The sequence below is a fragment of the Pagrus major genome, chromosome 9 (assembly GCF_040436345.1).
Source record: "Pagrus major chromosome 9, Pma_NU_1.0".
Classification (NCBI taxonomy): domain Eukaryota; kingdom Metazoa; phylum Chordata; class Actinopteri; order Spariformes; family Sparidae; genus Pagrus; species Pagrus major.
In genome coordinates, this window is record NC_133223.1 from 4,841,910 (window position 1) to 4,978,374 (window position 136,465).

Genomic DNA, 136,465 nt, shown 5'->3' on the forward strand with positions numbered 1-136,465 from the left:
TAAATGAAAAGGGAGAGCTGCATGTTGTGTTCTGATTTGTGGCTACAAATACACCATTGTTTGGTTTAACTTTGCCAGTTTCCCAAAATCAAACAGCAACAGTCAGTGTCATACATGTTTCTTAGCCACAATCTTCGTAGCAAAGAGTCTTTTTGTCTTTTTGAAAAATTAATTAAAAGCAACTTTGCCCAATCTTTTTTCACATATCCCAAAGGTGGAGGCGAACTGTAACTGTAACTGCTCCCCTTATTTTGTTTGCCACTCTGTTTTCTATGCCACAAAATATCAGACATTTCCAAAGTCTGGAGTACTGTTAAAAACATGTATTATACGTGATTACATTTCATTTTTAATTACAACTTGTCTGAGATTGTTAGATCTAGACATAACTAGTGAGTAAAATGAGACCAGTCTCATTCAGAACCCCAAATTACTGCTAATTTAGTGATATGATTAAAGAGCAGCCTTCCCGTAAGCATCAACCATAAGCCTGATGTTGACCCATTAATTGTTAGCAACAGCTACTCAAAATATCTTATCAGTTTATATTTTCATAGTTGTTGTTCACAATGTGAGAACATGAAGTGGGTCCATGAGTGCTTTGTTTAGACTTGACTTGATATTTGAGCAATACATGAGCAAGAGTAGTTGCACTTGAGTTAATTGTATCAGTGCTCCAACCATCCCTAAGGATGTGGCTCTTTGTGCTCTTGAATATAAATCCAGTGTGTGTGTGTGTGTGTGTGTGTGTGTGTGTGTGTGTGTGTGTGTGTGTGTGTGTGTGTGTGCGTGCGTGCATGTGCGTGTGTGCGCGCATGCACGCTTGTGGTTTTGGTTGCTCATGCGGTGTCAGAAGTCATCAGGGTGAGGCTGAGCGGCGACCCCATGACCCCCATCAGAGATCAGAAGTGAAGCACTTAGCGGTCGCCCCCCCCTCCTTCCTTCCTCCACGATCCACGCAGACAGCCTTCTCTGATTCCACCGCTGCTGCTAATAAAGGCTGCAGGAGACTAATTCAAGTTAACAGTTGAAGGGGAGTCCTTGAGAGGAGAAGAAAAGTTAAAGGCTGTGCTGCCACTCAGCTAGCAGCTCTGCCTTCTTTAAGCGAGTGATATTATACTGAATGGGAAACAGGAAATTCATTCCAACACGACAAATGTGAAATGAAATCATATACTGAGGGAGCAGGGGGATATGCTGCTGTGTTTCTATATCTCTGCTATGTTAATAGTTGCTGAATTCTTTGTACTTCTCAAGGTTACATATAGCTCAAATAATTCAAATAACTTTTGAAGAGAGTGAAAGTCAATAGCACCAATCTAATCAGTTCCTACTGCCAGGTATACTGTACAGGCAACGTTGGCCTTAACGGAGAATTACGGTAATTTTAAACCTGTGCCTTATATTTATGTTTTGGTGTGTAAATCATTCATACTAACAAAAAGTTTTGGAATCAGTCCAGAAGATCACCTCAGCTGGCACGACACGTTTGCGATGGCTAAAATGTAATCCTTTGGGGCAACTGTCAAAGTTACGTCCAATAAAAGTTCCTGGCAGGCTGAAGTTGTTATTCTAACAGGCTGGCTCTGTGAGCAGCGACCTGTAGACCTGTGTCATATCGACATCATTCCAGCGTTCTACTACAGTTTTAATGTCTGTATCCATAGAAGCTCTCACAGAAGAGAACAACAGGTGAAGGGCGGTTTTTTCCTCTTTCTCCCTCCCACTTTCTGAACCGTTGCATCAGCAAGCCAATAAGGGGCCAACAGTGGCTTACAGTACCACAGATAAATAACCACATACTGTATGTTTGCATATTTACAAATAGAGTGCTTAATGGGCTGCAATTTAATATTTTTTTGTTGTTTTAAAACTATTAATTAAAAAGATTTACTTGAAGATCTTTATTAAAGTGAAACTCTCGCCAAAATGCAACCTAGGCTTTTTTTGTGAAGGAACCCGAGTCAAACCTTTGTGTAAAAGCATAATTACGACGAGAAAGCCACTTTTAAGATTTACCGTTCGTTTTTGGGTCAAAATCATTTTCAATGTTGTGCTAGGGGCAACATTAGGGTAGCATCAAAATCTCTATTTTTAAAACACTAAGAAGACTCAACACAACATGAAACTTTGCTCATAGTATCACCAGGGTCTCTAGACATGAACACGAGCATTGAGAACATTGTTTGTGTACTCAGAGTTTACTAAAAAGAAGGTTTCTGAACAACTCACGTCAGCAGTAACTTGTTTCGCTCACCGCCGTCCTGCCAGTCGAGAAGAGTCGATCCCCGAGTGCGATGCTTTAGGAGCTTTCCACCTTTACTCTCCTCCACGTTACATCACACTCGGGGATCGACTCTTTCGTCGTAATTATGCTTTTACATGAAGGTTTGACTCGGGTACATTCACAAAAAAAGCCTAGGTTGCATTTTGGTGAGAGTTTCACTTTAAGTATTCACTGTCACATTTGCTGTTCATTGTTTATTGTTCATCTGAAAAATATCTCAGAAATGATATTTGTCACAACTATTGAATAATCAGATTTGAGGGTTCATAGCCAGAAACAACTAAATTATGCAGTGCTAGCTAATGTATATCCTTAATATTTTTTTTGCCTCTCTTTTTAAACAGAGTTAGAAAATGTGTAGTTGTTGGAGAGAAAGATTTGACAGGATGTTATTTTTCAAATCCAGCCATTTGTCCTCAGCCCATAGTCATCAAGTCAGCAGTACATATCAGCCCCTGTCTGTACTGTCTATTATGATGGCTTTTTGCTGCAGAACAGCAAACATTTCTTGATTGCACCTTAAACAGCGACAATGCTCCGATAGTTAAAGTGCAGCCTCATCGGAGCAAAAAAAAGGCAGACAAAAACCGAACAAAGACAAACAACAAAGACAAGTGATAATAACATTGTTAGGATAAACGTATTTGCTGTGCCCTGTCTCCTTCCCGGAGGTTGTTGTCTACAACCATTAATTGCTGGTGCTGTGTGGGACTGTGGGAGTTGTTGCTCATTTCCCTCCGTTGGAATGCCTGCTTCATTAAATTGACTGAGCAGGACGGTTTTGAGGAGAAAAAGATGATAGTTTCTCAGGGTAATAACAGGCCTCAGGATAAGCTATGTTTAAGAGGTTGCCGCAATGGCTACCCTGTCCTGCACCACAGCACTCTCATGACCCTGGCTGCTGGGGACGGCACTGGCCAGACACAATTAGTGGTCACAGATACCTAGGTGCGTGTGTGTTTGTGTGTGTTTGCATGTGTGGGTGGGTGGATGCTTGCATGCTTGGACGGATGGGTGTGTACGCATGTGTGTGTCTGCGTGTGTGCGCATACATGTGTGTATAGTTTGTGTGTGTATGTGTGCATTTGTAAGCCCATAAAACCCACATTCCACATTCAGTATCAGTCTCAGTGGGTGTGTACTGTCTGTCTGTCTGTTGTCGACGACTGTGTCTACTGTCAACGTGTCCCTGAATAACAGCTGGCCACACTGTTGGTCAGTGGAGATCTGCCACCGATATAGTCTGAAGCTTCAACTTCATCTGATCAACAATAAAATTGATAATTTGACACATCCAATTTTCTGTCTTCCTCTTTTTGGTAAAATTATTTTCAATAAAATTGTCCAACTCAATGTAGGTAAACCTGCAAAGATTTGGGTGATTTTACACAGACAAATTCTCCCAGCACTTACCTCACAGAAAAAAAAAAGATTACTCATCATTACCTCTAAAGACATTCATTCACTGTCTTCTTCCAGCACTCTGGGTCGTTTGTGTCTTCTTCCATTCTCCTCCGTCAGATTCACAAAGGAGAACACTTTATCGCAAAAGAACAAGACAAGACATGGAGCTAAGTGCGTGCAACAGGGGGTCTGATCTGAACAATTTGGCCCTGCAGGAGACCCAAAAGTGGTGTGTGTGTGTGTGTGTGTGTGTGTGTGTGTGTGTGTGTGTAAGCATTAGTTTTTTATTTGCAAGTTAAGCAGAGATTAAAAATGGGGATTAAAGTTTTTTGTCATCTTGTGCAGCAATAAAATTTGAATATTTTGATTACTTCACCTGTGCATTTTGCTTCTGATATATATGAAATCTGAACTTTTGTACTGTATTTGCTTGCATTATTCATTACTCTATTGTAAGGTCTCAGCAGCAATCACTTTTTATTTGTCTTTTGTCTAAATCGTACAGGTTCACACTTTCTCCTGATATGTATCAATACTATGTCATTTATTTTCTTACCTCTGTTTAACTACAAACTAAGAATAACAGTCACATCTCACCTGTTTTAACCTCTTTTCATTGTCTCATTGTCTGTTTGTTTAACAACTGATTTTAAGATATTATTGATTATTTTTAGTCGCTCTTCATGGCCTGGCTCCAGATTACGTTTCAGACCATTTAATCCCTTATGAATGGAGAGACAGAGCTTTTGCCATCAGGTTCTGGAACAACCTGCTCGATGCAATAAGGCTGTCTGAGTCACTGTCTTCTTTTGAACTTGTACGTTTATCTGATTTTATCTGAGGTGCTTTATTTTACTGGTTTTGTTTTCTGGTTTCTTGAATATTATTTTCAATTTTAATTTAGCTCTTCTTGCTTTGGACTTTGATTTGATAATTGCCCAGTAAATAAAGTTTATTATTATTATTATTAGTATTATCATTATTATTATTATGTACTGTATATATATTCTAATATCTCTAATAAGTACGGTGAGGCAGTCTGTGCTCAGAGGTTTAAAAGGTTTATTTAGTCTTACATGTCAGGTACTCACGCTCACCAGCTGCAGAGTTGACAGTTATGAATCACTAATAGTTCAGCTAACAGGAGTAAGCAACATTTCAATGTCCTCCTTTTATCATAAAATCACATTATTTTGCTGGATTTTGAATTTCAGTTGTTGTGTGAACTGCGTGGAGGCTCATGAAGCCTCTGGTTAGCCTCACTGTACCTGCTTGGGAGCACCAGGCTCTCTGAGACTTCATACACACAAACAGTCAGGCTCCAACATGCTCTCCCTCTCTTCTCACACACACACACACACACACACACACACACACACACACACACACACACACACACACACACACACACACACACACACACACACACACAAACAGCAGTGTATGGCAGTTCTATTGGGGCTCTTCACATTGTCCAGACGGCCCAGTGTCAGGCAGCGAAATGAATGACTGTTTATATTAGAAGGCTGGTTTAATGAATTAGACCCACAGCTCCTCTGTGTCAGCACCAGGCACATACAGACCAGACCTTCTCCTGTCCTCACCCCTCCTTACCCCTTACACAAGGTAGGGAGGGGGACACCCTGATTGCGTCCTTCGGGACGGGTGAGTCAGGACGCCCGACGGCGCCCCTCTAAGGACTCTGTGCTTATTTACAAAGGGCATCTGGCAGAGGCAGCTCATGCACCCTTCCCTCACCATCCCCCTTCTCACTAACCTCACCCATCATATCTCCCCCATGGTGGCTGAGATGGGCAGCGGCCTGCCTGTTTATATACATGTGTGGGAGGGGAAACAGAGTGGGGAGGATTACTGAGCAACTTGCACATGTTTGAACAAATATGTATACAACATGAGGTTTGCCACCCAGCCGTACATATATACAGGCCTCCAATGAGACCCACCTCTGTTTCTATTCATCCTGTGTGAGCAGTCCTGTCGAAAAATGGGGAGATGGCTGTCATCTCACATCTTCATCAGCCGACTGAGAAGAGGAGCTTCTGACTCTGTGCCTCAGGATAGACAAGGACTAACAGATGGAGAAGAGAGGAAAGGAAAGGAAAGGAAAGGAAAGGAAAGGAAAGGAAAGGAAAGGAAAGGAAAGGAAAGGAAAGGAAAGGAGGCATTTAAAGGAGCATCAGAATAGAGGCCAAGAAGTTTGTCTCTCAAGTAACTCTTGAGAACGTTTTCAATAATTTGATGAATCTGATGGAAATCTACAGCAAAAAAAAAAAACAGCACACACACAGACACTCTATGGATGACAAACACCATTACAACAAAATGACACAAGGAAGACACACATTTTATAATCAGCCAAGCTTCTTCACCGCACACACACATTCAAGCTCGCACAGGAGCAAATCACCTACTGTTCACACACGGCCATGTGCTATGAAATGATTCCACCTCTTCTTCCCTTCATAAACCAGTAATCATTTTTTTGCGCTCATCTCCCCTCATTTTCTTTTGTTGTGTCCCTCGCCTGCTCTCTCTCTCCCTCCCATCCTCATCTCTAATTTACCCAGCATCCTGCAGTGCACAGGAGCCTCTCAAATTGCCTTTGTCCATTTGCGTACGAGGCTGGGGACAGTGTGTGTGGCGTCTGTTCGTGTGTGTGTGTGTGTGTGTGAAGGGAGTCTGTAGCAGCGGGGTGGTGGGTTGAGATTGCTGTAATCATGGAGTGCTACCTGTTCATTAAACACACAGTGGGAACCCTGCTTACAGCGTTTAGGAACCAATTAAAGCAGCACAGGCTATTAACATTAGCAACATTAGCTCGAGGGGTGTGTGTATGTGTGTGAGTGGCTGCTTGTGGAAAAAAAGGCACTACAATTCAATATACAAGTGTTTCAGCCATTTGCAAAGCAGTTCCTAAAGAACCTAAGGTGACAGTCTGGGTGACTGTGTGACTAACTCACTGACTAACTGTTGATTGATAAGTCCAGCGTGCAATCAAGTGAGAAAATGAATGAAAAGCTCAGAGTAGGAGGAATGATTCAGGAGGTATATTATAACTTTAGCGAGTTGTGAATGGCTGTGATTATAATACAATGTCTGTGAAGATGGTGTGTGATTGCTCAGGTAAGGGGGTGGGACTTGTCGGGTCTTCTGGAGCGAGAGCACTCAGAGAGGTGCAAAAGTGAGTCTGGTGAATGTAATTATCCACGTAAACTGCTCGACAGCTCCTCTCTACCTTACACAATAGAGAGTGATTTGTAGAGACGAGTGCTGTTAATGGGACCTTCCCTCCAGCCTGATTTTTGGGATTGATTCAATAAGAAACACTTTCTGGTGGCTCTCTTTCAAATTAAGTTGTCTTGGTTTTGATAACAGCAATGCATCTGACCTGTATCTTTCAAAATGGAGGAGGATAAAGAATGGTGAAGGAGAGAAGAGCTGAACCCAACAGTGAAAGAAAGAAAACAAGACTAAGAATCTCGTTGAGGCTGTACTTTTGGTACAGTGCTGGTTTGAGCTAAATGCTAACATGATCACAATGACAATGCTAGTATTTAGATGTGGTAATGTTTACCATCTTAGTTTGGCATGGTAGGATGCTAACATTTGCTAATTAACACAAAACTTTAGCACACAAAATGTCATTTCTGCCACCAGGGGTCCCTAAAACAAAACAAAAGATATATGTTGAGTGTTGTGTTGGGAGGGCTGGGCGGACTGGGGGGCATAGACGCTCCTCAGGCCAGTTCTGGAGGAGACAGTCAGGTGCAGAGCCAGATCTTCTGGAGGAATAAAAACCTGGTGACACATTGTATTCTGCTCTAATCCAGAGCTGTGTATTGACAGGGTGAGAGCCCAGAGATTACTTTTAAACTTTTGGATTAAAAGTGGATTTATCATCACTCCTGATTATCAACCTGACGGGAGCAGAGCCTTGTACAACACAGCCAGGCTATCCTTGTGTGAGCTGGCTCTAAAAAACCTAAAACCCCAATCAGAGATAACGACTACACAACAGTGGTTATGAATTTGCTTTGTTAACTTAGGCTTTCTTCTTCAGGCTCTGTGTGTGTTCACATTAAAAGGGGCGTTTGGTGTGTCATGTGACTCTTCTTCCACACAAAAATCAAGGAAACAACAACTATTTTCGATGAAAAATGTGGAAAAATGGGCCCATTGCAGCGAAAAGCAACATTATTACTGCAAATAAGGCAGGAATGTTCGCAGAAAATTACAAATTGTGTAAATTCGCAAAACGTGACAACTGCAACATCTCGAGCTGTTAAACAGTAAACTTAATACAGAATGTTTAAAGATTACACTCAAGAATTACATTTTAGTCAGACATTGTCATATAATAATGGACACACGGGAATCACTTAGTTTTTGGCCAAATCAAAAACAAAATGAAATTAGTTTTATTAATTGAATACTATCTGTGATGAATATCAACAAACTATAATATTTTTTTTAATCAGTGTTTTATTTGCTGTAATAAACCAGCAGTCTGAAACCAACTTCAGCAAATCGGGCCCAAGCAACACGACCTAAAATGGTAACACTATGGTTCAAAGGAATTACACCACATTTTATGCAAGTATGCATGTAAACGTAATAGGCCACTGATCAACATAGAGAACTATTAATGATCTGCAATTTTATGGCCAGCCTCGATAAATGACCAGTGAACACTACAAACTGCGAAAAACCACAAAATGATACAAACAGTATGTGCTGCTGTAATTGCAGGGCTTTATTCAGTGGGGTTATTTTAACATTATAGCCCAACAAATTTGCATATATGCATGATGTATTCACCCAGCTCAGATTAAGTATGGCTGATGACTATTGATTATAGAGTGACGGCATTTCCAAAGTGAATGGTGCTTTTTAGCCAATTTCAAGCAAATCCAGACCAGGTTGGACCATGGTGATCTAGCCAGGTTAAAAGAGAGCTACTTTTGTGACACAGAAAACTCCTCAGACTCACCATAACTCCTTAACCCACTCATCTTGCTTCATAGTACGCCCCTCTGGTGGGGAAATGTGCTTTACTTTTGACCCTTACGTTACAGAGAGGAGAGGGAACAAAGAAGAGAGAGAACCAGAGTCTCTGGTGAGTGCTGAGTTTAGTGATTGACCTGAATTCAAACACACAGACACACACCATCACTGCTTGTCCTTTCTCGCTATCTCACTGCCAATGTACAGTTATCTGACTCTTTTTGGCGAATTACACATATCCCTCAGTCAAACACCATGTACACTGTTAACAAACACCACTGCTGATGAAAATAACTCTAACTCTGGCACCAATGTTTAGTCTTGTTCGCCTCTTCCTCTCTCACTCTCTGACTCTCTCCTGGAAGTTACAGCTACAGGCAACAATGAAACACATCGTTACCTGAGTAAACTGTCAATTTCTTTGGGTTTAAATATTGCTGGAAACATTTGGAGTAATGTATTAACACAACTCAAGAAAACTGTATAACGTATGGTCTAGTTGTTTTTTAGACAAGAATTCTTACATAGTATATCTTTAAACTATGACTGAGGCTGATGGGAATGTTATTAGTTTTGCAGGCGTTTGGTGGAATATCAAAGTATTGGACACAGTGAAATCTGAACCTGATTATGGTACTAGCAGAAAAGTTAGAGGATCAAGTAAAGTTTCTCCTGATAGGGACATGAATGTTTGTACCAATTCTTGTGGCAAGCCATCCAACAGTCAAATCCACAACTGTTAACCAATGTCATTAAGATACACCAGCTAGCACATTGAAACAATTAACTTTTTGTGTCAAACTGTTACGTAGATTTGCAGATATTTCAAAGTTTACGTGAAAGTTTTGATCTGCTTTTGGTGACAGGGGAAAGTAAAGGGATAACCAAAGTCAGTAGGCTTTGTCCTCTTGGGACATCGAATGTCTCAGCCGAATTTGATAGACCAGAGTGATAGACTGTCTAACTGACAGACATTGCCAATCCTTGAGCCACACTGCTGCCATGGTTAAAAGTCTGACAATGGAGAAAGACCTGATACAAAGTACGTATGTGTGAAAAATAAAACTCAGAAAGCCTAGAAGGTCGACAGTATATACATCAGGCAGGTGTGTGAAAAAATACATTTAGGGGGAAAAAAATCTAATTTCTTTCACAAAAACTTTACCATCAAAGCTTCACTCTGTGTCGTCTCCTGGATGCCATTTTTAATACCCATATAACGATGGACCAGAGAATCTCTAAAGCATAATTGTTCGCCAGGAGCGGCAGAAACATGCAGTGCCATTGTCTGTCTGCCTTTTGTAGTTAGTTAAAAGGTGGATAAATAAGATGCAATTTAGAGACTTTTAAGACATGATTTTTTTTCCCTGCCTTAATCACGGTGAAATTACCTCTGGGTGAGGGCTGTCATTAAAATAGAAGAGGCACTTGCTTCTTGGATGCTCAAGGCGAGCATGAAGCTCGCACTAATAGCACAGTGCCTCAGTGGCGCTAACAGTTTTAACAGGCCTTATATTATCCTGCTGTGCATGTAGTCGCGTCTACACCACCCACTCACTGAGATGTCTTTTCACAGCTGTTTACTGTGATAAATACACTGAGAAAGATGGTTCATGGTGTCTTCCAAAGCTGCAGAGCCATGTAATAATTCTCACACTGAATATATTTTACTGCTAGTATTTTAGCCCTATAAAGTATGTGTATATTGATGACCCACTTACATCAGTTTATTCTCTGACACTATGTACTGCAGCTCACTTAATTACCCTCAACACAAGCCTGATTTTTTTGCTTTCATTTCATGATAGAAGTCAAAGCGACTCCTGCTGTACATACACCATCATTGCTGCAGCTTCCTGTCTCAGAGGCCCAGGTTTGGCCCTTGGTATATGTCCCTCAGGGTGGCTTCTGGCTCCAGGCTAGAGGACCCTGCCGGCAGGCAAGAAGTGATGTGGCCAACAACCTCCAGATGTTAGCCTGCATTAGGGCCTGACAGCTTGTCATGTCACCGCCTCCACTACCACACTGTTCCATCACTTCCCATCTGCTGCTCAACACCTCCTGAGGGAGAGAAGAGGGGGGGGGGCAGGTACAGCGACTATGAGGCTTTATTGCCCTTCAACCCAGATGAGAGACAATACGTCACAACAATAATAGATATGTCATGATGGGGAGGAATATTTCATTCTTATTTGATGATATGTGAAGTGTGGGATACATGTACACATACATTACACACTATTTAATATGGAATGTCTCCATCTACTGGCAGGCATACTTTAAACATGTCCATGTCCCATAATCCAGCGCAGATCATCTTCTTTCATCAGTAGGGTGGTTGTTTTGAAGAAAACAAACATATTCTATGTAACACAACACTCTGAAAAAAACCTATGTTAAACGGCAATCTTATAAAGTAGAGCTGAAATGATAAATAGGTAGTTGATTGACAGAATATTAATCAGAGACAATTTTGTTACTAATCAAGTAGAAATGCAAAATATGTGCTGGTTTTATCTTCTCAGGATTTAGATACCTTCGTGGTTTGGCTGGTGGTCCAGTTATATAATTTGTATATGTTTACTTTACTCAGGACATTTTCCTGACAAAACAACTGATCAATTGAGTAAAAAAAAAACAATCAGCAGGTTACTCAATAAACAAAATAATCATTAGCTGCAGCTCTAATAAAGATTTTGTATGATGTATGATACAGAGCCTTTATAAGTGTTCATTTACACCTATCACTATTAAAACTTGATAAAAAACACAGCATATTTGCACAAACTAAAAAATTGTTCTCAAAATGATTAGCATTTTCACTCAGAGATATTTATGCAAATAAATAATTTGCACTGAACAACGTGGCTGACCCATGAGATGACTATGAGATGGCCCCAAAAGAAAATAGCTTGATGTTTGGCTCCCCCTCCTGACAATACAGAGTTACACCATGTACAGTGTATGAGCCACCTCAGACCTTGTGAGAGAAGTTAGGTCTTGTCACTGTTGGGCCAATTCACCATAACCATGGATGGATGTTATTACACCTGCTGCTGTAACTGACAGATTTGCATGTTCATGTGCTTGCATTAGAGACTAAATTTTAAGCTTATCAGTTTATTTTTATTCACAGACTAGCGCAGGTAGCTTGTGGAAAGATAAGGTGTCATGCTGCTCATCTGTTCTCTGAGGTTGCAGCTGCAGGCCAGGTTGAAAGAACTGTGACTAAATTTACATTATTGATTTCTGTGTTCTATTCAACTGTCCCAATCAGCCATGATGGTGTGACAGTGATCCAACATGCACAGTACCAGGACCGTGAAACTGAAGCAGCTAATTGGAATTCAGCCTTTATTATTTACACTGAACAAAAATATAAAAACAAGACTTCCGTTCTGCTCCCATTTTTTACAAGTTGAAGTAAAAGATTTAAGACCAGGTTTTGACCACAAATTTAAAATCCCATGTTAGTGGGCACTTCTCCTTTGCCAAGATAATCCATCCACCTGACAGGTCTGATTGAACATGATTAGTGCCAATTAAAGGCCGCTCTACAATGTGCAGTTTATCTTGAAAATAAGACATTTATTTTGGCATTGAGCTATGGACACATGACTAGGGTTACAGATATGTATCTGCGGACTCAAATTGCTATCACTAAAATGCCCCCTGTGTTCGTTGTCCATGCCATAACCCCTGTTGAGTGTATTTTCATCGGTGCTTTTCCTACGATGACAGTTCAGGATGTCTTCTGGGAAAAGGTCAGTATAAAAAGTAGTGTTTCTAGCTCCTTAGACAACAAAAGCAGTTTGTTTTCATGACTGGCATTTTCATAAACTGAATAAACAAACTGATCTTAAAGGACAACACAGTTTCAAACCGTTTTACTTTGTTTATATGTGGCGGACCCTGCCACCATTCTAGCTTCAAACAGTGTTCTGGGACCTTATTTTCCTCTGAGAACAGCTTGTTTATCCACTTATGGACAAAATAAATATTGTACACAAACCTACCTGTAACATTTATTATTGGGGTCAGTACACAACAATCTTATGTTTCATGTTGTGTCTGTTACAGAACCAATAGGGATAATGGTCAAAACTACATGAAAGAGAGATGTTTTAATAGAGTTTTATGCATTTCAAAGGCTGTGTTAGATATAGGTTGCAGCCAATGGAGTATGTCATGTGAATTTAACAGTACAACTGCAATCAGGTGCCTGAACAAGCTGAGGACAAATACCAAAGAAAGAGACTACATGTGACGATGATGACAGCTTTGGCTGAGAGCCAGATAAGATAAAGTAGACACAACCAGAGGATTTGGTCAGGAAAAGATAACTTTATTTAGTCTGGGATACATACTCTTGTTATATTTGATTACTTGTCAGATAGAAAACACAGTAGCTTTTCAAAAATAAAAGCAAGGTCCATTTAATTAATTATATTTATTTATGGTTTTTAAAACACACTTCAATAAATATTTTTTTTCTTTTGGTCATTTTTACAAAAGAACAGCTGAGGGAACAACACTGGATTAAAGGTCAGCGGTGTAGACACAGGCCAACACAGACACTGCAGATGCCACAGGTAATATCGAACTGAAAATACCTTTACACACTTCCAAGTGTTTTACACAACTTTGTCCACATCACTATGACAGGTATAAACAACTCTCCAATTATTCAAATGAATGTTAAGCACTATTTGACCACTGGTCTGCAAAGATAGGTAGTACCACACACTGAAGAGCACAGAGAGAGCTAGCTCTACGTTAAGACACGTGGGTAACAGAGATACAATGCACCCTGACGCACACCCTGCTGTTTAGCCTGGATCTCTCCGCCACTCTCATTCTTCTAACTTAAAACTGTATCACAGTGAGAGACAGAGCTTTACAGAGCTCTGTTTCACTTTTAAAGGTTTAAAGGGAAGTTGAGAAGTCCACACTTTGGGTATCAGGGTGCAACATTGGGTTAAGATAGTATACAGAACATCATAGTAAAACACTGCAGTGATTGGCTCACCACAGTGCCTTTAGCAGAGGTAAACATATCTTCAGGTAAGTGCAGTGACATATGAAGCAGAGTGTGTGAGAGGCATGGAAAGGATCATGCTTTGTATGTAGAGACCCTATTTTTGACTGCTTAAAGGATCATACCGGTGTTTCTGCAAGTTTAGTTGTTACTACAAATCATGTACGCTTTGCCTTTCTGATGACTGTTTTCCATAACTTTGCAACTTTTAGGGACTTTAAACTTGCTTGAGACAGGTGACCAATCAAAGTGAACATCATGCTCAGTTTTCTTCTCCTGAATGTTACATAATCCTTGTGTGGTAAAGCAACATCATTTGAAAATTAAAAAAAACTGCTGCTGTGGGGAAATGTTGAGCTGATGAGGAGCTCAGACAGAGTTGGGTCCTGTTCAGTTTTGATTTGCTGAGTCAGAAATGATGTGAATGCACATTGTGCAAAAGGAAGTTTGGTAGCTTCTTCTTTTTGTAGGCTTTAATACAGGGATGGTTTTTCAGTGCACATCACAAAAATCCTGTTGCATCACCACAATATGATATTGTCACAAAAAAAATGCTCATGATGTTCACTGACATGGATTCACTTTAAGGATGTTGCCACCAGCTGACTTTTACTGACATTAACTAAAACCACTAGCTGCCTGGAGGGTATAAAAGCACATTCAATCTATATATTTCAAATATATTGGGAAGTTTTGCTATTGCAAGTCTACTATAAATTATTATAAGTAAGTAGGTTAAAGGAACAGTTCACCCAAATATGAAAACTCAGTCATTCTTTACTCAACCTCATGCCGATGGAAAGTCAGGTGTAGTTTTGTTGTCCACAAAACATTTCTGGAGCTTCACAGTAAAACAGCGTTGCAGCATTCTGCTAAACAACTGAAGTAGATGGGGACTTGTTTTAAAATGTCAAGAACAGAATAAAATGACTCCATACATCCTGTCAGGCGTAATCCAAGTCTTTAGAAGCCTTGAGATCCCAGCTTGATTTGAAGAGACTATTCGCACCATTGTCACTCAACTTATGTAAAGATGCACGATAAATATTGAACCGGTAAAATACATTTATAATAACGGGTACTTATTAGTATTGGTGAAATCCTAGCCGATAAATAGAGCCGATAATATGAAGCCAAATTGCTTTCATTGGTTTAACAAGTGCTGCATCTACACACTTAGATACATCAAGAAACAGAGAAGAAGCCCGTTGGGCTCATGACGTCAAACTGCTGCACCTGGGTAGAGCCATTCTGTGTAGACTAGAGAGCCCAACATGTTGTCACTGGTGTGAACATTTTTTACAGTAATTTGCGACACATGTTCTACAAGGGTTTAGATAAGAGGAACAAAGTCTATCCATCTTTGATTGCCAAATCTTAGTCCGTCTTTCCTTAGGTTTGAATTTCAATTCATTTTGAGATAAAAACAATGTGAAATGATCGTTTATCTTGTTGGTATTGGCTGAAAAAATATCCATATTGTGCAGCCCAGGTACTAATGCCTTAAGCCTGGCAGCTACAGTGAAGACTTCAGCTTAAAAACGGGTTTAAATGACGTCTTCAAATCATTTTGGGATCTCAGGCCTTCAGGAAACTTGGATTACGCTGGACGAGCTGTATGGAGCCATTTTATGCTTTTTGATGTTGTTTATATTTTAAAACAAGTCTTCATCTACTTCAGTCGTTGAGAGGATGCTGCAACACTTTTTTGTTGTGAAGCTCCAGAAATGTGTTGTGGACTACGAAACACACAGGTATGTTCCATTTAGCTCATGCGGCTACAAATTACTGACTCAGGCACTGTATCCTCCTGACACACTGCGAAGGTCAGTCTCCACTGAAACAACAAGCTGCCATTTTTCTTGGTTATAACATGTAGCTGTCATTTAAAGCAGCAGCACAGTCATCAGTCTGCCATAGATCTTTTCTGTCAATACAGTATCCAGCTGATGAAAGATTCTGTGAATGAGGTTCGCTTAACTACAAAAGATCTAATTACTGAAACCTGACCCCTCTAATCCTAATGTTCACCTATTAAGGTGAACCCTGTTACCTGTATCTCCTCAGGTATAGTAAGTCCCCTCGCCTGTTCGCTCATTGACCCAGTTGTATTCCCCGTGTCAGCAAGCATATAAACTGGAACACAGAAAGCTAATACTGTGGTTTGTTTTACTGGAGCTGATGTATTATTAATGCAGAGGGATCCTCCCTGCAGGTAAGCAGATCTCTGACAGGAGAGATGGTCAAATGAAAACTGTGGTTTTCATTCCTATCAGGGGCAGTGGAGATCCTCCAAATAGCTCCTGATGCTGATGTCTGCTTCAGCGCATTTAAGAGGAAATATGGCAAATAGTTTGGCAATGACTGTGTGTGTAGGAGAACCAGTTTACATCATCAGGCAAGGAATTAGGGCACCATGGTATCATGATAGACATAAGCACACCAGCATATACACACATCCCAGGGCCTCCAGTGAGTCAGAATGTTATTAATAGACCAACACAGCAGGTGCTGTCACTCTGTCTATTGCTCACAGCCAATTATGAAGCTCTGCAGGTGTGCCCAGCCAACCACACATGCAATGAAAAGTTAATTCAATATCAGCCGCTTCTTCGTCTTTTCTCCAACCTTTGCTCTCCCTTCAGTACACGTCTTCTACTTTTAGAAGCATATGCCTTCTCTAACACACACACACTCACATGGAAATGTTATTAGGTCAGCCTCCTCCTGTGGCTGTGACTTAGTACATCAGCTCTGTTGTTCCCCACCTGGAGCCCCCGAAAGAGCAGCAGGGACAACAGCATGGAAAAAAGAGGAGGTATGAAAGAGGTTAATAGCATTAAAAAGGGAAAGGAATGCGTAGAAGAATGAAAGGCAACAAAACAGTGTACAAAAATATGGGATGTCATTCAGAACATACAGTAGTCCTGCACAAGCACTTAAAAGGGGTTAAACAGGTGAGTGCCGTCCCCATGTTTCAGTGTTTCTCATTACATCCTGTCTGCTGCCACTGGCTGGGTAGATCGGCTGGTGAGCTGTTACAATGTTCAGCTGTGATCTCTCAATGGTCCATCTCCCTCAAAGGGCAGAATAAACATTCAAATGTCTTCTATACAACAGTTCCTTCCAGATGCCTGTTAGCCTCACACCTGCTTTGTTCAAACTGTTTGTTACTGTCAGCTGCAGCAGATTTAGGCGCAGTTCTGTTTGTTCAAATCCTCTGTTTAAACACTCCTATGGTGCACCACATCAAAAACTAGTGATTCAAATCAAACCTTTTCAAACATAGTACCTGCCTCACTTGGTCTTTTTTATTGACATCAGTCTCGTCAGGTGAAAACCTTTAATCTCAAAAATATTCACTTCTTTGGGATGAATAAAACACCTTGTATAAACTGGATGATGATGCATTTTTGGAATTTTCCAGAAAGGAAAGGTTCCTTCCTTCAACTCAATATAAAGCCTGAAAATCACCAAAATCAAACATACCATTTTGTTCACCAGAGGATACTTTCATGTGACAATACTCAAAGGAGGTAAATCTAATCTGGTTAGCTTAGTCCTGTGTGTTGTTTAGCTCGACTTTGTCAAGTTTGGTTCAAACGCAGCATTACAAATACAAGAATACAAGTACAAAAGCTGTAAGTATCAGGTGTTCTCCTGTGTTGAGAAGAAACACAGAGTTACACTCAAAGGCCTAGAGGAACGCCATCACTGACAGGTAAGCACAACTATGACCCATGATCAGTAGCACCTGCTGGGCACCAATTTTCTTCTTGTTTTCATACACATTTATAAGCATCACTGAGCTATTAGTTATAATGTTTTCAATCCTTCAGTCAGTTCACACCGATTTATACAGCCTCATTGACTTTCTTGTAACTTCCCACTATTATTGCTACATCAATAGAGTCTACTTCACCAATCCTACAGAGTCGGTTCTTCCTACACACAAACACACACATGTACAGACTGAGTGTCCATTACCCCACATACTGAGGAGGTTATCTGATCCACACATGTACTACAGTAGACATGTAGTACTACAGTATCAACACACATCCACAACTTCTCCAATTACTGCATCCCTTCTCCACTACACTCCATTCCTCCTGTTTCAGCTGTCCCCAGTCCAAGCAGACATGACAGACTCAAAGGCCATCAGGTGGGGATAACAAGAATGTGTGTGTGTGTGTGCGTGTGTGTGTGTGTGTGTGCATGTGTGTGTGTGTGTGTGCGTGCGTGCGTGTGTGTGTGCGTGCATGCTTCTGCTGGTTATTTCACACAGTTCATCAATATAGCAGTTAGCTGAGGACATTTTTGTGTGCTCAGAATTGCAAGGGGATCTTCATGTACTCTGGTTTATGTATAGAAAGGGTACAAATCCTCAATCCTCAATGTACCTCTGATGGATATACGGCCAATAAGCTTAATCAGCAAATGTTTAGATGAATGTGACCTTCCACCTCTCCAAACTCCCAAACCTTTGACATTTGATGTCACCAGAACTGCCGACATCTTTTTCAAGTTTGAAAACCCAAGATAGTCAAGCAACAGATGCATCAGATATTGAAAAAGGTCTTTGTCAATTGATTTAATCATTTGATTACTTCTTTAGGATTGACGTTTTCTTTATGTTAAAGGTATAGTTTGTAAAATATGGCCGGAATTGAAGGTAGCTCCAAAAACATAGGGGGCAGCATTTCATCACAGTAACCGACAACTGCAGCTCTTTGCTAGCTGTCCTTGGTTGTAGCTCCCTACTATTAGCTACTTAGACGTGGAGCCAGTGGCCCTGGAGTTTGCCTTGATTGGGACCTTGAATCATGGAGGGAGTCACCATGGGCAGCGGGGAGAGTGAACACAGCTGGACACCAGACTGGGACTAAACACAGCCTCCAAGACTGACAGATACCAGTCTGAAGACAGGGCATACAACACAGAGGTGATTTACAGTGGCTCCAATCAGGACTATGACTCCAGGGTTGAGAAGTCAGACACAGAAGGCGAGGGCACGGAACATTTTTGCCATATCTTACAAATCGCTCCTTTAAGTGACTGCAAATGTTCAGTTGCATTAACTGTGGTTACATCTAAAAACAAAAGGAGAAGAACCATAAAAATTTAGTGAGTTTAAAAAAAAAAAAAAAAGGAATATTACACTAAAAATCTAAGCTACTTTGAAAGATTCGTACATTTAATTACTCTCCCCCTGTGTATTTTTGTGGGTCACAACCTGCCACACTGTTAACACACACGCGCACGCGCACACACACACACACACACACACACACACACACACACAGGTACACTTGATGCCTTCCCAAGAGACAAGCTAAAATGCTGAGGCAGAGAATAACCTGTCCCATCAGCTCTACATCCCCTCCACTCTGCATTCTGCCACTGAAATGAAACAGCAACAGGGCCGTAAACATCAGCTCCACTACAGCCCCGTTGTCACAAATTATTCAGGTGTCTATGATTTTCCTCACTGATGATGAAAACCCACAGTTACAATATCAAGTCCCACATTATCTCTCAGAAAAATAAACAGGAGCTGTCACAAGTCCAAAGATCCAAGTGGACTGTCTTTCTTTGCTTTGCCACCACAGAGTTATGACATTCATGAAGAGCCTCTTGGCGGGCAGGACCTTCAGTGATAAATTGATGAACTCACCCGTAAGGCTTTAACAGATATACAGCTCTGGTCTAGGCTAGTCTAGACACGTACTGCACTGGATAAAGGGATAAAAAATCCTCTGTCTCCTGTGGTGTTTTTTACACCCATACTTTTTTTTCTGTCTTTCCCGCTCTCATATCTCCTCATCTCTGTTATCCTCTATAATTACTCTGTCCACTCCCTTTTCATCTTTGGCAGCATGCTAGACCCAGCGGGGTTGTCAGATGCGTCCGTTCCCGTGTGTGCTGCTTCGGCGGTGGGAGGAGTAGTGAAGCTCGGCTGTGGAAAAGTTGGAGGATGAGGAATTGGAGGAAGAGGAGGAGGAGGTGAGTCCACAGGCTTCACAGGCCAGAGCCAGCTGTCTCAGGGCATCCAGGGAATCCATCTTAGCTCCTCGTAAAAGATCGCTCTGACCCTATAGCACACAGGGAAAAACATGACTTTGACTCATGTATTCATTGTAATAAATGCATAACATGGAAACTTTGCATTTCATTCTTTTTTACAGGCTATTGTTAGCTGGGATTGTTTCCTGGAATGTGTTTGGCAGGTGGCTAGTTGCAGTCATTGATTTACTTATTTTCCTTGTGCAGGTAGTGGAACAAGTGTTTCTTTGCTCCTGACAAATGCAAATCTCCTTTCAGCAGTGTTACTGGTTTCCACCAACTTTTGAAGAAAATATCTGACTCTTTCGCTGCTAGATGATCCAATTTGTTCACTAGCTAGTTGCTACCTTTGTTTGTTTGTTTGCTGTTTTTGTAGTGTATGGAACTTCCTCTAGCTGGAAACACGATTCTAGAGAGCAGATTAGCAGGCTGGAAGACCAACACCATAAGATAAACAGAGATACAAAGCTCAGAGAGCTGAGGGAAACTATATGAACATTACTCTTTCTTCTTCTTTTCACATTATGTGTAGTCATTTCATCCATTGTTTATATAAAAAATATTGACTTTAGAGTCAGATATTTCAGAAAACTATCTAAAACAAAACTGCTTTGTGCATGTTTACAGAAAGGTTTTTCTCAGCTGCTCAGAGCCAACCAGCTCTGGAGGAGAGAGTCGGGTGCAGAGCCAGACCTTGGAGGAATAAACACCTGGAGTAACTTCAGATTCTGCTCTTTTACCGATGGGAGGAGAGCTCAGAGATTACTTTTTAATTTTTGGGATTAAAAAGTGGATTTATCTTCGCTCCTGATTATCAACCTGACAGCAGCAGTGGCCCATGGAGGTGACCTCCATTGTCGAGTGTTCGTGTTCTGTAAAGTTGACTGCTGAATGGAGCTGGAGGGGAAATGTACTTTACTTCATAATTTTCTCCTGGAAGTTATAGTGACAGGCAACCAAATGAAATGCACCATTACATTAAGCAAACTTGTGGATTTCTCTGAGTTTGAACATTGTTGGAAACCTCTGGAATAATATAAATACACAACTCAACTAAATATATTACAGAGGTCTAGTCGTCATTTTGATGCAGAATTGTTGCATATTGTCTCTTTAATGGTGGACAATTACATAGTTTTGATTTATTGAAAAGAAGCACTTGAGCCAAAGCTAACAGGTCGATACAATGGTCAGTCATGTCCAATTCAAGTAGTCAGTTCAGTAAATGAATGGACAGATGGCTGCCAAAAGGCAATATGATCGGTATTTGTCTGTCATAGTAAATTCAAAATGGGAATTATCTCCATGGCTGCTTTAAGCTTTAGCTGAACTGTGGAGTGAGTTTGTTCCACTTTTACATGAACAGCAAGTAAAACATAAGGACAGACTAAACAAGTTGACACTGATAGAAAACATCAGGAAAGTGCGATTAAACAAAATTAACAGATATTTATCTGCCACCAATCCTATTAAAACTGAGAGTTTTGATTCTTTTCCAGTACCTTGAGCACAGTGATGTTCCAGGTGAAACTCTCCAGAGCTTTGCTTTGCTTGCGTCCCTTCAGTCCCTCCTTCTCCCCAAGCCGAGAAAGATCCTCATGGAAGTCCATGCCTGCAAAACACAGAGGAGAGGAGCTCTGCATCAGTGTAGAGGGGTGGGTGGGCAACAAGAACTCACATTCAGGTGAATTATAACTGTCATGTGTAAAGGTGATTTGCTTGAATTATTTTTGTGACTAACAGCAAATGTCTAGAGGCAGATGTCAAAAACATGTCTCCATGGGTCGGTAGTCAGATACTGGATTTATAGATTGATGTAAAAGCAAAGACAGTGCCATCCCTCATGACATTTACATGGGCAGTTAAAGGTCAGGAGTTTTCTACACAAGCGAGAGGGTCTAATAATACACAGGTTTGTCTGTAGATCTGGCTGTAAATGTTTGCTGTGCAGCCGTCACACTGGTTCATGACAACTGAGACTGTTTTTTTAAACATCACAACAGTCATACTAGACAGAACTGCAGTGTGATATGAATGTAAATTACTTGTAACACATTTCAAGCAGAGATACTTACTGGATATCTTTTTTAAATGTGTGAGATCCTCATTTCAAAAAGTACAAAAATGACAGCGCCTTGTTTTGTTTTTTTTTTCTAATTAGAGATCCATACTGTCAAAATCACCACCAAGTACTGTCTCTAAACTTGTAATGTTGTTTACTGACACACTCATTCTCTGAGGAGTCTCCCGCATTTGGTGAATTTTTAGGATATCTTGTACTGTAGTCGTTTTATTCATGAGCACTCATCTAAAAGTATCAGTCAGTTCATTATCACCTCACGTCAGCTGTCCAGCCATTCATTCGCCTCTCACTGGCCTGTGCACTTTACCTTCTCTCTGCACCTGGGCGATCCTCTCCTGAACAGCGTCTGCGTTCTCAATCAGCTGTTTCTGGGCAGCAATCATCTGAAGGGACAGGAAGAGCGACTGTGTTTAACTTAAAGTCAACACTGTAAAGCAAATCACTGTTTAAGAGCACAGAGCAGCCCTGGTAAAGGAACTATTTGGACAATTCAAAATTCAATTCAAGTTGGTTCTCAAAAGTAGTAGTTTGTTGAAACGTTGGTCAGAAACTAAGTACATTTACTCAAGTACTACTACAAGTACAACTTTGAGGTACTTGTACTTGCGTATCTCCATTTTCCTCCACTTTATACTTCCACTTGATGACATTTTGAAGACAAATATTTTACTTTTAGTGAACTACACTCAACTACACAGCTCCACAGTCACAGCCTGTTGATCATGTTAGTTCATTTTTGAATGTTTTAAATTAAAATCTTGTGCTCATGTGATTATCTGGCTGCTTGCCCTGTCCTCCTTTTTTTTTTTTGCAACATCATCACATTTCCAGATGTCAGCAATTAACATGGTGAGTAAAATGCTATTATGAGCAATGGCCAAACCTAAAAATATAAGAGCCAGTTGTGATATCATAATTAGCAATGCCAATGGATAAGTGTGACTCTGGGTTGAAGAGCAATACAGTTTGTTTTGGTTTGTTTTACATATAAAATCTGTGTAAATGAATGGAAGAAATAAAGAAAGAGACAGAAGACAAGCTGAAGGGCAACAGGAATGAGAGAGAGATAGAGGCAGGTGATGACTAAGCCTTGTGTGCATCCAGAAAGGCAGAAGAGGTGTGATGTATGGAGATCACACTAACTGTAGCTTCATGACACTGACGCTCACATTTACTGCGTTTACACTCAAACATCATCAGCTCTGCTGACATGCATGAACACAAAGTGATGGTCGTAGAAAAAAGATACTCTGTACTGAGGTGTGTGTAGGTGTAAAGGCTGAGTGCTGAAACAAGTGGGAGAGATTTGTCCTGATCTGATGCAAGAGGAGATCGAGTAGGAGGAGACACAGCTGGTAGGTTAGTTAGTGTGTGTGTGTGTGTGTGTGTGTGTGTGTGTGTGTGTGTGTGTGTGTGTGTGTGTGTGTGTGTGTGTGTGTGTGTGTGTGTGTCCTCTAGGAACAGTGTGGTGACTGTTTCATGCATGTCGCCTCAAAGTGTCTTTGTGCATGTTTTATGCATTAGTGAAATGCATTTGCATGTGGAGATGTGTGTACACACTCTGTAATAAAGTGTTGGGTATTATGAAATCAAATTTAAAACTTTTCTGATGGAATCCATTTTGATCACACTTAAGAAAAGTTAGCACAAGCAACTAACCTCGGAGTACACTTATCAAATGATGAAGTGAACACGTGCCTCTGTGTGATCAAACAGACCATCTCAATCATTTTAATGATGAAGGCTGGCATTAGCCTAGGCTTTTAGCAACACTAGCGACACGGCTCCAGGCATGGTGATGTTGATGGACACGCGCTCATAAAGTCGAGCATTTTAACATGCTGAGATGGTGTATATGTTAAACATCATCTGCTTTATATCACCGTGTTATCATCGTTATGGTCAGCATGTTAGCATGTTGACTTTACCATTTAGTTCAAGTATGAACTAAATGAAGTATCATAAAGTACAGCCTCATAAAAGCCACCAGGACAGCTGTTAACGTGAACATAAAGCACATAAGTTACTGTATGATACAAAAAAACATTTTTAACCATAAATCTGACACCATTATCAGTAAGTTGGTCTGTCTGCCACTTTGAGCCAGACTCTAATATGTCAACTAGTACTTTACTGTATGTTGAGTGCCTATTATCAAATGTCAGCATTGTAAATTGCTAAAATAAGATGTTGAAAATGGTTTAACATTTAAACATTAAAGTCAACCCACTAAACATCAGCATGTCAAGCTGGCAATAGACAACTTTTTTGCTTTAACTCATCATTCTGAAGTCAGAGCTGACTGCACAGTGTGACGAGTTCTCTAATAACTTTGCTTACACTATGCTATTCAGTCTGCAACCAGCATCAATCTTTCCTGGAAAAAATCAAGGATGAATTTTTGGCATAAGAAGCACATCACGATTGCATAACTAAAACAGGACGAGGCATTGTTTTCCACGGACGCTATCCCCAGGTAAAAGTGTTTCCTCTTACCACCGGGACTTGAGACAGTTCAAAACCAGCATTCCTTCTGCTAGATCAGAAAGTAACAAAGCCTGCCTACTGATTCATACAACAAGGTGTTTTACTGCAGTCATAGCACTGAAATCAGGGTTTCTAGGTCAAATTGGGATTCTAACAGTTGCGTTTTACTTTAGACAGGAGCCAGGCTGCTTACAGTAGCCATGTCGCTAACACTTTCATTGTGACAGTGGTGTCAACAGTAATACCACAGGGAAACACTGTGGGCATGTAAGCATTCTGTCATTAGCATTTAGTTGAAAGAGCCTCTTGGCTGGGTATACAGTAGCTTCAAAGAGCTGCTAGCATGGCGATGCTGATTAATACATATTTTGGGTATTGCTGACTATTTATGAGTGGGACTGACTCAAAATAAACTACAGTGCCCATCTTCATTGTAATCAAGGAACAGTTTCGTACAGTAGTGAAGCTCTATGGCTCGAGAAGAAAATGTAGACAATTTGAGTTAGTTTGATTAAATTCATTGTTGGTTTTGTCATTTCATAGTTTCGAGTTTGCTGACTCTGCCAGCCTTATGGTGGCATTCAAAACTTTCTCAGGTGGAACTACACTATCCAATCATTGTGCAGTGCAGAGAATGAATGAATAGATTTGTAAAAGAGCATTCATTCTTTTTTCTTTAATACTAGAGAGGTCAGATGTTGGTGCCTGTTTTGGAACTGTAGACATGTTTCCTCTCTTATAATATCAAAGCCACATCTTAAAACTTCATAAACATAATGAAAATAGATATAGTGACTACAACCTTAACTTTAATGACATGTGAGTAAACTCTACTATACACAACAGGCTGAGAAAGCTGAGGCTGTAGTAGGTTTACCCTTCACCACAAATATGTGCACTCATATGTCTTACTGACCGTGTCGTAGGCAGTGAGTAGCTTTCGTGTCTGCTCGGAGAGGTTGACCAGAGGCTCCAGACATGGGTAGCCCTCCTTCAGCACCATGGTAGCCCCCATAGTGCCCTCAGGGCTCTGCAGCCTCGTGGCCAGGCTCTGGATGCACTGCTTCAGTTTGGCCACAGTGGGGAGCCCACACTGCTCTTTGAAACTGGTGGTGGTGCTCTGAAAACAGGGGGATGGCAAAAGACAGGGAGAGAGATGAGGAGGAAGAGGAGGAGAGGGAAAATAGTATTAGATCAGATGTACAGTTCCGGCTGTAAAACTAAGCTGAGAAAGGTCAAAGCGGATGACACACCCTGTACATACACACATGCGCACACACACACTTTTTCCCCTCTCCCCTGTCATCTGCTGTCTCTCTTGTGAATTAAATCAATATGGCAGTCATTGCCGCTTTTAATCCAGTGAAGCCTTAGCTTAAGCGCATTTGGCAAAAGAGAAGACAATATGGCATAAATGTGGAACAGAAAAATCAGAGTGTTTAGAGTGTTTTTCAACGGCTGCAGGTGTGTCAGGATGCAAAACTGGGTTGGTTAGCAGATCAGACAGGGCCAAAAATATGAGTCATGTATAAATCTGCTAAACTGCTATTTCAGGTCACTTCATTATGAAGGTAAAATATTTATTTTTGCACATACAAGAGCTAGAATGGGAACCTCTTCTGTCTAACTCAACACAATTTGCCACCTGGCAGAGCCCCAACTGGACTAGTGATTATCACGCCCCACCTGTGTGACAGTGTGTGTGTGTGTGTGTCTGCGTGTGTGTGTGTGTGTGTGTGTGTGTGTCAGACATACAGCAATAGAGGCATGGTGAATAATAAGTGAGCGTGGCAGATGAGCCCACAGCTGGACTCGTGGCAGAGAGACAGGGACAGAGAGGAGGACAGAGTTCAAATTGGAGGGAAAGGACAATGAGATTTAAGCAGGCAGATTAAAAGCCGTTTGTGAATGAGCGAGTGCGTTTCTGTGCAGGGCTGAGTGTGTGAGTGTGTGAGTGTGTGGGTTTGTGGGTTTGTGTGGGAAGGTGTCTGACAGATTGATTGGGCTGGATTGTTTCAGGGTTGTGTGATACATGAGGTGGATAGGGATTTATCTCGCGTTAGAGGTTTTTCTCTAATGATTATATTGAGGTGGTTATACAACAATTATGGGACATTTTGTAAATGTGTGAGCAGGAGTTCTTAATGGCAATATGGTGGCGTGGATTTTTTTAGAAACCAGAGATTCCGTTTCGGTTATTTGATCCATGAATCTACACTACATGGCCAAAGCTACATGTACACCCAAACATAACACCCATTGTGAATGTTGAATAATACCGTCGCCAGTGGTCTTTAGTTTGACATTTAGGAAAATGTGCTTTTTTGCTTTCTTTCCAAAAATTGAAGAGAAGAAACATATTACTCTCACGACTGCATGAAGTCTGTAGCTAGACAAGGAGGAGACAATTTGTTTAGCTTAGCATAAACACTGTCAGCAGGGGGAAACTGACAGCTAACCTGGCTAGTTTAAAAATACAACTATGTACTGTGTTTGTTTAATCCATATACAAACATACAGTATTATGTATTATATTTCTTGGTAAACATCAGCTGGGACATCACTTTGCGAGGCAGCTGAATTTACGAGATCATGTGATCATGTGATGTTTAGAATCCATCTCGCCAGCCTTCAAGCTGTGCACTTGTGGCTGAACGCACAGGCATCAAACCAGCGGTATCCCCTGGGGAACTACTGGCAGCTACAGGTCTGGTTTAGATGTGACGACCAGCGAGAGAAGCGACAGCGACAGCCAACATTATAACACTGTTGGTTTCACTTGGTACCTGATGTGTTTCATCAGCGATTTAGTGTCTTGGTGGTTGCCAGTTTGTGGAAAAAACTTAAAAATGGCTGATTTCTACAGCATGTGACCAGCGCTCTGTAATGCCCTAATGTTAGCTGGCTAGCATTAGCAATGTCAACGTCATTTAGAGTTAGCAACAAACTAGCTAGCTTTAGCAACATAATGTTTGAAAGCTAACTAGCAACATTAGCTAGTGCAACAAACTGGCAACCACTTGAGCGGGCAGATGATCGAACAACAGCGGTGTTAGTGTGAATGAACATTTAGTGGCTGAATGTTCTCGAAAACTACTTTATCACACAGAGTGGTGCCAATCTTACCTCTCCTCAACAACATGTTTGCTGAATGTATATGTACAACATGGTGCTCTAACAGCCTCCAGTCTTTAGGGAAGGCTCTCCACAAGATTTTGGAACCTGGCTGCTGGGATTTACTCCTGTTCAGTCACAAGAGTATTAATGAGTTTGGATAGTGATGTTGAGCAATAAGGCTTATTCTCTCACACCAAACTGGGAAATATTTTCTTTATGGATCTGACATTAAGCACAGGGGAATCGTGTCAAGTTGAAAAAGGAAAGGGCAGGGGTGTCCACATACATTTGAAAATACAGTGTATATTTAGATCATAGCATATATCTCCAAAAACAGATCTTCAGTGAAAAAGGATTCTTTTCACATCGCCTTCCCTAGATTATTTGTATTCAGCGATAAGCTGGTGGGTGCTGTGCGACCAGGTTCTATTTTTGCTGATATTTATAGATGCTTTATAATCCTCCTCCACTCTTCTTACTGACTCCTCTTTTGTGATTGGCTCACCTCCTCCTCTCTCTTTCTCCCTAGCTTATTCACCCTACAGAGAAGTCTCAGGTGGAGTCTGATTTCAGCACTGTCAAGTAAGCTACTCCAGTTCACCGTCATAACCAGATATCTCATCCCCAAAGCCTAAAAATACGAATGTGGAGTGACACCTGATCTGCTGTGAATCAACTCATAGCATTTCCTGTAACTTTGGGTTGGGGTTTGGCACACAAGCAAAATAAACTCAAGGTGCCAGAGAAAGTTTCGGTTTTACTTTGTTAGCCAACACAAAAAGACATGTTCTCACTCTCCTCTCGATGTATCCAGTGAAGATTTTGAGATTTCTGCCTCTACTCCAATACAGTGAGGGTGAAAAGAATTGTGTTTGTGCTGCTCAAAGCACTGACATTGAAAAATGAAAAACTGTCAACACATCTTTTTCCAGGAACAATGTCCTGGTTACCCTGGGTAATCCAAAATCCTCACTGAACAGTTTTCATTTTCCTTTCATTTCTACTGAAAGTATTCCACATTAAACTTGTTAGGAAGGTGGTCAGTGGATTATTCAGTGTCGTCAGTACGTTAGCTGCACAACTCATGGAGGCAATAAAGGTACTTGGGTAAGGTACTAAGGTTCTCCATGTAGCAAAATGAGGTGGTCTAATGTTTTTCTGTTCATACAGAAAGTAAATCCAATTTTCACTTTGCCTAATTCTTGCAAATTTGACCACCATTTGTGCAGACTGTGCACACAACCAATCTACAGATTTTGCAGACATTATCTGCACTATCAGCTCACAATGGACAAAACAGACTTGTGTTTGGAAGTGTGCCTGTGTGTGTTTTTGCAGCAGCTTAGACTCCAGACACCAGAACCAGAAACTCAGTAATTCTGTTATTCCCACCCAGTCTTTCTCCTTTTGCCTCTTGTTTCTGTATCTTTACAAAACAGATCCAGAAGTTTCAATATTTAAACATTTTAAACTCTCGCCGACACATTTTTGAGGCAGTTCGAGCTGCCTTAAGCAAATTTGCATCTTATTATGTCCCTCCATTGACTTTGTATGCAGTTGCACCTCTAAAATTCACCTATGTACAAACACAAGAGCATCACATCTACAGTACAGGAACTAAAACAAAACATGAGACATATAAAGACCAGACTAGGGGCCGTGGCAAGTGGGGATTTTGAAAACCTCTGCCTTAGCACATAAAACCAGTCAGGAGTATGTGTCATTTTTTATGATTTGGGCAAACTGATGTCTATTAAAGCTTAGAAAAATTCCACCTCCTCCCTCACAGCCACTCCTCCAAAACACATGAACCCACACTGTCCGACTCCAAAGACAATGACTACCCCTAAGCTTTTGCTGGCTATACGGTAGATATGTGTTAGCAAGCATATGCATAGCATATGTGTTAGAAATTTGGCTGCACTTTCTCTGCCATTCTTGTGCTACTAGCTTGTTAATAGCTTTAGCATTATATCTGCCTAGCCCTGTTCATGAGCAGTGAGTGCATGGGCAGTGTGCATGGAGGCAGGTGCATAGATAGAATGAATGAAATGATTAGACTGAGTTATCAGAGGGCTGCGCCAACTACAGATACTGGATTTTTTTTCTTTTACTTGTCAGAGAATTGTATTTCTAGATTGATTTCTGTAAATATGAAAAAAAAAAACGGCTCTAGAATATCTTAACAACACTAACCTTAAGTCTCCTTTTCTGGGACCGACAGTCAAAAGAAGTGTTTTACCAATGGCTTAACAATCCCAACCCATGTCCCCTCTCACCTGAGCATCCTCCCGGAGGTCCGTTGCCTCTTTGAGGGGGGCACTAGCCAGTTTAAAAGCCTCATCCACCACCTTGATGCCAGCGTGCCTCAGAGTGACGTACTCACGCCCTCGTCTCCCCACCCTCCTCACCGACAGACCTCGTCGCTGAGCCTTCCCACCTCCTCGCCGGTTGGTGACAGCCACGTGGACAAACAGGCTGGTGTGGGGTAACTGGTCTCCTGCTATGCCCAGCAGGGGCACATTGCGGTAGCCGGGCTGAAGGCACTCAAAGGCCACACTGTACTGGCCGATGAAATCGTCTCCAATGTAGTCATCGTCTAATACCACAAAGCGTAACAAGGCCAGCTCCGGCATGTTTACCTGGAAAAGAGAAATGAACAATGTAGTTGAAATCCATTCACACTGCTGTGAATCAGGATAAAATAAATCCACGGCCAACCAACATTTCACAGTGTTCTCAACCAGACTGACATGGCTCACCCCAGCTGCCTTTTGTATCATTTTAATTTTACTCAATCTGTGAATGTACAGTGTGTGTCTATATTTTTTAGTATATTACACACATATATATGCCGACTATATGTATATAAAAACATGTGGTATATGTGGTGACCAAACAAGCTCACAACAAGTGTTTACAACACGGAGGATTTAGTAGTCGTGGGGCTTTTGAATATATCACATGATCAGCGGATGGTGGGTTTTTTTCTGTTGTTTTTCTTTTTTTTGTGTGAAACAAGTCACCATCTACTTCAGCTGTTTAGGAGAATACTGCATCACTGTTGTGACGCTTCAGAAATGAACAACTGAATTTTCATTTTTGGGTGTACTTATCCTTTAAAAGTTAAGGTTTTGAACCAATTACTAATTCCTCAAAAAATGTCATTTGTTATTCACATCTCAGAACACACAGCGCTACAGTAAATAGCAGTTACCAGAATGAATAAGCTTATGTATTTGATCATCTAGGCTTTTGAGCTTTTAATGTTTTGTCACCATTCAAACAGTGTTTAAATGCATCTGTATATTTTTCATCTGCTCTTGATTGACAATCATCAAGTCAGCTCTTATGAGGAAAAGATGCACTTCATTACATGTTTACAAGAGCAAAAGATGATCAATTAGTCCCAATATTCAGCTGAGAAGTTCAAGAAACATCTCCTGTTATTAAGTGTCATTCATGAAGCCTTTCAGGCACAGCAGTGATGTTAATTTCACAGTACAATGAAAGGGCATCCTGGTGCTGCTGCAGAGAAAGGCTGGTTGAAACATTATATTTCACATCACACCTTCTCAGGACTTTACCTTCCCTTCGGCTAATAAGGCTATAAACACCCAAATACGTAATCACGGACCGCCTCACACAAACACACAGACCCACATACACACACAATGCATGCACACATAGTAAGTGGGAGGACAAATTATGCTAGGAGTGTGTCTCTGAATATTCATTCATAGGAGTTGAGAGTAAACACATCTGACAATAAAATATTATCAGCTAATGTCTTTTCATCTTCACAAAGCCTGGTATATACACACACACACACACTTGCACAGATGATATCTGTGTCATGTTTATAGCAGAAAGCAGTATCAATCATTTCCCTACAGAGAATGAGAATAAACTTGCCCCAAGCCTGTGTGTGTGTGTGTGTGTGTGTGTGTGTGTGTGTGTGTGTGTGTGTGTGTGTGTGTGTGTGTGTGTGCATGTGTGTGCACATGCATACACACATACCAATAAACCCATATAAAGTCTCAGCAGAAAATAATCAAGCAGCACAGTTGACACATTGAATCCCTCGCGAATATTGAGATATTACATTTAGCATGTGTCTGAATCTGTGTTTGTGTTCTGTCACATCTGTTCCATTTAAAAGTCTCTTGTTATAAATGTTATGTAGGCGACAATGGGATTGCAGCAGTGAATAAACTCTTTTGTTCCACTCCGTGGTAAAAACTTACTTGTTGATCCCCAACACAAAAACCACAGAACAGTTATTCATTCAGTTCAAGACTTATATTCATTGAACTAAATAGCTGTGTCCCAATTCAGGGGCCACTGTCTTTGAAGGACACGGCCCATAAATATACAGCCTTCAGAGGGCTGAGACAGAGCCTTCCTCCAAAATGAGACTGTCTGGCCTCAGGAAAACTAAAACTGTACAGCCTTACATTAGTTTGGGCAGAGCAAGTAAGTTACACATGATCGGCTAAAAGTGCTTCATTGACGTTTCAGAATCAGTGGCTCACTGGCTCATTACATACATTAAATGATACAGCTCCCTCCACCACTGGCTTCTGGAGTTGCTGTTTTTGCTAAGATGATGGTTAACATCAGGGGTCAGCAATTATGCTAACCATGCCAGTGATTCATCAATATTTATTTATAAAACTACCTAAACATTGTAAGAGAGTCCTTGTATTTTACTTTACTTAAGTTGAGTAAGTTTATACTTCTACTCCAGTGCAAGGGGATATATTGTACTGTTTACTCAAATACATTTATTTGACAGCTTTAGTCACTAGTTACTCTCAAGATTCAGATTATCAATACAAAATATAATTGACAAAACAATTCAAATTAGGCCCATCTTTACCAGTTATAGCATTATAGTGATGTGCAAATGAATGCTTCAATACTTGCAATGCAATGCATAGAATTATATATTATTTTGAAAGGGGTCCTTCTGCATAAAGAGCACTTTTACTTTAAGTACTTAGTTTAGTTATAGTTTTACACTATACATCTATATCATACATGTCTGCAGACAGATCTTGTCAAAACAATTGCGTCACAGCTGTACAAGATGCAATCATGAAACTTTACAGGTGTGTAGTTGAAATAAAACTGAAGGCCTGTTCAAAGATGGGTGGGGTCACATGTGATAATGTAGTTATGCCTACTGGGTAGTAACGGGTCAAAACATCTGGCTGGTGTGATCTAATCGCAAAATGTTCTCTAATTTAACTTATTGTAATGCTACTTTTACTAAAGTAAATGATCTAAATGCTTTTGACCATTGTGTCTGAATGCACCATTGAACAATTGGCCAATCATGATAATACACCAGATGCATTCTCAGAAATTTACTCCGAAAGAAGGATACATTTCTAATCTGTATCTGTTTCAGAAGAAGCCTCTGGAATGGAACCGGCCCGATCGACCTGTAAAGACATATTTGATCTTAAAATTGCAAACTTCAAAGGGAGTAGCTCCTAAATTGGGACACAGCCAGGGGGACTGAAGGTCTTACACTGAGGTAGAAATGTTATTTCATGAAATAACAAGAAAATCAGACAGACACAGAAAAATACCAGACCCTGTCTATGCATTATTACCATATACTGTTCACACACATTAACACATAAACCCATTCACTGACATGCAGGGCCATGTTGGCTGTAATGTTTTACAAATGTGTGAGTCTAATATTAGGGAGAAGATGGTGATGGATGAGGGAGCAGAGGACATGTCACACTGACTGAATGAGGAATGGGCTACCCCCTTAGGCTTGGACTGCACTATTATAAAGAAACTACCCCCCCCCCCCCCCCCCCCCCCCCCCCCCCCCCCCCCGTGTGTGTGTGTGTGTGTGTGTGTGTGTACTAAATGATGACGCAATCCCATTCTCAATTTTTCAGCAACAAGCCCATGGCTGAGCAGAAAAGCTCTGTGACAGTTAATTGAATTGGTTTCCAACCAAATGCTCTTCTGAAAAGGCAAAAAGTTGCTGTTTCCATCTAATTGTAAAGCAAATTTAAAGAAGAAAAAACAAAACCAGTGACCTTGTCCATTTATCAGGGAATGTGGAAATTAGTCTGGGAATGGGAATTTTATGGGAATATTCAGGAAGACAGCGACCATGGACACAGTTTCTTCCTCATTTCTCAGAGCAGAAACAACTGATCACTTACCATATGTGAGTTAAATGTTTGCTACATCAGAAGTTAATCCTAAAAGGTGTTTCTGACTTCCATTAGGTGCATTAAGTCACCTCAAGTAAGCATAAAACTTTTCTGTAAAATTGAGGAAATGTTCTTATATTTCCCTTAACCTTCTCTGATGCAGCACATTAAAATACATTGACGGAAACACGGCTAGTGAAGCACAGGACACTATCTCAGAGTGAAACCCCATCACTTTTCGTACTTTATCCTGACATCTGGAGTTACAGATAACATGAGATTAAGATTAAAATGTGATGTAATGAAACAGTTGATTGACAGGTAAGAATGTGAGGTAAGGTACAAGGTTCATTTATCATTAGACAACACAAGGTTGCGCAACAAAATGCAATTTGTAAACCATTTATGCCACTCAAAAAACAAACAATATATAAATTAATGAATAAATATTAAGCCCTAAAAATTAATTCATTTTTATGGCGAAGGGCCTTGAATGAACTGAGCAGTCTCACAGTCTGAGGGGAGAAGCTGCTCTGTAGTCTGGTGGTATGGCAGGGGATACTTCTGTATATTTAGCCAGATGGCAGCAGAGTGAACAGACTGTGGCTGGGTGGGTGTTGTCTGTCAATATCTTTGGGCTCTGTGCAGACATCTCACTTCACCATTATCACTGATGCTCTGTAGATGGTACCAGTGATGTTCTGACCAGCTTGAATCACCCGCTGTAGAGCTGTCCCGTCCTAGGCTGTGCACAGACCTCCCAGTTTGTGATGTTTTCCAGACATGATGCTTTCTATTGCTCCTCTGCAAAAGTTATCATAAACTTGACTCTGGAATTTAGTTAGTTTAGTTTAGAATTTTGTAATTTAGTCTTCTTAAGTTTCCTTAGGAAGTAGAGACTCTATGTTCTATCTATCCTGATATACTAACTACATCTTCATGAGCTTGTTGTGAACGCTAAAGAAGATAAAAAGCCAGTAGGAGCAGTCATGTGCAGCATGATATCCTGTCGATCACCAGAAGGAATTTTGTTTTCATTTTTCCCTCACATATCTGAGTATGGCTGATGAAGTCAGTGACCCTGTCAAAACAAATGAGCTGCCTTTAGTCAGTGTGACTTCAGGACATTGTTTATGAATTATTTGTGTTTCTTTTAAAACACCTTAGTTAGAAGCTTGTAAGCCAATATGAACCCTAAAGCGGCAAAACTAGATTACTTTTCTTTTTGTAGTCTGGACCAGGGTAATTAATATACATGATGTAAACACAATCAAAGCTGTTTATATTAAAAACTCAGATGGGGTTTTACTATAACATTTATATTTAAAATAACATTTAATTGATGGATTATTGAACTGGGTTGGCATCTCTGGAACTGCACTAAAATGTTTTACCTCATACTAGTCTGACTAACTCTTCAAAGATCATAACAACAATCACGTGTCTTCCTCCACTCTCCTTCAAGCATTTTTATCAGATTTCACTTTTTGTTTGTCGCCTGCCAAAGAGCCAAGGTAATTATGGTCAAATTTTCTTTGGAATTACAGGTAGCACATAACTCTTTCACAAACACACACACACACACACACACACACACACACACACTGTAGCCACAGAGAACATGCCATATCAGTTGTGACAGCTTGTCATTATGCTTTAGCTATACAGGACTCTGTCAGTGAGAGGTAAAAAAGCCAAATCAGCAACACAGCAGTCATCAAATCCTGTCTCATATAATAAATTCAGTGCAGATGAAAATGTATTCATGGGAGCACCTAATTTAAGTCTTGATGGTCTTGATCCCCCTTCAATTAAGTACTCTGAGGCTCTATTTTCATGCAGGTGCAAAGCGTCAAGCAGACATCTCTAAAATCGCATAAGCCTCTTTTATGTTGTTGACATTTTCCACTCTGGCTTCCTTTTTAAATGCATATTAAAAATAAAATTTAGTGCAATAAGAGCAGAGCCTGTACTGGGTTAGACTAATGGGTGATTTTTAACAAGAACGCCATCCACATATGCTTCAGAGAGAGCATCAAGTTACTGCAAGGTAAGTGCAGCAACTGCAGTCTTCCTTTCTTCTTGAGTGTAATCATCTCTGAAAGGGGGCCTAGTCTGCATCCTGAGCTCTCAAGACAAAACAACAAATTAAATTTTCTCTGGAAAATTGAAATTATCAGTAAACAGGATTACTATGAGCTGTCATGCAGTTGTAAGTATGTAAACAAGCTATTGCTTTTCTCAGTATTTTCTGTATGGGCATTATTTTGCGTGAGTGCAATCTTTTAAAGACTTAACCTAACTGCAAATACTATTTTATGAGCATTGTGTTGAGTAGGATTTCACAAAAAACACTCATTTGGTTATAAGGTGGCATATAGCCCTTTTACAGGGGCTCTGTGGAACGTCTGTGTTGTGCTGGAAGCTTCCATTTCTAAAATAACATAAGCTAACTACTGTAGTTCTCTGTTAGTAGAGCAGAGAGAGGCACTGAGACGAGGCACTTGAGAACGTGCATGAAGTCACATCCTTTGGACTGTTGTGGGAAATCCAACCCAAGTTCTTCACAAAGAAATCCAGTCCAGCAGCATTAAACAACTTCAACAAATCGTCCACAGGCTTGTTTAGGCAACTGAGAGAGACGGGAAGGTCTCATTATTATAGTAACATTACAATCTGCTCACATACGGAAAATAGAAAAGTGATGAATACATGTAAATTGCTACATGGTTACACACAGCCCCTTTAGGTTTATTTTCAAAGCTATATGTATATATTTTAGGTTATAAAGTCTATAATAACTGTATGTTTGTGCCCTGAGACCATGCTTGAACAGTGGCCTGCAGCCTGAGCCATTAGGAAAATATTTGGTACTTTTAAAGAGGATAAGAGGAATTAATGTGACTTGCCATTACTGAAGCTTGACCCAAATCCACCTACCAGTAAGGAATTCCTCCTTATCACAATGTATTAAGGCTACGTTGTGCACTACTCAAGACTGTACCGCAGGGTCTTAAGATACTTACAACCCCCGTCTGGTCACCAAAGCTGAAAAAAATCAGACAACAATACCCCCCTACCTTTGTACCGCGAGCTGATCATCGGCCCTGTTTCATGAGGTCAGTGTATTGCGTTAATCATCAAAATAAACAAATGCACAAAGAGCCACACACAAACAGACCAGCACCAGTGTATACAGTTAGAAAATGCCTTACTTGAAACTCAAAGGTCTCATCAAACAGTGGGTCGTCCTGGTTCTGAGCAGCAGTACGTGTCCGCTGTTCAGCACAGTCTGCTGGTACGCCATGCAGCTCCAGAACCACATATGGGTCAATGACCTCTCCCTTAGCCCCTGACCCCAGAGGCTTGGGCAGATTGTGGGCACTGATGACCTGCACAGTAGAACATAAAGCAGAATTAATGACTTGGTCGATGTTTGAGAGAGAAAACAATTGTCACATTTTTTAAAAGAATATCTTGCAGGGAAGCCAACACTCAAAATCAAATGTTTCAGCTCAAATCAAAGACAGAATATTACAAAATACAACAGAAATGACATCTACACCTTAATCCGCAGAGTTTGAGGGGGCACTCCTGGCACACAGCCCTGTGTATGAGCACTGAAATACGACACCTCATCCCTCATTACAGCGGGCCGGAGAACATAACCACACCTTCCGTTCTGTGAGAAGCGACCTCTGTGAAGGTCCAGCATGGCGCCAGGGGTCTGCTGGTTCAAGGCCACGAGTTGGACCCCTCCTTTCCAGTATCCTTGTGGGTTGGGGTTACTGGAGTCCAGACGCACTGAACTGGGTCGTACCCTGGTTAGGGTGCGCTTGGTGAACATTACAAGGTCTTCAGGGCTCTCAGTGGTCAGTCGACCAGCCTCTCCCTCACCCAGGGAGCACAGTGTCCAATAAGGCGGCTCAGGAGGCATCGGCGTGCTGGGGGAGGAGGGACTGCTGGGAGGTGACTGCTGCTGAGCCTGTTTGTGACTGGCTCTTTGGCTATAGAAGCTGCGGCTGCCTGTCCGAGCAATAGCCACCAGGTCTGACAGCTCTTTGTGGAGGCGAAGCTTCCTGGGTTGAGAGGGTGGAGGCACCACCAAGACCACACCCAATTCCTCCTCACCAGGGATGGTCATTCGCCGTCCTGCCAAAGGCCCCCCTCCTCCTATCTCCTCATCCTCCTCAGATACCTCCCCGTCAGACCCATCCTGCTCTGAAGGGAGCTTCTTCGCCACTATAAGGACGCGTCCCTTCAGCTGTTCAGGGGAGGGGAGGGTTGTGGCTCGCCCGCCCAGGCTGACAGGTAGGGCCTCTGGAGTGTAAAGACGGGAGCCAAACACTTTCTTTAGGTGCTGTGCCATGGTGCGCTGCTGACCAGGAGAGCAACGCTGGCACAAGTACAACAAGAGCGGGTACTGAGAGGTCAGGAAGGCATACTTATTGACCACCTCCAGAGCAGAGCGGATAGTGACAAGGGCATGGTGGTGGTGGTGATGGTGGTGGTGATGGTGATGGCGAGGGATGTCTGGCCCATAGTCGACCCCAAGGAGAGGCTCCCCCTCTGGGCCATCAGTAACTCCCAGCTCCACACATCGACAGCCGGACTGCAGGGCCTTGATCAGCCCTCCCAGGTCTGCTCTGCCATGGACCTGGTCATCCAGCAGGTAGGAGCGGTACGAGGTGCTGTGGGAAAAAAAAAATCAACAATACTATTCATACACTAGTCAAAATAATGATAATATTCCTAAATTATGTGTAGTATTAATAACATTCAGTGACAGCTGAAAATATCTAGAGGAAAATACTGGTGACACACAAAATAAACAATCACTGACTGACTCCTAATGACAACAACATTTATAGAGAAAACATTTTAGCCCAATATGAAAGCCTTAACTCTGTCTACCTAATCCTATGTTGCTTGACACATGTTGCTACACAGTAAGGTAGTTTACTGTTTCAAAAATGAAATGAAAAAAAATAAAAGACCCGATATAGAACGTAATAGTGGCACATTTTATCTAATTTAATATGAACAATTTTCTCAAATGTTTGTTTTGGTATGCAGAGTGCAGTGAGTAAGCAGAACCATCTGGCAGATGAGTGGACAGCCACTGTTACAAAAGGAGTGGTTCAGTCAGAGATTGTAAGCTTTATATAGAAATGTTCTGGAGAAAAACTCTACTTATATGGATGTTACGTGAATGTCAGTGGACCATCGGATATTACAGAATATACATTTTTTCTTAGTGGTGAACTGTCTTATTGACCTCATGCTTAGCCATACTGTTGCTATAGCAGTCAAGCCTTTAACTCTTGCACGCCACGGGCAGTTCAGTGTTAACAGATTTAACACTCAAATTCAAAATTATTTTTGAAGCAATGATACACATGAATGTGAACACATGAATTATGCAGGCTAGATTATAACTGCTACTAGCAAATTATATCAGCTATATGTAGCGAGCTAATGCAACGTTGATGAGTTGGTTAAAAGCTCCGTCTCTGACTAACTTTTTAAGGCTTCAAAGAAAGGTTTAACTTACGAGTTGGGTCAGATTACTTTGAAATGTAGTCCATCACTCAACACATGGCAGTTTCTCTAATAAGTAATGTAATCCAATGGATTACAAAAAAGTATGATCTAATCTGAATACTTTTGGATTAGTTCAAAATCAAACATATGATATACTGGACTTTTTTTTTTAATTGATGCAGCTAAAGAAAGTTCCATAGTTATTATTTTTTTCTCAAAATATTTTCAATGCAAATATAATGCATTTTGCATACTCAGCATTTACAGTTGGTCAAATCAAGTGACCCTTACGAATACAGTGACGCACTTTTTATGAGTTAATATATCATTCGTTATCATAAAAAATTGCCATATTTTAAAGACATAATCAAAAATGCTTCAGAAAAAAATGTCAATGTAAGTATAATCTAATTTCACATTTTTTCAGAGGTAATCTGGGTTGATTTAATCCCAATTAAATGTAATCCGTTACCCTGCTTATGCACAAGATCACTGCATACGTGATATAATGCTAAAAGACGGAAGGTAAAGCTACATGTCCCAGGCAAAAGGTTGACATCCTCAACAGGTGATTGATGTGGAAGACAATGAACTGAGGAGCAGCATTGTTTTTGGAGTACAGCGTAGTGCTAGTGTAATAAATAAAAATGTACATGTTATCTACATAACCTGATGTCTATATATCGAAATGACTCGATCTCAGGTAACAGGTGTGGCTGTGGCTGCTGGAGTGTCAGCTTAAAATAGAACAGAGTAATGTTAGTGCTGCTGTCGTTTTTGGTATGGGGAAGATACACAGTTTAAACTTGACAGTGAACTCTGATGTAATAGAATCCAGGACTAGTTTCACACAGTATGCTCTAGTCAGGGACTTTTCAGATTGAACCTATAATCCCACACAGTGACAGAGGTAGCTAGCCTATATTATTATTAATAAGAGTAATTTGCTTTGTAACGTAAAGCTAACACTCTGTTACTACTGTCACTAACACGATGTGAGTGGGGGGCGACACCCGTTCCGAAGGACCGCCATTCCGACGGTCCGCCATTCCGACCGGGTCATGGTTAAGGTTAGGGTTTCAGGTTCCGAATGGTCCGGCATTCCGAAACATGAAAGTGAACGTTCGGAATAGTGGCCCTTCGGAATGCCGCCCTGGACCCGATGTGAGTAGCTTCCCCATGTGAGTAGTGTAGTTTATGCGTGAGCGCATTCACCATCTTGGAAAGTTAGGTAAACAATGTAGGTAGTAGTCGTACTAAAAAATGCTATGCTATGACAGGCACCCCGCACTTATCAAGTGATAATTGGCAAATATATTCATAATCTAACTTAACAAATGTATGGTTTTACCTGAGGTGTGTGTGTAGTTTGGCCAAATGTTGTTGCCAGACCTGCCCAAGATGGAAAACACGCTTGCACATGTGCTACTTGGATCAGGCAGCTACTCACATCAGGTAGTGAAAACTATTGTAGGTAGTAAGCTAGTTAGCCAGGCATGCTAATATCTGTTTACATTAGAACAGACAGACAGGCTGTTTAATCCATTCCTTATACAGCTATGCTGCTGTTGCATTTTTTAGATTTGGAAAGGCTAATAAAAGACACAACCCTATAGACTTCACACCACTACAACATGTAGAAAAACAGAAGCTTCACAGGCTGGACGTGCCTAGTTATGGTTTCTAATCACCTGTTCAAGGTACTGACTTGACAAATGGTTGTGATTTTTTTTACTGTGAGATTAACTGGACATATTTTTTGCAGTTATATAAATGACTGGCGTGAATTACTATGTAATACAGAATGTAGAACTTTAATTCTAAAAGGTTGCTCTAATCAGACTAAAATGCACCACTCACCTGATGTAGTAGTGGGATAGAGGCATGTTCATGTCCTGACAAACACCCAGGTGCTCTGGGTCGAGCAGCTGGCACTCTGGAGACTGCAGGTAGCGGGCGAACCCATCAAGACCCAGCAGTCCTCTCTCTCTGCCCTGGGCTGAGGGCTCAAAGCGCCTCAGGAGCTCCCAGCAGCCCTCAGTTGTAGCCAGAGAGAGACCCTGCTCTGTCTCCAAGAAGAGGCGGAGGTCCTGAGGGTCCAGACACTCACGGTCCTTCGACAGCTGCACCAATAAGAAGTAGACATCCGGCCGGGTACAAAGCTCACAGAAGGCCTCCTGGAACTCCTCACGTGTCACATGGGAGGTCAGCTTCTCCTTGCTGCGCTGGATCTCCTTAAAACGCAGGCGGACCTTTGGAAAGAGAAAGTGGATAAAAGAGAAGAGGGTCAGGCAGGACGGGCAGTTAACTGAGCAGGAAATGAAGTGAGTAAATAGTTAGCCAACATTATGACTCACTCCATCAATCACAGCTGACAATTTTGATCAAACTTGATTTATATTGTTTTAATAAGGATATTAAAGTGATCCACATTAAACAACACAATGTGTTTATTGTTTCTTCTCTTTAGTTCCTTCCCCGTCATCTCTCCATCTTTCTTTCATATTTTTTTCTGGTCTGCTTCCTCTTCCTCCTCTATCACTCTCTTTTCTTCTGTGTTCAGCCCACGCTTGAAAAAAATCTTCCCTCCCTGACATCATCTTGTTAAAATGTGCCTGAGTTCTTGTAGGTAGTCAGCAGTCATGTCAAATGTCTGAGCCAATAGACTTTTATGCTCTCTATGTCTCCACGGTAACTCAGTCCCGTCGAGCCTGCCTGCTGTTCAGTCATCAGGTGATACAGGAGCAGGTAGTGAGAAGCTACAAAGCCGTGTCTAACTGCATATCAGAAATCCAAACTAGCAAAAGCAAAAAAGCAACAAATCTCTTGTCATGAGGGATTAAACATTGTGCTGCTCTAATTACAGGAGCAGACCATCTGATCAGGAAACACGCTGCTCCTGCTGTGGCTGAGGTGATGCAGATGTACTATCACCTGCTGTTATGACATACAGTCATGATTACAAAGATGTTATTACAGTACATGACGGTGTGTTTCTTTGCTTTCTGCCAGAAAATGGTGAATGTGTCTCAAACATTTTGTCAGATATACTCACTTTCTGTGTGGTATGTCTAAATGAGACCACAGAGGTTGTTGGGGACATTAAACATCATCACACAGAACACAGAGACTCATCTACTCACTAGTCTATATTCACAGCTGACCTTAGTTGTAATCTACTCTAACTCTAACTTTACAACTTGTAGACTAACAACTGTCTAGTAATGTAATGTATGTACGTATTGTATAGTCTGGTAGGAAGTTTAGTGGTGGTGACATTGAAGTCATGTGACCGCGATGTAGTTTGTTTATATCCTAACATCAGCTTTTTACTTCTGGTGTTTTCGTTTGCACTTCAAAAATCATAAAAGTGTATTATGTTAATTTATCCTGCTGAATACTATGTATAAGTGTCATAAACCTGTGTTTGTCACAGAACTTACTTTCTGCAATAATTAAAATCCAATTGAAAAATCCCGTAGGCTCTGCCATGTCATTTTGTTTTGACTGACACTTTTCAATCTGTTATTAACCTATCAGCATGTTACTCTCTGGAGGGTAATAAAGATACTTTCTCTTTTCATTCTTGCTCTTTATTTGTTTTTAGAACTGCTGTAGAGAGAAAAGAAGTTGTCAACACAACATTGACATGTTGTGACTTTTTTGGTTGATATGGTGAACTTGTGAGGTGCTTGTTTACACATCCAGCATTTTCAGGGGAAGATAATCATTCACTTGCAGTCTTGTTTCTGGCCACCTAATAAATGTTTTTCCAATATTCACTCTCTCAATTTTCTGACACTCAAATGCAACCAGCAAAAAAGTTTGTTTGGTGACAACTATCATTATCCCTGTGCATTATATATGTCTGCATGGATCATAAGCATAAAGGTGTACAATTTGAAATTTGCAGCTAATGATTATTTTCATTGTAAATCAAGCCATCATTCCATTGACCAAACAACTAAATGAAAAAACGTCAGAAAATTATGAAAAGTGTCGACCAGTGTTTCCCAAAGCCCAGTATGACTTGTTTTGTCCACAACCCAAATATATTCAGTGAACTGTCATAGAGGAGGAAAGAAACCAGAAAACATTCATATCGAAGAGCTGGACTCAAACCAGTCAAATGATAAACAAAATAGTGGGCAGTTAATTTAATAGTTGACAACTAATCAATGGTTGCAGCTGTAAATGACTTATTCACATTCAGAAGACCCAGCCATGCTCCCCCTCACCTTGGCTTCCTTGATACCCGGGCACAGTTTGCAGATAGTGGTGACTGCCACATCCTCTGACACGATGCCATAGCCATCTTCATCCACCTGGGCGAACTCCGCTGCCAACCACTCGCTCCTCAACTTGCCTCCTAGGCTGCCCTCTACTGCCACACCCCCACCTTCATTCAGCCCTCCTCCTGCTCCAACACCTCCTCCAACACCCCCAATCACTGAGGGGTGGGCCAACAAGTAGCGGAGGCCCGTTACCCAGATGTTGGCCACATCTGCCGACAATGCAACCAAATCCAGAGACTGTAGGGAGGGAAAGACAATAAAGATCACTGGCTGAATGGGAACACTAACAGGTTGTAGGACTGTAGGATTATCCACTGTAGATGTGTAAGGATGAAACATTAATATGATACCTGGTAGTCATCCCCATGTATGATTGAGAAGGCTGCTTCCTCAGCCAGGTGTTCAGACAGAGGACCGTTATGGAGGAACGTCTCTGTGCTCCTCCCAGTGCGAACCTCTCGGATGGTGGACACATCCAGCCGAGCCCTGTCTACATCCTTCTTAGACGGCTCCCAGCGTAAGCAGCTGAGGTCCTGGTCCAGGGTGTAGAAACGACAGTAAACCCGGGAATTAGGCCGGATCTTCTTCAGTTCACACCCGCCCTGCATGAACGCCAAGCAGTCTGCTGCACTGCTCACCTGGGATATAAAACCAACCACAACACAACTTTATGATCCATTTCCAGCTATAACATACTTTTTATCATGTGTATATATGATACTAAACTACCTTCTTCTCAGAGGGCATGCTACTGAAGGACACAGTCTTCTTCCTGCCTCCGCCCACCTTCTGCACTGAGGGATCCTGGGAAAAGACAAAGGCGGATGGTTAAGAAGAACAGTTAGATAATCAGACTTATGGAACAGTCTAAAAATACATACACACCTTTAGTTTCCATCAGTAGTGTAACTAAAAGATATTGCCCTCTAGTTATACAATTAATATTGTAGGTACAAAATCTCGAAAAAAGAAAAAAGACTGTTGGTATATCTTGAACGGATTTGTAGTTTTGAGAACTATTTTAAAGGGGAATTCTGGTATTTTCAAACCTGAGCCTTAAATTTACACGTTTCAGAGTGTAAATGATTCATACTTAGCAAAAGTTTTGTAATTGCTCTAGTAGATCACCCCAGCTGGCAGCCAAAACAACAGAGAAAAAAAGTATTTTGCCACTGGCAGGCTGAGGTTGGTATTCTGTGTCTGACAACATTACTGAAATAATTCCTACAGAGACAGACCTTATTGTTAAATAAGAGCTGATAAGAGAGTTTTTGTAACCAGAAACACATGTCTGGTTCAAGGAGAAGTCTCGCTCTGAATCTTGTAAGATGGGCTGTTACAGTTGTTGCCTCATCTGCATTGTGCAAGCAAAACTTCACTTTGAAAAATACTTGTGTTTGTGGTAAGAAAAAGTATCTATTATTTTACAAAAAGGTCTATCTCTGCAAGAGACGTTTTCCTAATGTTGTCAGACACTCTGAATAACAACCTCAGCCTGTCAGTGGCAAAAACAAGCACTTTTAGTAGACAGAACTTCAAGTTGGTCCACAGGATTATGTTGCAGCCGTGTTGCATCTACAAGCTGAGGTGATCAACTAGACCGATTCCAAAACTTTTGGTAAATGTGAATCATTTACACACCAATACATATAAATATAGTGTCCAGGCTTTAAAATACTGGAATGCCCCTTTAACTTTATTATTCAAACAAATTGATTTGAGCCTCTTTCTTTCATCAGGATCAAACAACATTTATGAAGTTTATTTCAGAGGGAGGAGAAACATGAAAAAAACAATATACAATACAGTGCTGCATTCACAATTAAAGACTTTGGCCATAAATGACTTTGAGAAATGGTCATGTGGTTTTAGACCAATAGATGGAGGTGGTGCAATATTTGAAAGCCAGTGAAGTGAGGAGTACTACTGCCTACTGTATGTGGTGATAGGTTGTGCAAACTACTGCCTATAAAAGAAAACCATGAAACTGATCAATTCAAAATAAAAAAGAATGCATTGAAAACTAATTTATAACGGATATTAATTTGTGAAGATACACAGAAATAAAGATTTGAGGTTAAAACAAAAATCTGAAATGTTTCTCTCATCCCAAAGTCAATAAAGATTTCTAACTTTAAAGCAGAGCAAATTCACTTTGATGCCCATATCAAAAACTAGAATGAGATGTGATTCCTTGGGATGATGAGGTTATAGTATATTAGTTATATTATCAGTATGTAATATATCTAATAGAGCTGCTATGTGATATGATTCACTCTTAAAGGAAATAATAATGACTAGTTATATATTTTAACACAGAGCCACTGTATGATACAAATATCCCATTTAGCTTTTGAAAGAAGTATCTGATAGAGTTGTAAAAATTGACACTGGCAGTTTTCATAGTACAAGAGATGGACTACTGGATTTGGATATTTTGGGGGCTTGTAGGAGTGTTTCACAGCTCTTTCTTTCACTTTGTTTTGGGTTCTTTTGCACAGAAGAGCTGATCCACCATGTAATCTCAGTCTCTAAATTTGGCCCGAACTGCTTTTATTTTCTCAGGGTCCTTCAGATGCTCACATCCTTATTTAGCCTGCATGGTGAGCTGGCTTGCAGGAAGGGTTTCAGAAGCGAGATGGAAGCTCTGAGCATGCAGACGTGTTTTTGTCCGTAGGTTTAGTAGAATGAGGCCAAGAAGTTTTTATATATATCTTAACACATTTATTTCCTCCAAACTGTACAGTGTGAAAACATTTAAATGTAGCATTTAAAAATGCTTCAAATGTTAATCAGAGGAAGAGGAAGGTTTCACACACTAAAAGAGGAAACAGCAAATCATTTTGTCTGTTGAGCCGAAATGATGAGTCAATGAATCAAGTATTCAATCGACAGAAAATTATTCTGCCAACTATTTTGATAATCATTTAATAATTAAAGTAATTTTTAAGTAAAAATGCCAAAAATATTTAGGGTCCAGCTTTTCATGTGATTATTTGCTAGTTTTCATCAATATATTTACATCAAGACCTACTAAGAAAATGGTGTGAATGGTGAAAATGTGTGCAGCATTTTTCTTATTAAGTTTGCAGCCACAATCTGTATCCAGCACCTGATGCAGTCAGCTCCTTGACTGAACCTGAATTATCAATACATTAGGAGGCATTAAACACATACATAATGAAGACAAAGCAGAAACATACACAACATGGCAGCGCCACCGGTAGAGAGAGACAGAGCAGTAGAGTGCAGCAGGTGGTGTTGATATGAACTGAGGTAAATGCAGCCAAACAGACACTTACATTTTTCACAAAACAAAGAAATGTTGAGTTGCAGCCAGCTGTGATCCTAAAGTTCACTGATGATTGAGTTCAAATTCAAGTTGGATGAAAACAGACAGCATCTGTGCAATTAGATACTGTGTTTATTAACAAAGTGCTTCATTTTTAACATACAAGCCTATATTTAAAGGGGTTATTTGTAAGAAATGGCCAGAATACGAAGGTACCTCCAAAACTCTAGGGAGCAGAATCACTGTTATCTGCTATATCAGCCAACGGGGCTCAGCTTGACTGAACTCCCAGTGAGAACGGCTGGACACCAAACTGCCTCTGAGAGCCACGGGTGCCAGTTTGAGACAGGGGATACAGTACAGAGGTGATTTACAGTGACTCTTACAGGACTATGACTCCAGGGACAAGAAGACACAGCAGATGAAGACAGGAGCGGCATTAGATGGCATCAGAACCAGCTTGAATTTAGAAGGTGTACGGTTGTATTGTTCTGTTTTGTTCAAAATATGATAATAAAAATATTTTTTTGTTTACTTATTAGACTAAGTAGCAAACCCGCCCTGTTTACATCTCCCAGTAGAAATAATGGGGACTATCAGACTGTCACTCTTGAGGTACAAAGTGGTATTACAGACAGGACAGGCCGGGGCCAGCTGCTTTATGACATAGATGTCTTTGACAAAACGTCAACACTGTTGTTTCTTGACATTCTGTTGATAGCGTTAGTCCTTTTTAAAATGCTTTATAAATAAAATTCTTCCCATATCTTACTTATTTCCCCTCTAATACATGTTTATTTCCTCATTGCAATCTTCTCTCTCCTGTAAATCCCATCTACACTGCGTCCACACCTCCTTCTCAGAGGACTTTCACAAACAGCAGTAAATCCAGCAGAGTACATGATCCACCCCTGTTACCATGTCACCTTCTAATATTTGTGCGATTCTCTCTTAAGTGCCTTGCAGACACTTAGGCAAATGACACATAAATTGATTATTGATATTAAAATGAACTGTTCATTGCAGCCCTGTTCATCTTTACCAAAAGATAATGAATATCTGGAGGTATTTCTTTGTTCCAAAGGTGACAGGTGTAAATATCTTATTTTATATCTTTCTTCTCTCATCCAACCAGCTTTCTTACAGTTCACACACACCTACAGTATTTTGTAACCCTGCTAACATCCCTGTTTCTTGCCTCCAGCTACTGACAGATTGATTGGCATCTTCATTTCTGCTCGGTGAGCAAATGTCGATGTTAAGTTAACTTTCATCAGCACTACAGCATGTGATTTTTTCTGAGGGCCCTGATAATAGCTTTTCACTGATTTGTAATGAGCTGCAATGGTCGTGCTGAAATGACAGCAGTAAATGACAGCAGTAATTACATGTGGGGCTGAATGCAGAGAGTCGGCCCATCTCCTGTGTGCCGTCCTGTCCCCTGCTGCCTCCATTTGGTATGTACAGATTAAGGTGCATTTGCAGTAAAGGTTGTTTGTCTTCAATATCTAAAATTGCTTCAGTTAAATGGCCTTGAACATGGAAGCAAAAACACTGAAGATAGAGTATAGGCCATGAAAAACACCTACACAACACAGCATACCAGTCAACCACAGAAATCCACTGACAGTTTTATTTTGTCAGAATAACAAATATTGAAATGTTTTGCTCTTCCTAATATGTAGACAATGGCTTTACTTCTTCATTGTTTGGGGTCTCACAGACCCTACTGCCCAATATTTAAAACAATAATGAAAATAACAACACTAAGAATAATAATAATACTCATAATAATATTACTACAAGTACTACTACTACTACTACTACTAGTACAAGTACAAGTACTACTACTATTACCTTCTACTACTACTATAACATTGATGTACTATAATACTATCAACATCAATTACAGATATACAGCATGTGAAAATAAGTTATATAAGCAGGTTTTACAGCTGGGGTCGCTACATAAGTAGAAGTCATGGACCTATTAAAATCCCACCCCATTTCCTGTAGAGGTCAACAATCCAAAATCAAGGGCCTCAGCAATCAAAGCATCAAGTTGATAAAACAATGTTAAGAATGTTTTTGAGCTGATAAAGCGAGCCACAAAAATGATCATTAGTCACACTTTCTATTTCCATCTTTTAATTCTATTCTTCTCTCACTATGCAGTGGAAACAGGTTTCATCCACATCCTCTGAAGTACAAAGAGAATCTGGTTGTGCCAAATCTCCACTGCCAATCACAGACAGACAGATTGAGCTGATATGTGATGAAAATGTGTCCAGATTTTTGAACATCTGTGATTTTTCAGCTTTGTGTCCTAATACCCAGAACACTTTATTGAACCGCATAGTGAAAACATGTCACTGTGATGTCATTTTTGAATGAAAAAAAAGGAACTCTTTTTCTCCCATCATGCTGCTATCTTTAGTCTTATATTGTACACATGAAGCCAAACAGAGAGATGTTTCCCATACTCTGAATATCTGTCATACTGTATGCTTTGTGTAAACTTTTCAGCTTGTGTGAAACATAATATTGTGTGAAGTATTAAGTGTGTGAAAAGCTGTGTGAAAGACGTACAGACAGAGCAGTAACCTGACATCATCATCTATAATGAACATGAAGGCATTGAAGGCAACCTGAGCTTGGGCTGGAAAACCAGGTTTCCAGACTCCCGGTGGATCCTTTTACTGGCTCACTCAGCCTCAATACCAACAATCTGTGGTTATATACCGGACACTAATCAATTATTAATGTCTCTTCTATGTGATCGGCAAAGGTAAGCAGTGATTCATAGTTTAATAACAAGCTGTGGCAGCCTGATGAACCTCCTGTTGTTCACAGCTTATCTATTGTCAGACTATGAGTAAACAAGGTCCATTCTGTCCTGCACTTAAATCTGACAACTTTACTTCTACACTGAAAACCCCATACACACTCACACACACACACACACACACACACACACTGTTCAGGGATAGAAATGTTATTAAATCTGCATCCAAACTGGCACACAACCTGTGTGTGACTTTATTATATGACTGTTAGGCCTCCTTTCATTACTCCCAGGAAGCAAAGGTGACAGTGTTACAGCTGAACGCACACTGTGGTGACACACGATCCAATGAGGGAGCTAGATTTCAGGCTTTAAATGTTCTCACAAAGTCCTGTAAATGTGATTTGATCCCTTTCAGGCCTCAGCTCTGCTTCCTCATTCCGAAGCTCTAACAGAATGGGTAGGGACTGGTTGTAAGTGAGAATTTGCACAACAGACAGAGACACATGAGAAAGACAATGAGACTCTGGTAAGTGTGGAACCTCAGGAGAAACATACTGTGGATACAGATATGACGTGAAAAAAAATCCTCTTTAGGAGAAGATCTGATGGCCCTAACAGCAGGATGATATTATTTGCCTTCCGAAAACCGTTGAGAAATAAATCAGTTTAGTGATGTGACATAGCTGTGGTTCATTACGGCTCGGTCAGGTTTCAGGAAAAGTCATGGTTCTGGTTAAAATACACTATTTGTTACAGGAAAGTATTGTGGCTTGAAATCATTACTTTGTTAATGTTAGAGGACCTTTGTCGTCTTGGTTACAATGATAAACACTTCATGATCGATTCACAAATGATCATAGTAATACTTAAAAAAAAAAAAAACATGTTGACTAATGCTTGGAAACAGGAAACAAACAGCAGTCTCATATGTTAAAGTCTTAACCAATCCGCCCACCCCAACGTCCTCCCTAAGTGTACTTCATCATGCTATAACAACGTCATCTGGCTTCCATTTTTACTCCTGTCATCCAAACCGCTAAAGGGCATTAACATTTAAGGTAAACATATAGCAGTGGGGACTTGCTGAAGTGAATGATGCTGTCTTTATGATAAATCCATAGCTTTTATTAAATGTTGACAAAGCAGGAAAAAAAAGTTCTGATTTTTAAACCAGGCTTTCAGCTAAATGATAGTTATTTTGGACTTATAATATTGATAATTAATACAAAATATAGATTCAAATATTTATATAAATTATATACATAATAAATAGACAGAAATATCTAAGGATGAAGTTGGATCTTAAAAATTTCAAAAAATATACTTTCGCGCCAATATTATGAAGTATAATTTTTTATAATTTTATCATTAACTCATCTACCTCCTCCTCTCCACCTTTTCTTCACTTTCTATAAATGGAAGCACTTTCTGAGCTGTGCAGACTGTTCAACAACCTCTTATTATTTTATCAATTCGATCAGCTTCATTGACATGACATTTGTATGTGTTGCCAAACACAATTAGATTATGATATTGCATTATCTACATACTCATGTTTGTGTTTGTGGCAAAAGCACAACTTTTGAAAGTGTATAATTTAGTTTGTATATTTCTGTGAGTAGGTTACATGTTTTGGTACCCCCTTAAAAGCAAGATATAATCAAACATAATAAAACTTGAATAAAGTGACAAAAGTGTGGAGACATAAAATACAGGTAAAAAGAATTGATCGTGAGAAACTTAACACAACATCCACTTTTTTAAGTTAGTAAATAACATCAACAGTAGTGTCATTAACTGATCCTGGCTCACCCTGCAGTGTCCAGAACAACAGAAGTTATTTTCCTATTTTCAAATAAAGCCCTCTAAACCCCCCAAAAATCAGTGAAAAACCCTAACATATCTACAGCAGAATGCTGCGTTGGTGTGTGTGTGAAGGTTCAAAGGCATTTTTTTAAAATTATGAACGGGACGTATTGAAGCTAAAATAGGGTGTGAAGTTCAAACGTGGCGATCATCTGCTGAGGAAGACTACAAGATGTGCCTGACAGCTTTGGAAAGCAACAAGTTGGACCTTGTGTTGAGAATACTTTTAACCAAACGGTGAACATAAAGTCCGGTGTATTATATGGCCAAATATTCATCACACAGGATCGAAGGCTAGGCCAAACACAACAGTGACACCTCAGAGAGAGACAGGGTGTGAGCTGAAAATCGTTGCCTTGTCCCATTCACAACACAAACATGTATTGATTTCCAATTCCAATATTCCCACAACTCCCAGCACACTGACAGACACAGGGAGGCAGTAAGGTCAGAGTTTCCAGTAAAGGCTGTTTGCTTATTTATCTTTGTTCACATAACTGTCCCACAAAATGTCTTTTTTATTAAGTTGGTCAGCGAGGAGGCTGGACAGACGAGCTTAGGGAAAGCAGGTCAGCGGGTATTTAGGTGGACAGAGCAGGGCGGGGGCGGCCATGGATGTTAGTGATGCTTTGGGGCAGCATGGACATTTGGGAACACTGACGTTGCTGTGGCTGTCATTACTAATCCAGTGTGTGCATGTGTGCGCACTGCATTATGTGAATGTTTCCACTGTCACTTTGACATCTCAGTGCATGACACACGATGCCATCCAGGAAACTATGGCCACGTCCTCATAAAGCCTTTAATGCAGTGCTCTGCTTGGCCTAAAAGGGCATCTATCAGTTATAATCCACAGCCTGCTTTAAGCCTCATCTCCCTCTCTCCGGCTTGTTTTACTTCTACGCTCTCTGTAGCTCAGATGTGATCATTCTCTCCATCACTGAGTTGCTGCCAGGGAAAAATCTCAGCACAGATGGAGAGATGCTGAAGAGAAAAAAGCTGACAGGAAAAGAGAGGAGACGCAAGAAAGGTCAGACAAGACAAATTAAGACAATGAGTTAAAAATGAAAGGATTTCTGAAGTGGAGGTAGAAAAAAAAAACAGACAAAACAGAGCAAATGACTTGAAAATTGACCCAAATAAAAAATACAGTGGAAAGGAGCAAACTGAATGAAAGAATAGATGACAGATGGGAGATGAAAAGAGGACTGAGATGCAACAAGTGGCGACACAGAGAAGAGCAAAAGCAGAATAAATGGTTAGACAACAATAGGTCATTGTATTGAACAGACTGAGACAGCACACTAAGTGTTTACAGCAGCTGTCTCTTCACTAGGTAGCAACTATACAGCACGTTACACAGCCAGAGCCAAACAATACAGCAGAAACTGGCTGTCACGTGGATTTCAATATGTCATTACACTGTATAAATATGGTTAAAGTAGACCCATACGATTAGTGAGGCATCACGACAGGGTCTTTTCACAAGAAAACACAAAAGACCTTGGTCAATGTTGGATGTAAACAGCCCAGCAGTAACAGGGGCTGTGCAACTGAAGAAGTGGTTGGGGAGTCTGCTTGGCAGACTCAGCTGTCAGACCATCAGGCTCAACACTGCAGTTAAGAAAAACAAAAGGACAGGTGTGGGATGCTTTGAAAAGGATGAGGAGGTTGATTTTTGGATAGACTCGAGAGATGGCATCATAGAAAAATAACAGCTGAGGAGGTGAAGTGACCAGGTTAGTGTTAGGGTAGCTTGTCATTTTCAGCGTGTACGTTGCTAGCTCCGAGGTAGCTGTTGTTGTGTCCTGTAGCGATGGAGAATTTGAAAGCAGTAACATGCAGATACCAAAAGGGATGCAGAAACCTGTGGCAGGCTTATACCAACAGTGTATGTCCTGCACAGTGACCTTCAGCAGTTGTAACACAGACACTTAAATGCAGTGAACCAGGCAATAGACCATAAATGTGAAAATCCGTTTACAAGTGTGACTAAACTCACACTCATTCATCAATCCCTACACTGTGCCTGCACCCTGCCTCAGTGTTTCCATCCATTGACAAACTTGTTTATACAACTTGTTAACCTTGTGCTCAATGCTCTCACACGCAGTCTGCTGAACACACCAGACCAGCACCTGGCAGTTGCGTAAATCCAGCCCCAAATCTGATCCTATGATCTAGCTAATGATCCCTCAGCACATTGGCAGAAGATTACCACAATAGATTACTGCGCTGCCGCCCGCATCCATAGTCTTACAGCCACTAATCCACAGCAAAGGATGGGCCGCTGTGTATCACAGTCAGCACAACGGCCCAGAACTGTGCCAAAACACACACACACACACACACACACACACACACACACACACACACACACACAATTACGCACACAGAGGCATTTAGGGCATGGCACAAACTAATGGCAAGAATTTAAACTTCATTTTAATTGTGAACCTATTCACATTAACTAAGAACATTATGCATTGATGTATTCAGCTGTATACACACTAATAATCTTCTACTACTTTTATCAGTTTTGGGGCTCCATAGACATGAAACTCAAATGTAAAAGACCTTTTTCACAACACATTTATGTTATTAATGTCATTAACAATGGCTCTGTTCTATTTAAGATCAGCAATGTCAAGGTACCACAACACACATCCCAGACAAAAACTGAGAAACCTCCATTTGTTTTGTATCAATATGAAATCAGGAGATTATCAGGTGAAATTAACAATTAGGAGCACAGGAGGAGAAAGTGGTAAGAACAGTGTTGGCAGGTATTTAGTATCAGTAGACATAGGTGCTTCAGCATCTTCCTTAGTTTCTGCCACTCAACACACTAAACACGTGACTGAAAAACATTTTTAGTTTAACCCGATTTTGGCTTCCCCATCACACTAAAGCAGCATCTTTCACATTCAAAAACTTGTTTCTAAAAAATACTTCCCATAATGGATGAACGTAAAATGTCACTTCTATACAGTTGAAGGGGAAAATAAGGCTATTCCAAATCATGACGTTAGCTGACTTTTGCCTCCAACTCTCACACTCATCAATAAAGCTGTGAACAGTATGTTGAAAGAGGCGAAAGATGCCATGGAACCTCTAGTCCATCCAGTGTGTGTGCGTGTGTGAGTGAGTCTTTCAGCCTGATTTACTGTCTCTTATGCTAAGTTGCGCACAGACACTGTGCACTGATGACGTTCATTGAAAGTTAAAATGGACAGAGTGTGCCAAGGAAGAAATGGAGTCAGTGTGAAGGAGCAAAAAGAGTCGTGGTGGATAAAAAAATCTGATCAACACTTTGAGCGAGTCGTGCAAAACCAGAATGATTAATTGATATCCGTGACTGGAAGTGTCTGTGAGTCTGTGGGTGGGATGTGTGTGCAGATATTTCAGTGCATGCCCACTGATTGTATTTGGTTGAATCATCCAATAAAAGGTATTATAACTCTGATTCCCACAGTACTTCTGCGTGGTATTGCTTGTCACTTCCTGCACAGTATGGATTCTGTACTGTACAATGAACTGCTGCAATCAATCGAGTCAACTGTAATCATTACAAATGCACTACAATTAACTCAGACTGATAGGAATCACAAAAGGTCAATAAGCTGGAACATTCAGGCCGGTAACCTTTCATAAAGCTTCACATCTCTGCAGTGACCAAGCGGACTCAAGTGGTCTGTGAATAATAATGTGTTCGTAATGATGTCTGGGTGTGTATCCACAATGTGTGAATCAACATGATGGTTCAACTGGTGGGTGTGAATATGCATATGGAAAGTAGTGTTATTTTCTGCCATGAGATACGGACGTCATTCCAATACAAAGCTCCATCAGACCAGAACAATTGTTCCCTTTCTCTGACATCACTTCATTATCTTTCTGCTGCTTCAGGACATCTTCATTTTCTCATCTTAAAACAACCTGTTTATGCCTTTAATGTGTGTGTACTTATAGTCAGACATCCTTCTGCAGATGTAATGGATTTATTATGCAGGTCATTGTATTCAGTTTTTCTTGGACAACAGCCGAGGGCAGGGTGTAGGTGGGAGAGGGTGAGCGAGCTGTCTGTATTTGTATTAGCAGTGTCTGTATGTTATGTAATGTTGTTTTTGTTTGTATGCGTTTTATTTTTTTACATTAGTGTCTATACGACCCCCTTGAATATGAGCTGTTACATCTGACAGCGCTGTCCTTTCAATAAGTAAATTCAAGACAGGATCTACAGTAAGCCTTCTCAGAGGACCTACATTATGTTCGTTTCCAGGTTCATCATTTTTCATACCGTCCATTGCTGCAGCACCTCTATTCGCTCTCTGACTGAATGCTTCTTTTTAGTGTCTCTTTGAGGCCCCCTCCCAAAAAGCCCAGTCTGCTCTGAGTGGTCAGCTCTCAAAGGCCTTAGCAGGCACTTCCCACTCTGTTTCCACATCAACTCTGCAGGTGTTTTTGCAACCCAAGCTGTGCTGGGGGTGTGGCTGAGGGCGGTGACTGTATAGTGTGACATCACACCCTCACAGAAACCCTGACGGCTCCTGTGAAGGCACAGTTTCCTAATACGGTCTGTGTGCATTTCCCCGTGGATTGAACTTTCATAATATTTATGTAGCACCTAGACCTTATCAGAAGACATACACACACTTCTTACAATATTGGGTCAAAGTTATACTAAATATTTTTTTATAATCTACTCTTTATTTATTTAATATTGAATGTTATAGGGTTCCCAATTATACTAACCAGGGCACTTCATATCATGCATGTATTCAAATTCTCTGCTTTCCTGCATCAACCTGGTTCTTCTCAGTAACCTGGATTCTTGTGTGTCTTGGGTGTTGCTGAAGCTTTGGCCTCATGCTGTGTAGATGATTGTAAAGGACAGCAGAGTTGATGGGGACATTTCAATCAAAGCCCTATTCACCACAGGCTTGAACACACACACACACACACACACAGAGAGAGAGAGAGACACACACACACACACCGTTAACAGGTCTCTGGCTCTCTGCCCGTCTGCCCTCATATAATGAAGAGAATCTCTGATGGATTTCAACAAGGCTTTCTTTTCACCTTGCCTGATCCCCTACACACATACAAACAAGTTCTCACACACTCACACAACTAAAAAACAATGCCACTGGTTAAAAAAAAGATGGGACGTGCTTCAATGCTTTAAAATTAGTGCATGGGCATGACAGCATAAGGCGTTTGCAGACATGGAACACAACATTGCCAGCCTCATGTATCTAAATATATCTATATAAAAAAGTAATGTTTTGTACATGAAGAAACAAAAGGCTGTACAAAAAAGGCAGAAAGAAAAAAAAATGTCTCTTAGCAACAGTTAAGTAAGAATTGAAAAAAAATCACCAGTCATTGGTAAATAAACTGGGAGCTTGGCATCAAAATCTGTACAGATTTAAAGCATCTACAAGGAAATTTCATTTTGTGTTCCCAAAATGAAGAAAGTGAAATGCATTTCCCATGAGCACGACCACCGGGCGTTACAAAAATCTCAATCTGGAAGGCGCATGCTCTGTTTTGGAAGTCAGATTTTATTTTTTCTTCAGTCAATTCTTTTTCTCTTTGCTGATCCTGCCCCAGTATCAGCCAAAAAACATAACATCAAAAAAATTATCTAACGAAAGATCTTCATCTGCTTCCTTTTAACTGGCTAATGTACGGCTAACTGCAAAACTTTGTCTAGAAAAATGTAAACATAGGCTCGTCCAGTCTGATACTGTAAATCATTTGGTCTGATTTTGTGGGGAATCAGACCCAGAGACAGCTGGGCTATTCTTAAAACTTTAAAATAAAAATAGAAGGTTAGTCCGAGGTTAGCACTACTTATCAGCTGGACTGACAAATCACTTTAAACCTATTTAATGCTGTAGACGGTCCAGAGAAAAACTGCCTCCCATAAAATTTAGACTGTTTACAGTTTGACCAGGTTTATGATCTCCCTCATGGCTGCAGCCAAAGATCTGTTACAAACTGTAGTAAGCATGTTTTAATATTATTGGAGTAGTATTGAAGGTGTTATTTATCAGATGTAACCAAATTTTGAAGTCAGCAGAGTAACGTACAACTGCCATTCAATACACTCTTTGTTGTGGATATCTTTGGCTATAGCAAATAGCTGCTGTTAGCTAATTAACTGTTAGCCATGGACCTAGTGGCCCCATTAGCTGACAGGAGTTTGCCTGGACTGCGACCTCAGATTACTGGGGACTCTGTTCAACTAGGCTCAGCAGCCCCCCAATGAACATGACTGGACACCCGACTGTGACTGAACACAGCCTCTGACACTGACAGATGCCAGATTGAAGACACGGATGGAATAAGGAGGTGATTTACAGCAGCTTTGATCAGGAATATGACTCCTGAGATGAAAAGACATTTCAGGGACAGGAAAGGCATGAAGCAACAGAGGATAGAGAGAGAATTGAGCATCAGCAGCAGTTGAAAACAGCGTGTCGGGACGTAATATTTTCACATCTTATTTATTTTGACCAACACGCACAGAGTGAACACGGCTGGATACCAGGCTAGGACCGAACAAAGCCTCCAAGAACAACTGAGATCAGTTTGAAGACAGGGGATACGGTACAGAGGTGATTTACACCGGCTATGACCAAGACTATAACCCTGGGGGTGAGAAGACACAGGCAGGAACGGTAGAGAAACCAAGGCTGTTTTGGTAAGTTTTATTTAGTTTATGCAGAGTTTTAATGAAGTGTGTTTTACAATGAGCAATTAAGCTGGTCTTAGTTCATTAAAAGAGAGAAAAACAAATGCATAAAGTGTTGTATTTTTCTGTTTGGTAAGGACAATAGACATAAAAACATTTCCTTTCTTGACATTTTGAATTTATTTTGTTTACTTATAAGACTATGTAGTGATCTTGCCCGTCGCATACATCTCCCATCTCTCTAAACTACAAGGTAGTTAAATTTAGTATAGCCATACTACAAGACCTGATGGGCCAGGGTTAGCTGGTTCACATGCTAATTTCAGTAGATATCTCTGCAACACAGTTCACAGATGTCTTTGAGGTAGCATCAACACTGTTGTTTCTTTACACTCCATTGATAATCCTTGTTTTTACGTTTTAAACAAAAATTCCAGCCCCTTTAGACATGTTGTGGCTAAAACAGTAGTTTATACTGTCTTTGTGCTGTGATGTGAGACTGAACTTTCTGTCTTCCAGACATGTTCGATAATTACTGTGGTTAGCATGATTGTTGTTGCACTGTCTGCACCGAACAGGGAAGAATAGTTTTTATAGACTGATCTATGAGAGAAGAATCTTTACAACCATAATTGGCTCTTTCACAGTGTTTCACAGTTTATTGAACTGGTTTTACCTTCTATGTGCATAAGAGTTGAACACGGAAGAACAAGGCACAGGTTTTAATCTCTAGGCATGTTTTATATTGTGCTTCTGCAGTCTTTACTTAAATCTGACTGCATTCAGTTCAGCCATAATGAAAGTGACATGGAAACTTTACTAGGTGCAACCTTGTAAGATTGCCATCATGACTTTTACATTAAAGTGATGAGCTCAACATGTTTGATTGCCATTTTATTTACATAAAGAGGTGCAAGTCTGAAAGGGGGTAAATATGCATGTCTGTTGTTTCTGCTACAATCCAGGAGCCTGTGACATTTGGTGCTCTCTCTAGCACTGCCTTCTGCAACACACTGCATATAAATTAAACTATTGTGACACCAGAGGACAAAGAAACCCACCCAGACAGACAGCACAGCAACCTCTCCTTCATGTCTAGACAATTACCCAGTTACTCCATCTGCCTTCTTTTCCCCTGCCTTTTATCTCTGTCCGTCTGAGATGCTCCGTTTCCCTTTCTTCCACTTCTCGTTCCTCCTCCTGAATCCCACCAGTGATTGTCCCCTCTGACCCTCTAAGTGCTGCACCTCCTCACCTCTGCTTTATGTCAGACTTGTACGTACTCCTCCATGTTGCTCACCTCTCCTTTCTCTCTGTCCTCATTCCTTGCCCTTTTCCATCTCTCTAATTCCTCGCCATTGTTTGCCCTTTATCCCCACCCTTCTTTTTTCCTACTTTATCCCTCCATCTGAGCATTAGTGCTATCAAGGGAGGCCTGGAGAGGTCTTAAGGCAGTGGCCACAAGGGGCCCTTATCCAAAGCAATGACACACTTCCAAGTCAAGAGGACATTTGTTATGTAACAGCTTAAAGCTTTGCAGCTTCTCTGGTGGGCCTCTGACTCGGCTGATATCTACAAATGTGCACACACAAACAGACAAACACCACACACACACACACACACACACACACACACCAATAAAGACAAACAGACAAATACCACACACACTGGCAGGGACAGAGAGAGAGACAGACAGACAGACAGAGAGACAGAGGAGAGATTAAGCTGGAACTGAGATCAAGAGGAGGGAGAGAAAGTGGGAGAAGTGACAGAAGAAAAAAGAAAGGAGGAGGGAGAGGAAGAGGACAGAGTGACAGAGATTAAGAAAGGAGAAGGCAGGGAGTTAAAAGGAAAAGACAAGCAGGGACAGAAAAGAGGGGAGATGAGAGCAAAGCAGAGACAGCTGGTAGGGGAAATTGGTGGAGAAACCCGAGCCGAGCCTTATAGGGAAAAAATAAATGAATGGAGGGAGAAAAAGTGGGAGAAAATAAGAAGAGAGAGAAGCAGGAGTACAGAGGGGGTCAGGTAGGTATCTCAAAAACACAGAGACCCAATCAGCTTCCACAAACAAAAGGAAAAAAATATTCAAGGCTGACATCCGACTGCTCTATTCCTGCTCTCACTGTGGGAAGGAGACATGAAAACAAAGATGAGGAGGGAGGGGGGGAGAGGAGACCGTTGGATAGCGGCCCTGTACGCTTCTGAAAAGGAGATGTTTAGTAAATGGCTTGATGAATCTTTCAGACTGGGGGGGGTGGGGGGGTAAGTTCATAAAGAGGAGGAGGAAGAGGTAGAAGAGAAAGCTCATTTTAAATAATGAAAGGACATGAAAGGAAATTAAACTGAGATAGTGGTTTATCTCGATATTATAAATTTAAACAATACATGTGTGCATGTGGGCCATGTATGATGAATGGAGAAGTCTGCAGTTACGGTGTGTGTGCGTGTGTGTGTGTGTGTCCAATAATGTAAATCATTACATTTTATGGGGAAGACTTGGACTTGAGGATGGGGTTAGATTTAGGTAAATGTTAGGGTAAGGCAAGTGGTTATGGTTAGGATAAATCTCCAGGAAATGAATGTAAGTCTACTGTGTGTAATGTCCCCAAAAGGCATGGAAACGTGTGTGTGTGTGTGTGTGTGTGTGTGTGTGTGTGTGTGTGTATGCTGGAGCATCCTTCTAAAGCAGCAGCAGAAATGTCTCCAGAAGGCTCCGGAGCAGGCAGTCAAACAGTGGCTCTGTCAGACGAGTCCTGCACTGGCCAAGACAGCAGTTATGCAACCCCCTCCACAAACCAACGTACCCAATGAGACATGTCAGAGCAGTGACTGGCTGCACACACACACACACACACACACACTCTGTTCACATCGCTGCAATTACGGTTCTATTTTCAATATGATTTCAGCCGCTACCTAGCAACCAAAGGTGAAGGACACTAGGTGGGATAATGAAAATGTAATAGTCTCAATCTTCTTTCTTTTGTCCTGAACAAACACACAGAGAGTAGAGGAAACCAGCAGGAGATTGAGTGTGTGCGTGCGTGCGTGTGTGTGTTTCAGTTGAACAACCCAGCGTCACACCCATTTCCTGTGTGAGTGCCTGGGCCTGAGAGCATTTCTGCAAACAAACATGTGTATTTGAACTTTGTGCAAAAGAAATCACTACTTTGATCCTGCAGTGAAAGGTCTATCGAGATACTTCACATCTGCTATACGGCCAGTGCTGTTCTTACATCATTTTAATTTGGGTTCCCAGAGTTCGGACTGTCATAGCCACAGGCAGCTGTGAGTGCATTTCATTTATAAATACTGTATACAAGATCTGATCAGATATTCCCCTGAGCTTTCAAACTCAGCCCATGCTCAGTTCACATCTGAACATCAGTGTGCATTTCTGTGTATGAAATATGTGTATAGGTTTATATTTGTGTGTTTTTTTCCTTTAAGCACAACTATTAAACATGCATGTGCTTTAGGTCCTGATTTAACTTGTCACAACTCTGCGTCACTGAGCTTCTTTTTATTTTCTGTGTGTTGAGCTGTTCACACATTTTATTCTCAGGATTGTAGTCATTTCATTCATAGGAGGGAGAAAAGCTTTTTGAGCTGGTGAGTGTTACTGGCAGTTGACTCCTCTCCAATAAGTGTCTACCAATGAATTTTCATTTTTCGTTGAACAGTTCCTTTAAGACTAAACATTTTAATCACAGTGAGTGTACTCCAAATGTAATTTTTCAACATCAGTATGGGTGATTTTTATCTCTTAACATGAAAGCAGCTTGGGAAACTAAAAATGAACTCAAGTGACAGGAAATCCTAATGCCAAATGCAAATGTGAGGCATGTCTGAAACAGAAAAACATCAGAAAAGAAAATCTGAGACAGAAACAACATCTCACTTAAATTGCAGAGTTGTAATAATCACAGTGCCAGGTGTGCAGTGTGCGCTTCATCAGGGCACTGACACAAACAGCTCAGGGATTATGGTCACGTGAATCAAGAGAAAAAAAAACACAAGGTCAAACACCAACCAGCTGCCCTCTGTACAGTGTGTGATGCAGTGGCTCCTGTGAACTAAATGAAACTGTCTTGAACCATTGAAATTCTGTTCATTATTTACAGCCAAAGACCATTTTTGCTGATTTCAAGATTCAGATAAGGTTTCATGCATACCACAAGCCAAGAGTGTCATGTATTTTGAAAATATGACTGCCATTAAAAACTGTAGTTCCTGTGAAGTTTTCATAATTTATATCAAAGCCCAAATGGAAACAGAAACCTGTGACGGTTTAAAATGAAGAGTGAAGTCAGAGAGAAATGATGTATGAAGTCAGTATAACTAACATGAAATGAAAGGATTTCATAACATATCATGAGACATGAGGAGGCACCAGAAGTAAAGGGAAGCTGCACTGTATAACAATGTCTGATGTACAGCCACATATCAAACATACTGTAAAGAGGAGAAGAGAGAGAGTGTTTTTTTAATTATTAGTCATTTTGAAAGACCGTTAACAGCATTTTTTCTCAATTTGTTCATCAAAAATGTTATTTTCTTGAAAAGAAAATAAACTAATCACACCAACTAAACCATGCACATAAAAAGTGAGAGTGAGAGTGAGAAAAGGCATGGGAGAACGAAGAGTGGATGAGATGAAAGGGCAGGGTGGATGGAGGGAAGATGACCGTTACTATTACAGAGATAGTAAGAGAAAAAGGAAATGGCCTCGAGATAGATTCAGAGAGACAGGGAGCAGCTGGGCTGACAAACAAAAGTAACAACAAGACTTGGATTAAGGCCTCAGGAGAAACAAAGTAACATGGAGCCAATATTTCATTCTGAAATATCTGAAAGTTGTTACAGAAATGGGCAACAGACAAACTGAGGAGGATGTTGTAAAAATGAAAAGATCACGTGTGTTGGGTCAGGTTCATGCCATGTGGCATAAAGCTTCAGGCTCAGGTTGGAAAAATTCTCTCTCATTCTGTCTGACTCTGCCAGTCGTCTGTGTTGATGTGTGTCATGTGTTGCAAGAAGATGCTCACTGGGAGGCGGGAAGAGATAAAGTGTAGCCGAAGTGTTCCATGAGCCTGGTGAGCTAGCAGTCAGTAAAGCATGAAGTACAGCAAAAACTTGCAGAAGAGGAGCTTCTGAAGACCTTGTTGAATACAGTGTACAGATTGCAATGCTATTCTGACTTGCCATAGCAAGAGCTTTGAGATGGTGCCTGTGCAAAGTTCTGTTCTGGATGATAGCTCAGTGTTTCCCACACATACACTGTACTTGGCTCTTAATATTCCCTGGGTGGCCCACCCAAGTACAGTGTATGTGTGGGAAACTTCCAATGACCCATTTTAGCATTTTTTTTTAATTCATCCAAGAGAACGACACCATGGCTGATCCATTAACTAGTGGACAATCAGCCCTCGCTCTTCCCCTCTTGTCTACTGTTGCATGCTTTGCATCCCACCTGTAAACACACTGATTGTGAGTCGACCTCTCCTATTTAATGCAGCCGTACTTATGCTGTTGTATTGTACTTTATAAAACTTGTACTTTGTACTTTATAAAACGCACTGCTGATGAAGACAGCAGATGATGTTGGTGGTAGAGAGAAACAGAAAGGAGAGGCGAGCCAGTGTGCATGCATTAAGGTGGACAATTAAAGCAACACGATGAAGAAGAAATAACTAATACTTTGTTTAAAGTAGTGAGCATAAGACTGACATAACACCAACATAACCATGACATAACGCCTGTCATGAACATAAAGAGGTCAGTATGAAGGTGGTTTTCTTGCTGGGTTTGGCTCATGGCACCCCGGGGATGAGTCAGGATGTAGTGCTCGCTCTAAGGCTAACTGAGCTAACTATCCAACCGCAGCTAGCTACAGTTAGCAGCAGTTAAGGATTAGCTTACTTAATGTTAGCAATGGCAAGTCCAAATTGTACCACTGTTATTGAAGTCAAGATGTATATTAATTACACACTCAAAATGGTCACATGACAGCTGTTGTCAAACCAACCACACATACCAGTTTAATGTAGTGTGAACACATAAAGCTAGACAGCTTTTTTAATCAATTTTGTAGAGATTAAACTGCAGTGGATTTGAGAACTGTTGGATTTTTCTGTTTATTTGCACTCAGAAGCCAGTGGTTTGTTTCTGCTTTCCTTTCATTCAGTTCCCATTGCGGTGGTGAGATCAAGGCCAAGTAGCAACTAATAATCACACAAAAACGCCTGAAACTGTAGCGTTTGGTGTTGTTGCAAGAAAACTGTTTAATGACAAGAGAGAACGCTATCTGAACCAACCAACAAAAGAACATGACCCGACAATAAAACACAAGGTCTTACGTTTAGAAGTCCAATGCTGATATCCAATAGGCAGTATTTCCTCATGCCTGGAAAGCCTAAGAGAACATAATGAACCACAGGCGCAGCTTGGCCTGGTGCTCATATTCACTTTTTTTATTTCAAGAAGTTTTCACCAGCATGGGAACCCTGAACCTAACACAAAGAAACACTGAAGACAAGACAATAATCCCCAGGTTTTCAGGAAACAAGATTTGAAGAGGGTATTCAAAAGCAAAAGCCCTTTTTTGAAAATTGTACTTAGGTTAAAGTTTTAAAAGGATTACAGTAAAATCTACTTATGTATTTAAAGTATCCATTTCAAAGTTACAGTTATTGACATTGAGTTGCATAATGTTAAACAGGTAACAAAACATAAGCGGACAGGTACGCACGTTTACTTCAGACGTGAGCCTCCTCACCTGACACTAACACAATATCCCCACAGGCTGCTTGGTGAAGGCAGCAGCAGCTTCAGTGCTCTGTCTACGTCTACACTGGATGTGTTAAGGCTCTGTATTGAGTGTTGATCACCCACGGTTTAGCAACGCTCAGAGATCAATACACAATCAGTGTAGTTACGTGTGTTGGTGACCCACCCTCAATACTGTTCCTGAATGCATTCTGTGTAGACAATCGGAGGACTGAAGTTGCTGCTGCAGCTCTCATAATGTGCTACACACACTATGCACACTGTGTATACTTGGTGTAATGACCATCTCCACAGACATCATAAAAATGAAGACACTTGTATTAAAAAAAGGCCACATAATCAATGATTATGGTTATTCTTTAAGTTATCATCTTCTTAATGACTTGATAAGGAGACTAAATGTGTTATGTGCATGTTACCACCTTGGCTAAACAATTTCCTGGAGAGAAACCCTGAAAATGTAAATTACAAGTATATTTCCCTACCAAAGTACTTGAGGAAGTGTACTATTTCACCTCATTTTACAGAGACATGAGCTGAATTAGTGACCGCAGGTGTTTTGTACAGGAGCATTACTGTCTATCATTAGTCAATGAGCAGCCACATCTTATCACAGTGACATCGTGTGAACAAAAACTATTTCTTCTGGGTCCACAACTGGCAGCTGATTTGCACTGTGCAGACGTGAAATCTGCAAACTTGTTTATTTCTGCTGTAATTTTCAGCCATAACTGTAACATTTAAAGATATATAGTTAAACATGTTGGTCTGACCTGTCTGATGTTTCCACTGTGTGTATTTAATGTACTGTGTTGCTTGCAGTTTTGTATATCTGCACAAGACTTACATCTATGACTAACTACTAGTTTTGGCTAACTCAAACTGTCATTTTCTTTAATCTGTGCCCAACAGGTGAATTAGGTCTCCAAAGTAATGTGAGTGAGATATGAAATCATCAAACATGCACCTTAGATTAACAAAAAATATACACTTTAAAATAACATGATGAAAACAGACAGTTAAATTGTATGTAAGCTAGAGGGTGATGCAGGACCTGACACCATGTGAACTATTGCATTAGAAGAGAATCTCTGTACTTAAAATAAAGCTTTGTAAATGCCTCTAGGTGAAAGAGGCTATTGATCCAGAATGGACTTGATCCCTGTTGAAAATCAAAGCTTTGAATTTAACACAAACAATTATAGTGAGAACCTGAAGCATTCAGGGACAAAACGTTTTTTCAATTATTTAAATGCTCCTGGCCCTGGAAGTTTTGGTTTGTTACATGTTATGACACCATGTGGGGTTTACTTTCAGGTCTTGAAGCATGACAGTGCCATTTGTGCTCAACAGGATTTCATTAAAGGGAGGCAATGGAGGAGATTTTAGTTAATCATCTTTTAAGTTAATCCCCCCCAGATAGAAGCTGTGGGGATCTGCACCTCAAACCACCACAATGCCTGACAAGTGAAGAGTCAAAATGATGGATGGATGGATGAGAAAAGGGGGCAGAGAGGAGTGGGGAGGCAGGGGAGGAGGTGGCGAAGGCTAACTGACAGCAGAGAAAAGATGGGTGGCAAACCAAGACAAGAGAGCGGGAGGGAGCAATACAGCGAGCGAGAAAGAGATTATGATAAATGTCATTCTATTATTGCCAGAATAGAATTTAGGACAGCAGGAGGGGGTCGAGACAGAGGAAGACTGAGGGAAATAAAGTGGCTGAGGCTGGAGGAGATGGGCTGGAGGTTAGTAGAGCAGTAAGTTTAGGAGTGTGTCGGGCTCAGGCTAGACTGTGGGCAAATGATGCTGTCATCCCTGAGTGATGCAGACAGGCTGGTCAGCGGTGGACACAGCATGTTGTGTTGTCTCAGCTAGGAGTCTGTGCTGTCAAACAAAATGGTTTGATTACTGCTCTACTGGAGGTGTTGCACCAAGGATTTGAATGTCAACAAATCATAACTACTGCAAACAAAGACAACATTGGAAATCTTTATAGTCTGTTTCTCAATGTCAGATGTTTTCCTTCGTAATTGTAATTGTAGGTAATAATGACAAAAGTTGAGATGTACAAGAAACTTATCTCAAAAAGGCTATAAGAGGTTAATGACCAGGTCATCTGATAAAATCCAACAGACGAGGGAATTCTCAGAAATGTCATGAAAGAATTACAAGAACATTATTGAATGTCTGGTGGCATTTGTGTAATACACATAAAGATAAATTATGATGGATTTATAACATTTAAGGACAGAATTTCTTAGAATACAGGTGGGAGCATTATGTTCAGTGGAACTTGATACAATCCAGTTGCACTCCTTACAGATGCAGGCATCTAGACTTGCCGGCTGGTCTGTGACAGGGCCCATGCAGATCCATGGCAGATCCCTGCTGGGTCTTTGGCTGTAATTAGATCCCTCCTCCCCTGTCCCAACGCCCCTAAGCACCATGTGTGGAAACAAGTGGCAATTCTTTATCCACCAGGAGGAGCAGTAATTACGGAAAATAGCCTGGAGCCTGGAAAATATATCCATTGGCTTATCATAGATATATTGGTATCGGTGTATATGTTGTCTGTAGGGTTATATATTGGATATCATTATATGGTCATATGACATAAACACTTATGTCTGTCTTTTTCTGGTTTTAAAAGCTGCATTACAGTAAAGTGACGTCATTTTTTGAACTTACGAGAACTGTACACAGAACTGTTCCTCTTGTTCTTACACTTGTCTTTACCAACTCAGTCTTTATATCCACATCATTGATGATTATTGTCACAATATTGATTTTGAGGTATTTGGTCAATATATTGTGCACACAGTCCTAATATTTATGAAGTGCTTTTAAGGACATTTCAAAATGTCAAGCTATATATTGTGTAATGCGTTATAGCCACAAAATACTTCAGTATTATTTTAAGGCCATATCGCACAGCCCCAGTTGTCTGATACACACAAATATAAAAGCCTTTTTTTTAGAGATTAAAATGCAGAAAAAGATGCTTGGGGTAATATATAATTATTAAATTCCCATCAGTACACCAACAGTACAGTATTCAGTACAATGCTATTCTAGACAATAAAGTTCAATGTGACCAGTAAAATATCCTGCCTCCACTACATATCTTTGACACAAGTGTTTGATAATCACGTTTGAAAGATCACTGCAAAAAAAATGCATGTCCACGCATCATATATTGATATTGGAATTTTTTATCTGTATCAGCCCCAGAAGTCAAGGATCGGTCCAGCTCAAATTATGGAAGCTCAAGTGGTTTACTGCCATCAGACTGCTGTAATGTGACCATTTCACTTCAAGTTTGCCCATCAATGACTTGTTGCACCTGAAATCAGCTGTTCTCACACGGAGCTTAATTTTAATGAAGCGTTGTTATCGTCTGCAATTCATTAAGCTGTGTTCTCTGTGACGAGCTCAAATAGAAGCAAGAGAGGTGACAATGTGTACATCATTTGGCTGTTAAGCGGCCTAAATGAAAGGTTCAAACATATGCAATCACAAACCTACTTCCTGGCTCAGTGTCGCACTGTCATAATGGCTGACTGGGACACTTGAATAGAAGAGAGCCTAGTTAATTTTATTAGTGACACCTGTGCTTTTCCTACAATGACAAGAGAAAACGCCTGCTGTAAAAAAAAAAAAAAAATCATCTAATCATTCACCAGAAGAAAAAGAAAAAAAAATCATAGACTGGTTTGATAACTAGTTTAACAGCTTGAATCCATTACTATGAAACACGTTTTTTTGGAGGTGGTCTGACCTTCAAAAAGCTTAAAGAACGCAGTAATGGATAATGAGAAAACATGCAGCTCAAATAGGTATCTAAAGTTTAAGTTTTAATCTCTGGCATAACAGTTTCCTTCTGGATTAATAAAGTTCTATCTGAATTTATCTTAAGCTGCAGCCCTAATATAAACCTTTGCAATCACCACGTGGAGGATTGTCAGGAGCAGTCATAGAGACAGAGAATGACAGAAGTGTCCAGCTGTGAGTGCCTCACCCTGCTCCCAGCATGTGCTAACTGCGCTGTGCATGTGCGTGTGTGCATGTACGGGTATCACTGTGTGCGCTTGGGTGCAAACTGGGATACGGAAGCAATGGAAAAAACACCCAGGGGTTGTAGGTGGATGCCAGCTACAGAGTCAATGCTACACTAACACACATGCACATTTTTGCTCACACGCGCACAATAAAACCCTACTGTTTGGTCTGGTTTTAAAAAAGAAAAACACAAGGTTACGTAATATAATCTCCTTATGTAACAAATTGAAGTCATTACACATAGAAACACATATGCACACACAGATGGACACACAACAACGGATTCAAATACACATGAGAGAAAATACAGGATACAAGGTCAGAGTCATGTAAAGCAGATGTAAACACACACACACACACACACACACACACACACACACACACACTCACACTCACACTCACACACACACAGACATCCGGTTGGCTGATGCTGTACTGATGGGGTCACAACACTGTATGTTTGTGTTTGAGTTTGTGTGTGTGTGTGTGTGTGTGTGTGTGTGTGTGTGTGTGTGTGTGTGTTAGTACAGCTTTGGATAACAACATGGGAACATTGTGAACACATTAAAAGTGAGATTGATCTATTAACTAATCACCCACTGCTAGACTTTTTTTTGTGTAATTATTTTGGTTTGTGCATGTGCAGTACAAAATGCACTTTCACCTTTTCAGAAGATTTTTAGCAATCAAGGATGTGACACATCATTTGCAAGCAATTTCTATATTAAATGATTCAAGAGGACACATCTCAAGGGTTATATTTACAGTGCTGTATAAAGAGCCAAAATCCTGCCTCCTCTGCTCCATGAGCCTCCCTTGGGACTGTCTTATCCACAGTATGGAAGACGGTACAGGATATATCCAATTGAAAAGCTCAAAAAAGCAAGTGAGCGCTGAGAAGTTAACCCAGTTTCTCAAATCAGTCTGTTAGTCCCAATCCTTGAAGCCTTTTATTGTTGTAAGGTTAAACATGTTCGAAAAAAAACTAATGGAGCCTAAATCTCATCATCTATATGTGGCAATGGCAGTGTCAGAAAAAGGTTGCTGTACACCGATCAGCGACAGCATGAAAACCACCGACAGGTGAAGTTAATAACATCGATCATTTCATTGATTTCATTCATTCATTCATATCGTTACAATGCAAAGTGCTGCTGAGAAAACGTTGATCCTGACACAAATCAATCATGACAATGAGCTTGAGGTGACTACTGGGGTTGGATAGTGTCTACCATATTGGGGTTAGTAAAAAAGATGTGACTCTGGGAGTTTATTCCTCCTGAAGTCTGGCTCTGCACCTGACTCTTTCTTCCAGAGCTGGTCGGCTCTAAACAGCTGCACAGCAGCTATGCCCTCCCAGCTGCGCCCGCCCTCCCAATACAACACTCTGCACACATTTTTTGTTTTCTTTGATAGAGAGACCCCTAGCAGAAGAGATTACAACTTATGTGTTTAACTGTGTATTGTTAACTCTGAACTAATCAGTACAGATTCAACCAAAAAAGATCACAAAAAACCATGAACAAAGGTTAAAACCTTGAGCAAACTGATGCAAAGTTCATCAATCCAAGTTCAACTCATAACATTTTGTACAGGACCGGTTACCTTTGTTTCCCAACAAGTAGGCAGACTTGTACTAAACTACATTGTCAGAGATGCTGCAAATATGTGAACTACCTAATGTTTCGGGACTGTGAACTCAACTTTAAGTTAGCACTTGTTAAGTGTGAACTTGCACAACACTGGACGCAAATAACCAATGCCTCCTGTTCTCACAATTTAAAGGGCATTTACAGCTCATACAAGTTCACTGACACAAGATAAACATGTGCAACCAAACACACACACACACACACACACACACACAAATATCCAGGCACTTGAAAACAGCATTAGTCTAAGATGAAGCCTACTTTTAATGGCGTCCTACATACAAGCCATTCCCTCATCAGTGTCATTTGTCACTGCAATGACCTATGAGCTTCAAACTCATTAGCAGCATGTAACACATATTTGGTCTAACACACTCCCATTCTTATGCAACACATGCTTCCTTTATTTATGAACTGACATTTCGTTTTCTGCTCTTCCTCACATACACAGCACACAATCACAGATAATGCTATATATAGAATGTAATGTTCCATTAACATGGCCCAGTCCCACGGGGAAAACCTATATGGTCCCCTCCAGCTCTCTTCCTCCTCCACACACTCGGGTCAGGTTGAATTTATATTTGTCATATAACAAAAACGTGATAGCGCACACACACACACACACACACACACACACACACACGAATGCCCGTGTGTGTGTGAAGAGGTTAGAAGTGTTCACATAACTATCTCCATGGAGACCACGTGAGTCTCAATTTTCTAACAAACAAACACAAAGCACAGACATCGAATTTAGTTTCCTTGTGAGGATGAACAGAAGAAGAACAGAGCAAAAATGTTTAAAAAATGGAGGACGATGGTATATCCACTACTATCTGGTTATAAAGTTCCTGCTATATGTTGGATTTCTTTTTGAAAGAAGAAACCAAGCTTGATCAGCCTGTGTGCAGTTGAGTCCTGAATGCAAAATCTGTTTGCATTTCCTGGGATGATTCCACTTTTTAGTATGTATTTTTTTCCCCATCAAACATAGTGTACTTGAAGAGGAATTGTTCTACTGTAAAAATGACCACATAACTGATTTTGATTTTCATATTGATGAATATGAAAAAATGACATCATAAAATAAGGAAAAAGACTTTAAAAATCCAACTCAAGACTTTTTTGTATTCATTTTGAAATTACAAGAAATCCTTCAGCACTAGACCTGTTGAAAAGGGCTGAGGAAAAAATAATCAAACTACAGATGTATTTATGTAGATTCTCATCTTATACAAATCTGAAATCTAAAAAGTTGCCTACAATAATAGGGATGCATGACATTAGAGCTGCAACGATTAGTAGATTAATAGCTTTGTTGTTCAAAAGAAAGGTATACGCCAAATATTTTGATAATAAATTGCTTTAATTATTTTATACAGTAGGTGGCGGTATGCACCTAAAAAGTTGGTTTACAATACACCAATGAGCAAAGAAGAAGAAGAAGAAGAAGAAAAGTATGCTGTTGCCATAGTTTCAGAGTAGGGGACAATTGAACAGAAATAACAGAGCTCTTAGCCACAGTGTAGTCATGGGTGGCTGCTAATTTTGATTCCACTGAAGAGGGAAAATTAATTAAACCAGACTGATCGTTAATTGAGGCAATGGTTTGGGTGCATTTAAGATTCAACTCCAGGGACCTTAGCATGACTCACGTAATATGTAGCTTTGAGTGATGTTGTTCTCAGGTTCTTATGTCAGTGTGATGAGAACTAATAACAGAAAGAATTTAGTTATGTTTTGGGCTCATTGCAATATAAAATTCTCAAATATAATAAAATTCTCAAATATTTCCACCCTTGATATATCAAATATCACTGACAAAATAAAATATAGTACTAGCTTGGATAAAATTGCTATTCACATCTCCCATCGCAACTGTTCAAACTAATAGCACCTTCTCTCAACCTTTTGCCCTAGGAAGTGGAACTCGATGGATGTCAACTAAGTCCGATCCTCTTTGAGCAATCGAGCCAAGTGCTATTGTTCTCCGTAGTAATGTAGATATTGCTGGTATTCAGAGAGCTGGTCTGGAACACAAATTATCTCAATATGCAGATGATCTTCTGCTATATGTCTCAGATCCAGCAACCTCTTTGCCAGCAGCATTATCTCTGTTCACTCAGTTCGGTTTCATATCGGGATACAAGATAAACATTTGCAGAAGCAAACTTTTTTGCTATAAATAGTGAAGCGTTCAACCTAGACTATAGTAAAATACTGTTTCAAATTGAAGACAGACAATTCACTTATCTGGGGGTAGCAGTCACACAGCAATTTAAAAATATTTTCAAAGAAAGTTTTGTGACCCTACTAAACCAGGTTAAAACATCATTATAACAATGGTTGGGGGGGGACCATTGTTGTATGTCTTTGGCCGGACGAATAAACTCTAGAAAGATGAATATACTCCCGAAATTGACATACTTATTCTAATGTATACCAGTAATCATCTCAAACTCAAACGATCATCTCCACATATATATATGGCAAAACAAAAAGCCATGATTAAGTAAGGCCCTACTCCAAAGATTCACAGGAGACAGGGCATGGGGCTCCCTAACTTCTGATACTACTACCAGGGCGCTAATATTCGCTGTCTTGCCTTCTCGAATCACTTCCACCTACAGCCTCATAGCCAAGAATGGACATCTCTGGAGTCAAAATCAGGCCAGGAGGTTTCACTACGAGCACTCCTTTGTGCACCACTTAACCACTCCTTAACTAAACCAATAGACAATCCAGTCATGTGTCACACCCTGGAAATTTGGACTCATTTCAGGAGAACCTTTAGCTACAGGCACTTTTCTCTTTTGACCCCGGTTGCCTCTAACCATTACTTCATCCCGTCTCAACACGACCTAACTTTTTCAGGACTGGCATAAGAAAGGCATAAGATCCCTCAAAGATATGTTCAAAGATATGCTTAATATATTAATATTCTGTATTTCATTCAAGCAATTGTTGGATAGATATAAGTTACCAAAAACACATTTTACAGATCAAACACTATGCACGTTCCACTTTACCTAGTATCCCCAGAGAACCAGCCACTAACCCTATTGACATGTTTCTTTCTTTCGATCCACTATCTAAAGGTGCACTATCCGTATTATAACAAAAAATTTCCATGTGGGCAAATTCACCTCTGGATAAGATAAAAACAGCCTGAGAACAGGACTTAAGCCTTACAATAAAAGATAGTCAATGGGACTCTATTCTAACATAGGTATACAATTCATCATTCTTTGCGAGACACTGCCTAATGCAAATTAAGGTAGTTCATAGGGCACACATGTCTAAGGTTAAGCTGTCTAGTATCTACCCTGACATCACCCTCACGTGCAATAAATGTAAAAAAAAAAAAATATGATGCTACTCATACATATGTACTGGCTGTGCTCTCAACTACATAGATTCTGGGTAGATGTCTTTAAGACTATATTAAATATTCTAGGGTAAGACCTAGACCCAGATCCTCTAATCGCCCTGTGTGGTATCCCTGAGAGAAATTATGTCAAGAGCGGCACTTGATTACCTTTACTTCACTCCTGGCTAGAGGTGTGTATCCTCACTGGCCTCACACTTCGATTACAATTCAGCTGTCAACGATTCGAATGCAAAACGATTCTCGATGCATCTCAATGCTTGAAGTAGTGTATGGCATCTTCAATGATCTATATTACTGCACGTGGCTACTTTTTCATCACTTAAATTCCCCTTCTATTCAGAAAGTCCTTCCAATAATCAGACTACAGCAGTCTACAAAATAAAAGCTGCACCTTTTCAATATCTGTACCTCAGTACATAAACATTTAAGATAAGGCATCTATTGACTCTGCTGCACACACCTCTCTTGGAGTTGGACGGCAGAGTTGACAGTGCCTCCTCAGATCATTGCTGATCAGCTGGGCTTGCTGTAACAGTTATTATCTATGCCTGCAGACGTTAGCTTCAGGTGAAAATGGCTAACGTGATTAGTAATTGTGAGGCAGAAGTCACGCTCAGCATGGGTCTCGTCCAGTTCGTGCTTCCCAGCAAGATCATAAGATCCGACATGTGCCCCCAGATGTCCTTTTAAAGAAATACTCTGAGTTTTTATTTTCACTCTCAGATGATCTCTGCCTCCCTCTGACATCCCTCCTACATAAGTAACGTTAGCCTAATGTCCGCCCACAATTCAAAACATGGGTCAACGTCGCGACATAACTCAACAATCAACATAAGCTACAGTCTCTCGATTATGCTCTGTTTTGCTGTATTACCTTTATCATTGCCACTGCCAACATATGACGTCTCGCTGATATATATTCAATGTATGCTGTAAGGCCAATGACTCCTACACAGTTCTCAGAATATGTGTTTGTTTTTGTTCTCTGTTTATATGTAAAATCCCTAATAAAAAGATTGTGAAAACAAAGTCAAAGTATATTTCTGGAAAGACTGACTGCAAAAAAAACATTGAGAAATCACTATCAAAAAACAATCAAGGATTGCTTTGAGGGTTCTGAGCCTATTTTGTTCTTCACTCAGTATCGTAGCCAAAGCTGTCTTTTGTTGCATTTTGCTCTTCTTCATCTCTCAGACTCAGCATCAATCTGTGCCTCTGCTGTCATTTCATCAGTGTCTCCATTGTCGAGCTGCATGTCTCTCATGGGAGGCCTTACAACCACTCTTCATCTCTCCGCCTTTCTTCATTCCCTTGTGCTCAATTTTTGCTGCATTTTTTTCACATACGTGCATCTTTTCTCCCACAAGCTCTGCATTGTCGTCCCACTCTCTCTGTCGCTCTTTCCCCCTCTCACAGCTGGATAGGACACACACAGGGCAGTAATGAGAGCACACAACGATGTCTGCAGGAGGCACGCTTTCATAGACCATCCTGGATCACCGTAACCATGGAAATAAGTACCACTGTGGTGACACACATACACAGAGATGTGGTGCTCCTGGCTCCTCAGAAACCACATGCATTCATTGTGAAAAATCTTTACACTGAACGGTTTGTCACCACACTGCTCCACAGGGGCAGCTTGGACCCCCAAGAACAAATTAATGCCTTTAGGGACAAAAATGCAAACAATACCTATCTAACCAATGCAGGGATATGAACATCATCTTACAGAGTGACGCACAAAATATACAGTATACATCACAAGAAAGAATGACGAAATGACAGATACTGAGTTCTATATGTCAAAGTTCTGTGTCATAAATTATATAAATAAAAATAAGAGCAAAAGCTGGCATTTTACACACAGCTCGCACACATTCTAAAACACTCGCACACCTTGGACTAGCCAAGTCATTACGAGCCCTAAATCCATACCAAGTTATATATTACTTTAGGCAGTAGCAAAGTAATTTAACATGTTACTAATACGATGTCGTAATATTATTACATTTACTATGTCCAGTAATGTGTTACCACCTGAAATAACATGTTTATTGATATTTAATCCACACCACACCCCTTCCACCAGTGCACCACCAGGTAATATCCCCCCCAAGAATTGTGGTGGCAAAATGCTGAATGCTGAATATCCTTCTCCCACAGCGAGCACCAGCAGGCACCAAGGGTGTGTGTCTGTGTCTGTGTTCAGTTTTGCCTAATTAAAGTCAGCACTCACAAGAGAGTCCAGAACTTTCCGTTATCCTGCAGTGTCTTTTCTTTTCCCCATCTCTCCTCTGTATATCCATAAAGTAAAGTACATTTCCCCCCACTCAGCAGAAAAATACGAGAATTAAAGCACATTACAGTGGATTTCGGCACCTCCACGGCTCATTGTTGCAGACAGGTTTAGATGTGAGAGTGAAGATGAACCCACTTTTTAATCCCAAAAGTTTTAAAAGACAAACTCTGTGCTCTCCTCGACTCCAGGTGTTCATTCCTCCAGAATCTCCATGCTCTGCCCTTGGTTGTCTCCTCCAGAGCTCGCCAGCTCTGGCAGCTGTCTGCCAGTTAACGCTAAGCCATATTATTTTACCAATATTTGCATTAAAAATTCTCCAAAAGCCATCAACAGCACAGAGACAGCAAAACGACTTGCAGCTAAGGGTTACTCAAAGTAGCGGCGGCCTTAATTATGCATAACTTGATCATTAATATAATTTAAATGAGTAACTTATACAAAAATTCACCACCGGTACAGTTGTCATGAGCAGGTAAATTAGCTATAGAGACCAAAACTGTTTTTTGTACCAGGCTATAAACATGTTTATTTCTGCTGTACGTTTGACCATTTTTAACATGGGATTAATATTATCAAATAATAATATCAATATAAAAAAAAGTCTAAACACCAGCTGACACCAGAATAGACACGATAATAAGACAAATCCACAGTGATCACAACACACAGATGACAGACAAGCATTTAATGGACTGAGAATGGGACCCTGAAATTGCCTGTGAGACTGTTTGAAAGGCATCAAGGTTGAAGTGCAAAGTTACACTTCTTTTCAAAGTGAGAAGAGAAGAAATGGGTCAAAAATTAACAGCAAGATCCGTTCTTGCAGTTTACTGAAAGCTAGGGTTTCGATTTGGCAGAGGTAAACTACCGTCTGTGAGGAGAATATGAGGCTGCCACACACCACTGCACAGCTAATGGTTTAGTACGACAATGTTGTGGGTCATGCTGCTCCGAATTTCAATTACATCGGGTGAGAACACACCCTAACATGCAAACACACGCACGCACGCACGCACACACACACACACACACACACACTCTGTGTCTGCTTCATGCGACTCTCAGATGTGCAGTAAGAATATTTGCATTCACCCCAGTTTCATGCTTCACTGACATGCTCAAGACTTAAGAAGCTTTCCAATACAGATAAGAGCTGACTTCTCTCAGTGGAAAGGCAATCGTTCAAAACTAATTACGAAAAAATCACAAGCGCACTATATTCTTTAATAGACACATGCATACATGACAGCCCATAAATTCACACATTTCCATGCACACAGAAACAAAAAGCAACAAGGTGAACAGCTAAAGGGAGAAATCATGCCTCAGGTGATCTCTGTTACACAGTCTCTCCAGGTCACTCTATGTTATTGACTTTAATAAGAGGTCTAGACAAGACATCCTCAAACAAGAAAGAGGAAATATGGTGACAGAGAGACAAATAGGAAGTATAGCTGCTGTGCAGCAGTTAATCAGGGGCCAAGGAGGAAGAATAGGAGGAAGACATATGAGAAATACAGGAGGGTCCATCATCAGAACTGTCCAGACCAAAAGTATCATTAAACCTTGGAATCATGTGTCTCTAATTCATACAGCACAATGGGAACTGGGGAAAATTGGAGGTGGCCTTGTTCTGTTTTTGAGATATAATTCCAAAAGAATCTGCCATGGCATCAAAATGTTGCCATTTATTTTCATAAACACTGGAGATTTGTTTAGCGAGAGTCGGCAGTAGCAAATGCACTGTGGGCTCAGTTTTTTCATTATTCAAATAATGTGGCTGGAGGAATGTCTGATTATGCAGTGTAGCAAGTTTGGTGTTGAGAAGGAGGAGGAGGAGGAGGAGAAGAACAAGAAGAAGAACAAGAACAAGAACAAGAACAAGAAGAAGAACAAGGAGAACAAGGAGAAGAACTTCAAATACAAATATGAGCATGTGAGCTTTAGAAAGGCTGAAATTTCCCTTTATGAATTGTTTTTACATGTAAAGTCAAAGGTTCCTTCGGTCCATATGTCCAAGTGTCTTTGGACAAGACACTGAACAAGTTGCTCATGATGGACACGCCAGCAACATGCATGGCAGCTAGTCGCCAGGGGTGTGTGGCTGATCGAGAGGCCTATTGTCAAGCGATTTGTCCTCTAAGGTAGAAAAGTGCTTGAGGTTTAAGCGCAGTCCATTTACCATAACTACAGTGATTGTGTACTGAGCCATAAGCACTGCCTAAACACATCTACTACTGCACTGTGTAGACGCTGACGCAGGGCTGAAGCTGCTGCTTTCTTTACATGACCAGAGGTGCATTAAGAAGTTGAAACAAACTGAACAAAGGACCACGTCACTGACCCAGAAACCAAAGGTAAATGGCAACTGCGATTAAGGCATCTGTAATCTTTAGTTTTCAGCTCAATGTTACTGGCTCAAGTGACAGCCTTGTTGAAAGTAGGCCCTACTTTTAATGTTTCGAAGAACCAGACATTTTCTAAACACAGTTAGTCATATTCTGTACTGATTATGCTACTGTATACAGCTGATTCAAGAGTTGCAGAATTATTAAGTTCTCCAACTGCTAATTTCACCTGGAACACGGAACACTATTGATTTATGCATAATTTGCATTAGATAATGACACACAGCCGACCTCAAATGGAGAAACAGACAGGTGGACATAATAAATGTCTTTATATAAAATATGTTGTAAAGAGTGAACCATCCTCACTATGAGTTCTAATAGCTGAGAGGGAAGTATGATGGACAGAGAGGAAGAGAGAAGAGAGAGGCTGAATTGAAGAGAGGTTTCTGATAAGATAAAGGACTGAGGCTAAAAGAGGGAGGTGGGACACAATGGTAACAGGACACGAAGACAGATGAAGAGGAGATGGAAGAGAAGAGACAGTCAAGTGTGTGTGTGTGTGTGTGTGTGTGTGTGTGTGTGTGTGTGTGTGTGTGTGTGTGTGTGTGTGTGTGTGTGTGTGTACGTGTACATGTACGTGTACGTGTATGTGTGTGCGTGTGTGTACATGTGTGTGTGTGTACACATGTGCTGGAAGGCACTTTGAACGAGCGGGAGTGACAGGCAGCAACAGAGATGGAGAGGACAGTTTTGTGCGCAGGCAGACATGGAGCAGCGTTAAATAAATCAGCCAGCGCTGCAACTAAGTGTGACTGAAATGTTTACGATACGGCAGCATAATGGAGGGACAGACGGGTCGAGAGAGAGATGCAGGGAGAGAGAGGAAAGCCCGCCTGCCTGTCATCAGAGAGAGAGGAAAAGAATCTAAAAAAGAAAGAATGGGGTGTAGGTGGAACTTTAATAGGTGAGGGAGTCAAATGAAAAGTGTGACAGAGTTAAGTGCGTGGCTAAAAGGTGCTTGTTAGAACACCCTTGTCTATTATTTTCTATGTAAGCCCACACAATGACACGATGAGAGGTGATGATGTGTGCCAACGCGTCTAAGTATGCTACAGATCACGACCCCTGAAAACTTGAAAACATACACAGACAGGCAACACATGCATATTTCTGTAAATACTACACTGCATAGTGTCTGCATACGCTGTGTTACACACAGTCGGCGAGCTCGTGGGCACATACTGTAGGACCAAACAGTCACAAAGTTTGGACAGCGTCGACATGAGCAGCTGACAAAGTTGAGTGCGCACAGAGCTTTATGGAACCTCGCCGCTATGCAAATCAGCGTTGCCAGAATTGACTGACAAAAAGTAGCCCAACTTTTTAGTCCATCTTTCTTCTCTTTCTCTACAGAGTTCAATATGAGCTTAAATATTAGTATAATTATCTCATCTTTTGGATAATGTTACACAGACGTTTCATGTCATGTTTGTTGTTGTCAGTTATGCTGCTACTGGATGTCTAAATATCTCTCGGGTTCAATAACGTATCTATCTATCTATCTATCTATCTATCTATCTATCTGTTAAACAATTAAAATCTTCACATACATGAAGGTAAACTACAAGTCTTTTTCACATAGCTATGACCAAATAATTATTCGAACCAGAAAAACACATTGAGCACTATTGAAATTACTTTTTTTACCATCAGTTATCAGCAGAGCCTGACCAATACCTGTTTTTTGGGGCCCATGCCAATATCGATATTAGGGATTACAAAAATCCAATATCGTTCAATCAGCGAATATACACACATTGACATGACTAAGACAATTTTTAAAAATCCCATTCAGTGTTATGCAAGATAATGTCACAATCGCAAGCACATTAGTCCTCATCCTGAAACTGTTAATCAAACATACAGTTTCACTTTTAAACATAATCTAAGCAACTGGACATGTTAGAACAAAATAATAATCTTACATTTATCGTTATAATACTTACAATACTAGGACTAACTAGCTCTAAACTGCACTTCAAGAACAACATTATTTCTTTAGTTCCATTAATTCTACAAGGATCATCAGCTTGTAAGAATGCTGTTGACATGCACTGGGACATGCAGCTTTAGCCTCATTCTTTCAGCATTTAATCATGTATACATAATACAAGGTATGTATACAAAGTGGTGCACTATCAAGTTACAACCAGTTTTATAGGGTTCACATCAAGTTGAAACATAAAAATGTCAGCTGAGGATGAGAGTTGCAGCTGCTGACCAGTTTTAAGGTATATGTTGAATAAAAATTGAAGATTATACCATGTACATTTTCTTGTCTAAGGAATTGAATTCAACTCTATTTAAATATATATACAGATAATTTCCAGCTAATATCAAGGTTTGTGTCTGTCAGGACGTAATATTGTGTGAAAATATAATAAAACATTAGTTCAACCAAAAAAAGTTCAGTTTTCATTCCTTATGGCCTCATATCAAATGATTATAATAGCAACTGTGTCATAGCGTTTACCTTGATTTCATGAGGCTTGATATTTTCTGAGGGTTGTCATACTGCGAAAATCTCATACCATTGCAACTCTTAAGCAAACAGCTTTTTTTATTATTATTATTTGTCGTATTATATCAATGGTCACCAGCTAGAATTTTATCTTGTTTGCCTCTTTCTGAAATCAAGTACCCATTGTTTCAAAAAATGTTAAGAATTTCAGGTGCAAATCTGCCCTTCTGTTATTACTGTAAACTGCAAATGTGCCATGTGGGAACAGTTTGACAAAGCAGTAACTGGGAAGGCAGACAGCCACATTAATGTTCCCTTTCTGCACCGGCACAACACACCATGTCTTAACCATTTCTTCTGTGTGTATGGAGCGTCAGGTGTGTGCCACTGGGTTACAAATGACACAATGTGATGCAGCATGAGTGTGTTGTCCTTAAGCCTGAAGGTGGAACAGCTGCACACAAGCCAGATAATTACTACTAATTATTGACAGTATGTCACTACCATTCGTGTTTAATTTGTGTATCATGACCTTCACTGTGTCAACTTTTACATGTATACCAATTAATGTCCAATGTCCCCAGTCAGTCAAAGAGGCAAGTTATGAAAGGATTCCTCAACCTTGATCAAAACATGGCAAGAGTAGAAAGGCGACAGCTTCCGCTATCATTATAAAGTTTCAGACAATGCTAGTTAAAGGGATAGCTTGGGTCTTTTGATGTGGTGTTGTATGAGCTACTTATCCCTAGTCAGTGCAGTAGATGACTGTCAGCTCTCCACCTGTGTGGAGAAGCAATGCGTAGCACCAACAGGGAAGCAGAGCTTTGTACTGCTAATCGGACGTCAGTAAGATGTATTTTAGCCACCTACAAAAAGGTACACTTAAAAAAATCTGTTTAAATGTGCATTATATTTTTAACATTTTTGGTGCTTTACATTGCCTCAGACAGCCCTTTCCTTTGGGACTACATTCCCTCAACCGTACAACGTCCGTATTCCTACACACAAGAGCAGCTGTACCTGCTATGCACTGTATTATGCTGCAGATCAACTGCTTGGGTCCGACATTCAGCTGCTGTCTGACGGCAATGTAAAGCAAAATATACTGTACACTTAAAACAATATATATGTTCTTAGGTGTGCCTTCTTTTAGGTGGCAATGGGTATACAGACAACTATCACTGGATTACTCAAACAGGCAATAGTTAACTTTTTTGCTTTAACATCATTCTGAAGTACTGATTGCACAGTGTAATTCTGCTATTTGTCCTGCCACTATCCCCAGGTAACCGGCCAAAACCGGCATTCTTTCTACTCGATTAGTAGGACTACTATCAACTATCTGCTTATTAATACAACAGAGTGTTGTACTCTGCCTTTTTAGAGCACTGAGATAGGGGTTTCTAGGTCAGTGGGATTCTTTCATTTTATTTTTTTTTATATGGACAGTAGCCAGGCAGCTCGCAGTAGCCTATGTTGCTAACACTGTCTTTGAGACAGCGACACAAACAGTAATACCCATAGATTCAGTACATAGACTTACATTCATGGTAATACCACAAGGAAACACTAGTGAGGGGGGAGTTGAAAAGTTAAATTAAATTCCAATGAAAACTTAAAAACGTGGTAATTCAACTTTTTACAATCATTTCTAAGCAGACTTGTGGATGTTTTACTCACTTATAAATCCAAAAATATGTGTATCATGTCTGTGTGTTCAGATTTGACCGACTTATGTCTCAGAAAGGCATTACAATTGTACACAAATCGCAGCAAACAGGCACTAAGGATTTTAATAGATTTAACTGCTAACCATGCTGATAAGTGGCCACATCAGCAGCTGAACTACAACATCTAGTCTAAACTGTTGTTTTCTGATCACTGGCATGCACCTGTCTGTTTCACCTCCCTTCATGTATGCAATTTCTGACCTAAATATGATGTTGTTTATGTGCTTGTCTTATCAAACCCAGTTTGATAAGATACAGAGGTGTTCATTCTAAATATAAAAAGAAGATGATTGAAAATCTTTTATTTTGAAAAATAATGTCTTTGAGGCACCAAACCGGTACCTGGTGCTGAGCAGCTGCTTGTTTTGCACCTTCTCTGCATCTGTCTCTTCATTTTCTCTCACCAGAGGCATTTTCTGAGCTGTGCTTGCGGCAAGACGACCTTGATGACTCTTACCTGCAGTAAACTCAGACACATGTCAACTTTTTTTCACGTCAGAAAAAAGTTGACATGTAAAAAAAATTGGCATCTTTTGGAACCTACTTCTTTAAAAAACCTGGGTATTTTCTTAGGAGCCATTTTTAGCAGCTGTCTGTCAAAACTGAAAATGATAAGCATGCATTACCTGTGTGTTTGTTGCCAGATATACTGCCGACCTCTCACCCAATGTATTCATATCCCGAATAGGAATTATTCCCTGAATAAGAATTAGCAGGTATAGAAATTGAATGGATGGATAGCTTAACTTGGTCTCTTAGTAATCCTGTCAGTTAGCTACAGCAGATTGTAATCAATAAAGTGCTTACTATTCCTCAGGTCAAAGTGTCAGAAGGGAGAGGAGACTAATAGGATTGCAAAGTCACAGATTGCTGCCTTGTTTAGCTTAGTGTCGCACACAAAGACCAACATAGCAGGACTGCTCACTAATATAGAAGCTCTAATGACAGAGCCTATTACTATGAAGCCGTGTCGAGCAAGACCTGTTTGTATCTGAAATCATTTCATGTGCCAAGATACTCTTTCTGCCTTAGTGTGAAATTGATTTTACTGATAAATGAATACACACACACACACACACACACACACACACCATTTTCTTTTAAAAAACATTTGATTTTCACAGTATAAGAAATTGAGTAATTAATGGAGCTGTCTGACGACTTCAAATTATTCATGTTGTAAGAGGTTGCATAAATCATTTAAAGGTTTTTTTTTTATATATATATGACAGTGACTGACACTAGATGCCATGCTATAACACCAGCAGCTAAGAAACAAGATAAATGGTTGTGTCGGCCACACCTCCCCTCGAAGCAGAAACAGCAGTTAGTTGCTCTCCTCAAAGCCACCAGACACCATTACAAAAAACAGTCATTCCACCTCACCGATCATCATTAAAACACACTTCAACAGAAACCAATTCAAACTCACCAAAACCATCTTTGTTAGTCTTTCCACCCTTCCATCCGTCACCAACTCTGGTTTGATCCAAATACACCCTTAAAACGCACAATAAGTCATTCCTGCCACTGGGGGTCTCTCAATCAAAACAGAGAACATTTGCAGAGTGTTCTGTTGGAGGAGCCGGGCGGAGCTGACCAGTTCTGGAGGAGAGAGTCAGGTACATAACCATACATGCTGGAGGAATTACCACCCGGATTCACATCAGATTCTGCTCTGATACAGAGTTGTATACCCATGGGAGGAGAGCTCGGAGATTACTTTTCAACTTTTGGGATTAAAAAGTGGATTTATCTTCACTCCTGTTTATCATCCCGATTGCAGCAGCGATCTGCAGAGGTGACCTGCATTGTCGGGTGATTATGTTCTATAATGTTGACTGGCAACTGGAGCTGGAGGGGAAATGTACTTTACTTGATGAAGTTAAAGACAGGAGAAGAGAGAGACGGGCACACTGCAGAATGTGCCTTTGCTTGCTAGCTTACAGCTAAAGTACATAAAGTAATCTGGCTGTTGGAGGAATAAACACAAATGATCCTGCTGTCAAACTTGCGCATGGAGTGGAGCTGGGTAGAGAGCCAGACCCTCTGGAGCAATAAACACCTGCAGTCACACTGGAGCTGTTTACCAGTGGAAAGAGAGCTCAGAGTTTTGTCTGTCCAAAAAGTGGATTTATCTTTACTCTCACTTTTCAACCTTTCTGGAGCAGCAAGCCACAGAGGTGCAGTCCAGGCTGCTACTGACTGAAGTGGAAATGTACTTTACTTCATGAAGGTACAGAGAAGAAAGGGAGAAAGAGAGACTGGAGGGAAGTAACAGAAAGAACCTGAATCTCTGGTGAGTGCTGAGTTACTTCAGAGGTTGAACCTGCTTACAGCTGTCTTACAGGTATTCTGTCTGTTTGGGATGAATAAACACAAATGATCCCACGGTCAAAGTCACCCATGTAACGCAAGTTCAAAATGTACTGTCTGAACAGGGACTCACGTGCAACAACATGCATGTGCAACCTGACGGACCACAAAACCAAAGAACAGAGAGGCTCGATTACAACACACAGAAGAGAGTGTGACCTCATCCTCTGCACAGGATGCTATTACCCCATGCTATTATTTCTTTAAACAGCAAATATTTAAAGGTCCCATATTATGAAAAACATGTTTTCTCTGGTCTCTACATATATAAACTGGTCCTCCCTGAGCCTACTAACTCCCAGAATGAGGAAAGCAAACGAGTCCTGCATGGTCTCTGCAGCCCACCCACTGGTAAAACGGGGCTCCTACAGGCTGTTCAGATTCAGCTCCTGTTGTTACGTAACGACAGGAGTGATTTGCATAGGCCGGGCTCCTCTGCACATATCCGAGAGGGGGGCGTTCACCCCCGAGGTGTAGTTCGGTGTGTCCAGCGGTAAGATAGCAGTGTTTCGCAATGTCGTCCCTCAGAGCTAGACACGCAAATAGCTCCGTTGTTGGTTGTAAAAATCAACATAAGTGCCTATATTCTGTCCCAGCTACAGAAGAACAGAAGAGACAGTGGTTGCGTTTCATTTTTAACGACAACGTGCCGGCTACAGTTCCTGTAAGTCTGTTTGTGTGTACTAACCACTTCACATCGGACTGCTTCAGTAACGAGGGTCAGTACAAAGCTGGCTTTGCCTCGACACTGAGCCTCGTAAAAGGATCAGTCCCAACCATACGGGACCCAGCAACTGCACCCGAGCCACAGGTAAGTGTCGCCACGTTGTGATAGTATTTACAGTTGCCTACGAGTATGGTGAAGTCTGCTTGAAAATGGCTAACTAGTTAGCTCTGCTTTGGTCCGCTATGCAACGGCGTTTAAAGCGAGTTCAATGTTAATAATATTACGAGGGAGCTTGGTTGTCACAGTAAAAAGTCTGGAAACGTGCAGACTGGAGACAGAGACTATGCGAACAGTGTCCAAGAGTTTGCAGACTGTGTTGGAGACAAACAGCTTTCGCTAGCTGTTTTTAGATGTTACCTGATGCAGGTCAGTGGGGGATGGGAGCCAGGTGGTTGTGTTGGGGAGTGGGGAGTCTCTCAAATTCCTGAGTGTTGGCTTATTAAGTTTATACAACCAGTTGAACGACAGCATCTCGGCGAGCCATAGCGATACATCCACCATAAACATTAGCGCATGCTATCGCTAGCGTAAGCGGCATCCTCTCCCTGAGAGGGGCGTGTAGCAGGCAGGGCAGGCGCTGACAGACGGAGCTCATTAGCATTTAAAGGTGCAGGCACAGAAACAGCCTGCTCTCAGTAGAGCTCACTTGAGCGACTTTTAGACAGCTGAAATTCAGGACCACGGATGGGTTTGGGGCAATACATTTCAAATACAGTGTTGTTGGACCTCTGACAGCTGTGTGAAATTGATGAAAAACAGTATAATATGGGACCTTTAATAATGCTGTATTAATGTTCAAAACCTTATATATGCAGTTTTGACATTTTGAAGAAATTATGACAGAAGCTTTATATAAAAAAGAGACAGAAATGACCACAAAGGCAGCAATTATGACTTAATGGGAGAAATGAAAGGCTGGCAGATGAATGAAAGAGAAAGAAATGAAGAGTTGTTCATACAGAGAGGAGAGGACTATTTTGGGAGTGAATAGACTCCTAATGATGCCTCCATTCCTGCAGCAGTCCCACAAAACAGCAGAGGGAGGAAAAGGGGGAAAGAACATCTCTTCATGCTAGAAAAGCAGTAATTATTTTAATTAGCCCTTGTTTAAATCTGAATAGTGGCCCAAAGCTGGAGTTGCAACACAGACGTGGGATCCTCATATTTGTGTGTGTGTATGTGTGTGTGTGTGTGTGTGTGTGTGTGTGTGTGTGTGTGTGTGTGTGTGTGTGTGTGTGTGTGTGTGTGTGTGTGTGCGTGCGTGTGTGCGTGCGTGTCAGCTATGGATCTGTCCCGTTTGTCTCACTATCCTCAAGTGGAGTCACTGCTTTGCAAAACTGTTTATTATGCTTGGCTGTCTGTTTACCAGCCTCCGTCTCCCTGCCTGCTCATTAACAAATACGCCGGTTTATCAGCTTCTCCGTCCATTACTGTAAAAATGTCCCAACCTAGTCAGAGTGATGAAGGTTAAGCTAATAATATCTGGAGATACGTAGCTGTGAGCAGCTCATTGTGTTTGTGAGTCCTCAGTTTACCTTGTGCTGCCACAGTAGTCAATTTCAGTCCTAATGTGGCATATCAATGCACCAACTTTCCCACCTCAGCATAATTTTTGGGGGGATATTACATTTTTTCTACATCTTCACTCAAAGCTTTCAATGCCCAAACAGCCAATGTGCTGAAGAACAGGTGAATGGAATCCCACATCTAGCGGTCTCCATTGCAGTCCTCAGCCTCGTACATTCAACAATTTCAACTCTGACTACTGTATACACAGCTGAGACCCTCAACAACTCTGCTGAGAGAAAGAAATGGGTGTGTGTATGAATGAAAAAGAGAGCCAGATGGAGAAGTCAGAGGAGCCATTAATTTTTCCCCTCTCAGTAGCCAAGGAAACCAACCAAAGATGTCCTCATTCAAGGTTACAGGTCACGGCTGACGTACAGGAAATGGCTGCCAAAGGACAGAGAAGCTGATGGAGGGAGAGATCTGACTTTACCATTTAAGCTCAAGTGTTACAACAGAGTGTGACAGAGAAGAGGTGTAGTGCCTGGATGGTCTTAATGAGGAGGTTTTTATGGCTTATGTGAGATGTCTCCACTCCACCCAGCATGTCTGGGAGCACAATGACCTCACCATCTAAATCCACAGAACGATATGTGCAGCAGTGAGCAGAGGGCATGTAAGCTGCAACTCCACTGAACGAGTCATAGTGTTCAGACAAAGTATCCTAGTGTGCAATTCTGGATCCAGATCAGACTGGAAAAGGTCAATTTACCCAAATCACCAAGAAATGTGCCAGTTTCCATTTCATTTATTAAGGTTTTCTGGTATCCGTACAACAAAGGTCTGGACTACAAACCATGTTAACAGAAAATTGTTTAATTGTTGTCGAGTCATTTATCAAGAAAATATCCCAAACACCAGCCAGGAAAGGAGGATATCATGATACACTGAATATCTTTGGGTTTGGTCTCTGTTGATTGTACAAAATAAGACAACATGGTGATTAAAATGATTTGCTCCAGCTCTCTGAAGCTCTCTGAAGGTCACTGGAGGTATTAGGTGGTATACCAGTTTCATCATCATCTGCTACCACATACATTTTTCAATACTGTCATTATCATGATACATTTTTTTTCATATAAAAAATAGTGAGCTTGCATTTAGAGGGCTAAACACGTATTCATAGACCTGGAGTTACTGTACATTCAGTGACTACTGTTTTCCTCGCTTATGCCGACTTGTGTAGGGTAAAAACAAAGCACCCCAACTTCTCTGCTGTCATCAGCAAGAACCAACACAAACGTCTTCATCTACTCCAATCCAAGGAAGTGAAGACCCAGTGCATTAACAGAATTTTTGATGGAAAATGTCCCAACAACTATTTTACTTCAGACTTGTTTCTCAAGCCAGCAATACAAAAAGCAGGATGTATTTTGGAACGATCCATCATTGAGCTTGAGTTTCAGAGTTCAAACTCTGAACCTGTAAGTTATGTCATTCTTTATGTCATGGGAAACTGTGTGAACACAATTTGAAGCCAATTAAATAACCACAGTTGTTGGATAGATGTTGGAAACGAGAGCTCCTTCTGCTCCATGATCCTGTGTGTCTGTTGGTGTTATATGTAAATGTACTTGATAGACAAGCACTGTGGGACACTGACTGTTGTACTTATATAAATACACTTTGGGTTTTCTATAAATACTGTTGAGATAAGTAATCCTACCCCTTGTCTAACTCTGAGAATGAATCACATTACATTTACTAATTGACCTACATCATCAAGCAGGCTTCTCCTCCCAAACACATGTAGGCCTGTATCTCATGTGTATTCCCATTTGAAGCCAATAAACACATTTTCTTATCTTTATTATTTCTTAGGATATAGAGTAATCATGTTTGAGAGGAGTATCCCTTTTCATTTTGTAATACAGTGATATAATTCTGTCACCGCAAAAAAAAAAAAGAAACAATAAAAAATACCATGATAGAAATTTGAGGTCATATCTCAGCCCTAGTGTGGTATCAAAGCATCAAAAATGATTAAAAAAAATGATAACCTCAACAGCAACGTTTCCTCCACAAGCAATGTCTCATGGTTACCTCACTGCGCACCATTCTCATTAAACCACTTTCAGCTGAGGGAATAGCCCCAATTAACAGTCTTCACAGTGAGATGTGTGCTCTGTCCTGAGCCACTGAGGCATTGTTTCTAGAAAGAGATGCTGCTGTTGAGTTTTCAAATATTCAGAGATGGTGGCTGAGGTCACAGATATCTGCAGGGCACGGTGTGCCCAAACTCTGACCGGCTTTTAAAGGCAGACTCAAAGCCCCTTCATCTGTACCGCTCTCTCATCACTTTGATTCTGGTTTTATGTCCTTATCTTTAAATCAGGATTGTGTCAGAATGTGTACATATGCTCACATTTTCTCCTCTACTTGTACAGTTTGTTTTTTATTCCTTTGAGACTTAAATGTGAAGAATTTTGAAACATCCTCATACAAACGATGCTGTATAAATACATCCGCCTTGCCCTGGATAGATCCGCAGTGATTAGAAAAATATTTTTGTGCTCGTACTACTGGCCACCATCCAACACGGCGCTCTTCCACAGCTGATTTGGTGCCTTGCTCTGAATTTTTGGCACATAACAGGAAACAAGGTTTGTTATTGTTGAAGAAAAGAAGCAGGTGTGTTTTCTTTACTATTCTTAAACACATTCATTCATCTCTTCCAGCAACAGGCCATGAGAATAAGGGCACTGTCCATTACCTCGCTTCTTTTATAATGCCAATCTCTCTCACTCATAAAGCATGGCTGTTGTGAATTACTGAATGAAAAGAAAAACTTCCAAAGTGTGTTCGACCTGCTGCTCTTACTGATTTTGTTTAAACTTTCACAAAGGAAAACTCTCAGGAATTTCATTATGTCGAGAAACTTCGAGCGATCAACTGCCACAATGTCAAGAACTGCCTCTGTTCACATGACCTCCAACACCGAGGCATTATGGGTAAAATTGTATGTGTAAAATGAGCATTTTCAATTCAGAAGCTGTCGCTGTCAGACTCTCTCCATACTTCACTCTGTTTGTCTTAAATAAGCAGAGTGTGGCTGTGTGAGAACTTTCCACATACTGTACATGATGTCATCCAGCTGTATACCATGTGAAAATGCTCTATAAAGAATTCAGCAGAGGTTTTGTTTGGAGGTTTTATATAGAAATTATAAATCATGCAACATAAGCTTAGGCAGAAATGGCGAATTCTTGTACAGGACATCATAAGTGGTGGATTAAGAATGACAGGGAACAGCAGGCTGAGGGCTCAAGCTCTGCTACTCTTACTTTTGTGACATGTTATCTATTAAATCTACAAAATGCTGGATCAAATAAAATCTAAAATGTTTGGGATTTTTCTTGAAAACAAATGCCCCTGTTGATCCGTTCACCTCCCATCTGGGGACAAAAAGCTGCTTCCCTCAAGGTTAAGCTCTGCTTTAGTCTTAAAGGATAAGACTGGTGTGGTTCTGCATTTTCAGATTGCATTAGTCCATCTCTTAATATCTTTCAACTTCCCCACTCAAGCCCAAATCTATTTCTACTGAAGACTTACATTTCTGAAACAGGTCACAAACATAGCACTTCAGTTTATAAAACTGTTAAATCATTTCCTAAAACAGCTGGGCCCTGTTAGTTTTCAGGAAACATTAATAAAACAGAGGTAAAAGGCACATTTGCTCAGGACTATTTTCAGACATGCATTAAGACATATTTGGGGCACTAGTGAGTGTTTACAGCAGCAGGATGATGTATGTGAGACTGAGACTAAAACTACAGCCTATGTTCATGTTCCATAATAAAGGTCACCTCACCCAGTAAAACAGTGTGGCTCATTATTTTGAACAACAATGAGTTCTATGACAGAAAAATAAAAGACATATCGGGCTGAGGCTACAGAGAAAATACTTGTTAGAAGAAAAACTAGATGCTGGTTTTGGTCATTTATGGTACTATAAGATAATCCCTGCATGTTAAGGCTGCAACTAACAATTATTTTAACAAAAATAAAATAACTTTGCCATTTAAGAAATTTTCAAAATCATTTCAGAAAAAAATCCTCAATTCATTAACCTATTAAGACAAAGGGCGGCCATCAAAAATGCATCGAAAACAAAGCATTGTTTGAAAACACCTGAAAACCTTTTATTTCTCAGCTTCTGGTGCAGATAGAAACTTGAAATAAAAACAATTTAAGGGCTTGAGAATTTGGCTTTGCTCAAATGTTAATTAAGGAATACAATGCTTATGTTCTGTCACATCTTGAAGTGAACGCATCATCCAAAACAGCCTCACTTTGCATCAGGCTCTAAAGGGAGAAACACGCATCTGATCTTAATGAGTTAAAGCGGAAAAAAGCATCATACTTCTGCCTTCTTTTTTGTTGGGGGAATCCAACAAATACAGCCATGACACTGTGCCGTCAGTATTTACTTCAGAATAAAAAATATAAAAAGGTTGTCTTTTGCCAATTTAACATATTTCAGTGTAACCTGTAATATTTCATGTTTCCACTGTACTATTTACACACAGACAACTGTAACTTCTCATAGACTGGCACCTACCAAACACAAAGCGCTGACTGAGCTCAGTAATCACATATCACAGTCAGCTTGTGGTCATTGCAGCTTTTGGCACTCGTGGCACATCTTTCCTTTTGCCTCGCCACGGCTACAACAGCTGAAAGCAGAGGTTTTCCTGAACAGTGTGTCACTTCTGTGTTCTGGCTTCCAAAATTGGAAATTGACCAAGAAAACAACTTATGCGTGTATTACAGTAAGTTTGAGGCACTTGAGGTACAGTGACTATATGAGGTTTCTTCATCAGTCCTAACTCCTCTTGGGACCATTAAGAGCTCACATTATCTGAGCTGGCTTTGTCACTCTCCAGCTCCAGTTCTGCTTTTAAATGATCTGATTCATAAATGGCAAAAAACCTAATTCCATCTTTGACATGTTGACACCAGAACATTGTGAAAAACAACTACCAGAGAGTTGAGTGCTTTATTGAATGAAAAGAATGACTTAGGCAGGGTGTCATTTAGTCTCAGGTCGCTAAAGAGTAGTAGACATTTAAGGTTTAATGTGCTTTTAATAATGAAGTAATGTACCGGGTATCACGGCTGAGAGGACAACAGCACTCTCAGTCACCAGAGAGGAGCTCCACTGCTAAAAGCTTCTGATTCAGTCACTGACGATTGATTGTTAAAGATTCATCCAGACATGTACCCAACACTTTACTTTTACTGTGTGTGTGTGTGTGTGTGTGTGTGTGTGTGTGTGTGTGTGTGTGTGTGTGTGTGTGTGTGTGTGTGTGTGTGTGTGTGTGTGCGTGCGTGCGTGCGTGGTTCAGGCAGGATTCTTCATTAAGAGACTGCGTTTCACTGTTTGTAATTTTTCTGATATTTTTAAAAGGAGACCATGGCACAATTTCCAGCCGTGTTTGTGGTGACAAAACCAGTATTCTAAGCCAAAACATGATGTTTTCCTAACCCTAACTCTAACCAAGTTGTTTTTGTGCCTAAACCTAACCAGAGAATTAGCACTGCTGTCACAAGATCAAATGGAAAATTTAACCTAAAGAAATGTAAAGTTGCAACATGAAGATTTGTAAAGTTCCATCATATCCATAGTTTGCAGAAATTTATATTGCAAACAATTATTCTGGCAATGGGGTTGCATTTTCACATCTATCAGAGGCAAGTGTACTACTGGATTTTTAGCATAAACAGGTTACTACTGTTTCCCAATGTGGGGATTTTTTAGGGCAGTCTGGTGCATAAATCTCACACTGAGACTTTGAACACAAATGAAAGAGTGAAAGTAAATCTAGTGCACAAGGTAGAAAAAGGGATTTTAATTTTGGACACAGGCTGAAACTAGAATAACACAAAGGGACGAGGTGTGTATGAGCTGTATAAAAGATTATAGAGAGAAAAATCAGGTGGGAAATAGCAACACAGAAAAATGATTTGGTGTAAAAACAGCCCTTCAATAGCAGCAGAATGTTACTTTGTATTGGAACACAGCAATATAATGTCAATATATTGCTGTGGGAAGATGTACAGGCGCTGATTATTTCCAGCTCTTCATACTCACCACCTCCCCATGATGATTCACAGTGATTGTTGCCTTCAAAAACACCTGACTGTCCTTTTCTCACACACTGATCCACCACCCTCCATGTCATTATCATTTTCCTCTTTTGTCTCGCTCTCCAACGATTCGTTCTGCGAGGCTGAATATATGAGCTGGTGAAGGAGTGTCCGACCATAGGGATGAAACGAGAGCACTGGTCTTATAACTGTGATCATTTCTGAAAGGATTCCTCCAAAAATCTCCACCAAGCACATCGAAGAAAGAGTGTGGAACTTTCTGAGTGAAATGATAAAATTTTGGATGTGAGTGGAAAATTAGTAGGATTGAGCCTGAGGTGTTAATTTCAGGTTTTCTATGTGCTGTGAAGAATGTATAATTTTACATTATGTACATATACTATGTATTTGTCGTGTTACTCATGCATTTGCAATGCAAATTTGTAATTCATTTTGAGAGTGTCAACATAGTTTGCACGAATGAAGATATCAGGACTTGTTTTCCTCCAGACATTTGCTGCCACTCTTCCTTGTACTGCTTCCCCATTTAAAAAAAAAACACAGCAATATGAAGTCCCCATTTATCCCAATAATTAAATGCAATTGTGAAATAACCTCAAACAGCACAGTTAAATTTCATTCTGGAAAAATGCTTCAAAGCAATAATATTGTCCGGTATGGCAAATGGCGTATAATATATAATATAATATAACATAATATAATATAATATAATATAATATAAATCTCAATTTAAAAGGTGTTACTTGTGGTAAATAGAGAGAAGAGATACAGATACAGAGTGAGCCCAGAGCGTCCTCCTAAGAACAGGACCTCCTGAATATGACAAAACATTTGTTGCAGTGAAAGTGACTTCCGTCTGTTGTGTTGTAAACACACAGTAAACTGTATCTCTCATTACTGATGAAACAACAGTACCGTATCTATTTTCAAAGCAAACAGTTTATGGTGTATTTTACTGCTTTGGTTTGACCTTTTATCTCTCACACTATATGCCATTGAACTCGTTTCTGTGTAAACAGGAAGAACTTCCTTCATATTTTGGTTCTAATTGCAAAGTGATGGTTCTGTTTACCAGTCAGAAGTGTTCCTAAGCCATTATACTCATTAAAAAAGGCCCACTTTGTGAGAAAGTTGATTTTTGAGTCTCAACCCCAACTCCTCAAACACTGGCGCTTTGGGATGGAGCCAACCCGACCCACAATCCCACAGAGTCAGTATTTGACGAGCTGGGAATGAGACTCAAAAATCAACAAGTGGACCTTTAAATCTACCCTGTCGAGTTCTTGAACACTAGAAGCACAATGGAGCAGTGTTTTTTCAAGTGCGTACCTGCTTTGTTTGTATTGTGCATGTACATGCACATGTGGGGTGATGCAATACACATCCCTCCTGCCACCACTCTCATGCTGTTCCACTGATCAACAGCTGGTGGTGGTAATGCTACAAGAAATGTAGCACTGTACTAATAAAGGCAGTGAAGAAGAAGACTGCTAGCAAGTTAACGTGGATGTTTCTAAAATGTTTTTTAAAAAATGGACTGTTTAATGAAGTTGGAAATGCTTTGAACATGTTTGTTATTCGACCCCAAAGATACACACAGTGTGTTTTGGTGAGTATCAGTGAATGTGAACAGAAACTCCACAGGGCACCTTGAAGATAGAGTTTACCAGACCTTTTGATAATGATACAGACTGTTTTAACTTACAGACACTTGATGATTTCAGTAACTGAGACAAAAGCAGAAAGAGGAGGGGCATATTCTGAGTGAACGTAAAAGTGGTTTAACCCAAAAGGACAAAAACAGAAAGATGATTAGTCCAGTAATCCCGTTAGTGACCACTGGTGTCTGCTTCCAAGAACATCAACCTGACACTCAACACCTTTCTCACCTCACTGTGTGTGTGTGTGTGTGTGTGTGTGTGTGTGTGTGTGTGTGTGTGTGTGTGTGTGTGTGTGTGTGTGTGTGTGTGTGTGAGTGAGTGTGTGTGCAGTTGCTTTAAGCTAGTGGGAGTGACACACAGAGGAAAAGATGAGGTGTGTGGGTGGGTAATGTTCAAGAATATAGCTGAAAGGAAGTAGAGGTGTTATTAACCCTGTAATGGTGTCTAATGATAGCATCCAATTAACCTGGGGATAACAGGATATATAACAGAACTATAACAGAACATGTTATAGTTGATGGATGATTTTAGCATGTTTTTAATAACCATTACACTTACTCAAACAGGGAATAGGGAATAGTTCAACACTGACGTTCTTGCCAAGTGTTAGGTTCAGATTAATATGACTGCTAAGAAATGGCCCAGGAAATGTGGCAAAGAGCTCGATATGTCCAAATTCTCCCGATCTCATCTGAGCGCCTGTGGGACGTCCTGGAACAAGTTCAAGTTCCATCCACAAGGTTAATCAATGGAGGCCCAACTCACAACCCTCAGATCCACTGCTAACATCCACGTGCCAGGACCCACCCCGAGAGGTCCTATGTCCATGCCTCGACAGGTTAGAGCCGAAGCTGATCCACAGTGGGGCCTCCATTGATCGGACTTGTCCCGGCACATCCCACGGATGCTTGATCTGATCCAGATCTGGGATATTCGAAGGCCAGATCAACGCCTTGATCTCATTCTCAGGTTCCTCAGGCCATCTGAGTAGTTTTTGCAGTGAAGGAGTGTGCACTGTCCTGCAGGGGGGCCACTGCCATTGCCACGAGGGGGTGGACTTGATCTGTAATGGCGTTTGGGTTGGTGGTATGCATCAAGTGGCATCAACATGAATATGAGAACCCCGGGTTTCCAGGCAAAACATTGCACTGAAACGAGATGATCACTTTCATTGACTTCACCTGTCAGTAACTTATCGATGTATAGCGACCCTACAGGTCGTGTATACACTTCTATTTCAGAATGTGTTTTATTTTCTCTGTGATCTCTCTGTGTGACCTGACTGTGTGAGTGTGTGATAGGCTGCAGATGTGTTTGGCTGATTGAGTGAATGATGGCCGTGTGTATAGGTTGTCCCAAGGAGCTGATTGGTTCCAACCTCCAAGCTGCAGTTTAAAGGCCGGCTCCTCCCAGTTCCAGAGGGCTCTCCTCTTTCTGCATCCAGCCAGACTGCCATCTCTTCTGTTTGTGTTTAGTTGTGTTTTTAAATAAAACCCTTTTAAAATACTTTGCTGCTGGTGGTACTTGGGAGACTGCAAGAGGGGAGTCTCATTTTCATGTTCCCCCTTAACAATGAAAATGAAACTCCCCTCCCAGCCAATTAGCTCAGCATAAAGAATGAAAACAGGGAAAGTGAGTCTGTGTCTGTCAACAAGGCAACAAAATCTGCCAGCATATTTCATCATTAAGATGTCAATCTAATACACAGAACATAGAACAGAAATCAAAAGTGAAAATGATCTGTTGCTAGTCATATTGACATCTTACCAGCAACATTACACCTATCACTATTGTTTCAATGCCTATATCAGTAATGAAATGATCAAAGGCAAACTCAATGGAGAAAGATAGAGCTGGCACCACAGCAAACGTGCTGTCAGTGTGAACACCACACACGTGAAAGCTACAGCAGTTCAGCGAGGTAGCAGTCAGGTGGAGGTAGGCGGTGTGGTCCAGGCGTAATAACGCACGATCATTTGGTAACCATGGAAACATGTGAGCGTCAGTACGAGTGTGAGCGAGGGGATTTTTCTCTGAACCATCAGACAACAATATTTGAACAGGGGAACAAACCCAGTGTCTGTTAAAGACAAAGCTGCTGGCTAATTAAGCTGTTGATTCAAATAATTGCTTTGCACACAGCTGCGTAATAGTGACGACGGGGGAGTCACTTTAAAGCCTTTTTGTTTGCATGCAAGCTGCTGATGACTATTGTTTCTAGAGCCCCTTTCACACTTTGCTACCCTCAAGTTGTCTAGACACCTGGAGGAGCATTGTGTGTGAACTCAAATTTCCGACTCAGTTGTCCTGGACATTAAACAGACTTTATCCTCCCTCTACATCTACGCTAGTCTGTGTAATGTCCTCTTGAGCTTATAAGTGAATACAGCAGGTCACTGCCCAGAGAATTCACTCATTCAGCAAATGAGTGAGCGTGTTGATGACGTTCTATGGAGTGTAGCTGCTTCGTACTCTTTTCTGCTTGCCTGCATATTGTTTTTTTACTCTTTCATTGACATTGTGGATACGCCCAAATAGTATAGTATTGATATCAGTGCAGAAAACAGTCATTATTTAGGATGAGTCCTCCTGCCTGCTCTACACAGGACCCACCCCTCGCCTCAGCCAAATACAGTAGCCCTTTTCACACAGAGACTGCACATTACCGACACAGTGAAGGTTCACCTTACGCCACCTTTTTTTGTTCACACTGAACCAAGCAGCAGAACCAAAGGAGGCGTGACGGCACACATCATAACTTTAACATCCTTGTGTTTCCCCCGGCGTCCACCTGTTAATCTAAACATGTATCCACCGACTGTTTATAATCATATGGATGCTGTTATAATGTTTTGTGATTGAGATCCTGACCCACCATGCATCCTGGAAAGTGACAAAGATGATATGACATAATTACATTATCACCATCAGTAAACAGAGGACCCTGTCTGGCTTTCACTCACGAGGAGGGATGCTGTTTTCTGGGGGAAAGTTCACTGAAGTCTCGATCTGGAGGGCTGACAGTCGAGGTGATTTTTTTCTATACAAGTTGCCAGAGACAGTTACTACAACAACACAATAGTGGAAGGCGACAAACACATGTGAGTTAAAGTTTTTTGCTCTGAATCGCGTCACATTATCACCACCATTCAACTGTTGGAGCTGCCTGGCTCTGCTGCCGGGGACAGACGACGAAGAGTCGGTAGGACAGACAGGATGACAGACACTTTTTCCTCATATAAGTTGCCAAAGACACTACCAGTTACCACATTACTGTTGTTTGGTACTGTAACGTTGCTTTGTGGGTTGAAGTGTGGGACATTTCTTTTATTTGATGAGTGAAGGATCCGTTTAGTTGTCAGACTGTGAACACCATCAGACAGACACACCCCTGATCCGCGCCTCTGGCTTTTCCATTCACACAGACGTTGTCTCGCCTCTGCTGTGGCTCTGATACTACCTCCAGCAGCGGATCAGAGCCGCAGCCAAACTGTCCCCCCTCTCCACATCTGTAACTTTCACACAGACAGCGAGGCGGAGAATCGGCGCATGATTCCCGCACTGGGAGGGCAGTGTGAATGGGGCTAGCTTTCTGTTTCGAGCTATATGTGTGAACAGGCAACTCAAGACAATGTTACATAATGTCCACACCAAATTTCTCTGGACATAAGGTATCATGATATGATTCTGGATTCTCCATTCAAAAACAATTACGTTGAATATATAGAAAAGGGGGCACCAGTTGGTAGAGCGTGCAGTTCTACCACATTTGCCCAAGGATTGAATTCACCCTATGGCCTTCATCCCCACTCTTCCTCTCTCTCCCCATTTCATGTCACCCTTCACCTGTCCAGAACAAATACAGCCATGAAAAGGCCAACAAAAAGAAAGGGTGGCACCATTTTCCGGCTCCCACTTCACTGAAAAACTTTAGAGGCTGTTTTAACAACCTCACCTGACTTCCTCCTTTGCTCCTATCATAATTACTATCACCACTAGGGTTCACTGCCAAACAATAAACATAAACAAGCTGCTTGCAAAGCTTACCTATACGGCTATGTTTTTGGAGAAGACGATCTTGATCACATCCATGAGTTATGTTGGGTGTGGTCACCAGTTTGACTCTTCAACCCACAGAGATCAGAGCAGCACTGCATTTCCTCCATAGATTCACCGTAAAGCGGATTTTCAAAGGAGCTACAATTAATATTTTTATTTTAATAATCAGTCACATGACTAGTTGTGACAGAGGTCGCCCACAGTGACAAACCAAAAGAGAATTATTACACGACTTTCACCCCATCCTTGATTTAATGGCCCACTACTTTATTGTTTTGGTTCATTCTCATAGCTCCCATTAACCTCAACATTTCATTTGCAGCAAACACACACACACAATTGAATAAATGTCCATAGAACCTTTGCAGTCAACAATATTCAAATCTCACAAGCAAGTCAAAGAATCAGAGATGTTCAAACACACACACACAGCATGGATAGGAGTGAGTTGGGTTGGGATGGGAAGGGATGAGGGCGGGGACGAGGGACGGGAAGGGAGGTTGTCATGGGTCCTGTATTTGGTTGCCATAGCAGCAGGTGTGTGTGGTGCCAGGGATCTCCGCTGGTCCCAGTGAAGTCACAGCAGCCGAGTCTGGCAGCCGCACAGCATTCCTCTGCTCTGAAAGAGCTGAAACATGCCCTTCACTCACACGCACATACACACACACACAAATATATATACATGCACACACTAACAGACACACAAAAGCTTGTAACTACCTTAAGTCTGTTTAGTCTAATAAACTACAACAACAAATATGTTTTAAGTACATATGTACAGATACACACAAACTCACACAGCTTGGTTCAACTTTCTGGTAAATCAGGACACACCCATGGCTTCATAAACCAACTAGTCAGCTGGAGTGGACACACTCATAGTCACAGTGTAATTATGTAGCACTGCTGCAGAAACAACATAGAGATAAGAGCATGGAATTGCTTGAGGGAAAAAATAAATATGCTTTCTAACTGGTAGTTTCTGAATCTGGGTCTGAATCTAGGAGTAGAACTCTTAAGAGTCCGTCTGAATGAGCTGGTCTGAGATCAGTTCCAGTTGAACTGTGGTCCATATGACAAAAATCCAAGACTGCTAATCATGATAACATCATTAGCGACATTCCTGCACTGCTGGCCAAATACAACAGGAGAGATAAAATGCCTCACTGCCCGACATGATACTAAACAAAATTTTTCTTTCTAGTAGCTGGTGGAAGACACTCATTAGTTGATGTTTTTGTTTGTTTTTTGTTTATTTTACTTTGTTCTGGTCCATTTGAGGGTCTTAACCACATAAAAGCCCAGACACAGAAAGTGTCATCATTTCTCAGAAAAGCTATTAATTTAAGAAGCAGTGATTTGTCAATTAATTGATTAGTCGATTGGAATACACCATTCAGTTCTGCTCCATTGGTTTGTTGACAGTAAAGAGTCTGTGCAAACACATCTTTTGAAAAAAACCTTTACCTATTGTCCCGTTAACTAGCTGAGCTGAGGGCTGATTAAATGACAGTAAGTATGTTATTGAAGAATGAAAATGATGCACAGTCCTGGAGACAAAATGCCATGGAGGAGTACACAGCACAGTGTAGAAACAATAGAAAGAACAGGTATTGTGACCTAAACAACTCAATAAGTCGATTAGCAGTGACTCCCAAAACAACACAACTGCTGCAGCGTACCAGTGACTGGTGTACTGGACCGCCATCACACGGTCCCTGTTTGGTTAGGTTAAGGAAAAGAAACTACAGGGTTGGGTTAAGGAAAACATCATGGTTTGAGTTAAAATAACTGTTACTTCTGTAACTTCAGTTATAAATGTACCCACGTTGACCTAAAGGGACTTGGGGCAGTATCAAGAAATAAGACTCAATAGTGACACGACAGCCGTTGCAGCCGTTAGGGTAACTGCTGCCATCAGCCAAGCCGGCGCGGGAGCGCGCATGAGCTCTTCACAGCAGTGCAGCTGATGCCTTATCCCCTACACACATGAAGCAGCCGGCTTGCTGTGTGTAGCGACACACAAGCGCGGCAATTTACCGTTACGGTTGATGCAGTCTGAAAGGCACAGGCGAAAGTAAAGACGGCATAGTGAGGGACAGAAATATCGTCTCTGATACGGGATTGCTGTGTGTTAGCGGCTAATGTTACTACACAGACACAAACAAACCGTTAGCCTGTGGCTACATCCAGCTGCTAACGTCACCTCCCGGATAACAGGTTGGGCTTTCGGTCCCGTATATAAAGGGACATATTTCTAACTATTCGGTTTCAGACTAAAGGACCGTGGAAAATGCGCAGTCTGTAACTATTCAGTGTTACACAGCGGTGGACTAAGTTACGTGTTTGCAGCTAACGCTACTTTGCACGTTAGGTCACTCCGAGTCCTCTGTGATCTCATATGATTTTCAAATCAAGCTCTAAACATGATCTGTAATGTTTTCTTACCTGGTTACTAGGAAATGAGCCATGTCAGCATCTGTTCTCAGTCCCAATTCAAGTTGAAGCTGCCTCCATGAGTCGAACGCGTATCCGATGTGTATTCGGGTGCCAGCCCGCTTTGCTCGTAATGTCGTTTCAACTCATGACATGCCGCTGATAAAACTTTTGTTTTCTTCTTAGTGTGACTTTTTAGTGGACTTTGTGTGGTGATGGGTTGTTTGCTGGCCGTAGCAGAATCCATTACTACCCAAACACTAGTTTGGGTCCACCGCGCTTGTCTTCTTCCCGTATCCAAGTCGAAAGCCGTCGAGGATACGCATTCAGCGTCATCTTACGTCACGTCCGCAGGACTGCACCGGAAATTCGGGCCCGAATTGCAGTACATTATGCAGCACACAGCCTGTTCAAGGCAATGGAGAGATACGTGGGTGGGCCCATTATTTTTGGTTTTGAACGCTTCATCACCCATTAGCATTAAAAAACTTAAAATGCATGTTTATTTTTTCACAAATCCTGCCCCAAGTTCCTTTAACTATGCCAGTAAGTTAAAAGAACTCACTGTTGACTTCTGATTTCACACTGGTCATAAACAGCAGTCTACCTCATGTGTTTGGTCTCGTTTACCCTCCTGAGAAGTGGTTTAGAAACTGTTACTCTGAAGCCACAACAAGACAGCCTTCTTCTGACAGTACTTTTGCTGATTGGAGTCTTGCATTATTTATTCAGCAAATTCTGTATCTGTGATGAAGTTGCACTGATGGTGTGGTCACTTTGGGTCTGCCTGATCGTGCTTTGGATACACTTGATTCAGTTTCTGAAAAATGTTTTTGAGTTCCATGCACTGCCATCTTAGAAACCTTTAGTCTAGCCATGATTGTACTTGACTTCATACTGCAGCAGGATAATGAGCCCAAACACACCTCAAAGCTTTGTAAGAACTACTTGAAGACCAAAGAAGACCAAGGAGTCCTGACTGTCATGGACTGTCACCTGACCTCAACTCCACTGAACATGTATGGGAGCAGTTGAAGACTGAGAAAGCCAAGCATTCTGTTACATCACAAGAAGCTTTGTTTAACACTGTCAAATCATGCTGGGATAACATGAGTCATCAGGTTTTGCACAAACTTGTGGGTTCCATGCCAGCTCAAGTGCATGCTGTCATTAAAGCTAAAGGGGGACATACCAAATACGAAGATATTCTGAAATTCATGTACACTTTTCAAAGATTCCACTTTTCACTCAAGTTTTTAAGCTGATATTATCATTTTTAATAAAATAAATAGTATTACACTCAAAACAAATGCAAAATATAAGTATTTTAGACAAGTGCTCTCAGACTTTGTGCCCTTTCTGTCTATGGTCATTTTCTGATGAGGACGGCCTGAGTAGTTCACCGACTAACCCTGTGAATAGTCACTATGTTACTAAGCCTCAAGGTCCGCCTGAGGCTAAGACATTAGGATAAACTTCATTGTGCCACTTTCGAGTGTGAGCAGGCCTGAACAGTACAAACATGTTCCCTGGCACATAGGTAAACACCTGCAGTTTGTAGAGGAAAGTCACACACAAAAGGTACCACAGTGTGTGAAAACAGACCACTGGGTTATCAGGAGTGGGATTCAAACTAGCAAACCCGGTGTGAAAGCGGCCTCTGTTACATCACTCAGGACCTGTGTGTGTGTGTGTGTGTGTGTGTGTGTGTGTGTGTGTGTGTGTGTGTGTGTGTGTGTGTGTGTGTGTGTGTGTGTGTGTGTTGCCCTCTAGGCTGAAGCCCAAAACAGCAAAACAACCCGTCATGCAGTCTCTAGAGTTTTCCCCGATCTATCCACCCTGAGGTTAACACCACGCACCGCTGAGCTGACACACACACACATATTGCAAACTGCGTCAGCCTGAATGACTCTCTTTTTCTTCCTCTTTCCTCCTTTTTCACTGTTTGCCCTCACGTCAAGTCTGTGCTTCAACTCCTCAACAACCTGTCGAACCACTCTCACTTTTTATCTGTCTGTGTCCCCTGCACTCTGGAGATGCTCCCTCCCTGCTTCCAGAATTGGCATCTCCTCCTTTTTGAGAACTCAGAGTGACTGACGGTGATGGAAAGCCAAGACAGCTGTGCAACTGAGAAATGTGTTTATCTGTGTGTATGCAGGGTGAGAGGGAGGCACAGAGAGTTAAACAGGGAGTGATTTGTAGATACAAACAGCCTGCACTCCTCTCTCGTTCTCGCTCCAGTCCTTGCCATAGTCATCCAAGCAGCCGCTCAGCTTAAACTAGTTTGTGTTTGCAGTTATTCAAATATAAAATCCTCTTGTTTTAATTCCAGCACTGGAGACCTTGCCATCTCCGGAGTGAAGGTCACCATTTAAATCCCACATCCTTCGCATTAACTCTAATAACAGACGTGAACACTCTAACATGTATCAGGTGTCTCTGTCTCTCTCTTGTTCTGCCTTTCACACTTATTTCAGCATACAACCTTCAAGAAAAACTTAGAAGTCTTGCACACATGGCCTGCCTGTCATCTAGTAAAACTGTTAAAAGTCCAACTAAGATTACAGGCCATGTCTTCTGAGAAAAACAATCACAACCCAGAAGTGTGAAATTGATGCTTCAGTAGTGGTTTTCATGATGCCACACCATGTCAGGATATCATTGTTTGAACTTCTTTGGATTAGTCAATCCAATCATTTCTTATTGTAGTAAAGCAGTTTAATTAAAGCAGACTGCCACACAAAAAAACAGATACAGACTTAAAACAACAACCCACTTAGCTGTCTTGCTAATGTCTTCACCCATATTGTTCATGTGTCTCTGTGACCATTTTCTCTGGTGGCCATACTTAGCAGGTGATTTGAGGGGGGAGGAGGAGGAACGCCATCCCCCTTGTTAGAAGAATGACCACAATGTGTCCCCCTTGTTAACCTGCCATCCTTCTCCACCACCCGGAGACGGACGCTGCCCAGATCCAGACCCGGACATACACTGAACAAAAATATAAACGCAACACTTTTGTTTTTGCTCCCATTTTTCATGAGCTGAACTCAAAGATCTAAAACATTTTCTATATACACAAAAGATCCATTTCTCTCAAATATTGTTCACAAATCTGTCTAAATCTGTGTTAGTGAGCACTTCTCCTTTGCCAAGATAATCCATCCCACCTAACAGGTATGGCATATCAAGATGCTGATTAGACAGCATGAATATTGCACAGGTGTGCCTTAGGCTGGCCACAATAAAAGGCCACTCTGAAATGTGCAGTTTTGCTTTATTGGGGGGGGTCTGGGGGGGTCAGAAAACCAGTCAGTATCTGGTGTGACCACCATTTGCCTCACATCTCCTTCGCATAGGGTTGATCAGGTTGTTGATTGTGGCCTGTGGGATGTTGGTCCACTCCTCTTCAATGGCTGTGCGAAGTTGCTGGATATTGGCAGGAACTGGAACACGCTGTCGTATACGTATCGTATACGTGTCGTATCCAGAGACAATAAAAGGCCACTCTAAATTTTTCAGTTTTATCACACAGCACAATGCCACAGATGTCACAAGTTTTGAGGGAGTGTGCAATTGGCATGCTGACTGCAGGAATGTCCACCAGAGCTGTTGCCCGTGAATTGAATGTTCATTTCTCTACCATAAGCTGCAGCAAAAACTGCACATTTCAGAGTGGACTTTTATTGTGGCCAGCCTAAGGCACACCTGTGCCTAACCCTAACCCAACAATCAACAACGATGGTTTCTATTTTAACCAGTGCAGCATTTCTATCCTTTACAGCACTAGTGGCCTAGGAAACTCACATTCCAATTGGATGCCTCAGCCAATCAAATCTGTGTATTGCACTAGGCATCGTGATTGGAGTCATACAGATACACACAGGCTCAAGAGCAGAGAGAGCAGTCGGAGAAAATAGACAGTGAGAACAGAACTTTCAATCTTACATGTTCATTCTTCCCACGGGAAGTTCAAAATCAGTATGCTCATATCAGAGATCGTACTGATTATTAAAAGCAGCAATATGATGCGCCACTTCTAGACAAAGCACAGAGCATGTTTTGAGCAAACATACCCAGTCAATCTGAGCTGAGGGCACAGGAAATAAAATATTTTTTATGGCACTGAATCAAAGCACAAATCAGACCTTTCCTCAAGACCTCTTCTTGAGGATATTTTCCTTACAGTTGGACCTGTTTCAATTTTAATTGTTATCTTTGAATCCTGCCAAGTTTCATCTTGGATCTGTACTATTCTTCAGCATGATAAGGGGGGCTGCTGCCCATAACACTTCACGATTTATACTACACTGTGTTGGTAAGGTTATTACCTCAGAAGGTTAAATAAAGAGGACTGGATGCTGTAAGTATCACTTATCCAATCTGCTGTCAAAGATTTAATTGGAAATTAGTAACATTTACATGAAATGACAGATTCTATGTACAGGTCGGAGAAATCTACACAAAAGTTAAAAACTATTCAAATAAAATAACTTTATACTGATGAGATTTCCTACAGCGCTTGGATTGGCTTTTAAGATTAAAGCCAGGTGATATGTGTTATCAGTAATCACACTGTTCAAACGTTTCACACTCTGGGCTCTATTTTTGTGCAGGTGCAAAGCCAGCGGAGGCATAAAAGCTTCCGTAATGTCACCTTCCATTGACCAAACACCACCTGTTTTGCACGTCTTCTTTTGCAGTTTCTTGGTTTTAGATCAACCCTAAGTCATGGGTTTGGTTGTCATTTGGTGAAGAATACAGTTTATAATGAAGCAAATTCATTTTGATTAGTTTTCTGCAGGTGGGTGTCATTTTGAAGACTGGTAGGGGTTTAAGAAGAGCAACATATTCACAGAGAAACTTTACAGCTTTATCCAGTTTATCTGTTTCATCTTGGAAAAGAAAGATAGATTAATAAAGAGTGCAACCTTGCAACACTTTTGTTACAGTGTGCATGATCTGCCAAGTACAACAGAGGGAGGTTTGTGTCTGAGGCTTTATGATTGAAAGATGTTGTCCATAACCTTCAGCTTCTCCAAAACACAGCACTGCAGGGACACATTTATGAAGTAGTGTCACCACATTGTTCTGCAATGAAAATGACTCAAGTGACATGAACACAAACGTCATCTGCTGAAATGATGAATCAAGATGGCAGTTTAATTGTCAGCGAGGACAGGTGCAACACAACAAACCCGATCAACCTCTCTGAGCAGCAGAGAATGACAAGCAACATGAAAATACAACATTTTCAGTGTTCCACCACGCTCCATCATGCAGACTGATATAATGACAACTGAGCACAATATTTGAAGAAGTTTAAACGAACAAAAGAATCTTGTGTTTCCATGACTACGTCTACAGACCTTTCCAGTGATGGAATCTGTAGCATTGCTGGTCTCATCGACTGTATCTGTTAAAGTCATGATTTTTTGTATGAGGCAGGTCTCAGTGCTACATAAATACTGTAACAGTATCAAAACACTCAATCCACAGAGAAATGCACACAGCCCGTATTCAGAAACTGTGCCTTTAAATGTGTCATCAGGACTTCTTTATGGTTGTGATGTCACAACTGTACAGTCACTGCCCAAGGCCACTCCCCCAGCACCGGCAGAGCTGTTGTGGAAACACGTTGGGCAGTGCCTGCTCAGGCCTGTGAGAGCTGGCACACTCAGAGGGACTAAAACAGAGCATTCAGACAGAGGGTGAATAGAGGTGCTGCAGCAAAGGACAGTGTGATAGAACAATACATTTCAATATTAAAGCACGTAAACCTATTATAGTACACATGCAAAATAAAAATATGAACCTTTTTAGCATAATATAGAACCTTTAATTATAATATATGATCTATATTCTTATTTTTTACATAAACAGATCTTCTAACTTAGATTTGTTTTGTAAAGACATTTTACCGTGTTAGAATACATCTGATGGTACTCTCTGCTGAACAAACTGTAATGGTGACACGTTTTTCTAAATGACCTAAAACAACATTGTTTCCCATACATAGGCTCTACTTGGGTGGCCTGCCCAGGTAAATTGAGACCCTGCTCAGGAAGATAAAATCCAATTTCACTTTTTTTTCCAATCAATGATTTAATTTCACTGCACAGACAGACCATCCTCCAGCCCCACCCACCTCGTCACACATGGCATCAGCAATTTACTTCAGTGTTTGCCACACATGAAATTATTTTTTAGTGGTCCGCCACAATATCAACATTGACCGCCACATATTGGTTTTCTGTTTTTGGAGCTGTGCATCCCGTTCTCACTCAAGACAGCACACCCGTGAGTGAATAGCATGATGCGATATACTCTGATACAGTGGATGGGAGTGTGGTTTTTAGTCCGCCGGTAAAACCAACGAAGAAGAGGAAGAGGAGAATTTAATGCGGTTGGCTTGACCGGAACTTCCTCTGCAAAGAAAACAGCTGGCCTCATCTTCGAGATCAAGCCCCCAGGAAGAGCGCCAGGCCTTGAAGCCAGTTTTCATAGTGGCCAAACCATGTAATTACATGGTCACATGATGCACTGTAATATGTAAAATTTCAAACACATTTTTTGAGTGAGGTGCACGTCTTAAAGGGGCTCACTTTATGTGGTGCTGACTCTAAAGGGGAGGGAGCAAGAAGACATTACAACTGACATTAAACAGCCAATACATGGCTATCAATGAATACCACTTCCTATGTTGTAGTTCTGCCTGAGTGTCCGTGTGTCCATGCTCATGGTCATTCTTCAGGCTACACTTGTGGTGTTGTTGTCATGACTGGTATGTTATTGTGAGGTGTTTCAGAGCTCCATGTGCTTGTCTCTCTTGCAGTCACACACATCATCTCCTGACCAGCAGCTGTGATGAGGTGGTGTGTGTTCCCGGAGAGATGTGGCACCAGTAACAGAATGATACTGGGAGACAGAAGGCCCTCAGTGGCCCTAATTGCTTTGCATGTGCGCACACACAATCACACACACAGGGAATACATTGTCATTACTCTTGACCAGTTTCCAGGAGTACGTTGTATACAAATCATTGTTCACTTCTCAGCACAGCATGAGGGGGACAGAGAATTAAAGCGAAGGGAACAAAGTGAGAACAACAATGCCAGGGAAAACAACAGAAAACACCAAAGTGGTACTGAATGAAAGAGGGAGGAAAAACGGGCTGGAAATGAGAGAGACTGAAGAAAACACAATGTTTCAGGCACAGAGCAAAGAGTGCAGATAGGAGAGGAGATGGAGGCAGAGTGGGATAGAAACCTTCATGGCACTCTGTCTGAGTAAGGACAAAAATACACTCAGCTACCCATATCAAACATAAACAGGGATCCCACTGTGGCCCTGATATGAAATTCCATGACTTTTCCATGACTTTCCATAATTGAGTGCAGGCACATCTGTGCACTTGGAATTTTTAATCGTTTGTAGTTTGCTAAGAGGTTTCTCAACTCATAATGATTTATAATGGGATAATTGACCTTTATAATACAGCTTAAACCAGCAGCTGTTACAACTACATAACTAACTACTATATTCTTCACTGTAATAACCGTGTGGCTATCGAAGAATTATCCTATCTTTATTCAAGAGCATAGATTTTCAGTTTGAGAGCATCACTTCATTTCTTTTCAGTGACACAGCTCCTTCTCGTGCTCAGATTTATTCTCCTCATGCTCACATTTTGTTCTCGCACTGAGATGTCTGCTGCTTTCTTTCAAAATGTGTGCTTGAACTCAAAAATCACATGCTTGTGCTCACATTTCTTCTTCTTGCACACAAAAATTTCACTTGCATTCAAATATGTCCTGTGCTCGCTCAGATCTAAAGTCTATGCGCTCAGGTCTAAAGTCTGCGCACTCAAACCTAATGTGCACGCACTCAGAACAAGCACGTCCTCTCAGGTTGAGGTATCTGCTCAGACTCAAGGCTGTCCCTCCCTGTGCTTAAAATATTGTGTTTCACCAGCCAATAGGGAGACAGCTAGAGTGTGGACCAATGAAATGACGGATGCCGCCTTGGGTGCGTTCCTTCGCCCTTTTTTTGAGCGCTCCGTAGGGGCGGGTATATGGTCTGTTTGTAAAACTGCTTCTCTTAAAATACACCAATTTACCATATTAGCCAGCTATTTGAATCGTCACCTATTTAAGATGCCAGCATATTTGTGTATAATTCATCTTAAGTAATCCTAAAAAGAGTTATCGACACGCAGCGGCCGGGATGCGAACCGACGTCCCATGGTTTAAAATGCAATAGCTGTTAGCGTACTTAACCACTCGACTATCGTAACATTTCTATGCTGTTGAGAGTATTTATACTATATAAAATATATCCGCTAATATTAAATTAAAAAAAATCTAAACTATGATAATTCTTTGTCACTGAAAAGGAATGAAATCATGCTCTCAAACTGAAAATCTACGCTCTTGAATAAAGATAGGATAATTCTTCCATACGTGCCTTTTATTTACAGTGTACAGAATCTGTGCAAGTCAATCATTATGTAGTGCCCTCTAAGGGTGTAATGTAACTGTTACCACGAGGATGTCATGGTTCGTTACATGCAGTCATGCACAAAGAATACATCTGGGAGTCTGTCAATAGACCATATTCACACAGCAGCCATTTTCCACTGACATCACAGTCAAGGCGGGAGGCTGAAATGTTGTACTGCTGTGTTCCAGGTTGCAAGTCCAATAAATGTAGTGAATCTGACTAATTGTTATAATTTCCTGATTCCTTCCTGATTGATCAGCAACTGGACAACCATGGAGAGTGAACATCTGGAGGGACTTATTTCAAGGTAAAACAACCGCCTATCACTTGTTTCTGCACTATGTAACTTCAGTGAGAGGGTAGGATCACAGCGTGACATACAGGTTTACTTCAACATACAAGTTTTCAACACATAATTTTGTCACACATGACATAATGAGTTCTGTTTGTTGTCAGCACCTACATTACATCTGACAAATGATGTATTTTCCACAGTGGTGTAATACTCAGACAGGGAGGCACCAAATCACACAAAATGCCAATTTCTACATAATGTTGCTTGAAAAGATAGCCTGATGTCCCTACACATTTTCACTATCCCTTGTCTTTTCAGTTGCTGATGATTTCCATTAATAACATTACCCGAACATTTGAGCTTCCCACCCGTGTGAAATGAGAGGAATATGGCCGCCGTGACAATATGGACCTGCCTGCTTCTTTCAAATCAGCTGCGTAGAAAACTGACAGAGAGCGTGTGGTGGATCGGACGAGGACGGTGTGTCGGTATCAACACATCCTCATAAACCACTGAATAGATCAATGGCCAGTGCCTCCAAAAAATACATATATCACTGCTCACAAAACAACATGACCGCTGCAACAAACTAGCGACAGGGGTATCAGACCTTCATCGTACAGTCTCAGCGCGGTTAGTTTCAGGTAATAAAATTACTTGCTTACCAACGTACCTACATTACATAAGTAGCTGGAGTTACGTTATGTATGTGAAGCATCTTTACTATGTTACTAAGTTAAAATGACACCCTTGACTTTCGATTTCACCCTGGACACAAACAGTGGTCTCCTGGGTGAAAGTTCAATCCTTGTTTGAGTCATCTATCTGCTCCCAACCATCAGCCGTGCATAAAATACAACCTATGTTAGAGTGTATGTTCACTGTTTACCACTTAATTCACTACAGGCTGTACCAGCTACCTCAGCTGGGGCAAGGTGGACATTAGGGCGGAACAAACTTTAACTTGAACTACCGTTTGTTAAGAATACATTTTTTTTAAAAAGTCTAGCCTCATGCAGCTGGGATTTTTTGTAGATTTTTTCTTGTTGTACCAAACTGTGACTTCTGTGTGCCGTTACACCCCTAATGCCCTCAAAAAGTCAAACAATGGAACAAAACAGTCCTGTACATGTCATGGCCACTGCTTTTTTGACAATCTCACAAATTCAATGTTAAGTATTTTAGCTGCAAAATGTGCCCTTGTGTCAAACACTGTATCACAGGAGAAGTCAATGAAAGGGTGATATTGGACACAGCCTAACTCCTACATTAGGCTGTATAAGGTACTATATTCCTGTCATGTCACACATGAAAAGGATTTAGATAATCCAAGAAATTCCATCTAAGAAATTCAGTAATGACTGGAGGCCCAGCAGTTATACTAAACACAGTCTGGCGGTCAAACTCTGAGACATCAAGGCTCTGCTCTCCAAACACAACAGCGAGGGAGATGGAGAGAGACAGTGTCCTTCAGCGCTCTAACAGCGAGCAGTCAGGCAACACACAGGCCTGTCAGAGAGACGTCCAACCATGCCTTCCCCTGAGCCTCATCCTGGAAAACCTGTGTGTGTGTGTGTGTGTGTGTGTGTGTGTGTGTGTGTGTGTGTGTGTGTGTCTGTGTGTGTGTGTGTGTGTGTGTGTGTGTGTTTTCATTCACTTGTATACAGCCTCGACTGTTAATCCCGCACCACTCTCCCAGGCCTGACTGGCGTGTCTACCGCGGAGTGCCGGGTTTGCCTTCTGGCCTGTTACACAGTAATGCTGTAAGCTAATTGCTGATGGTTTGCTGGGGAAAATTAATATAACAGCCTGATCCTAATGTGTTTAACTTGATTGAGATTAACGTCCCCTTAACTCACTCTTAATACGTGATGAAGCATCGCTCTGGCAGCTGCACCAGCTCATCTGGGTAACTATGGCCTGAATAACAATGCATGAATGAAAACGAGCCTGGACCATGGGGGAGGAATTGTCAAATAGTTACAGAGTTTAATTAAGTTTTGGCATATTTCTGAGGGAAATGTTATTACATTAAAAGTCTTTTCTGCATGTACAATAGAATTTAACTACTCTTTTAGGGAGATACTCTAGGTTTCACCCAATTTCAACTTCATTTGTAGGAATGATTTAAAGTTTAAAGTTATGATAAGCTGGTCTTTTTATTGCTTTTCCTACCCTGGCTTAACTGTTCTCTGTGGTCCTGCATCCTTAAGGAGTACCAGAAGGCTTGTCTCTACAGTCATGTTCATATAATTATTGTCCTATTAAACTAGAGAAGAAGGAAGAGTTATTTCTGGCATCAAGGGTCAAGAGGTGACTGGCTGCTGGAGCATTTTCAAGGGATGACTGGACACGAAACTCTCCCAGATGAATCATCAGAACTAATGAGTAATTGCACTGAAAAAATTTGGTTCTTTGATCACAAGTCAAAGATACAAGATTGTGAAATAAAGTTTACCACAATTCCAAACGAGCATTGTGGTGAGCAAAGTCCTACCAGAGACCGGACAGTTTAAATCCAGTCAGATCCTGGCTCGGTTCTAAATAAACTTGACAGCTATGGCACACGATTTTCTTCCTGTATACACAGTGTTTTCTTCCTGTATACACAGTGTTTTCTTCCTGTATACACAGTGTTTTCTTCCTGTATACACAGGGTTTTCTTCCCGTCTACACAGGGTTTTCTTCCCGTCTACACAGGATTTTCTTCCTGTCTACACAGGGTTTCCTTCCTGTCTACACAGGGTTTTCTTCCTGTCTACACAGGGTTTTCTTCCTGTCTACACAGGGTTTTCTTCCTGTATACACAGGGTTTTCTTCCTGTATACACAGGGTTTCCTTCCCGTCTACACAGGGTTTTCTTCCCGTCTACACAGGGTTTTCTTCCTGTCTACACAGGGTTTTCTTCCCGTCTACACAGGGTTTTCTTCCTGTATAAACAGGGTTTTCTTCCCGTCTACACAGGGTTTTCTTCCCGACTACACATGGTTTTCTTCCTGTCTACACAGGGTTTTCTTCCTGTATACACAGGGCTTTCTTCCTGTATACACAGGGTTTCCTTCCCGTCTACACAGGGTTTTCTTCCCGTCTACACAGGGTTTTCTTCCCGTCTACACAGGGTTTTCTTCCCGTCTACACAGGGTTTTCTTCCTGTATAAACAGGGTTTTCTTCCCGTCTACACATGGTTTTCTTCCCATCTACACATGGTTTTCTTCCTGTCTACACAGGGTTTTCTTCCTGTATAAACAGGGTTTTCTTCCCGTCTACACAGGGTTTTCTTCCTGTATAAACAGGGTTTTCTTCCCGTCTACACATGGTTTTCTTCCCGTCTACACAGGGTTTTCTTCCTGTATAAACAGGGTTTTCTTCCCGTCTACACAGGGTTTTCTTCCTGTATAAACAGGGTTTTCTTCCCGTCTACACAGGGTTTTCTTCCCGACTACACATGGTTTTCTTCCCATCTACACATGGTTTTCTTCCCATCTACACATGGTTTTCTTCCCATCTACACATGGTTTTCTTCCCATCTACACAGGGTTTTCTTCCCGACTACACATGGTTTTCTTCCCATCTACACATGGTTTTCTTCCCATCTACACATGGTTTTCTTCCCATCTACACATGGTTTTCTTCCTGTCTACACAGGGTTTTCATTTTGCTTCAACTCTCTGACTGCTCTCTTCTTCGTAGAAACTGCCACTGTGATCAGTGGTTAATGTGGCAAATTGACAGGAACTCTGACAGAAATGTGAAGTTTCTGATTTATTAACCCTGTCGTACTGTTAAACCATTCAGGAGACTCGTGTGTCTGTGTTGAGGAATAATGTAAGCTAGCAGTCCTGGTAAAAGCATTTATCTCCAAAATGTAAACTTTTCATGAGCTCAGAAAAATACCATACCATATCTCTTTCCCCTCATTTCCTGTCTCCCTATGTACTATCAACAGCACAATGAAGGCAAAAATGCAACAACAAAATACTATTTTTTATAACTTTGCGAGCTGCAACAATCAGTCAACTAATCAATCAACAGGAAAAAGGCTGAGAACTATTTTGATAATCGATTAACCATTTCAGTCATTTTTCAAGACGAAATGTTAATTTGCTGGTTGCAACTTCTTAAATGTGAGGATTATTATTATTTATTTTTGTCATTTATAAATTTGTAAAAGAAGCTTCTTTGGGTTTTGGACTGTTGGCTGGACAATGTGAAGATGTCACTTTTAGCTCTCTGGAATTGTTATAAGCATTTTTCACAATTTTTTAACAGTTTATTGACAAAAAGATTGATTCATTGTGAAAACAATCAGAAACTTAATTGATAATGAAAATGATCATTGGATGGAGCTTTGTTTCTGACTTTGTATTGTATAGTCCAACGGGTTTTAAAACAGTTTATTAAGCTTCTGAAGTAGGAGGGTTTTCTCAGCTCACATTAAAAATTATCAACTACTGCAGGGCAGCAATGAATGATTATTTATATTATTGATTTTTTTGATTGATTGATTCATCAATCATCTCTGCAATTGTTAAAAAAAATAAATAAATAAGAAAAAAAATGGCATTCACAATCCCTCAGAGGGCATGGTCATCGATTTGCTTGTTTTGTCTGTTTAACAAAAAAACAACAACGGATATTCAATTTTCTGTCATATAGAACAAAGAAAATCTCCTCGGAGAAGCTGGAACTAGACAATGTTTGGTATTTTTTTTCTTGAAAATTGACTGATACAATTAATCAGTTATGAAAATAGATACCAATTAATTTTCTGTCAATCAAACTAATGATGCTGACCACGACAATGATGACTTCAACGACGACGAAGACGATGTGAATTATCTCAGTCATTACCCATAGAGGATCTTGAGCTGAGGATGTAATTACTACATCCATGCAACAGTTCAAAGCTTGTAGACTTAACAAGGACTGCCTTAATTGCCTGCATGTGTGTGTGTGTGTGTGTGTGTTTTGATGGGGTGAGCTGAACAAACAGGGGTGTGTGCGTGCATGTGTGCAGAAGGTGACATGGTATGCGTGGGCGTATCAGACACATGTGAGCGTGTGTTGTTGTAGTAATGTGAGCGGTGCAGGAGCTAACTTCGCCCTTTCCCTTCATTACAACTGGTAACCTCCAAAAAAATCGCCTTAAATGAGGAGGTCTGCTTATCTGAAGGGAGGAGGGTCTGACAAATGTGTGGAGAAGAATTCTTCTTCTTGAGTATCGAACCATCTCTCCCTCCACTGTGCTTCAACCTGCTCTGGATTTATTTCAAATCAAAGTTAAATTAGTAAAATTAATTAAAACATTTTTTTTTTTAAGAAATCAGTACAGTATGAATGTGGTCTTATTTTGTCAAACTTGCTAAAAAAATTAAAAGCTCATTTATTTTTCTGCCTTGACAGCACCCTTTTTTAGTGCTCTCTGGGGGGCGCTGTTCTTTTTTGCTTCTGACTGAATTTTTGAGCGAAAAACAAACTTAAAGATGCAGTGAAATGAAAAAATACATTTTCTTAGTGCTAATCCACGATCCCTGTGTTAACTATTCATTAGTCTCTACTTCCATGCTAAATATGAATAAAAAATTGATTCATATTCATATATTCTTTTCTTGTAAAACATGCAGATATTTTAGATGACTCACTTTACAATTGGGAGAGGGTACCCGAATGTATCCAATCAAATAGGATTAGGGGTGACTAGCTAACCCAGCCTACATATTAACCACACTTTACAGTTAGCTAGTGTTAGCTACGAGAGCAATATCTTAGTAAGAGGTGTGTGCTTAGAATTTAGCTGGCAAAAACTTTGTAAGTCACAGTGATATCACTTGTTGGCTAAGTTGCATCATGGGTAATATAGGGGCCAGGTTTTGAAAGCAGTCCACTAGTCTAGCATTGCACTCCAATAACACTTGGGATGCAACAATATTCAATATTTTATTTGAACCGTTCAATATGCCCTGTTAGGTTCAATACACAAAGGCAAACAACACAATACAATACAGTACAATACAATACTACAATAATGTTTGCTGTTTAACTTGATTGGATACTGCATATGTTTTTTTATGGAAGGCAATTAAGATAAGTGTTACATTTTTATAATAAGGTTTGTGGTTTGATTATATCTGCTTTTAATTATTTTTACATGCAATATTGCCTTTGCTAGTGTGAGTAGTTTTATATTAAGATATGGAAACCGTACCGTTACCGTGGCCCAAAAACTGTGATGCATACCGAACTGTGGGAAAACTCTACCGTTGCATCCCTAAATAACACTACTGGACTCAATATGGACAGTTTAAAAACAAATGATCAAAATCGATATAGCAGAACCAGAGTTATGACTTTTTTTTAATTCCACACATTCTTGTTCCTTAACTAATGCTTACATCAGCCACACTGTGACATTCAGCTACCTTTGGAGCCACAAAAGGCTTTTCACATATGTAGACCTGTAAATACACTCTGATGTTTAAATGTTTGATGTTGCCCTTTAACTAATCATTGTGGCTCTCACTTTAACTAGAAATCTTAGCAAATTGGTGCCAGGTTTCAGTAAGTCATCAATATTCAGACAGTTTTCAGTCCGTTCTGAAGGTTTGACACCCAGCCCTAGCTGTCACAGCTGACTGTGCCTGTCACTGAAATCACTCCTCTCATCTGTCCATCCTCTCATCTACTTCCTCCCCAGCAGCAGTCAAAGGACTCTCTGTTCAGCTGGATCTTCCAGATGGGGCTCACTGGGCTGACTCGCGACCCAGTACAGACAAGAGCCTGGCAAAAACTATGACCTTCCCCGTCACTTGACCGCTGACATGAAATATGGAGCCTGATATCAGCATCGCATATGAGCCGGGCTGAGAAGGTCATACACCTCAGTGTCAACGAAAGCGTCAATCTATTCCTCCTTCAGCTGTCTTTAACCTCAAGAAATCCTGCTTCTGCCTTATTTCTGCTCAGCTGAATGACCTCGCCTCGCTACACAGGTGACACACAACCGGAGGTGAAGAGCCTCTGAGCATTACAGGTAATGATCCCCAAACATGATCCTCACTTCCCACCCTGCTGCTTCATGGGACTCGTTGACCTGCAACCTGAGCACAGGTGAGGGTGGAAAAGCATGATGTCACAATGACGTCAGTCGGTCAGTAGGTGAGGGGTCTTTCCAGCAGTGGTGGAAAGTAACTGAGTACTGTACTCAAGTACTGTACTTTTACATACCACAAGGAACTTTAATCTGGCTATGAAACAGTTTCAATTTAATACTGATGTCTCTTTATGACCTACATAAGTAAGGGAGACCAACAGAGAGCAGACTGACTATTTCTGTAAAGTTATTATAGTTATTCTTAATGCCTGTCACCAGGTCAGATAAATCATACAATTTAACTATTTGTGAACTGAGGAGTCTCACAGCCGGAAGAAAGAAGCTGCTCTGTAGTCTGGTGGTGTGGCACAAAAACAATGTTTACTTTGTTTCACCTTCGTCATCTTTTGTCCACCGGGGCCAGAAGCAACATAAAATGAAAGTTCCTTGGACTAGTTTTAAGTATAGTGTTGTGGTACTTGTACATTTCTTATTTTTGCTAGTTAATATTTCTACTCTATTACCTTTCAGAGAGAAATATTGTACTTTTCATTCCTCTACATTTATATGACAGCTGACAGAGTTACTTGCTGCCTTCCAGCTGAAGATATTACCCAAAACATGCGATAAGCTTATTACATAGTTATAAATTAAACTGGAGGTTCCCTACTTTTTGGGCTTGTGACCCCTCACACAAAAGCTGTGTGTAGTTGGGGCCCTTTGAAAACTTTCAGATGTCTATGAGAGACACCGCCCCTCTGAACTGCTCGGATGGTGTCATTTTGAATAACATTTGAGGCCCAGTGAGCTAAGATGATCCAATATTTCATAAAAATAAATAAATAAATATAAACACATGTAGCAGAACTTTGTTTTTCTTCTCTCCAGCCCCATTAATCATCTCATGACCCCTCAGATATATCTTGTGACTCTAAAGTTGGGAGCTCCTGGGCTCAACTACCTGACAGTATATCAAGTAATTAAAACTAGCTCCACCTTGAGCAGCTTCATTAAAATGCTGCCTACACATTGATGCACCAGTATTCACAATATAAATCATGTCATACACAGAATAATAATGTATCAGTGACAGAGGACATTTTACTGATCAACACACAGCAGGACTTTTTATATTGTTGTACAGGCACTTTTACTTCACTAAAGGATCTGAGCACTTCGTACACCACTGCATTAAAGTTTAGATTAAAGCTAGTTACTGTGTGCTCTAAGATAAGAGTATGCCCTCGTGACATTCATTTACAGTGTGAGGGTGTCTGCAGGAGATCACTATAATATTCCCATTGAATCATTGTTCCTCGAGACTTTCTTGCCAAAGTGCTTAATCCATAAAAAATGTATCAAAGCTCAGTCCTGTAGGGTGAAACTAATCCTGAAGGCGTTTTTAATTCTATGTTACTATGAAGCTCTACGCAGCAGTGTTTACTGTCACTCAGAAGCAGTGTCTCTGAAGTCATCTTGCTCAGTTATCCTACGATCTGAGAATGTGGTATGGCTACTTCGAAAGCACGTCACAGGAATGTGAAATTACACACTTGTGACGTGCCTAAAAGAAGGCGAAATGAGAGATTATCAGCAGACACGTGCCACAAGATGCTCTGCTGTCACATCCGCGTCAAAACCCATACAGCCTTGGAGAGGAGGAAAGGTGTAGGCCGGTTCGGACAGGCATCACCAGCATCTCAGCTGATCTGTTACTTGTCACTGCAACATTTCTGATTACGTCTCCATCTTTCACTCCAGCTTCACTTGTTAATATGTTCCCTCCACTATGTTCCACTTGTTGAAACATTTAAAGGGGCACTATGTAATTTGGAGAATACATTTAAACTCAGAATTTTAATATTTACAATACAAACTTTCCATAACTGAATAAACAAGAAGTACAGCCACACATAAACAAAGTATGAAACTGTGTTGTCCTTTAAGGTCAGTTTGTTTTCACACACGTTCATATTCACAGGTAGAGTTGAGCCAGAACACACTGTCACGTCAGCATTGGACCTCTGTACCTTAATGATGCTGCTCCGGCGGGGTGCTGCCTTCACTGACTCCAGGAGGACGGTGTCGGAGTCCTGGCCGCCACCGGGAAGGATGACACCGCTCCGCCGGCCGCGGGACGCTCTCGGCGGGATGCAGTCCGGCGCTCCGTCGCTGTCTCCATATCCATCACGCTCAGACATGTCGACGAGAAGGAGGACTCGGTTTTGAAACACCAGGAGAGGGAGATTAATGAACTCGCCGGATCTGACCCGAATAAAGTTTCACTTGGCAGTGCGCTGATGCCATTTAAAGGAGAACGGGTTCTTGCTTTCCTCAGGCATCAGCCGCTCAGCAGTTCTGTCACACTGGAGAAAACTAATCAGCCCAATTACGTTAATTATGAACAGACTGTCATAGTCAGTGAGCACCGAGCCGAGCTGACTTCAGGCTGTGAGTCTGAGCTGGGCTCTTCAGTCCATCCCCGCTCCACTGAAGGACTCGCGGTGGAAATCAGAGCATCACACGCAGGCAGGTTGCCTTCAGTGTGGACTTGGATGAGGACTGGACTGGTGCGCTCCCCGGATGCGCGCAACAAGTCTTCACCGCTCCCAGTGTCGCTCGTCCTCGAGGCGGCGGAGGCTCAGTTTGAGCGTGAAACCCCCTTCGAGCCTCGGTGCGTAACGAGAAATGATGACAGCGTGGTGGTGTCAATGAGAAAACTGTTTGAAAACAATCCAGCGGTGGCTACGGGGCTACCCGAAACCCTGCTCCTTCTCCCCAAAACACATCGATGTCAAAGTGCAGAGAGGAGCGAACTTGCGCTGCTGTTGGCGTCAGGAGAAGAGCAGATCCGTCCAGGTGTCCCCGCGGAGCGCATCGCTCTGACTGCACACAGCCGCCACGGTCCCGTCGGGTTCACTCACAGCAACAACAGCCGACTTTTGACGAGAATACAGAACACAATTGACAGTCGTTCCGCCTCTAGCCCGCCACCCCTCCCTTCATCACTCCACCGGGCTCCTCCCACATGCTGCCGGAAATCATGATTGACAAGCGGAGCGACCAATGAGTTCTCCCGCTGGGAGATTTGGACGCAGTCAGAGGCCCTGATAGGTGGACTGTCGAGTCAAGGGACTGAGAGTCTCCTTATCGCCTCTCAAGACCATGGACCACTGAGAGCACAGGGGGTCAGGACAGAATGAACCTCAGGGAACAGCAGCACTAATGGGTTGGTTTGTTTCTTTCCCAAGTGAGTCCACAGTAGTGCTTGCTGTTGTCATTGTGTCTTACAAACATATGGAGTAGCGCAGAAACATTCATCAATAAGTGAGGCAATTACCAGGTTATTATGGTAATCATTTAATCAATGAGGCTTATGTCAGCTTTCAAACAATAATGCATGGAGCCTGACACTGGATCTTTGGGGCCTATAATGATATTAAGGAGTCAAATATTTCAATATTGATATATCTGCCGATACATTACATGTTAACAGATATTTTTTATCAAACGTGGTTATCAAACACTTGTGACAAAAATAATAAAAATGTGAAACAGAGGCAGGATATCTATATATGTACATATACGTTTAACAGTAAACTTTATTGTCCAAAATGACATCAGTGAAGTGGAACAGTAAACTTCACTGAGTCTTTTTCTGCATTATGTTCTGTAAAACATACAGATACGCCAATACTGATATACAGACATGGGCAGTAACGCAACACATGTAACGGGATTATGTCAGTAGGATACAAAAAAGTGGTAAAGTTACAGAAAAAAAGATGTAATTAGAGTACAGATACATTCAGTAAAAATTAGATTACTAACAGGATTACAATTTTAAAATGCGCACACATGACGACACTTGATAAGTCTCACACAACATCACTGTGGTCTTGAGTAAAACCAAATACACAAGTGTGCATTCAATAAAAGTCATCTTATTAATATTTGTTTTCTCTAGCCTTTATTTGCATATGTTTGGTATTGAGGTAATCCAAAACTAGCTAAAGTAATCCAAGTTACATTATTTTAATATTACAATACTTGGATTTGTTACTGATTACATTTTTTAGGTAATTAGTCACTGTACAGGAAGACATTTTCAAAATAACCCTCCCAATCCTGCTGATGTATGTCTGAGAGGTTAGTATCAGCCAATAACATCAGCAACCGATATATCTGTCAGGTTCTAATAATACCAAATGTTTTGATACTTTTTCTGCCTTAACATAGAAGTAAATTGACAATACATAGGTTTGGACTGTTGTTGGACAAAAACAGCAAGTTAAAAACGTCACCTGGTCTTTTGTTTTATAGACTGAATAATTATGATCATCATTTATAGTTGTTTAATTGATAAGGAATATCATTAATATTAACTGAAGAGCACCAGAGGGACACCGTTTTCCACTCCCTGCATACTGTTTTTTGACGAAAGAAAATAATTCTCAGGTGCAGCCCCCTTATAAAACAAAAATACCCAAACATGAAGTCATTTAAATAAAAGTGAAAAGGGGTGCCCTGGTGGCTCAGTTGGTAGAGCAGGCATCCCGTGTGCAGAGGCCGTGTCCTCGCCGCGGCCGGGTTCCATTCCACCCTGTGGTCCCCTGCTGCATGCCACCCCCCCATTTCCTGTCCAATCCTTTGGCTATCCTATCAATCAAAGGCACAAAAGCCCCCCAAAAATAAATAAATGTGAAAAAAGAAAGAAAGATATATTTTACTCAAGCTCTTTGAACTCTATGATATAATTAATTTATCCTACAGAAGTCATGAGAAGTCATTCTCAGTAGTATTGTACATGGATCAGCCAGTTTTTGTACTCTGAAATGTTGTTAATAGTTTTGTACAGTGGAATTGTGGCTTCTTCAGGGCCGCTGATAGTTTGTCTCTGCCCAGGACAAAATGATCTCCAAATCACATCCACCTCTAATCACATCCAGCATCACTGATAGGTGTGGTTACAAATGCACTTTGTTGCATCTGTAACCACACCCAACCTGTGATGTTGCCAGGTCCTGGAGTCCACCTGCACTTCACTGCAGCAAGGTGTGAATCAAACCACTGGAGGTGAACAAACAAGAGAAAGTTACTCTTTAAATAAAGAATTAAAGGACACATCACACATGCAATCAAGTATGACTGGATTTAAGAGTTACACAAAGCATCAAACTTTTCAAGAATTATACAAAGAAGTCTTTTTTGTTGTGAGACTGTCTTTATATCTTTGAGATCCATGTGAATGTAGATGTCTGAGGCACACACCTGAAACTCTGACCTCTTCTTATTGTCCAGTTGGAGTTGGTTCAGAGTGACAGGCAGACCAGTAAATATTGGTCGGCAGTGTAGAGGTATAATAAAAGTGTGATAAATTATTAATCGCTGTAGAAAAATTGCCTTTTCTATCTGTCACCCCTTCCATGAAGGTCATGGATCAGGGTCAGGGAGGCAGCAGCACCCCTGGAGCTGCAGGGATTAAGTATCTTGCTCAAGGACACGTCAGTAGGCTGGATTGTTGCACACAGAGACACTTAAACCCTGGTTGCCTTGATAACATACAGCTTCTTTAATGCAATTCTCAATCAGGTGCTGGACCTACCTCAACAGTTTCTACAGAGTACATGGAAAGATTGTGGCGAAGCTTAACTATTTAAAAATATAAATCATGACTGGTAAGAATGAATACAATATTCACATGTATATATGTGTCAAAGGGATAACAAATGCATAACTGACCTTTAGTGCATCTTTTTCAGAAAAAACATGGACTAATGGCAAACTAAAACCACCAACTGCAATTGAGTTCATTGAGACATGTTAGCACACAAGCAGGGAAGTTCAAAAGCTTAAATGAAGAATCAAATAAAATTTAAAAATGCATTACCCTCCAGTGTCAAATGAACCAAATGGTTAATAAAACTTGTAAAGAAAAAAAAAGCCAAGTGTTAAAATCAACAATATCAGCATGACTAAAGGTTAGTTTATGTCCCCTTTATGTATGAAAATAGATACTGTACATCCATCTCAAACAATGTCACCACAACTGCCTGCATACTTCCATCTTTCCTTTACGTTGGCATGGATGTTAAGCAATACATCTACTAGAGGGCAGCTGAGAGTCCAGAGTTTCTGACATCAACATGATGACGGAGGAGGTCAGGATAATGTCGCTGTTAAGACAGAGGCTAAAGCAGAAGCAGCGTTGTAGATGGCAGTGGTCTGTGACGCCATAAAATACATTGCAACATGTGGACGGAGAATTCTCTTCACTAAAATAACCAATGAGAGAAACTGACAGAGAACAGTCAAGTACTTTCAAGGAAATTAATGCAGAGTAGGGACGGAGGGTTCCACGTATCTAATGTTGGGCATAAATGAGCCTTGAGAGTCTCCATGTCGTGGGCACAGCAGTGTGCTGAGCTAAATGTTGACGTCAGCATGCTAATATGTTCAGAATGACTAAGCAGGTATAATGTTTTCTGTGTTTACCATCATAGATAGTTAGTTAGTTATGTTAGCATGCTAACATTTAACAATTAGCACAAAAGACAAAGTACAGCTGAAGCTGACAGCAATCTACCTAGTTTTGCAGAAAAGGAATTTTGATCTACTGATGGCACTAGATGAAAATTAAGAGAGCATCATGTTACTATAGTTCATCCTGAGGGGAACACGAATATCTGTATTTCATGGCAGGTCATCCAATAGTATGAAAAATCATTTCACCCAGTACCACAAATGTGAACCTCATGATGGAAGTAAATGAAAAGTCAGGTGATTCATCCTCTGGGGACAAGAGATATTCAAAAGATCACCTCAGTCCATCCAGTACTTGAAATTTCAGTCAGGGCCAAAGTGGTGGACTAACAAACCACATTGTCATCCCTTCAGCAACACTGCTGGCATGGCTACAATTCAAACAAAATCCACTATCATATAATAAATACTGTTAAAACCCATCCAGTTTAAAATCATCACATGTGGAGCATGATGAGGTACATGGGCTCGTTTGATAGTCTGTGGAGATATGTCAGGCACAGAGGTTCCCAACCACTGTCTAATACACTATCATGCAAAACATATTAAAGTGTAAAATGATCCTACAGAAAAAAATTTTCCTCTTTATTATCCCCATTTGAAATAATAGACTTTTATCCTGGTCTTGTATGAAGGCAAATATGAGTCCAAGAAAACATCCTTAATCCCCAATGAACCCTGAGCACCCTTTTCATATAGTGGAAACACTTTGAAGGTAGTTGAGACTCGGCTAAGACTCCCTGAATCCCATGAGTTACTTTTTGAAGGTGTTCCCGACTGAGCAGATATGAGGGTAGTGTGTGTGTGTGTGTGTGTGTGTGTGTGTGTGTGTGTGTGTGTGTGTGTGTGTGTGTGTGTGTGTGTGTGTGTGTGTTTGGACCTTGAGCCACACTGCTGTGGAATGTGGTCAGCTGGTGAGGCCTATTAGTGCATGAAGCTCACCAGTCACACCTCGCTGTTAGTATTTGTGTTCATTTGCTGGAAAAAGAATCTGCCATGTTTATATTTTTTCTCATAATGGCAGAAAAGCCAAGAATAGAATGTAAAGATGACAGTTTTCACCATGCCTTGTTGCATTACACACAGGCTGTACAGTAAATGTGGAGGCAGATTGGCAACAAAAAGCAGCCCAGGAATATGCTGTCAAGCATCGCCACTACACGCAACATTTTAACTGCTGCAACATGTTTGTTGATCACATTCACAGTTGAAGTTGCTGACCATCTTTTCAAACAATTTAAAGCAACTTAGTGTAAACTTCTCAGAGTGTCACGTCTGACTAGTTAAACCTGAGAAATAGTCCAACCTGAAGCAGGACTCCCGAAACGTTTTGTTGATTTAGCTTGTTCACAGTACGTAATATGTAAGCATGACAAAGCACCTGCTAACTGCTCACTACTCTTTGATGTCTCTGCCTCTTCACCACTTTCGTCATTAGGTTTAGCAGTGACGGTTGAAGGGATGGCTGAGGTATTCAAGAAAAAACACTGCGCATGCACGATTCTATTGTGACACTACCTGACGATGTAGCACAACAGTCTACTACGGAAGAACACTTGGTTTGCCGTACTCAGGAGAACTTCAAAAGTGTTAGGAGGTAGTTACAGAAGTAGTCATTGTAAGAGTTAAATGTTGCTTAGTGATATTTTTTTTCCACTACAAAGCCACTATGCCACGCTGTAACGCTGTAGCTGTCCCTCTACCATCACTGCTTAAAGTCCCTATTATCACCTGCAGGCTACATAAATAAATCTGTTATCTTAGCACACTCTGCAGTGACAGCTGGCAAAGACTTCTTTTCTTTTTGGTGCACCTTCTCTGCAGCGCCAGCTTTGGTTTTTTTTTTTTTTTATCCATGTTTCAGCAACAAGTGCAAGATAACTACCTAAGTGCTAGAAACTCTCACTTTCAGTTATGTTAGCAACTGCTACCTGCTGTTACAGATTACACCAGCTGTGCTGCTGCAGCTGACCTACTGAATATATGTATATAGGTTATCATGCTAGGGTTGGGGAAAGACCTCACAAGACCAACCTACAGGGAAAATTCCCAAACTCCCCGATGGCCAGTCTGCCACTGAGTAAATGTTTATTATGTAGGTATATTTATTATTATTCTGTTTTGATTCTTTTTTTATAGATCTACTTTATTCCTAACTCCATGATACATTGCGCAATTTACTGACGCAACTTCTAGTTATTTCTTTCACTATCTGTTATCTGTTATGAGTTAGCAGCATGCTTCAGGTGTCCTCCCTTTTCTGAGAGATTTTTGGGAAATAAATGATGTGACAACACGAGCAAGTACTCAGGGTGAACTGGGAACAACTGGCGGAGGCCCCTGGGAGGCTTTGGGACATTGAATCAGATTTCGCCATGTTTAAAGCCTCCATTGTAGAGGTGGCTGCTATGAGCCCTTTTGGGCTAAGTTGGCCCAGGGGTCCCACCAGCTTGGTTGGTTGCTGAAGTAAAACCTGGGTGTGGGAGGAGTTTGGGGAGAATATGGAGAAGGATTTTTGGTTGGCGAGGAAGTTCTGGCAAGCCATCCAGTGACGCAGCAAAGGGTAAGTAGGGCTTGGCTCAGGTTGTGTTCAAGGGAGGAACTGCTGACCCAGACTGGGAATATTGCCGGGAGGTGGATAGAACACATTGAGGAATTCCTGAACCGGACTCACATGTCCTCTATGGAGGAGGCAGAGGCTGAAGACTCGAGGAAAGACTCGCCCACATCCCTGGCAGTGATTGCAGACATAGTCCTTTTCGAACATGTAATTAGAATTGGCTGTTTTCTTATGCACTATTCTTTTGTTGGTTTGGTGTTTGTTTTTGTACATGTTCAAAATAAAGATTTCAATCAATCAAACCTCCTCTGCAAGTGGCCAGGTGTAAAAGTCTATTCCTGAGAGCTGGGGAGGAGGCCCTGACCAACTGTCGAACCTCAGATTTCTTTTTTTTTTATTGACAAGAAAAACCATACAGAACCCTCGTAGGGTAAGAAACATCATCGCACCTCAGACTTAGGAGGAATAATGTGGGTTCCATCCTCGATTTGGAACAGTGGACCAGCTCTTTACCTTTGCAAGCTTTCTCGGGTTATGGGTTATGTGATTTTGGGACTTGGAGAGGGCTTATGATTGGATCACCCAGGTAGTCCTGTGGGGGGTACTGCAAGAGTATGGGGCACTGGGGCCATTGCTATGAGCTATTCAGTCCCTATATAACCAAAGTGAAAGCTGTGTCTGTATACATTCTGTCTTTGCTGCTGAGTATGAAGCAGCAGGATGAGAGTCAATACCTCCAAGTCTGAGGCCATGGTTCTGGTTCTTGAGTTTCCTCTATAGGGTGGCTGTGCTCAGCCTTAAGGATAGGGTCAGGAGCTTGGATGTCTGGAGGGAGCTCTGAGTAGAGCTGCTACTCCTTTAGATCAAAAGGAGCCAGCCGAGGTGGTTTGGGCATCTGATCTGGATCCCTCCCGGGCATCTTTGGGGGTTTGACCAACTTGGAGGAGACCCTGGTGTAGACCCAGAACTCTGGAGGGATTATATATCTTTTCTGACCTGGGAACATCTGGGGATCCCCCAGGAGGAGCTGGAAAGCATTGCTGGGGAGAAGAACGTGGAACCTGGAACACCTGGCTTAGCCTACTGCCACTGCAGTCCGACCTCAGATAAGCAGAAGGAAATGAATGGATGGACCTTGTCCGTGAAAATCTCTGTCTGAGTCACTGTCAAACAGATTTTCATCTGCAATAGTGATCTGCAACAATGAAGAAAACAACTCCCAGGATAATTTCATTGTTTTGATGGAGAGACTCCTACCGGCAGAAATTACATACTGTGCGTTTAAAACGGATAATGTCATCATACCTCTACGAGGTATGGGAGGGCAATATGAAGAAATGGCCTCAGATAGCAACATAGATGTATAATAAAATTAGATACCGGACTCAAAGATGGCAACTATTCAGTCTAATGAGAATTGGATGCATATGTCTACAAAAGTTTCTAGCTTCCAGGTTTACTTCCTGGTTATGCAGCCCATGGAATATGAACAGTAGTCTAAAGTTTTCCTTACAATGACGCCACAAATCAAGCGTAGCATCAGTTCTGGCAGGCCACGACGTCAAGCGCTAAATCAGCTTCAACAGCGTAGCTGTCAACACGGAGCAGATCAGCTGATGGCTCAGCTGACTCCCCGTGCCAGCTTCCTATTGGGAAATTGCATTCAGAGCGCACTATTTAAACTGCTCTAGCCCGACCTCACTTGCTGCTTCCTCTGCTGGCTCTTTGCAACAAGCTCCCGCATGAAGAAAAAATCACCGTTCGTGTTCGTACTCACCCTGCTGCTCCTGATGTCGTCGCCCTCCGTCCATGATGAGGACCCGTGGCAAAGCGACGGTTTATTGGAGGCTCAGCAAAACTCCGAAACAGAGGAAGCCATCTACGACGATGAGAGGGCTCCTTCTCTCCGTCGAAGCTCTCGCCTGGCAGGAAAAGGTAACGCCACAGATACTCCACTGATCCAAGACTGGCCGATTCCAAAGCTGTTGGAGTTTCTGTTCGCTAACAATGTTACGGCTCCGGTCGGAGCGTCACACCAGGAACTGTTCGCTTTATTCTTAAATTGCGCTGGGTTTCAACCTCCAACCGTCGACCAGCATCCTGTCTTCGCTCCTCGGAAAGCCACAACAAAACGTAAACACAGCTCCCGGAACTCAGCGGTCGCTCCCACTCCAGCCGCTGCCCCGCCGGCCAAAAGAGCTAGAGCCCCGACTTCGGCAGTCGCCTCTGCAGCTCCGGCAAACGACGCCATCATGGCAGCGCTGTCTTCCATCCAGACGTCCCTTTCAAGCATGAACTCCAGGATCCAGACCTTAGAGGCCGCAACCACTTCAGCTTCTAGCTCTTCTCTCCAGGCCGCCTTGTTTACATCCCGGGAACTGGCTGCTTCCTCCTCGACGCGGGCCGATGACGTCACTCCGACACCCCCCGACGGCGTCTCAATCCCGCGCAGAACCCTGGGAAGTGCAGTTCCAATCTCCACCGGCGACCCATTCTACCCTCCTGCTGCTGCCATCTCCTGCAATCTGAGAAGCCAGATCCTCGCAGGTAACGATGTCAATCTAGTCAAAATCCTGCTGTGCTCAGATTTCAGTGATAAGCGTGTGGTAGATTGTGGTGATGTATCCGTGATGTTAAAAGATAGTGATCCTAGACTTTCTAAGACTCTGACACTAGCAGAATTCACTGTTGCTTTTGGCGTATACAGAGATGTAATCTGCGAAGTCTATCCATCCCGTCGAGCCGAACTGGACACTTATCTTTCCATCATTGCCGATCTCGCCATGTCATACGGTGGAACTCTGTTCTATGAATACCACAAATCATTCTCTGCCAGGGCTGCTATGTTCATTCAGAGGTTCAACCAAAGGCTGGATTGGTCCGTGGTTGACCTGGCTCTAATCAGCAGGCACTGCACTGGCCGCCAAGCTCTTTCTTGCTCCATTTGTGGTTCTTTCTCGCACTCATCCAACATGTGTCCCAAATCTGTGGCTATAGTCCACCCGCCGGCAGGCCCCAAAACCGATGAGAATAAGGTGACACCTTCTTGGACTCCAATGTGCCATAATTTCAATGAAAATGTATGCAAATTTGCCAACTGTAAATATATTCAGGCTTGCAGCTATTGCGGGGACGGGCATCCAAAGTCAGTGTGCCCCAGACGTACCCGTCTCCCGAGGAAGGAAAAGAGAAAATAAAACCTTCAACCCCAGTCAACGTGGCTGAGCTGGGGAAGGCTTTAAGGAAGCATCCAAACCGCTGCTTTGTCAATTATTTGTTAACCGGACTGGTTCAAGGGTTCATGGCTGGTCTGTTGTGGTTGCCTTAAGTGTCTCATACATGTAATAATCTGCAGTCTGCCTTGAAAGAGCCTGAAATAGTAGACACTTTACTGGAGAAAGAAGTCAGGAAAGGTTTCATGATCGGACCTCTGGATAAATCCCCTTTTCCCGTATCACGCATCAACCCCATAGGTGTTGCTACCAGGAAATATTCCGGCAAAAAGCGTCTCATCATCGATTTATCCGCTCCTCATCAGGGTGGTGTTCAAAGTGTTAACAGCCTCATTCCGCTACTGCCTTTCTCTCTGTATTATGCCTCAATTGACGATGCCATTAAGCTCATCAAACAAGCAGGTAGAGGTGCGTGGTTATCAAAGGCCGACATCACAGACGCGTTTAAAGTTATGCCTTTACACCCTTCTCAATGGCATCTGTTCGGTGTTAAATGGAGAAAAAAAAATGTATTTTGCAGTTAGGCTCACCTTCGGGTGTCGCAGCAGTCCAAGAATCTTTGACACGTTGTCAGAAGCTCTTTGCTGGATCTTGCTAAATAATTGTAAACTGCCATTCGTGCTTCACCTGTTAGATGATTTTCTGCTCGTAGATTACCTTCATGCCAAGCCGGATCATGCTATCACCACACTTAAAGATACTTTTAAAAATCTAGGAGTCCCCTTATCCGAGGAAAAAACTTCAGGTCCGTTCCAAGCCATTGAATTTCTGGGTATTAAACTAGACAGCATTCTCATGCAAGCTTCCCTGCCTCTCGAGAAATTAAATCGCATCAGGGAGATAATAAAGGAACAGTTTTCAAAAACCATCTCAAAAAGAGATCTGCTCTCACTGCTAGGTCATCTCAATTTCGCCATGCGCGTGATTCCTCAGGGCCGCTCATTCATATCCAGGCTTCTCGACCTCTCAAAAACAGTCGAAAATCTACACGACACCGTAACCTTTGATGAAGGGTGCAGATCAGAGCTCCGGTTCTGGTCTTCGCTGCTTAAAAAATGGAACGGCATTTCTTTTTTCTATAATGACTATACCGAATCATCTTTGGCCATTAGATTATTCACCGACGCAGCTCCTTCCGTGGGTTTTGGGGGTTTCTTTAATAACCAGTGGTTTGCCGATGCATGGCCAAAAGAATTGTCATCTCTACCAGCCAGTGCTTCTTCTTCTGCCCTAATGGAAATATACCCAATCGTAGTAGCTTGTCTTCTCTGGGGGAAACACTGGTCAAGGAGAAAATTATATTTTTGTGACAATGAAGCAGCTGTTCACATCATCAACAAAGGGCGTTCCTCCATACCATTAATTAACAGATTTATAAGACGCCTTACTTGGGCATCCGTGCTGGGGAACTTCATCATCCAAGCAGCTCACATTCCAGGATTGGATAATAAGATTGCTGATGCTCTGTCTCGTTTTGAATTTCAGAAATTCCACAGTCTGTGTCCAGAAGCAGCGGCATCCAGCCTACCGTGTCCTCCTTTCCGCCATACGGTGCTAGATTAGACACCTCCTTGCAGTCATACATGCTGTCAGCTGCTCACTACATGCGTACTGGCTTAGCGAAATCTACATTAAAATCGTAAGACTTTGCATGGTTCTATTTCACCACATTTTGTTCCACTTTCTCTGTTGCAACTCTTCCTATCAGTATTCCCACTGTATGTGCTTTTCTGGTTCACTGTTTTGAGTCCCGCAAACTGCAGCCATCCTCCATCAAAGGCCTCCTCGCAGGTGTGCAGTTTCACCTGCGCTGCTCGGATCCATCCGCCAACAGCCTGCTAGAGAACCCATCCATTAAGCTCTTGCTAAATGGCTTTAAAAAAGAGAAACCACAAGGCAATGACATTCGTCTCCCCTTCACTCCTCCACTTTTGCACAAAATAATCACTCACTTAAGGAACGGGTGCTTTGGTCCATATACTGACTCACTGCTAGAAACAGTCTTCCTCACAGCCTTTTATGGGTTTTTAAGGTGCGGAGAATTCACAACACGCTCACGATCTTTTGATCCCTCTCAAGACCTCACCATAGGCAATGTAACAATCCACAATCATTACTTCTGTGTTTTCTTGAAACATTCCAAAACTGATAGAGACAGAAAGGGTATATCAGTCCCAATTTCTCAAACTAATTCTGATTTTTGTCCATTGTCTTCTATGGTCCGCCATCTGAAAAGCCGTGCTCCAGCCAGCCCACAGGAGCTGCTGTTCATCACGGAGGGAGGGGAACCCCTGTCACGAGCCTGGTTCACCTCTCGCCTCCGCCTCCTCTGCCAGTTCTGCGGTTTCCCTCCAGAACGCTACACGGCTCATTCGTTCCGCATAGGAGCAGCAACAACAGCAGCAATGGTCGTTCCTGTGTCCACCCTAAAAGCCATGGGCAGATGGTCCTCATCTGCTTATGAACGTTATCTGCGTCCTGGAGATGGGGCCATTCTAGATGCTCAAAAAGCCATGAGCCAATTATTGTAATCACATCAGGATAATAAAAGATATAGGCATGATAGGATATGTCTGTCTCTTCCTTATTCAACTAGCTGAAGGGTAACGGATTGGCTTATCTCTTAGTTAATAGGGTACATCTATTTCAACTCAGATAGCCTCCTGACCTCTCTTGTAGCAAGAGGGTCCAGGGATTTGCCGGTGTGGTTGTTTTGGGGGTTTTTCTTTGCTGCTGCGCTCCCTGCTTATGCCGTTCATGATGGCTCATGAAGGGCAGGAAGGTGTGCTCTTCCTGCCTCAGGCTTTCCACGCAAGCGCGTGGAAGAGCAGGGGGTCCCAGAACAGTACCATACCGCCAAATGAAACTTGTGCAAGTAAATAAAGATTATTTTGACAAAGTGGTCCTGACTGAAATCAAGCGTAGCGTCAGTTCTGGCAGGCCACGACGTCAAGCGCTAAATCAGCTTCAACAGCGTAGCTGTCAACACGGAGCAGATCAGCTGATGGCTCAGCTGACTCCCCGTGCCAGCTTCCTATTGGGAAATTGCATTCAGAGCGCACTATTTAAACTGCTCTAGCCCGACCTCACTTGCTGCTTCCTCTGCTGGCTCTTTGCAACCCACCTCCACCCCAGCGCCTCCTGTCATCTGTTATGAATATTACCATTGTATCTTGTCGGTTGCTTTGCTCTGTCTGGGTTTTTCTTTGCTGCTGCGCTCCCTGCTTATGCCGTTCATGATGGCTCATGAAGGGCAGGAAGGTGTGCTCTTCCTGCCTCAGGCTTTCCACGCAAGCGCGTGGAAGAGCAGGGGGTCCCAGAACAGTACCATACCGCCAAATGAAACTTGTGCAAGTAAATAAAGATTATTTTGACAAAGTGGTCCTGACTGAAATGTTTTAATTGCTATCCTCTGCTCGAAGAAAAATGAGGTAGCACAAAATGAGTTGTTGGTATAGTAAGGTGGACATTGAGTCTTGTCCCAGATGTACACCTGTTTGTGATTCATCATCACTCTGCAGTCTGGGGATTTTATTAACAAGAGCAAGCGAAACACTTGGAAAAAATGTGTAGTAATTATGTTATAATGCTTGAAATGTAAATTTTTTCAATCCTCTCCAATCAATAGGTGAGTTTAAATTGGATTTTAAAAAATAATGTATATGATGATAGCAGGAATGCTAGTAGAGTCGTCTGCATTTATGTGTTACTGCACCTGTTGTCCTCAGCTGCTTCATACTGTAAGAAAAGTTTCTCCTTGAGTTTATTAAATCCCTACGGCCATGTGAAGGCAGCAGGCCAAATAATGTTGATAAATGTGCACCCCTTAGACAGGCACACAGTCTGTGACCAAGACTGCTTGCACTTGACATTGTGCTTGCAATTAAAATAGGGCTCTGAGACTCTTATTTGGCTCTTTGTCTGTTTTGAGCAGACAACGTTCTGTCCCACCAACTTACATAAAACATGATTTATGACAGAGCTGTTGTTCAGCAGCAACAAAATTAACAAAGTAGCTAAGTATTCTTATGCTTATGTTATTTGAGTCCACTTCTTCAGGTCATCCTCCCACCTCTCATGAGTACAAGGCAGACGTATGATCACATTATCCTGTTTAAGATGTGACACACATACATCAGTTCTTTCCCAATACCACACCACACTCATAACTCACGCAAGGTATCATGGGGCCCTGGAAAAAGGTGGAAACATAATTGTTTTTCTTTTAAGTCCTTAACTATTGATTGCTGTTGATCAGTTTATATCTGTGGCCGGTGTGTTACTGCCTGTCTGCAAACCAAATTTAACCCTAACCCAGGTTATAAATAAAGTTGAAGCTGTTCTATCCAAAATAGAGACATGTTCATTTCCTTTGTATTTTTTAAAAATGTGAGTTTTATTCAGGGCTTGTCGTCACATTTAAATGCCAGCTCACTTGGCCTTGCTGCAAACTGACAAAAGCTTTTGAGATGAGGTGACAGTTAAATACAGTGTGTTTGAGTGTTGTTTGCTCCCAGGCAGAAATTCAGCAAAGGTTGAAAAAGGAATGTGAGTCCATCTGCAAGTGTCTCTCTGCTGAAACTCGTGCCTTCATGCTACGCTGCCACCACGGTGTGAGAGGGTCAGAGCAAAGGCCTTTTGGAGGTCTTATGTGGTGTGTGCATACGTGCACGTGTGTGTGTGCGTGTGCATAAATGTGTAAAATGTTTAGTGTGGTCAGTAGACAGGCGCATGCTGTTCTCACTTTGTTTGCTAGTCTCCTCAGGACCTTGAAAAAGAAAACCTAAAGCAGAGGAACAGCTCATCCTATTCTACAAACTCCTTCTCTGTGTCATGTAAACAGTGTTGTTTTATACTCCCTGTGCCTCAGTTTACTTTGTGTTTTTATTGGACCATATTAAACATATTAGGGGTAGCTACTTTCCCTTTGCTTACTCTACCATTACTCATGGAGACAGCTATAAAAACATTTACCTGTAAGACAAGCCCCAGTAATCTGCTACCTGGGTGGCTAATCAACCTTAATCCCTTTGTTTCCCATACATTTACACCAGCTGAGTGAATGTTAAGCCATGCAATCACTACATTATGGTTCAGCATGCCAGTGATTATCAACAAAGTCCACACGGTGTTTTCTTCAGAGTCGATCCTAGTGTTGCTTTCTTCTGAAGTTTGCAGCAACTGTCTCTCCAAATGGAGATATTTTTCTCACTGTTTGCACGTTTCTCTATGCAGAGCCACCACAGATCATCATCACAAACTCACACACTTATGCCCAATGTTTCTGTGTTTATGCATGCAAATGTGCTGCCAGGTGTGTGGGGGAGTGTCAGGACGCTGCCTGGGGAATATTTGTGTATAAAGAAGAACAGGTGTGGTTTGTTCAACTAACATATCTCATAGCCTCTCTCTCTCTCTCTCTCTCTCTCTCTCTCTCTCTCTCTCTCTCTCTTTCTCTCGCTCTCTCACTCTCTCTCTCTCTGTCCTGGTTCAAGGTGATGGTAGCATCTCACACCTGCACTCTAAGCACTCCTTGTTCACTAAACTGGCCTTTCAACAGCACGAAGGATGAAGCCAAATGCTTCATTGTTGTGTCCACAGCTTATTATGGACATTTTTCCCCACATCACATTTATTTGAAGGCCTTTCAGACATTTTCATACAGCTACCTTGCTGTTTAAATTGAGTTGATTTGAAATGTATTTAAATATGCCTCAGTGGCAGCAGTATTCAGATACTTAACTTAAAAAGTAATTACTGCATTAAAAATGCTATACTTCAAATATACTTTAGTACTTATTTGTACTAATTGCAATTAAAATACACACAAGAAAAACATTTGTTATGGTGGAGTGTTGAAGATGAGGAGCTGCTCTGTAGTCTGGTGGTACAGCAGCAGATACTTCTGTATCTGTTGTCAGATGATGCTCTGTAGATGGTACCAGTGATGTTCTGGGTGGTTTTAAATCCCAGGAACCTCTAACTGTTCACCTGCTCCACCTCGGCTCCACTGGTGTAGGCAGCGGTGTGTGTCTTTGCTTCCTTCTCTCTCAAATCAACAATCAGCTCCTTGGTTTTGCTAACATTGAGCAGTAGATTCTTCTCTGTGCACCACTCTGCAAGATTGTTGATTTCCTCCTGATATGAACTCTCACCATTGTTTGTAATGGATTGTTGTGTAAGTAAGTAAAACTCACTGTTATAGTAGATCTAATTTTAACTACTTTACAGTTAGTGTGTTATGTTTTCATACATTTTGTATGATAAGTGTTGGTAAAGTAACCAGTATCCTAACTATAGCTAACTCTATATTTTAGT

At 41.2% G+C, this 136,465-nt stretch overlaps 1 protein-coding gene across 1 annotated transcript; it reads right to left on the reverse strand.

The window, feature by feature from the left end:
• Nucleotides 1–18,964: 18,964 nt before the first annotated feature.
• plcl1 (phospholipase C like 1) lies at nucleotides 18,965–120,662 on the reverse strand. Its single transcript, XM_073473067.1, has 12 exons — nucleotides 119,842–120,662; nucleotides 44,267–44,341; nucleotides 43,888–44,175; nucleotides 43,481–43,774; nucleotides 41,103–41,494; nucleotides 37,264–38,389; nucleotides 36,914–37,090; nucleotides 29,787–30,149; nucleotides 25,307–25,510; nucleotides 22,211–22,286; nucleotides 21,323–21,432; nucleotides 18,965–19,849 (listed from the first exon to the last, which is right to left on the reverse strand). The coding sequence occupies exons 1-12, from the start codon at nucleotides 120,010–120,012 to the stop codon at nucleotides 19,655–19,657; spliced, it is 3,471 nt and encodes a 1,156-aa protein (XP_073329168.1). The 5' UTR covers nucleotides 120,013–120,662; the 3' UTR covers nucleotides 18,965–19,654.
• Between the last annotated feature and the right edge of the window lie 15,803 nt (nucleotides 120,663–136,465).

Excerpts from the sequence above, each read along its gene's own strand:
- plcl1 (XM_073473067.1), bottom strand. The coding sequence starts at position 120,012 with ATGTCTGAGCGTGATGGATATGGAGACAGCGACGGAGCGCCGGACTGC. Across the intron at positions 43,775-43,887 it reads TACATGGGGATGACTACCAG|TCTCTGGATTTGGTTGCATT; the intron begins GTATCATATTAA and ends CCCTCCCTACAG. Across the intron at positions 22,287-25,306 it reads TACTCACTGCCTACGACACG|ATGATTGCTGCCCAGAAACA; the intron begins GTCAGTAAGACA and ends CTGTCCCTTCAG.